Source organism: Dromiciops gliroides, chromosome 1 (assembly GCF_019393635.1).
Source record: "Dromiciops gliroides isolate mDroGli1 chromosome 1, mDroGli1.pri, whole genome shotgun sequence".
Lineage (NCBI taxonomy): Eukaryota > Metazoa > Chordata > Mammalia > Microbiotheria > Microbiotheriidae > Dromiciops > Dromiciops gliroides.
Window position 1 is genome coordinate 581,972,226 of NC_057861.1, and position 144,179 is coordinate 582,116,404.

The 144,179-nt window shown below is 39.2% G+C and overlaps 2 protein-coding genes and 1 non-coding gene across 3 annotated transcripts in view; 1 reads left to right on the forward strand and 2 right to left on the reverse strand.

Annotated features, from left to right (window-relative positions):
• Positions 1–35,215: 35,215 nt before the first annotated feature.
• SMC2 (structural maintenance of chromosomes 2) lies at positions 35,216–84,082 on the reverse strand. The gene is made up of 25 exons (XM_043979657.1): positions 83,519–84,082; positions 82,143–82,344; positions 80,355–80,504; positions 79,387–79,509; positions 76,018–76,056; positions 71,983–72,093; positions 71,775–71,819; positions 70,558–70,791; positions 70,168–70,317; positions 67,571–67,804; positions 65,966–66,125; positions 64,651–64,768; positions 61,640–61,778; positions 59,171–59,290; positions 57,077–57,281; positions 54,831–54,966; positions 52,416–52,540; positions 50,194–50,387; positions 46,807–46,950; positions 45,374–45,568; positions 43,339–43,539; positions 41,048–41,164; positions 38,018–38,178; positions 36,510–36,657; positions 35,216–36,104 (listed from the first exon to the last, which is right to left on the reverse strand). The coding sequence occupies exons 2-25, from the start codon at positions 82,308–82,310 to the stop codon at positions 35,928–35,930; spliced, it is 3,594 nt and encodes a 1,197-aa protein (XP_043835592.1). The 5' UTR covers positions 82,311–82,344; positions 83,519–84,082; the 3' UTR covers positions 35,216–35,927.
• Positions 84,083–87,421: 3,339 nt separating this feature from the next.
• On the forward strand, positions 87,422–87,530 carry LOC122737511. Its single transcript, XR_006354345.1, has one exon. It is a non-coding gene; the product is annotated as a U6 spliceosomal RNA (small nuclear RNA).
• A 16,549-nt stretch (positions 87,531–104,079) lies between these two features.
• ABCC1 (ATP binding cassette subfamily C member 1) overlaps positions 104,080–144,179 on the reverse strand; it is a 155,500-nt gene continuing 115,400 nt past the window's right edge. The window contains exons 20-31 of the mRNA XM_043979082.1: positions 134,612–134,696; positions 130,715–130,844; positions 127,600–127,807; positions 125,747–126,057; positions 124,240–124,439; positions 121,067–121,193; positions 118,608–118,709; positions 113,112–113,258; positions 112,423–112,581; positions 110,194–110,360; positions 107,061–107,255; positions 104,080–106,169 (exon numbers count right to left, since the gene is read on the reverse strand). Coding sequence (XP_043835017.1) covers positions 106,061–106,169; positions 107,061–107,255; positions 110,194–110,360; positions 112,423–112,581; positions 113,112–113,258; positions 118,608–118,709; positions 121,067–121,193; positions 124,240–124,439; positions 125,747–126,057; positions 127,600–127,807; positions 130,715–130,844; positions 134,612–134,696 — 1,940 coding nt within the window. The 3' untranslated portion in view covers positions 104,080–106,060. The remainder of the gene's footprint in view (positions 106,170–107,060; positions 107,256–110,193; positions 110,361–112,422; positions 112,582–113,111; positions 113,259–118,607; positions 118,710–121,066; positions 121,194–124,239; positions 124,440–125,746; positions 126,058–127,599; positions 127,808–130,714; positions 130,845–134,611; positions 134,697–144,179) is intronic.

Consider the following 144,179-nt stretch of genomic DNA (forward strand, 5'->3'; position numbering starts at 1 on the left):
CCATGATGTCATTGGTCCTCTTCAAAATCAAAGACAAACAACAACAACATGAAAGGAGGGCCAAACATGGTGAGCACATGGGCTAATGATAATTACTGGCCCCTCTTCTTCTCTCCCCCCCACCCCCAGTCAGCCAGGTGTCACCGGCACCTTTCTGATCAATTGTCAGACCCACAGGTTTTGCATTTGCTTCTGTCAAATTCTGTCATCAGTAGTACCATCTACAAAAGGAAACAGTGAAATTTCAAGCTAATTAGTCCATCCTGAAAGTCTTAAAATACAGACTAAGTGTTCTTCCCAAAAGATTAGTCATTATTTTGGAGAATAATCCAGAAAGTTGCATTTTTTCTATTTGGAAAGAGAGAAATTAGCAAGGTCTGCTCTGGAGAAGGGTTACTGCTTGTGTGATGCAGTACACAAATATCAGCATTCCTTGTTATGTGTTTCATATAGTGAGCTGTTTCTTCTATTTTCTAAAATGATGCTAAAATATTTTTGTGTGTGTTTTACTAGAATTGATTCTAAACTCAAGCCTAATCTGTAAACTCCTGGCTGGCTGGAGCTTCCAATCTGTAAGGGTTTTTTTTTTTAAAAGATCCCCCAGGTTTGTTAAGCTCCATGTGGGCCAATCTGTAAGGGCCTGCCCCCTCCCCAACTGCTTCTCCCAGACTAACAAGAAACAAGATTAAATAGCCTCCTTTCAATAAAAGCCAAAAAAAACCCAGGGTTTATTGATAAGACTAAACTTATGTAAAGGCTAAAATTCTAGCTAGTCTGTCTAAAATATCTAATGAGTGGTCACCAATAAATTATAAGCTTTAGCAAGAGTTAGACTTTTAAGCATTTATTAAGGAGAATAAGAATTTGGTAAAGAGAGAGAGAAAGGCCTACATTCATCTATTTATTAAAGGGAGAGCACATTTCTAGCTCCGCTCTCCACCAGAGTCCAAAGGAAAGAGCGTGAGTCAGAGCACCCAGCTCTTCCTTCTTCCTCCCACTAGCCAACGTCATTTCCTGATGCCAAAGAAAAGACGCATGTTCTTGCCCTCAAAGACCTTCCTTTCATGGCGGAACTTTTCTACAGTAAGTGTCCAGCAGGTGGCGTCATTCTAATTGTTACACTTAGAAATAAAGACAAAGAAAAGCAAAATATATGACCTGTGAACCTGATACACGGAACTCTCTCTCCCTTCTTTTCGTCTCCTCCTCCCCTTGGTCGCTTGCTCCCCCTCTCTCTCCATCACTCCCCACTTGCCCACTTGCCCTGTAGATGCTGCCTGCACTTCATCTCATCTACCATCCACCGTCTACAGTTCTCTGATCGCTCTACACCCGTCTCTTTTCTCAGTCTCCTTCCCCCTTTCACTACTCCCCTCCTGAATATAAAAACCTTTCTCTCTCAAAAACCTCAGGCCAACCACCCACACACCCCAAGCTAATTCGTTGGCACCTCTAGGGGCTGTGCCCAAGACCGGCTGGGGCACGGAGTTTCTGTGCGTGCGCGCACACACACACACACACACACACACACCTCTCCCCCCCGCCCCCCCCCCCCCCCCGCAGAGTGAGCCAGTGCTGGGGTCTCCATGTGGGGCGTGGCACACCTGAGGCTTTCGTGCCCAGGGCAGAGGGAGCCATGCAGGGCGTGCCTGAGGCTTTCTCTTCCCTAGAGCAATGGTCTCTGAGTCTGGTGGTGTGACATGGTCAGAGCGCACTGAGGACAGTCCACCCCGGTTTTGGGGAGAGCGGTCACACCAGGGGAGGGGCGGCCTGTCCCCCAGGAACCCGGGCCGTCCCGGGGCTGCAACTGAGCCAGGAGGCATGGGCAGCCGGAGGGGCCTGGCAGAGGAGAGCATGGTGGGCAGTCATCTTAATTTTAGCCAAAGGTGGGGTCCCCCAAATCCATTCTTACATAACAAAGCAGCATTTTCCCCTATCTATTTTACTGGTAGAATTCTTTTGATTTTTTTTTTTAAGAAAAAAATATAGCATCATATTGTAGCAATGGCACTGGATTTCAAGGTAAATGACTTGTATTCAAGTACTGACCTGTATGATCTTGGATAATTCATCTCCATCTCTATAGAGCTCCATTTCCCCACCTGTTGTACATGTTCTCTCACCTGGATAACATGTAAGTTTCTTGAGGTCAAAGACAGTTTAACTTCTGTCTTTGTATACATAGCTCCCAGCACATTCCCTAGCAGGTCAATAGATGTGTGTGGATTTATTGATTGACTATAAAAGAAGACTTTTGAAAAAAATATTTCTAATGTTCCTTCCAGCTCTGAATTCTATTATTTCTATGATGCTTTCTCCCATCAAAAGAAAAAATAATAATCGTCCAAGTCTACCACAGCTTTCTTTCAATCCTCTAACTAAAGTTAGACAGACAACCAGCAATAATAAAATGATGACTACCCCCATCTCTCTACTGAAGGCAAGGGGGAAAAGGTCAGAACAATGATGACCCGTAATCCTTAAAAGGCCATTCATCAGAATGTATGAACAAGTTGTAGTATGTGGTTACGATGGAACACTATTGTACTATGAGAAATGGTTTGGCAAGGATAGTTTCAGAAAAACCTGGGAAGACATGTTTATATGATACAAAATGAAGTGAGCAGAACCAGGAAAGTATTGTATATAGTAACAACAAGATTGTAATGTGTTGTTTAAAATCTAAATTGTGGGTTCTAATCTGCCCCGCCTCCAGTCTTGGGAGCAAGATGGCTAAAATCACTGATAAATTCAGCAAGAGGTTAGGCTTTTAAAGATTTATTAAAATATATACTAGAAGTTAGTGAAGAGAGAGAGATTGAGAACAGATTCCTTATAGCATGGAAATCCTAGCTCAGATCTAATTCAGTATAGCCAGAGAGAAAGAAAGCAATTTCCTTTCCTAGCAGCCCACGTGAAATCTCTCACCACAATTAAGAGGGCCCGCGCCCCCCCCCCCCCCCCCCCCCCCCCCCCGTTCTCCATCTGCCACCGCACTGGTTCTTCCTCACCAAAAAGAAAAGTTTTTCTATTATGGAGCATCCACTTCCTAGTTCCTCTCGCCCTCTCCCAAAGGGGAGGTCCTTTAAGCTGGTTGGTTGAGAGTGGTCTCTTGCTGATGTCAATAGTACACCAACATGTCACTCAGGGCCAGCCAGGTGTGGCCTCCATCCAATCATCCTTAAGTAGGTACTTAATCAGTTTCTCATTCTCACCCAATTCAAACAATACTAAATCAATCGGGTGGGGTCCCTGGGTGTCTGTCAAATTCCATTATTTTATCACAGTAAAGATGATCAACTGTGAAAAAAAAATTTTTAATTTTAAAAAAAGATGATCAACTGTGAAAAACAGTTACTGTGATCAAGACAATGATTAAAGACAATTTCTTTCTTTTTTTTTTTTTTGATGAGGCAATTGGGGTCAAGTGACTTGCCCAGGGTCACACAGCTGGTAAGTGTCAAGTGTCTAAGGCCGGATTTGAACTCAGGTCCTCCTGAATCCAGGGCCAGTGCTCTATCTACTGCGCCATCTAGCTTCCCCGATTAAAGATAATTTCAAAGGACCCATGATGAAAAATGCTATTCACTTCCAGAGAGAGAACTGATGAACTCTGAATGCAGATTAAAGCATACTTTTTTTTTTACTATCTTTATTTTTCTTGAAGTTTTGTGTGCATGTTTTCTTTTGCAACATGGCTAATATGGAAATGAATTTTGGATGACTTCACATATATAATTGACATCATATTGGTTGTCTTCTCAAGAAATGGGGAAGGGACAGGAAGGAGGAAGAGAATTTGGAACTCATTTTTTTAAAAAAAAAAGAATGTTAAGAAAAATTTACATGTAATTAGGAAATATTTGATGAAATAAATAAAAATACATACATTTTTTAAAAGGATGTCCTATCCCTGTTGCACACTCTAGAATTTTAGAGCTAGAAGAGATCTTAGTAATCATGAATTTAGAATTGGAAAGGACTTTTTAGATCATCTGGTCCTACATTCACATCTAATTGATTAGGAAACTGAAACCAAGAGAGATGTAGAGATTTTCCCAAGGTCATACAACTAATTATTGATGGAGCCCATTAGAATATACATTAAATACACACATACACATACTCCTGATTAAAAATGGGCAAAAGTAGTGAAGAAACCCAGTTCATCACCACATAATCATAGTCCTACCCAAATTTGCTTCTGGAACTTTGTTGATGGGGCTACATAATAAAGACTTTTTTATAATTAATAAGGTGGTTTGAGGTAGTGAATAGAATTCTGGCCTTAAAGTTAGGAAAATATGGCTGTGTGACTAAGGGCAAATTGATTAACTTCTCAGGGCTCTAGTAAACTCTCTAAAATTTTAAATTGCAGAGAAGGTGCTGGTCTGCATTGAAAGAGGAAGTTCTCTCATCTGAGAGTTCCCTATACCAATGAAACCACAGGTCCAGGCCTTATCCCAGTCCCTGAAATACACTAAAATACCGTGACCTTGTTGGTAAACCATGCCTTAAGTTGTGACTAACTAGGGCTAAACTCTAAACAATTTGAATTAAGTATATTGTGAAAGACTGGAAAAAATTTGTAATCAGAAGGAAAAAAACATCTCATGGTGATGATACTTTACTCAGAAAAGGAATTTTGTTGTTGTTTATTCATGACTAACCCTTGTGCCCCCATTTGGAATTTTCTTGGCAGAGATGCTAGAGTGGTTTGCCATTTTCTCCTCCAATTCATTTTATAGATAAGGAAACTGAGGCAAACAGGGATAAGTGATTTGCCCAGGGTCACACAGCTTGTGAGTGTGTTGTAAGACCAGGTTTGAACTCAGAGAAATGAATCTTCCTAACTTCTATCCCAGCACTCTCTCCACTGCATGACCTAACCACCCTTAAAAAAGGAAAGATTCTGGATACTTGCCTTATGATTGGCTTCTTTAGAAACAACATAAAATTGATGATAAAATTCTTGGAAATCTTGAGTGAAGGGGCCAGAGAGAGGAAGAATATTCATTCTCATATCTTTGGGGAGGGGGGCAGATTGAAGGAGCTAGACCTGTAATTTTATGACTAGAGAGCACCCCAGTGTACTAACTCTTTCTACCAGTATATATCTGCAATGTTCTACAACTTTTAATCCTAGACAGTTGTCTGGGGGACACTCAGAGGTTAAATGACTTTGTCTATGGTCACACAGTCAGTATGTGTTAAAAGCATTTCTTGAACCCCAGTCTTCTTGACAGCAAGGCCATACCTCTCTCCACTACTTCACACTGCCTCTCTCTAATAAAAATTACCTTCATCAAAAAAAACTAACTTCATCAAATAGCCCCAGTGACTGTAAAGTCATAATCAAGAACAGATTGTCCTCATGGAATTTTAAGAGAGAATCTCATGGCTCTCTACTTAAAAGGTGTTTAAAATACTACTGGGAGGTAACTAGGTATTACAGTGGAGAAAACCAAGATCCTGGAGTCAGAAGGATCCAAGTTCAAATCCAATCTCAGATACTTATTAGTTGTATGACCAAGTCACTTAAAGTTCCTCAGCCTCAGTTTCCTGGTCTCTAAAATTGGGATAATAATGGTACCTACTCCAAAGGTTGTTGTGTGGATAAAATGAGATAATGTTTGTAAAGCATTTTGCAACTCTTAAAACATTGATATTATTATTGGCAGTGGTGTTATGAAGTCATTAAGTTATATTCAACTCCTTATGACCCCATGGACTTGTCCATGGAGTTTTCTTGGTAAAGATACATTATCATTTCCTTCTCCAGAGTGCCCCCATTTTACAGATGAGGAACTGAGGCACAGTTATTAAGTGTCCGAGGCCAGATTTTCACTCAGATCTTCCCAACTCCGAGCCCAGGGTTCTATCCACTGTACCACCTACCTGCCCATGATATTATTATTATTATTATTTATCATTGATTTTACCTTTTTTAAAATCTCAGCTAAATTGGCGAAAACAACATGTTTCTTGTTAATAAACACACTAGTATCTTTCATGGATCATTTACTCTTGCTTTCTATCTTACACACACACACATACACATCCTGCTTCACATTCATAATCTCCTAAATCAATAAGATTTTATTAAGCACCTGCCTTGTGTCAGGCACTAGGGACTTTAACTTCAACCTTTCAGTTAACTTTCCTTTAGGTCCTATCATGCTCTTTCCTCCCTTATCCCTCATTCCTACCCACTGGAACCTACTCCCTGCAAATTTAACAACATCACTGCAGGTCATAAAGAGTGTCCTGGACCTGGTTTGGCCAAAAGAGTTGAAATAACTTATACATTTTTCTACAACGTGATGCAGTACCATTATGGCACAATGGATAGAGAGCTGACCTTGAAGCTAGGAAGACCTGTGTCCAAATCCTTCCTCTCACATACACTGTTTGGGCAAATCACTTAAATTCTTAATGCTTTAGGAATTTCTCTAAGACTTGAAGTTCTGAATTCATATGGAGAGTTTTCTCATCTTACACCAGAAAAATCACAAATCCAGACTCTATCCTTGCTCATTCTATGTATCAACTCAGTGGGGCATCTAGGTGGTACAGTGGATAAAGTGCCAGATCTGGAGTTAGGAAGATCTTAGTTCAAATCTGACTTCAGACACTTACTAGCTATGTGACCCTGGGCAATTCACTTAACCCTGTTTGCCTCAGTTTCTCATCTGTAAAATGAGCTGGAGAAGGAAAATGCAAACCACTCCAGTATCTCTCCCAAGAAAACCCCAAATGGGATCACAAAGAGTCAGACAGGACTGAAAATTACTAAACAATAACACTCCACATTTGAATCCTAAATCTGCCATCGTATGGAGAAAGGTAATCTCTCTGGACTTTAATGTCTTTGTGTGTAAAATGAGGAAGTTGAACTAGAATAACTCTAAGGTGCTTTCCAGCTCTATGTCTACATCTACATCTATATCTATAATCCAGATACTCAGAAACACATTCTAATTCTGTTATATATGAAAACCTAAGGAAATAGTTTTCAAGCCATTAGAGGCCTAATTGACAGATACCCAGAGGATGCTTAGGGTTGGATCAGGCTTAAATTGAACCCTTGAGGCTAAACATGCAAGGAAAGGACTTGTCAGGAGATAAAGTCAAGGACTTGGAAACAGGACTTAGAGATGCATGTGGCTGGCAATAATAGGTGTCAGAAAGAGGTTCACTGTGAGTGGATAGGTCAAGTAAACTTGATGATTGAAGAACTTTTCAAAAGAGTTACTTTTCTTTTGTAGGGAATCACCAAATCTATCAGTTTCATTTTGCTTAGAAAAGATTGGAAAAGTTAGCTAAACTTAAGAGGTAAGGAGGCAAAATGGAATGTGACGAGTAAAACAAAATGTGTGGTTGCCTTATTCCTGTCCCCAGTAACAGGAGTCAAGAGATATAGGTTCAAATTCTGACTTTTTACTTATTACCTGTGTGACCTTGGGCAAGTCATTACCCTTTCTCTGGGCCTAAAATGAGGCAGTTGGACCATATGGCCTCTACAGGTGATTTGATAGGTTCTGATTCTAAACATAAACATAGATTATAACCTACCTATATAACCTACATAGTCTATAACATCTTTTTTTTTTTTTGTGGAGCAATGGGGGTTAACTGACTTGCCCAGGGTCACACAGCTAGTAAGTGTCAAGTGTCTGAGGCCGGATTTGAACTCAGGTACTCCTGACTCCAGGGCCGGTGCTTTATCCACTGCGCCACCTAGCCGCCCCCAGTCTATAACATCTTAATTTTAGGATCCTAGATTTATAGCTGGAAAGTACCTTGGATCAGGAGCGTCAAACATAAATAGAAATGGAAGCCACTAATTCAATACATAAGGATCCCTGTGGGCTGCATATCAACTTGGTTTTAAAATGTAATATTGTCTATGCTTTATTATATTTTTATTTGTTTTGTTAAATATTTCCCAATTACATTTTAATATGCTTCAGGCCACATTCAGGAGTGTTGTGGGCAACATGTGACTTGTAGACCACGTGTTTTACACCACTGCCTTAGAAAACAGTCTAGTCCAAAATTGAGACCTAAATGGGCAAAGGGTCTTCAAAGCTACGTGAGCAGTAAATAACAAAGCCAAGATTTGAAACTAAGTCCTCTGATTCCAAATGTCAAAGTGAACACTTGCATATTCTTTTTTTTTTCAGTGAGGCAATTGGGGTTAAGTGACTTGCCCAGGGTCACACAGCTAGTAAGTATTAAGTGTCTGAGGCCGGATTTGAACTCAGGTACTCCTGACTCCAGGGCCGGTGCTCTATCCACTGCGCCACCTAGCTGCCCCCATATTCTTTCCATTCAATACTTCTCTTCAACTGAGGAAAGAAAAAAAAGTTTTTATTTGTTTTATATCTTCTAGGTACATAGCATTCCCATTGTGCAAAAGAAGTATTCCCCTTGCCCAAACCCCATCCAAAATATTTCCAGGGGGCGGCTAGGAGTACCTGAGTTCAAATCTGGCCTCAGACACTTGACACATACTAGCTGTGTGACCCTGGGCAAGTCACTTAACCCCCATTGCCCCGCCAAAAAAACAAAACAAACAAACAAACAAACAAACAAAAAAAAAAATATATATATATATATATATATATATATATATATATTTCCAAGCCATTGTTTATGCAGAGAGCAAGAAGAAATATAATCCAGCCCTGCCTCCATTTCATCTTTACCAGGAGGAATGAGCAGATGATATATTGGAGGGAAGGGGGAGGGCGAGCCTCTGCTGACAGATATACTTGGGAGGAATAGTTTGCTTCCAACAATGGTCACAGAGAGGGAATAAGAGGAAATAGAAAATGCCCTTCCATTTGACCCCAAGTGCTGAAATTGCAATGTGCCCAAACATGCCCAATCTCTGAATATTGTTGAGAATTCATTTAGTGAACTGGGAAACATTGAATCACAGTAAATCACTGAAAAGTCACATAAAGGGTTTAGACTTCCTGAACTCTGCAAGTCTGTCTCAGGCAAAGTGTTGAAGCATTCCCAAAAGACTGATCACCTAGGGAATACAACTTCATTTCTGGTCCATTTTCATGGATATTTTTCCCTCTTCAAGTTTCCATTGATTTCCCAACATTTGTGCAACTCCCTGGGGGCATACCCCCAACTCAAAGAATGGATTCCCCAGACAAGGCTAACACAGATTCTCAATACTCTGTGTCTTTGCATCCACTCAAAACCATTGCTCATAAGCCCCCATCAATATGTTTATCTTTAATAGTCAGAAGAAATAATTCATTCAGAGCAAAAGCATTCTATGAAATAGAATAGCAAAAAACATTACCCCACAAACCTAAGAAATATTCTTTAACTTTAACACATACAAATAGCAGAAAAGTGGAAAATATATATACAGAGGGAATACATGTTGCTTGGATACATAGGTAGAAGAGCACATATTTGGAGGTAAAATTCACACTTCATTGCTACAGAGTCACTAATGCTTTTTGCTCTCATAGAGCCTTCTTATCCATGCTGATCTCCATTAGAATCTTTGTCTCTACCTGAGGTAATGTCTCCACTAAACACTATTCCACAGGACATAAAGTATCTGTGGGACGCCACTGCACAGAACACATTTCTACCAGACTTATGTCTGGCAGCACCTGGTAGAAATGTGTCTTGTGCATAATATAACCTTGGTTATATTGTATCCCCCTTATGAGGAGAGTGAGTTCTACCAACCTTTTAGCTTGAAACCCCAAGACATTTTATGGCCCTTTTAGAAAAGGAGTAGAACTTTGGTCATGGACTAGGGGGAAAAAGACTTCCCTATGATAAAAAGAAACAAAAAATTCTTCATGGATTTTTTTCCTTGAGTGGTACATCTATTCCTTTCAACATATTAGCTAAAATGGGTTTTCATCTCCAACATGAAATTTATTGCCCCAGAAACCAAGGTCTTTAGAACATAGAACAGGACCTTCCCAGATAGCTAGGGCCCTGAGACTTTAATTTTTTAAATTAAAGTTCCCAGACACGGGGTTTCAATCTACTCTAAATTGGGATGACTTTTCACTTTGCCGCCCTATATGGTCTCCAATGGCTAAACCACCTCACCAGCCTCCATTCTAGTAGCTACACTCCCTACAAAATGACCAGGGCTAATGAGGGCCAGGTTATCCCAGTTCTTCAATTGTACATATGCCACCAAAATAATTTCAAGCTTTGAGTTCACTCTTTTATTTCTATATTCCAAATGATTTATATACATCATCTCCTTCTTGCCACAAAAAGTACATCAGTGAAAGTCCTGTTTGCTGATTAGCTGAGCAGGAGAGTTAGCAACCACCCATTTTTTTCCCTTTGGGGGACCACTAAAACTTCTTTTTCACTTGAGTGATATTTTCCTTATTACGCTGAACAAAGATCCCCTAGAGAGTAAAAAGGGATTTGGGAAATGTACACATTCAGAGTTCATATCCTGCCTCTAATGCTTACTTTCTTTGTGACCTTGGCTACATCATTTAACCTGTCTATGCTTTAGTTTCCTTATCTATTAAATGAGGGAATTGAATTATATGCCCATCGAGGTCCCTTCCAGAACTTTATCTATACTCCTCTGATACTATATGATAATACTTGGGAAACACAAAATATTCTTCTTGTAGGGGGACTAGAAAGCTTCATCTATATTGTCTAATTTGTCCTTACAGCAACTCACTGAGATAAGTAAAGGAGGGCATAAGGGAGGGACATTTTAGCTGTGTTTTGTAAATAGGAAGTTGGCACAGAAAGAACAAGGCTTAATTTAAAGTTAGAAGCAAGACAATGCTAAAGTTAAGAACAGAAACAGACTTTCTGACTTCTAGGCCATTGTTCTTGAACCATGATATAGAAGATGTCTCTGCTATATTATGCCCATCGTATATACCCAAGGGGAATAACTGAGGGTCAGGAGGATCATTATCCCCAGCACAGCTCTGGGAGGGTAGCACCTCCTTGGTGTTTTCTATCAAAATCAATACCCTGGGGCAGCTAGGTGTTTCAGTGGATAGAGCACCCACCCTGGATTCAGAAGGACCTGAGTTCAAATCTGGCCTCAAAAAAATTTGACACTTACTAGCTGTGTGACCCTGGGCAAGTCACTTAACCCTCATTCCCTCCCCCCCCCCAAAAAAAATGTCCTTCCCTGGTCCTTCTCATCTTCTCCCCTTCCTAACTTCCTATATGTGGATCATATGTACTTATTCCCCTCTTTTCCCCTCCCATTGAGGATGACCCCCCCAAGTTCAATAACAAGTGTCACCCAAGTTCAATACCACGTCACTGCCAATAAGAAGAGGGAAGTAATTCAAAAGGAAGTAGAAACACTTTTGGTTTGAACAATCAAGCGGCAACCCCCCATAACTTCCTCTCGTTTAATTTTAATATATTTAATCCAACAGAATCTGCTGCCAACTAGGTGAAAACATACACAGAATTAACTCTCCAGTGTCCAAAGGTGATTGACTGGCACTGTAGACTATCCCCTGAAAATCTGCTTTTAAATTACTGGCTCCCCTGCTTTGTTAGCAACTTCATGCTTGACAGAAAGCTTTTGCAAACACACACACACATACACACACGTATAAGAAGGAGTGATAGAGAGCAAGAAAACAGCATCTGAAGAAAAGAAACAAACTTAGGAAAAAAGCAGAGATGAGGAGAGGAGAGATGACAAAGCAAACAGGAAGAAACAAGAGAAAGGAATAAAGGGAAAGAGAAAAAAGGAGGAATCCTTCTTAGGTGGATACTTTCTCAGTGTGTAAGGCAGCGCTACCCATCTCTAGTATGGAATAGATTCTAGGAAAGGATTATGGAAAGAAACCTTGACCAAATTTAATCCAAGTCTGTACAAGGCTCTGAGCTAGTCTAGCTCCCTCATTTTAAAAATGCTAATCCAACCTTCACATTTTATATATAGGAAAACCAAGGTCCAGAGATGGTTTTTTTTAAATGCCCAAAGTCACAGAATCTGTTAGTCTCAAAGGCAGAAGTAAAGTCTAGTCTCCTGACTCAGTGATCCTTCCACTCTAAAATGAGCCAAGGTATAAAGTGGGAAATTTGGGAAATGTCCAGTTTCTTTGAGCTAGATCTTCATAACATGGCCTTGTACCTCGGGGAAAGATAGTTTAGGACTGGTCAAGGCCTGTGGTTTCATTGATAGATGGAATTTCCCAAGGAAAAAACTCACTTTACCAAAGAAACTTAGGGACTATTCTTTCACTTTGAGTCTTAGAGAATTGCCTGGAGTCCTGAAACATTAGGTAAACTGTCCAAAGTCACACAATCAGGATGTATCAGAAGCACAACTTGAATGCAAAGTCTCTCCTGATTCTGAGATGTGCTCTCTTAACTACATGACTCTGCCTCTTCACATTGGGCCCTTCTTATTTTATCATTATATTGTTTATGCTTGATGTGCCATGAATTCCTAGCACATCAGCTCGTCTAACATCAAGCTGTTCTAAAAATCCTCAATAATATCAGTTGTTATTCTTATTGAATAGACAATAATTGGAATATTGTTCTCTCAATTTACTTGAACAGATGAATGTTTTGAAAAGAAAAAAAACTAAATAACATACAACGCACTTTTGGGGGGGTTGGGGAAAAGGACATATATTCAATCTTCCACTCTCACTCAGACTGGAAGCCCACCAACTACTCTGCTGATTGACACAGAAGGCTGGACCCACTCTGTTTTCCAGCTCCTTCTTAGGCAGCCTGGTGACTCTCTCTTCATGGTGGCTCACCATATTGGTGCCAGAGTTGGACACCTGAAGGCATAAGGCCTGCTGTAGCTCAGAACTTCAGAACTCAATGCCCCAGCCTCAACTTCCCCAGTAGCAGAGATTACAGATGTGTACCACCATACCTAGCAATCACATACTTTGAAATTGTCATAATATTTGAAATATTCCTAGAGATCCAAATCATAGAATCACAAAATCTTAAAGACTAGGGCAGCTAGGTGGCGCAGTGGATAGAGCACTGGCCCTGGAGTCAGGAGTACCTGAGTTCAGATCCGGCCTCAGACACTTAACACTTACTAGCTGTGTGACCCTGGGCAAGTCACTTAACCCCAACAGCCTCACTTAAAAAAAAAACCAAAAACAAAAACAAAAATCTTAAAGACTAGAAGGATTTCAAAGAGTACATTTCATCAAGAACCCTATCTAGAGGAAAGAGCAACAATAAAATATGTCTTTTTTTAAAGATTCCCAGGCATAGATATTACACTATCTCCTTTATCTTGCTAAAGTTAATGTTCAATCACCTTTACAATCAAGAATTTTTTTCTTTTCCTCTTTAGAAAAGAGGTCTTTGGCTCCCCCACATGCTTTAGGACAATTCTTAAGCCATTCTTTCACCTCAAATCACTCACAAGACCTGCTTTCTATAACTATAATCATTTTTTGTATCCTGGGGTCCCAAAAGAGTGAGACAAAAAGAACTGAAAAGTATTCAAAACCAGATGGAAATAAAAATACTACAAAACACTAATGATAAGAGAAATGCAAATCAAAGGACACAAACAGTTCTCAAAAGAACTGCAAAGTATTCACAACCACATGAAAAACATTCCAAATCACTAACAATAAATGAAATAAAAATCAAAATAAGCTGAGGTTTTCCCTCACACCTTAAAAATTGGCAAAAATGACAAAAAATGGCAACACTCAGTGTTGGAGGGCTTGAGGAATGAAAGGCACACTAATACATTGTTGGTGGAGTTATAAAAAGGCACAACCATTTTGGAAAGTAATTTGGAATTATGCAAATAAAGTGACTAAAATTTCCTACCCTATGTGCCAGAGACTCCATTACTGAGTTTATATACCAGGGAAGCCATCAATAAGGAAAAAAAGGCCCCATATAATCCAAAATATTTATAGCAGCACTTTCTGTGATATCTAAAAATTGCAAAGAAAAGTAGATGCCCATTAACTGGGGAATGGATAAACAAATTATATTCTATGTCAGAATATCTCTTTGTAAGAAATGATATGTGTAACAAATACATAGAAGCATGGAAAGAGCTATATGATTCAGGGTAAAGTAAGTAAAGTCAAGAAAACAATATATACAGTAAGTTTTGGTGTTGTTCCTTCATTTTTCAGTCATATCTGACTCTTCATGACCACAGGTGGGATTTTTTTGGAAAAAATACTGGAATAGTTTGACATTTCTTTCTCAAGTTCATTTTACAGATGAGGAAACTGAGGCAGAGACAGAGATAGAGACGGAGATTCCAGAGAAAGACAGAGAGATGGACAGATGGATACAGAGAGAGAGAGAGAGAGAGAGAGATAGTGTGTGAGCATGTCAAATGGTGGTCTTCTCTAGATCAGGTTGGGAAGGAGGAAAGGAGACAGTTTGGAGCTTAAGATATAACAAAATAAATTAATTAAATCAAAATTTTTAAAAAGAATAAATGAGAAACCCTAAAATGATTAAACTATGACAAGGTGATGTTGGCACAATGGAATGAAGCTGACTTCTAGTTTCTCTGAGCTTTTTTTATTATTATTATTTAAAACAGGAAATAATCGTGTAGCAGGGGATTTGGTCAATGAAGGCTAAGACCTTAGAGGTCGGATCTGCCCTTCCTAATGAGTTATCCTGAGAATATGTAGTTATTCCTCATTTAGCTCCAATCCAATAGGGGAACCTTTGGGGAGCTGATTTCAGACTAAGTGTGATTAATCAGTTGATACTGTGTAATCAGTCAATCAAACGACAAGTATTCATTAAGTACCAAGAGCTATGATAGGCACTGGGGATACAAATACAAAAAATGAAATAATCTTTATTTGCAATGGAGGAGAAAACAAGTACATATAAATACATATAACATAAAGCGAATAAATGCATAGGTACATATAGTGCATCCATGTATGTAGTAGTTTGCTACAAGGCTATTTTGGAGGGAGGGTATTAGTAGTTGAGGGGAATAGTGCCTGAGCTGACTCTTAAAGGAAAAGAGGGACTCTGAGGCAGCATTCTTTTAATTTGGTGAAGAGCTTTGTATCAGATTTCTCTGATAAAGGAAGTGGGAGATCCACAGGTGTTACACACTCCATACATTTTCAGATTTTTTTTAAGGTATCCATCAGTTGTGCTGACTTTTTTTTTCCTCTAAAAAAATACTATTTGTTATAGGGGATTGCTCTCTGGGAGAGGAAGGGAAAGGGCATACATGTGGCAATGGTAATGTAAGAAAGGGAAAATAGAAATAAAAACTTTTTAAGTCCTTCATAAGCTGGCTTCTTCCTACCTTTCCAGTCTTATACTTGATTCTTCTCCATGCACTGTGTAGTACAGCAACATTGGCCTACTTGCAGTTTCTCAACCACATACTATGTCTCCCATATCTATGACATTGCACTGGCTGTCTTCCACAGCTGGAATGCTCTACCCCCTCACACACACACACACACACACACACACACACACACACACACCCTGCCTTAGTTTTCCTGGCTTAAGGTTTACTTCAAAGCCCAACTCCCTAAAGGAAAACGTTCCTGTCTCCCCAGTTACTAATGCCTTCCCCTCTGAGATATCAGATATCCATTTACTTTGATATGGCTTATATGTACTTAGTTATTTACATGCTGTTCCCCTCATTAGAATGTGTGCTCCCTTAGGACAGGAAGTGTTTTTCCCTTTCTTTCCAAAGTGCCTTATACATAGTAAGAGCTTAATAAATACTTCTTGACTGACTGTTGAATAACAGATACCATGTAGCCATCTAATACATCTTATACCTTAAAAAAGCATGCCCAGGGGCAGCCAGGTGGTGCAATAGATAGAGCACCGGCCCCGAAGTCAGGAGTACCCGAGTTCAAATCTGGCCTCAGACACTTAACACTTACTAGCTGTGTGACCCTGGGCAAGTCACTTAACCCCAATTGCCTCACTAAAAAAAAAAAAAAAGCATGCCTACTACAACATACCAGACAAGTGATCTTCTAGCTCCAGTGAAAAAGAACCAACTACAGACCCTTCCAATTCTGGATAGCTCGAATAACTATTCTACTTAAGCTTGGTCTCTTTGTAATTGCCATCCAGTCATGCATGGAGCAGTGCCAAGTGTGCCAACATATACGTGGAGGTATCCATGGCTGCTAATTCTGCTTCCTAAGCCAAAGAGAACAAGTTCAGCCTCTCTTCAAGATTACAGCCTTTCAGAACCATAAGCCAGCTATGATCTGCCCCTCTGAGCCCTCTCTTCTCCAAGCTAAAGAGCCCTAGCTCCATCACCTAATCCTCCTATGGCAACATGAGCTTGAATCTCACCATTTTCCTGATCTCTCTTTCCTTGAATGTAGCATTCAAAACAAAGTGTAATATCTTAGAAATGGTACGATCAAGAAAAAGTTATATGGGACTTTTGCTTCCTTATTCTTTGAAGCTCTGTTTCTCTTAATATGATCTAGGTTCACATCAGACTTCTTGGATGCCACATCCAAGAGGTCATACATTTCCTTCTTCTGTTTATTCAATCCAACCATAATTTCACATATGGTTAATAAGTTGCCCCATTATGTTTAACTGGTACCGAATTGAACTGAGTTCAAACCAGACCTCAGTAGTGGAAGACCCCTTTTAAAATGTGTGTGTACATGACTAATATGGAAATATGTTTTGCATGACTGCACATGAATAACCTATATTAAATTGCTTGCCTTCTTAATGAGGAGGGACGGGAGGGAGGGAGAGAATTTGGAACTCAATATTTTTAAATGAATGTTAAAAATTGTTTCTGCAGGTAGCACAGTGGATAAAGCACAGGCCCTGGATTCAGGAAGACCTGGGTTCAAATCCGGCCCCAGACACTTGACACTTACTAGCTGTGTGACCCTGGGCAAGTCACTTAACCTTCATTGCCTTGCCTCCCCCCCAAAAAATGTTTCTACATATTAGAAGAAAATAAAATATCTAGAAAATAAATAAATGAAATGCGTATGTGTATACACAAAGCATGCATATAGTATCCCAAAAGTCTTAGTGTAGTATTAAATTTGTTTGAAAAAAAAAAGAAATCTAAAATGGCCTTAAGACTTTTGGGATACCCTATAATACAGCATTAAGTGTATTTTTCTTAAGAACATAATGGCATAATGACTAATATAAACTCTCACTTTTGTTATATGTTATGTATCATTTAGAATGTTTAAGTGAAAAAGAGTCAGTAGATTTCACAGTTTCGGTGCCAAGATACTGTTCACAAAGAAAGTCTCACCTTCATAGGAATGCTTTCTGGGAAATTTAACCTGGGCCTCTTCCAGGAATAACTAGTTCACAGGTAGCGATCCCACTCAGCTCCACATGTGACAGGTGCTCCCCAGAGTACTCTGGCCTTGCTTCCCAGCCTAATGATTTGCTCTTACCTGTTTATGTAGCTTTAACACAAACATACTCTCAGCAGTGCATCCATTTTCTGGGACCCTAAAATTACCATTAGGTTAATAGATTTCCTAATGTTGAACCAGCCCTGCATTCCTGGTATAAATCCCACCTGGTCATAGTGTATTATCCTGGTGATCACTTGCTGTAATCTCCTTGCTAATATCTTTTTTAAGATTTTTGCATTAATATTCATTAGGGAAATCAGTCTATAATTTTCTTTCTCTGTTTTTGCTTTGCCTGGTTTGGGGATCAACACCATTTTTGTGTCATAAAACGAATTTGGTAGACCTCCTTTTTCACGTATTTTTCCAAATAATTTGTATAATATTGGAATGAATTGTTCTTTAAATGTTTGGTAGAATTCACTAGTAAACCCATCCGGCCCTGGAGACTTTTTCTTAGGGAGTTCATTAATGGCTTGTTCAATTTCTTTTTCTAATATGGGCTTATTTAAGAAATTTATTTCCTCTTCAGTTAACCTGGGAAGTTTGTATTTTTGTAAATATTTATCCATTTCATTTAGATTGTTAAATTTATTGGCATACAGTTGGGCAAAATAATTCCTAATTATTGATTTAATTTCCACTTCATTGGTGGTAAAATCACCCCTTTCATTTTTGATACTGGTAATTTGGTTTTCTTCTTTCTTTTTTTAAATCAAATTAACCAATGGTTTATCTATTTTATTGGGTTTTTTCATAATACCAGCTCTTAGTTTTATTGATTAATTCTACAGTTTTCTTGCTTTCAATTTTATAAATTTCTCCTTTAATATTCAGAATTTCTAATTTAGTATTTAATTGGGGATTTTTAATTTGTTATTTTTCTAGCTTTTTAAGTTGCATGCCCAATTCATTTATCTCCTCTTTCTCTTTTTTTATTTATGTAAACAGAGATATAAAATTTCCCCTTAGCACTGCTTTGGCTGCATCCCATAGATTTTGGTATGTTGTCTCATTATTGTCATTCTCTTGGATGAAGTTATTGTTTCTATGATTTTTTGTTTGACCCACTCATTCTTTAGAATGAAATTATTTAGTTTCCAATTAATTTTCAGTCTACCTTTCCATGGCTCTTTATTACATGTAATTTTTATTATATCATGATCTGAGAAGAATGCATTTACTATTTCTGCCTTTCTACATTTGACTATAAAGTTTTTGTGCCCTAATACATGGTCAATTTTTGAAAATGTGCCATGTACTGCTGAGAAAAAGGTATATTCCTTTCTATCCCCATTCCATTTTCTCCAGACATCTATCATGTCTAAATTTTCTAACATTCTATTCACCTCTTTAACTTCTTTCTTATTTATTTTGTGGCTAGATTTATCTAATTCTGAGAGGGGAAGATTCAGATCCCCCACTAGTATAGTTTTATTGTCTATTTCCTCTTGTAACTCATTTAACTTCTCCTCTAAGAATTTGGATGCTATGCCACTTGGCCCATACATGTTTAGTATTGACATTACTTCATTATCTATAGTACCTTTTAGCAAGATGTAATTTCCTTCCTTATCTCTTTTAATTAGATCTCTTTTTGCCTTTGCTTTGTCTGAGATAAGGATTTCTACCCTGCTTTTTTTTTTTTACTTATAGCTGAATCATAATGTATTCTGTTCCAACCTTTTACCTTTACTCCATGTGTATCTCTCTGCTTCAAATGTGTTTTCTGTAAACAGCATATTATAGGATTCTGGTTTTTAATCTACTCTGCTATTCACTTCTGTTTTATGGCAGAGTTCATCCCATTCACATTCACAGTTATTATTGGGGCAGCTAGATGGCGCAGTGGATAGAGCAACGGCCCTGGATTCAGGAGTACCTGAGTTCAAATGTGACCTCAGACACTTAACACTTACTAGCTGTGTGACCCTGGGCAAGTCACTTAACCCCAATTGCCTCACCAAAAAAAAAAAAGTATGTGTGCACATTCACAGTTATTATTACTGTCTATTCCCCTCCATTCTATTTACCCCCTTTGTACTTTACCCCCCTTCTTTCACTCTCTATTCCTCCTCACCAACATTTTGATTCTTACCCCTGCCTCCCCCAATCTTCCCTCCTTTTTATCCCCCCTCTCTTTTCTCCCTTACTTCTGCCCTCCCTTCTATCAGTCCCTCCCTTTTCCCCTTACCCTTTTATTTCCCTAAAAAATAAGCTACGTTTCTTTATCCAAATGAACGTATATGTTATTCCCTCTTTGAACCAAATCTAGTAAGAGTAGGGTTGAAACAATGTTCATCCTCCCTTCTTTCCCTCTATTGTAATAGGTTTTTTGCACCTCTTCATATGATGTAATTCACTCCATTCCACCTCCCCTTTCCTTTTCTCCCCATAAACTCCCTTTTAACCCCTTAATTTGCTTTATATCATCACATCAAAGACAATTTATATTTATACCCTCTGTGTATAATCCTTCTGTATGCCCAAATACATATACAATTCTCAAGAGCTGTAAGTATTATTTTCCCCTGTAGGGATGCAAACAGTTTAACATTATTGAGTACCTTTTTTTCCCCCCCATTTACCTTTTTAAACTTCTCTTAAGTCCTGTATGTTGAGATCGAATTTTCTATTCAGTTCTGGTCTTTTCATCAGGAAACCTTGAAAGTCCCCAATTTTATTGAATGTCTATCTTTTCCCCTGAAAGAGAATGCACAGTTTTGCTATGTAATAGATTCTTGGCTGCAATCCAAGCTCCTTTGCCTTCCAGAATATCATATTCCAAGCCTTGCGATCCTTTAATGTTGAAGCTGCCAGGTCCTGAGCAATCCTGAATGTGGTTCCATGATATTTAAATTGCTTCTTTCTGGCTGCTTGGAGTATTTCAAATTACCATTAGGTCTTGAATGGAAGCAAATCTTTCAGTGCTTCTAAATGGTTGAATGTGGCACTTATTCCATTATTATTGTTCCAGGGACAAAAGATTCAGTGTTAAATGCCCTGGATCCATCTCAAAGTGAACTTTATCTGATTATCATGGAAAAAATGAGTCAAAATGTATTGCTTAAGTACCAGTCATCAGAAAAACCAACTCTGGTTGTCTTAGATTACAATGATCATTGAAAAAAGCCGGGGGTAATATGAGAACAAATGTAACTAGGGACTTCTGACAGGGGCTAAGGGAGGGCTATAACCCCACCCACTTCATTTCTCCTCACCTGACCTTTCCTTCTTCACTTCAGTCTCCAAGAAACATTTTCACACTTTGGTAAGGGCATTTGGTCATGTTATTTCCTAGTACGATACCCTAAACAGTGGTAGAGAAATTTAGCCCTGTGGTCCATCTAAATACTTTTAAGATAGTTCATATTTGGCTGATAGAAGCCTTAAAAATAAAACCTCTTTGGCTGATTTTTTTCATTTCTTTTTCATTTAAAAAAAAATATTCTTTGCTATAAGGGATAGCTTGTATCCCAAGGGATACTGGGAGCAAATATAGACCTTGTAAAAACAATCAATTAAAAATTTTTAAATGATAACGTGTAATAATTAGGACAGAATCCTAAAATTTACCAGCTATGAAAAAAAACACCTTTCCACACACAAATCAATGATGTAAAGATTACTCTGGAGAATGTCTAACCTACTTAAGCAAACAGCTGTTTTAAGTTCATTAGAAAAACTTGTTTTTATCCACATAATTAATAGAATCAATAATGTAATGGTAATTACCAATCACACTCATCTCTTTTTTTTTTAATTTTTTTTTTTTTTTTAGGCAATGGGGGTTAAGTGACTTGCCCAGGGTCACACAGCTAGTAAGTGTCAAGTGTCTGAGGCCGGATTTGAACTCAGGTACTCCTGAATCCAGGGCCAGTGCTTTAACCACTGCGCCATCTAGCTGCCCCCACACTCATCTCTTGATTAAATCAAGTCCCCTCAAAGACTCTAATTAGCAACATTTAATATCACTAGATCATAGATCTAGAAGGGACCTTCAAGAGGCCAGTAGGTTCACCTCCCTCAATTTTTTGTTCAGTCATTTTTCAGTCATGCCCAACTCTCCATGACCCCATTTAGGGGTTTTCCTGGCAGAGATACTGGGGTAATTTATCATTTCCTTCTCTAGCTCACTTTTCCAGATGAGGAAACTGAGGCAAACAGGGTGAAGTGACTTGTCCAGGGTCACACAGCTAGCAAGTGTCTGAGGCCAGATTTGAACTCAGAAAAGTGAATCTTCCTGACTTCAAGCCTGAGGCTCTATCCACTGCACCATCTAGCTGCCTCTCCCTCGTTTTACAGCTAAGGAAACAGGCCCAAGGAGGTTAAGTGATTTTGCCCAAGATAACAGTCATAGTAAACACCAAAGGCAGGAATCAGCTCCTCTGATTCCAAAAGTGAGTGATATTTCCACATATTCTAGCATATACAAAACTTAGTGAATAAAAGGTATATAAAATAATTTTAAGGAGTATATACTATATATATATATATATACATATACATACATATATATATACATATACATACATATATATATATATTAGATATGATGCAGCATAACAATAGATGGAGCCAGGAAAACTGGAGGTCACGTCCTGCCTCTGATACATAAAGGCAAAGCAAAACTAAGCAAGTCACTGCACCTTGGAGGATCTGACTAGCTAAGATCAAAAGAACTACAGACAGTCTGCATGGGGAGACGAGTTTTCATTACCAGGAGTTTCATATGATAATAAAAGCACAGGTCTGAACCAAAAAAAATGTGTGTATGTATATGTGTGCCTAAGTATGTGTCCATATATACACTGTATGCACATGTATATACACATGTATATGCATATCTTGTGCACGTGTGTATATATTTCTATCTTTATGCGCATGTGCATATATACATATTCATGCACCTATGTGTGCACATGTGTTTATATGTACACTGAAATATATGCATGTTTGCATATATGTGTATATGTACACATGAGTATAAGTATATATGTGTGTGTGTTCCTAATATATGTATCACAATGCCTGACAAAAAGTAAGTGACTAATGAATACTTATTGACAACTAAATTACATTTTGTCAATAAAGGTTGATTTGGGGTCAGCCAATAATTTGGTCTTATATGTCTCGATTATTTTTTGTCCTGGTTAAAATAGCCAATCTTAGAGTTTCAGATAGCATGGTCAAGAGTCAGACTGATATACCTAGTAAAAGCCCTAACACAGAACCATACATAGAAATAGTTAGCATAGAGGATGTTGCTGTTATGCCTATCCTAAAGGTTTACAAAATATTTTGACCAGATTGAACTTTCCAACATTTACACAGAGGATCATATAAAATATTTATATTCAATTAAATTCAGGTATATATATATATATATTTGAGTACTCATATCTTTAAGCTAGTGATTCTTAAACTTTTTGTTCTCAGAACCTTTTTAAAATTATTGAGGACTCTAAAGAGCTTTTGCTTATATAGGTTTTAGCCATTGATATCCACCACATTAGAAATTAAAACAGGGCGGCTAGGTGGCGCACTGGATAAAGCACTGGCCCTGGATTCAGGAGTTCCTGAGTTCAAATCCAGCCTCAGACACTTGACATTTACTAGCTGTGTGACCCTGGGCAAGTCACTTAACCCCCATTGCCCTGCTTAATAAAAAAAAAAAGAAATTAAAACATATTAATATTATCATTATGAGACACTGAAAGTGTCTCAGAAACTCCCAGAGGTCCCATGGCCACACTTTGAGAACTGCTGCTTTAGGCATATGTCTGTTTTATTGACCTACGACTAAACTGGATAATGTAAGTAAAAGTGCTTTGTAGGCCACAAAGCAAAATATAAATATAAGTATTATTATTAACTGATACTCAAGTATCATCTCTCCAGGAGCTAGTTGGAAAGATTGTATATGAGAAAACACATGACATACCGGACTTGGAGTGAGGAAGACTCATTGGTAAGATGAGGAAATTGAACTAGATATCTTCTAAAGTCCTTTCAAGTATTATTGTGCTGTAAGAAATGACAAGCAGGATGATTTCAAAAAGGCCTGGAAAGACTTTTATGAACTGATGTATAGTGAAGGGAGCAGAACCAGGAGAACATTGTGCACAGTAACAGCAATATTGTTTGACGAAGAGCTGTGAATGGCTTAACTATACTCAGTAATGCAATGATCCAAGACAATCCCAAAGGACTAATAATGAAGCATATTATCCACCTCCAGAGAAAGAACTGATATTGACTGAACACAAACCGAAGCATGCTATTTTTTACTTTCATTTTTTTCTTTTATTGAAGTTTTCTTATACAAAATAACTAATATGGTAATGCTTTACATAATTACACATTTAGAACCTATACCTGATTGCTTACTGCCTCAGGGAGGATGGAGGGGAGGGAGGGAGGAATAGAATAATAATAATAATAATAATAAACATTTTTATTTATAGTTTTAGGTTCCAATTTTTATCCCTCTAGGAATAGAATTTAGAACTCAAAACATTAAATAAAAATGTTTATCATTATAAAAACAATTAAAAATAAAAGGATGGGAGGAATAAAGTCCTTTCAAGGTCTAAATCTAGGATGAGTCAGGTAAAATCTCTGATCTTCAGAGGTTTAATATGAATGGCAATCAAAACCCAATTTCAATGCTTGTAAAAACTATTGATAAACATTTTTTAAATACTGTGATCTTCCTTTGAACGCTGGTCTAACCATGTCACTTCCCCTATTCAATAAATTCCAGTGGCTTCCTCTCACCTCAGGAATCAAATATAAAAGTCCTCCATAACTTGGCCCCTTCCTATCTTTCTAGTCCTCTTACACCCTACTGTCCTCCTTATACTTTGGGATCCAGTGACAGTAGCCTCCCTCGCTGTTCCTCAAACACACAACTCTACATCTCCATGCTCTGCATTTTCATTTATCATGTGCCTAGGATTCATGTGTCAGGTTCACCAGTCACAATATTACTTCTCTGCTTTCTGAGAATAAAAAGTTGAATAAAAAGAGCTGATTTTGAATCTCAGATCCACCACTGACATCTTGCAAGTTCCTGCCCTATTCCTAGAACCTTACCTTCCTGACCTATAAAATCATGTTAATAACATTTATAGCATTTCCCTTAAAGATTTGTTTGGATTATGTAGAAGTGTGTGTGTTTGTGTGTGTGTGTGTGTGTGTGTGTTGCATCATTTAACAAGAAAGTATTATGTAATGTAAGCTGTTATTCTGCCCACAATTTACAACACATTTTCTCTAATGGATGAAGTTGATTCTTTAATTTGTTTTTCATCAGCGGGTCCCCTACTTGAGGCTGAATTGCTTTCTCAAGCCCAGGCAGGATCCCTTTGGGTCAAGCCTCAGATCAGACTGGCAGAGCTCTATCAAAGCTGCTCACATGGCTCACCTGGACTGGAGCTGGTTTTGTAACAAAACAGAGGACGTCTGTCTAAGGGCTGTTGCTCCAATATCTTTTGAGAGACACTCAATTCACTCCAGAAACACAAGGGAAAGGAAAGAACATTAAGGACAAACTAGACGAATGAAGACTACAGCTGCCTCCTGGGGAATAATACAAGTATCAAACAAAGGAGGTCAGATTCTGTTTCTCCCCTGACTGCGTTTTGTATCCTGCCATTCTCACTAACCAAGTGGGTTTATAATCCAAATGAACCAAAAGAAAAAAACAATCGGTAACTACACTTTACAAATGCACATTTTTCACTCCCTAACTTGCAGCAAGTTCCATTCAGAGTCCTCATGAATTTCATGCACTCAAAGAAAATCCAAACATTTCCATCATATCCTCATGCACACACAAAAACTGACACACTGACATGGTGAAAGAAGCTGCAGTTTTAACATTAAAAAGAAATGGCCAGATGCTACTGAGGGAGTTTTACAACTTAACAGTACCCCCTAGTGCAGCAAAACAAATAAGCAGGGGCCCAGGACCAAGAAGAAAACCAGCTAAAGAGGAACAGGAGGTGATGAATCTAAAGGAATTTTCATTAATTTGGCTAATTAATTAGTTGGTTAGCTAATTAATCTAAACTTCTTTTAGATTAGTAAAATAATTTGTGTTTGTAGAACTCACAGAGCATCCCATTTTATTCTTCAATGCTAACGTTCCCTTAACTTTATGCTATAAGCAACAGATCATCCTCTACTCCCCTTTCTCTCCTTTGATACTGCCGCCATCTTGAAACAGGCCCTCCTCACCTTACTCCTGGTCTATTGCAATAGCTTGCTAGATGGCTCCCTTCCTTGTGTCTCTCCCACTGCAGTCTGTCCTCCACTGTGATCTTCCTTTAAACGCTGGTCTAACCATGTCACTTCCCCTATTCAATAAATTCCAGTGGCTTCCTCTCACCTCAGGAATCAAATATAAAAGTCCTCCATAACTTGGCCCCTTCCTATCTTTCTAGTCCTCTTACACCCTACTGTCCTCCTTATACTTTGGGATCCAGTGACAGTAGCCTCCCTCGCTGTTCCTCAAACACACAACTCTCCATCTCCATGCTCTGCATTTTCATTTATCATGTGCCTAGGATTCTCTCCTTCTCCAACTCCATCTTTTGGCTTCTCCGGCTTCCTTCAGGTCTCAGCTAAAGTCCCAGCATCTGCAACAAGCTTTATCCAGTTCTCTTTAACCTTGGTGCCTTGCCTCTGAGATTCTTTCCAATTTTGCCTGTCTGTATTTTGTTTGTACAGAGTTGTTTGCATGTTATCTTCCCCATTAGACCATGGAGCTCCTTCAGAGCAGGGATTTTCTTTTGCCTTTTTTTTTGTATCCCCAGCACTTAGCACAGTGCCTGACACAGAGTAGGTGCTGGTGAAATGGATAGACCACAAAACAATCAAAAATGAATGTTCCAGGGGCAGCTAGGTGGCGCAGTGGATAGAGCACCGGCCCTGGAGTCAGGAGTACCTGAGTTCAAATCTGGCCTCAGACACTGAACACTTACTACCTGTGTGACCCTGGGCAAGTCACTTAACCCCAATTGCCTCACTAAAAAAAAAAAAAAAAAGTTCCAAAATTACAAAAAGCAAGCATGGCCCCCCAAAAATATATATAAAATGGCACCTCTCATACTCCTTTGTGGAGCAGAGGAAGGAGGAGGGGGGAATGGGGATGGTCACCATTGTGGCAAATTGCAAAAATTGTCACTTTTTTTTCAATAAATTGATCGGTTTTCATTTTTTTTCTTTTTGTTTTTGTGGGGCAATGGGGGTTAAGTGATTTGCCCAGGGTCACACAGCTAGTAAGTACCAAGTGCCTGAGGCCAGATTTGAACTGAGGTACTCTTGAATCCAGGACTAGTGCTTTATCCACTGCGCCACCTAGCTGCCCCTTCACTTTTTTCTTTAAAAATGTCTTTGTTATATGAGATTGGCTCCCTGGAAAGGAGGAAAGAAAAGGGGAAAGGACAAATATATACATATAAATGTATATATATATATGTATGCATGTGTATATATAATTCATTTTTGTAGCTGAAATTTTAATGAAAATAGCCTAAACTTAAAATATTAGTACAATTTATATGCTATGCCAGTATTAAGTTCAATTTTAAAGTGAAAAAAATGTAAATTTACAAATGGCAATGTAAAAACAAAAAATAGTAAGGATATTTTTTTAAAAGTCAAAGCACATCCATCCTTACTTTCTATCCAAAGTGAACTACAAAATTAAAGTATCAAGGCCAAACCCTCTTTAAGATGGTTTTGAACCTGGAAAGATGTACATGAACTGACACTGAGTGAAGTGAGCAGAACACACAGTACACAGTACTGTACACAGTACACAGTAACAGAAACTTTGTGTGATGATCAATTGTGATAGACTTAACTCTTCTTAGCAATACAATGATCCAAGACAATTCCAAAAGACTTGATGGAAAATGCTCTCCACATCCAGGGAAAGAACTATGGAGTCCAAATGCAGATAGAAGCATACTACTTTTACTTTTTGGAGAGAGGTTTTCTTGTTGTTGTTTTTTCTTTCTTGTGGCTTTTTCCTTTTGCTCTGATTTTTCTACCACTTTCCACTAATGTAGAAATATGTTTAACCTGATTGTACATATATAGCCTAAAAAAAAAGGTAGTTTTGAAATATGTCCTTTGTTTGATTTGAGTATTTGGTGGGATATTGCCAATTGTGTTAAAAATATATCAATAAACATATCAAAATGTTCAAAACAACATCAGTTCTTTAGGATGTCATTTTTTATGTTTGTATCCTCAATACTTCACATGTAATAAATGCTTGATAAGTACTGGCTGGTTTCCCAAAACAGGGAGAAAAAAAAATCCAATGTCCATAGGCAAAATATAGAAAGAATGCATCACCTAGTGGCCAATCTTCTTAAGATGAGCTATACTTCCATTTAGCTAGCTTAGTCTCAGATGGCAATCTATCAACAGGACCTTTCTACCCTGGTAGAACTCGTCAGACCATGTATTCATCTGACATAGCCTTAGAAAATCTAGGGCCAGCTCTATACCACATTGAGGCATAAGAACTGGACCTTTTGTAGAGGACTTTATCCAGATTCTAATTATATATGACAATGAAAATACTACAGAATTAAAGAATTAGAGTTGAAAGGGACCCCCCCCCCCCCCCGCCCAGGGTCAACCAATTCAACCAATAGTTCAGCTACAGCTGAAGGAATTCCCTCTACTTCAGGATTGTAGATCTAGAGCTGAATGGTATTCCAGAGGTCATATAGTTCAATCTCATTTTTTTTTTAAATGGGGAAGCCGAGGCACAGGAAAGTTAAGCAACCTGTCTAGTTTGGGGTTTGTTGTTGTTGTTGTTGTTGTTGTTTTTAGTGAGGCAATTGGGGTTAAGTGACTTGCCCAGGGTCACACAGGTAGTAAGTGTTCAGTGTCTGAGGCCGGATTTGAACTCAGGTCCTCCTGACTCCAGGGCCGGTGCTCTATCCACTGCGCCATCTAGCTGCCCCTCAACCTGTCTAGTTTTACACAAAGAGCAGAGCTGAGATTTGAACACAACTCCTCCAGTGCCATAATCCAAGCTCTTTCAACCCATATCAAGTTGCCTCAGATTGATGAGGTTGAACAAAATAACTTCCAAGTTTCCTCCCAGTTCTAAATCTATTGTCCCATCATCCAGATTACATTTGAAGATGTTTAGTAGGGATTGGGCTATGGGTTCCCAACCTCAAGGGTACACTGACAAAATTATTGTCAAAAGTATTATCCTGAAGCTGCCTCTAGGACCCAGATGGCAAGATATAGCCTGGCTCAGGCTTTAGCTACCATGTAGCAGTGTGACTTTGTCCTCTGTAACAATCAGGGCCTCTGGCTCCATGTCTGGTCTCCGGAAGAGAGCTAGCTTGTAGTATTTCTTTCTCATCACATTTGTTTCACCTAAATTCAACTGTTACATCAGATTATAAAGAGGCTGATAAAAATTCCCACAAGGCTTGCCCAAATTTAAAGGTTGAATGTAGTCAGATTCCCCAGTGAGAAAATGAGTAATTATCCTGTAGAATACACTGCATTCTCTTGTCTTGTCTGGACCCATGTGGGCAGATCCATAGATGAGTAAAATATAAGGATAAACATTTTGATCAAAGAGCCAGAATGAATTGTGTGAGATTGAATATGGATGACCTAGAAATCCTATAGATTGAACAAGACTGGTTGGGATATCATTATTACTAGGAGGGAAAGGGACAACAATGCAAAGAGTCACTCACCCTTTTACTAGGAAAGATATAATTTGAAGGAAATCAAAAGCAAAATGGATCAGTGCCACACTGAAATGAGTTTGTTGAAGAAGCTATGAACTTCTTAGAAAAATCCAATGCTAGGGGGCAGCTAGGTAGCGCAGTGGATAAAACACTGGCCCTGGATTCAAGAGGACCTGAATTCAAATCTGGCCTCAGACACTTGACACTTATTAGCTGTGTGACCCTGAGCAAGTCACTTAACCCTCATTGTCCCACAAGAAAAAAAAAAAAGAAAAAAAATCCAATGCTGAGAAGACAGCTGCAGACTTTTCAATCAAAACCATTGAGTGGTTGATAAGAGTTATGTAGATCATACTCCAAATATTGATAATGTATTGATAAGAACAAAATCCAGAAACAATTATGATAAAAAACTCATTCTCCTTTACCACCTCTTTCCTTGTTGCTGTTTTACACCTGAAGTTTGGTGTTTATTGATTGATGTACTTCTGCTGCTTTTATGTCACACCATGTGCCCTAGAAGTAGTGAGGAGTCTACTGTATGGGCCTGATTTCTTTTGTATTAATCACCTGCTTCAAATTTAGTTTTGTACTTTTATGTAGATAAACATGTACAGGTTTTTTTTTTTTTATGGTGGCAAAGAACTGGAAACGGAGGGGGTACCCATAAGTTAGAGAATGACAGAAAAAAATTATGGTATAGGAATATAATGGAGGTCTGTGAAATGAGGAAGGATGGTTTCAGATTAACCTACGAAGACCTATATGAACTGAAGCAGAACAAAGTAAGCAAACTCCGGAGAACAATTTGTACAACACCAACAATGTAAAAACGAAGAACTCTGAAAGACCTAAGAACTCTGATCAGCACGATAACCAATGACAATTCCAGAGGACTCAGGATGAAAGATACTACCCACCCCCTGAGAGCTGTAATGAATTCAAGAGTTCAGACTGATTCAGACATATTGTTTAGACATGGTCAATGCCTGAATTTGTTTTGCTTGGCTACTTTTTGTTACAAAGGCTTTTTCTTTCTTCCTCTTTCAGTTGTGAGAGGAGGGGATAGGTGGAACAAAAGGTGCATCTTGATTAGTTGAAAAAACTAAAATTTAATTTTAAAACATTATGCTTTGTGGGGTCACATTGGAGCTACTTCCAAGAACTGAAACTAGCTGGGTACTTTTGATTTTTTAAAAATCAATTTTATGGAAAAATCCTAGTCACTGTTTTACTGGATAGTAATAAAATACTTATGAGCCAAAGCTCACGTCATTTCCATTTTAGAAAATCCTCCTCAATAAAGATTTGTCCAGAGGGAAAAAAAATTACTTTTGATTAAGAAGAAATCCATTAATACCCAGGTTAATCTTTTTTTACCTCCACACAGAATCTGTGTGTATGCACATGTATCCAAGCTGTTTACCTGAGTGAAGGTTTACTTTGTTGATCTTATGCAGATTTCTCTAAAACTTTACATATATTCTTAGCAGGGGGGTTGAATAGTGTGATCAACTTGCACATGATGATCATGGCTTGGAGACCCAACTCAGGCATGATACATGCCTTAGTTGCAAGTTCAGACGTGATGATAAAGTCTTAAACTTGGAGAAACCAGATTCTCAGAAGTCATTTAGTCTAACCTATACAAAAACAGAAATACCCTCTATGTAATCATCAAGTGGTCACCCAGCCTCTGCTTGAAGACTTTTAATGATGAAGCAACCACTGTTTCAAGTCAGCCCATTCCAATTTTTGGATTATTCTAATTATTTGAAAGTTTCCCCTTACATCAAGCTTCAATCTGCCTCTTTAATTTCTATACACAGCCCCAGTTCTACCCTCTGAGGTCATGATCAAGCCTTTCACAATAGCCATGCTACCCAACCCTTCCACCACTACCCCCAACCTAATCAAGTTTTCTTTCAATTGATTCTCAAGTCATGTGGATTCTAGTCAAAGTTGACCTAATAAAATAATTAATGAGGTGCTTGCTTGCTTTCCCTTAGGAATAATATCTGCCTCCATTGTGTAAGTAGCCAATGGGCTGTGGTGTGCTGGAACCAATTGGCTCAGAACTGATTATTAAATTTTCTGGTGTAATCATTTATACCTCAGAAATTGGCCAACTCTACAAACCAGGGTTTGATTTATAGTTTTGCAAATTATCAAGACTTAAGAAAGTGATGGGGAAAATGTTAATAATGTAGATTAAACTTAAAAGTCTGTTGTGAATATTCCCCTTCTTCCCCCCACCCCCAAAGTAATTAAACATCTACCAGCACACTCCTGCCTAAAGGTAAACATTCTCTCAATGAAAATATTGTTTGTTGATCTGAACCTGAAAATTAAAACTACTAATAATTATCGTTCATGCCCTTTTGGGTGGGTCCGTAGTATAACAATGGAGTCAGTGACTAATAAACTCAGTGTAAATGAAATTATTCAAGCTACTTTCAAAGAGTGGCATATGATAAGAATAGCAAATACAAAATACTAACTGGTGGATGTATATAGGCATACAAAAAGTCACTAAAGATCTAGTTGGGTGTTGTCTGATGTGGTTCCAGTGATTAAGAAGGTAACAAATGCTATCCTATGACCTAGTTTTCAAAGTAAAATGTTTGTTATTTAGGTCATAAAAGAAGTTTTTTTTAAAGTTCTTTTCTTATCCCTTTCCCCCTTTCCTCATGGATTCTTAACCTTTACCATGAAAATAAGTCAGAAAGGTGGAAGTTCAGAAGTACAAGACTAGAGTCAAAAAATTCCTTTTCTGACTTTTAAATTATTTAGTTCAATACACATTGATCCTGTTTCCTGAAACAATCAAAAACTATGACTTTGATGTTAGCACTTATTCAGATATGAGCTGTTGTTTAAATGAATGTATGGCAAGAGATTTCTAAATGTAAAATCTTCTTAGACTCGCTGCTATCTATATAAGCTCAGAAAAAAAAAATAATAAAGAGTTCCTGCCCTCTGACTTAAATATTTAAACATCTTCTGTGAACAGAATACTAAGCAGTTGCTAGGAGAGATAACAACTATGCCCCTGACTTCAGAGTTCACAGTCACATGGGGGGAATAGGACACATACACAAAAGGATATGCCGTAAGCATAAGCCTAGTTTGTAAGCTCCCAGCACCTAGGACAGTGCCTCCCCTGCCTAGCATATAATAAGTATTTAAAAAGTGTTTAATAAACATCTGTTGAGGGGCAGCTAGGTGGCACAGTGAATAGAGCACAGGCCCTGGAGTCAGGAGTACCTGAGTTCAGATCCGGCCTCAGACACTTAACACTTACTAGCTGTGTGACCCTGGGCAAGTCACTTAACCCCAATTGCCTCACTAAAAAAAAAAACCACACACACAAAAAATAAATAAATTAAAATAAAATAAAATAAAATAAACGTCTGTTGATTGGGAAAAGGATCATTATTTACCTGGGGAGGGAGAATCACAGAACACTTCAAGGAAAGACAAAATTTTAGCTACAAAGAAGGGGGTAGCAGGGAAGAGCATTCCAGTTATTGAGAACAATATGAGTAAATGCAAAGGTTTGACTGGACTAGTAAGTATTACAAAGGGAAGAAGTAAGTTTATGAAAGGGAGGAGTTTGAGATTAAGGCCATAAAAGTAGGTTCCAGATTAAGGTCTTTCAATTTTAGTTGGCAGGTAATCCGAAGTTACTGAAGGATTTGGAATAGATTTGTTTTTAAGAAATATTAATCTGGAAGCAATATACAGTTGGATAGTAGGAAGCAGAGGGGAAAAGAAGTACAAAGCCTATTTAAAAAGCTATTGTGATAGGTTTCAGGAGAGGTCACCATGGCAGAGTAAGAAAGAACAGGCTCAACACTACTCCCTCTTCCCCCACCCCCAGCTTCTTCGAACAGATCTAGAAAATGTATCAGACCAAATCCTGATGGGGAAATTTTTAAAAAGATTAGTGTCATTTTCCCAGCCCAGGTCAACCTATGGAACCAGAAAAGAGTGGTCTTAAGACCCTGGGGACAGGGTCTGACCGGGAATGCATCAAGCACTCTGACAAAAGAAAAGGCTGTACACCACTACAAGGCGGGATCCAAGATTAAGCTGATGGTCCTAGAAACCCACATAGGGTACAGAAAAATGCAACTGGCAACTTTTGTCATCTACTACCTGCATCACAGATCCAGGGCAGAATGAGAAAGGGATTCACAACCATGGGTAGCATTCTGGTATAAGGAATATACCTCAGCAGGTTCTGAGCTATATACCAAGCAAGTAAGCAAAAGCAAAAGCAAGCTGTTGTGGGAGGGCTCAGGTTCCAAGAGCAGAACAGAATCTCAGTTCCAGCTTCTAGCATAGTCTAAACCCTGCAGAGGAATAACCAGGGCAGGAATCAGAACAAAGAGAAGCTTGCAATTCCATAATTCTAAGCCAGCAATGAGATATAGATAGATGGATAGATAGATACACAAACACATATATATTATATAATATACACATATTCTTTCTCTATATATATTTATATATACATTTATAGGTATGTAAATATACACATATAATATAAACATATGCAAACATACATAGCACCCACTATACACATACATACATATATTTTAGAAATGGGTAATGTAGAAATTTGTTTTGCTTGACTATATGTTTCTAACAGGTTTTTTTTTTCTTTCATTCTCAATGTGGGGAGGGGAAATGAAGGAGCGAGGGCAGATTTTTGTTGATTGAAAAAAACAAAATTTAGTTTTAAAATAAAAAAATGTTAACAGGCTCCCATAATAGTCTATGTATCTTAGAGTGAGGGATGTATTAGAGTGATGAGAATAGAAGACATATAGGATTTGAGATATTTCAGAGGTAGCATTGAGAGGACATAGCGATCAAAAAGGAAATGGAGGAAGAACCTTACACACTTGTAAAAAGTCCTGCCAATCAGGCAAGCAGGTAGCCAATGTTTCAATTACAAACCGTTCATGTGGGTGTACTGAATTTCAGAGAGGCTAACTGGAAAGGTAATAAGCATGACTACTTCCTCTTTGGGTATATAGCTGCCATGAAAGTAGGGCCAGAAAAATTAATATTTATAAACTTAGTTTTAAGATAAAGGTGTTCTGTTTCCTCATACAGCCACGAAGAGTCATATTACATAAGCAAGCTAAATTTATGTACCCACTTTAAACATTATGATTTGTACACTTAATAAAAATTGGGAACTTTAGCCTCTGAATTACACTGAATCAAGCTCAAAATGATGCGAAAAAAATAATTTTCTAGAAAAGACTAAAAGAATTTTGTCCCAAATTAATATAGCCTTTCCACAAACTAAAAATTGTATCAAATGATCACAAAACCAATATGAATTTTTTCCCCAGGACACACAACTTACTCTTTTCATTTATGCTTTTCCCTAATCTGCTCAGGCATTTCAGCAGGGTAGACTCTGGATCCTTAATCTACAGCTGGCTGTATCCATAATTTTCTAATTTCACCTGCCTAAACAAATGAAACAGATGTATAATAAGCTGACTAGCAAATTTATCATCCAGTGAAGCTATTAGTTTCCTACATAGTTAAATACTGGCTTTAAGGTGAGAACTCTAACTCTGTCTTTTCCCCCCCAGGGTAAAAACAGAGCGAGGAGATTCTGAAGATCATTAAGAAAAGGCAACGTTAGGGTTAATCCTCATTCTAACACTAATTCCAACTATGCTCACTTTCCTCTGCCAAGTGTGTATTTCTTCCTTTCCCACTTCCTTCTCCTTTGATTCTACCCTAGGGTTTCTCGATAGAATGGCAAAAGATGTTCCCACTTAAAAGGAAAGATGTTGTTTTGTTAGATATTTTCCTTCCTAATGAGTTTTCAAATCTTAAGATTTTAGTCAAGTCTATAATAAAACAGTAACCAAAAAAATCTTAAAAGATTAGAAAATTACAAGTAAGAGGCTAAAAGTAAATATCAGTTCTTTCTTCTGTTAAAAAAAAAACAAATATTGGTAAGAAAACCAGAGTAAGACTGCTTCCTATAGACCAAAGACTATGCAAAATTCTATTCCTTCACACTTCAATTCTAAGAAAAACATATTTCCAAGTTTGAATTGGTTTATTAACAAGGTAAAAAACATTTAAAGTAACAATAGTTGTACAATAAAAAAGGCTTTGCTTCCACTCTTCAGAAATCTGTTCTATTTTCCTCCTTGTTTATAAAAAGTATTTTACAGCAACACAACCAATAGCAGCTTTTTTCCCCTATCACTGGTCTATATTTTCTATTTATTCTTGATTCTGGTTTGCTCTTGAATTTAACATCTAAAAACTCAATGTATCCTGTATACCTAAAAGAGAAAATCCTGGCTAAGAATGTATTCACAAAGCTACACATGATATCAAAACATAATGATACACTTACATTTTCTTTTTTAAAGGACAAAACTCAAATCAAGTGATTAGACTAAGAACAAGTTATTGGCCTATTGAACTTGCTGACTAGCTCACTTACCAAATGAGCATGTCAGAAGCAGAAAAGGTTGCTTTAAAACACTGACATTTGAGTCATTCAGTTCTATTTATAATACAAAAGCACCACAGATGGATTCTAGGAACATTCCAATTTTTTAAATGTTTTGGGAAGAATCATAAATACAAAAATAGGACAATAATGAACAAAAAAATGGAACATGGGTTCCCCTGGTTTCCATACAAGCAAAAGTGCACTTCGGACAGGGACACTAGACTTATTGAAAAGACAGAAGAAAGTAAGGGATGGATGATTGCACTTCAAGACATCCATATTTCATCACTTAGGCACACTGCTCTTGGACTTTATCTTATCCCCTCTCTGCTGTGAAGACACATTCTTTCCATTTTGGCACTGAGTAAATCTGGCCACTGTAGAAACCCCATCAACGAATTTGGTCTTGAACAGAACATTTGCATTGTTGAACATCCCATCCTTCAGGGACACAACAACAAACTGAAAAGAAGAAAAGAGGCATGTGAAACACTTCTGAATATAAGTCTAAGAAGATCACATCTATTACATTCTATCCTGACAAGGAGAGAGGGAAGATGGGAGGGAGGGAGAGAAGGGAGCATGGAAGGGAGGGAGGATAGGAGGGAGGAAGGGAGGAAAGCAAAAGGGAGGGAAGGGGGGCAGCTAGGTGGCGCAGTGGATAGAGCACCGGCCCTGGATTCAGGAGTACCTGAGTTCAAATCCGGCCTCAGACACTTAACACTTACTAGCTGTGTGACCCTGGGCAAGTCACTTAACCCCAATTGCCTCACTAAAAAAAAAAAAAAAAGGGAGGGAAGGAGGAAGAGAGGAAGGAAAACTCCATAGACTTATTACTCCAGATTTTAGTTAATTTCAGCGTCTCACCTGGGAATGTGTGAAATGAGTACGAAGCATTTGTCCAATGTTCTGGGTGTGAGAAAGGTCAAGGGCCGCATCAACCTCATCCAGGATATAAATTGGAGCAGGTTTGAAGAGAAGCATGGATAATATTAAAGATAAAGCAACCAAAGACCTATTTTTAAAAAGAGAAGGAAAACAGTTAAATCTTATTTCTCTTAAATTACTCAAATACTGAAAAAAAATGTGCCTTCTCCAAATACTCATACAAATGAAAGAGTTGGCAAGTCATTACATAAACTGATAAAGGTAAAAAGTGGCAGCAACAAGATCTCGTGGAATACCAAATTTCAAAGTTTCATGATTATTAAAATTCTTTACTTCCTCTCCTTTGCTTTTGGTTTGTACAGATTTTTCTTCACGTTCAAAGAAAGTTATTTGGACTAAAATTTCATTTTTCACATCAACAACTGTCAATGAGTCTCAATTTCTATGCAGAGGAATAAAGCCCTTGAATTTTTACTTCTCCCTTAAGATTCTTATTAGCTAAGGTTCTCTAAGTCCTGAGAATATTCTCATGCATTCAATAGACTAAGACTGGCAACCAAGATGTGAAAGCCTAATAGCATCTGAGAAAAGAACACGGTGTGTAGAGAATATAACTGAATGAGTGATGACCACTAAGTGTCTCGGCTATGGACAGCTCCTACTAGTGATAGGAAAAACTGGCCCATGCGCCATCTCAAACATTTACTACGGTATAAAAATTGCTTGTGCTCTGGCTTATCAAATCCCATTTCAGAGCTTTTATTTTGGTACAGCAAGAACAACAACATGTCCTTCTTCTGAGGGTTGAATGTTACGTGTAGGTGCCACTAATTGTCTCTGGTTCCCTAACTCTTCCCTTTAAATCATGAACTTCTGCCTAGCTATCACCATCTCTCACGTGGCTGACACCACTGTCTTAAAATCTAAGCTAATGTTGTGTGACCCTGGGCAAGTCACTTAACCCCAATTGCCTCACTAAAAAAAAAAAAATCTAAGCTAATAAAAATAAGCAATAATTCAATCACTCCTCTTAGCGTTACCAAATGTATTAAGTATTTTAAACTAAGAACCTTAATTTGTCGTCAAAATTTAAGGAAGATATGTAGAAATTTAAAGTGTAACTTATAAAAAAAGAATAATATATAACATCTAAAGGCAGAATAGTCAAAGACAAGTAAAATAAAGTGACATTCAGATGTAAAGCTATGACAGGATAAAAAAAATTTTTAAAGAAGCAAAAAAGGAAAATGTTATAAATCACACTGACTCAGTATATTTTGATATGTCAATATATAAAGTACACAGAAACATTTGGAAGTGAATACAGTGAATATACTGTCATTGTTATTTTTCTTAAGTTTTCTTTAAATTCTTTCAAAATGTAAATAGTGCAAAGTTTACAGTTTTAACTTAGGCTTAATTCCATGTTGTTTGTCTGTATTTGATTTATAATGAAAAAAATTACAAAAGAAGAAAAAAATTCTTACCTCTGTCCTCCACTAAGTTCAGTTAGATTTTCTTTCCAGGTATTTCCCAAAGCAACCTTGAACTCCAGACCATCCAAAACAGTTTGTCCCTCTGGTGGTGCAAGCATAGCATTAGCACCCGGTAGGAGAGTGGAGAAAATTGAACCAAAGTCCTTGTTCACCTTGATACAAGAACAGTAAAGTGTTTACCAAAAGGCTACTAACAATCACTATATAATAACCACATAATACAGAATGAAACTCAGTAGCTGCACTCTACCTAGTCTAAATTAGCTCAGTGAAACCAAGAGGATATGCTCCCACTTACAGTAAGAACAGTAAATACAATCCCTAGTTCTTGTCTTTTTCAAAATAAAGAAACTAAAGCAAAATAAAATTGTCGGGACTGCAGTTGAATTCATTATCAGCATTTCTCTGAAACCACTCACTAAGAAAATTACCAGAATAATCATGAATTTTGCCAAAATTAGCTACAATAAGTAAGAGAATAAGCCCAAGTCTTGCTAAAGTAGAACATGTTCTTATAATTAGTCACAAGCTAACAGAAAACAAAGATAGGTCTGTTTTAAGAATTTAAATCCTTCCTAGTAACTTCAGATGTTATAGAGAAAATTAGTCTATATTTGCTTAGGGAAAGATGTCCTTGTTCATTTCATATAGCAAAAACAGATATCAGATAAACATAGATGCAGGTACCCTAATCACACTAAAGATTTAATCTACATGGCATTTGCCTTGACAAGCTCATATATATAAATATATATATATATATATACACACACACACACACATATACATACATATATACACATATACATACATATATACATATATATATTTCCAGGGGTTCAATTATCTCTACATCAATGATTTTTATATCTAATCTCCAATGTTTCCCCTAAATTCTAGTCCCATATCTCCAATTGTTATCAGGACATCTCTTCCTAGAGGTCCCATCATCACCTCGAATTTAACATGTCCAAAAATGAAGCCATCACCTTCATTCCCATCCTATTTTCTTCTCAACCTCCATTTCTATAACTGGTACCACCACCAGCCTGACATTAACTGAGGCTTGAAACCCCAGTCATTTTTCACTCTTTCCTCTCTTTCACCTCCCCCCATATCCAATCAGTTGCCAAGTTTGTAAGTTCTGCCTCCAAAATAGCTCACATTCAGCTTCCTCCTTTCCTCTTACACGGCATAGCTACTCAAATAACACTAACTGCTCCTCCAGTAACTCCACCACGGCTTATTCTCCCTATCCTAGTCCCTAATTTACTAAGAGTAAATCACCCCCCAAACTCCTATTCTCATTCCCATACTCCTCCACCCTATTCCTTCCATGCCCCAAACTTCCCTTCATTTTGGACCTCTACATCTTGTACTCTTTCCATCTATTGGCATCCACAGATATGGCTTCCCCCATGTTGCATTCTTGGTCATACTCTCCAGCACTGGCTACATCCTCTCTTTTACCTGCCCTCTCCCCTGGGTCACACTGGTCCTGGTAGAGGAGTCAGAATATTTCTTGCTCTCCACTGCCATCTCCAGGTTTCCTTTACCATAATTGTTCTACAGCCTCTTCTCCTGTAAAGTTAACTCTAAATTTACCACCCTGTACAATTCAGTCAGTGTTGTCTCCCAGTCCCCCAGGTCATTCTCCTCCTTTCTCAAGGAGTTGAGTACCTTGTCTTTCCCTCCTCCCCAACTCCTGCCCTTATACTAGAGGACTTCAATATTCATGCTGATACTCCTTCAAATGACATAACCTCAATTTCTTAGTTTTTCTACTTCCTCAAAACCTATGCCTTGACTCCAGTTCAGCCAAACTCAGAGATGGTCACACTCTGAATCTCAACATTTTATGTTGCATTCCATTCCATGGTCAAAATTTCTGACATCCTTCAGTGTGATAATAACTTATTCCTCCTAAACCTACTGAAGGGCAGCTTCGGTAATCTCTCAAGCCATTACTTCTGATCTGAATTCACTTTCTTCCATGCTGATCTCAACCTTAAGCTTAACCATTTCAACTCCACACTGCCTTCTTTTCTCAAAACCCTTAACCTCTTTGTTCTTTTGTCACTTAGAGTGTTAGAGAGTTTTGTGGGGTACTCAAATGTTAAAAGCTTTGCCCAGCATCGCAAAGCTAGTATATGTCAGAGAAATTGCTTGATTTCCTACCTCCAAAAATAGTTTTTTTATCCACCATGCCACAGTGCCTTTCAAGTGGATGATAGGATTAAAAAATTCAAGGGACTTTTAAAAACATCTGGTCCAAACTCTTCATTTAACAGTGATAAAATCAGGGCCACAGGAAGTGAAATAATTTTCCTAAGACCACACTGCCACTTACTAGCTGGACCTTCTTATCTCTAGGACAATTTTCCTTCTACAGCAACATCGTACTCGCCAAACAACCCTGTCTTCTGATTCAGAACAGTTCCGGGCATTATATATGACATCACAGCAGATCTCTTTGCAGCTTTCCTCCAGCTCCAAAGTGGCCCATATCCATTGGAATCACTTCCAACATACGTCCCTTCCCTTCCCCTTCCCTCCCCAGAATCCCTTTCCCTCCACATAATCACAGAATTCAGTTCAGTGGATTTCCAAAAATATTAAAAAAGAAGTCTAAATATCTCTTAGTCCTAAAGAGTTGGGCAAATTCTCATCATTTCCATGCAATTTTGGTTACATTTTTGTAGCTATGAGGAAGATGCGGAAGGAGCATGTGGATAGAACTAATATAGGAAGTAAAAAATAATTAAAGAGAGAGCTAGTCAACCAAAAGTGGGGAAACAGCATAATCTAGTTAGAATGAAAGGAAAGACTACAGGAGATAATACTAGAAGGACATATCACCACCCGTCTGGGTTAAAATAGGTAGACACTCATGAGACTATCTGAGGTTGTTTTTGTACAGTCTCAAATTATTCCTGCCACTGATCTCTTGCATTAGCATGGACAGATGAAAATATTTTGTATCCTTTTAACATCTATACAACATAAGCAGGATCAAAATACCTTTTGCCAAGCTATTTTTAGGGCCTGATTTTTCTTCTGGTCAAGGTCTTCAATGGTTGCAAGAATTTTGGATTTGTCATTTTCTACAATTCTTTTCTTCTTCATCAAGTCATTATACTAATAGGGGAAAAAAAGCAATTAGAAAAGTATCAGTCAGTATGTTTTAATAACACTGTAATATATTACATACTGGCATCTTAACTTCTTTACATATGCATCAGAAAATCATTGAATATAGGTTAGAAGGGATCTACACAAGTAAGAATTCCCCTCATTTTCCAACATGTGATTGAAGTTGTAATTATTTACTGGAAACTATTTCCACTCCCAAACATACTAATCTTCCTGAAGCCTTATTGCAAAATCCAAAAATAAGGTTAGCAATGAAATGTGACCTCCCATCAGGGAAAGACTATGTCATCTGTATTATTTGATACTCCCATAATACACAAATATTGAAGTGTTCAAGGAATTTTAAATTATAGCAGTTTGAGTCTTTTAGACTCCCATCGCCAGAACTTCATTCCCTTTTAAAAATATCTACCCAAACAACTGGAAATCAAAGGGATGCCCATCCATTGGGAAATGGATAAACAAGTTGTGGTATATGAGTATAATGGAATATTGTTGTACTATAAGAAATGATGAACAGGATGATTTCCGAAAAACCTGGAAAGACTTGCATGAACTGATACATAGTGAACAGAAACAGGAGAACATTGTACACAGTAACAGCAACATTGTTCAATGAAGAACTGTGAATGACTTTGCTATTCTCGGTAATACAATAATCCAAGACAGTCCTAAAGGACTAATGATGTAGCATACTATCCACCTCCAGAGAAAATGGATATTGATTGAATACAGACTGAAGCATTCTATTTTTCACTTTCTTTCATTTTTTTCTCTTGAGTCTTTTTATACAAAATAAAATGTGGAAATGTGTTATATAAATGCACATGTCTAACCTATATCTGATTGCTTGCTGGCTCAGGGAGGGGGTAGGGATATTTGAAATTCAAAACTTTAAATAAAAATGTTTTTTGTTGTTTTTTTTTCTAGCCATAGGATCATCTCTTTCCTCTGAATTTGATGAATGTCTACTTCCCTAAAGTCTAGCCTAGTCCCTAAAATAGGAAGGACATGATCACTTTCTCCCAAGTTTCATATCACTCCCATATCAGTAGCCCTGTGTAACTTCCCCTATCTTCTCAGAGATAAAAGACTTAAGCTCAGAAAGCTAAGTATTTTTAAGACTCTACTTTGTAAGACTCCTAGCAGATTTTCAAGATGTTAGACATCTGAATAGGACGTCTTTGCTCTCTCACTCTTTCTCTCTCTGGGTGTACACACACACACACACACACACACACACACACACACACACACACACACGTACGTTTTGTTTTCCCTTTTATACATGTACACCTATGTTTTGCTTTTCCGTTTAGCCTAATCTAAATGTTTTTTTTACCCTGCTTCAACTCTCAGATTCTGAGATTCTTTTTTGTATCAAGGTATTTTTCCTGTACCTCTTCCAGCTTTCTCTTCTGAATAATACTCCCTCTTCAACAGCATGAGTACTCTCCCACCAAGTTTCAGTGATACCTATGTTAAATTTTTCATGCTTGTTGTCTTGGAGAGTGGGGAATGGAAGGAAGGGAGAAAAATCTACAACTCAAAACCTTACAAAAAATTAACTTTGAAAACTAAAAAAAAATTTTTTTTTATTCATGTTCACTTTGTTAGCTATACTTCCTATAGCTGGTAGAGCTGTGGGTTCTGAAAAATTGCTAGGCATGTTTCAAACTCATGCAATTCAGGAGGATAAAACCTAAAATAAATCTAAAACAAAATAAAATAAAATATTTATTATGTTAATCTTATTTCACTAGGAAAAAGATGAAAAATACATGAATTGCTATAATTTGACAATCTACAAATTTATCTTTTACATTAACTGAAACAAAGGTAAGAGAAATAGCATAAACAGGAGAAGTAATTTATCCCAGGGCAGAAATCAACAGTCTGCATAATTAAGTGCCATCATCCAGATTAATCACGATACATGCGAGGAACATTCAGGCCTAAAATATGAGTAGAAGAAAAGAAGAAAACATTCAGAAAATGGCAGAGTAAAATAAAAAGAAAACATGGAAAGAAAAAAAAAGATAAAAGAAAAGAGTAAGGTACAAATGTCAGGCTTTCTACTCACTCTGGGGCCACATTGACACCCCCCAGGTCACAGGTTCTTGTTCTAGTCAGTAAATGTTAACATCAAACATATTTACCCGCTCTTCAGCTTCTGTCAACATGTTCATAGCTCTCATGTTGACATTTCTTCCCAGTTTCTCCTTCTTCTCTTCTAATTTTTGTAGCCTCTGACCTGCTTCCTTTGGATTATTAGTTTGAAAATCATAAGCAGTATCAGGCTGGCCAAAGAGGTGCTTCTCTGAATTTATCCATTCATAATTTTTCATCATTTTGGATACCTGGAGAGATGCAAGAAGCAAAGCACTACTATAAAAAGATCTATAAATGACAACTGATACCTTAGATATTTAGGGTGTAAATGAAGCAAAGGAAATGATCCTTTGATCTAGAGAGTCTACCCCTATATAGAAGACAATATTTGAATCAGAACTTTTTTGTAATCATAAGGAATTGGAAATAAGGAGGGAAGTGGGTGTCCATTGATTGGGGAACAGCAAATGGGAAATGTGTGGTGCATGAATATCATGGAGTATTACTGTGACATAAGAAACAATATAATGAATAGAGAAGAGTTTGTAAAGATATAAACTAATGTAAGGTAGAATAAGTAGAACTAGGAAAAGAATATATACAATGACTATATCAAAGTAAATGGAAAGGACAACAACCAAACAATTATGCTATATTGATTAGTTTTGCTGAACTGGCTTTTTGTTGTTGTTGTTATAAGGGACAGCTCTTAGGAGAGGGATGAACTGGCAAATGTAGATAATTTTAAAAACCAAAGCTATCAATCAAATATGTCTTAAAATATAAAGGAATTTAGTAAATAAGATTTGGGGAAAGATAGTAATCTAGATTTATTCTGGAAAGCATCCACTTCCACATGTCACAGGAAGTTAAACATTTGTAAGACTACTTTTAATAGAATGAGACTCCCTGAAGATTGCTTTATAGAATAAGTCAGAGCCTTTGGAAATGTCACACAATTTTTAAAAAATATCATCCATAGGGGCAGCTAGGTGGCACAGTAGATAAAGCACTGGCCCTGGATTCAGGAGGACCTGAGTTCAAATCCAGCCTCAGACACTTGATACTTACTAGCTGTGTGACCCTGGGCAAGTCACTTAACCCCAATTGCCTCACCCCCAAAAAAATATCATCCACAGCATAACTAAAGTATTTCAAGTATGATTTTTCTTGGTGGACTTGACAAAATGACAATCGGTGAAAAGAAAATGACCTGAAAAAAGTTTCAAAAGACCTTTGGCAAGTCACTTAAATGCTCTACATTTCCATTTCTTCAAATGTTTTTATAAAAGTTCTTGGAAAAATGTCTACGATCTCTTTCCAGGTTGACTATATACTAGAGGAACATATCCAGGAAGAGAACATAGAGATATGTGGTTATGTGCCATTTTTTCCCCTACTCATATTTTGCGATAAGGACCAGACCTGCATTTTCACTGATATAGGGAACTCCCCAATGAGGAAACCTTCTCCATCAATGCAAGGAGGCACCCTCTGTCACTTAAAAGTCTTAGTGACACTAAAAGGTTAAGCAACCTACCCAAGATCACACAGCCAGGATGTGTTAGTGGTAAAACTTGAACCCAGGTCTTCCTGGATCCTAGGCCTGTTCTCTAACTCCTACACCATGCTGCTTCTCTAATTTAATTATCTTCTTATGTGGATATGCCTGGTTACACACAAATCTTTAACAAATCCAACAAATATTTAAGTACTTAATAAGTACAAGGTATAAGAATATTCATTTTAAGATGTACATTCAGCACAAGGCTTAAGGCTACTAACCAATATTTCCCAATTGAGAGTTTTTACTAACTTAAAAATTAAAATATCCATGTTAAATCAATTATTATATTTCTTATTACAAAAACATGTTTATCAGTACCCTAATTGGAAAAAATAATTTTAAAAAATATTTAACAATATATTTTAAATTACTCGAGCAATCAAGGGAGGATCTATAGCTCAATTACCTGAGTAAAATATGAAACCGAACTAAACTTCAAATGTAACCTAAGGAAGAAAGCTTTAGGCATAGAAAACCATGTGACTATCAAAAGGTGACCAGGAATATGAACATACCTTTGAGGCTGCATCTTCAGCCTCCTGCTTATGTTTGCTGATGTTGTGATCTAGCTCTTTAATTTTAAGATGGGAATTATTATTTTGCTCCTTGTGTTTTGCCACTTCTGCATATTTAGCTTTAATTATATTATCTTGGGTTGCAATCACTTCTTTTTGCTTGGTCAGCTCTTCTTGGGCTTTCTTCACTGATTCCTGTCAGACAATATCTACTAAAATAAACTGTTGACTTTTTTAACCCAGCTTAAAAAAAAAAAAAAACCCACAAATGGCCAGGAAACAAAAATATCACTGCAAAAATTCCAGAAGTAAACTTTTATTCCTAGCATCTTGTTATTTTTTTACATGATTAAACTCAAACTCAGACCTTATCGGGAAGAAATTTCTCAAATCCAAAGACTTTTTATTTGTTCATAATTTAAACGGGGGAGAAAAACTCCACAAAGCAAATGATAATACAAGACTAAACTGATATACCAGCTTTAATCTTTTATATTAGCCCACTGACTAAACCTATTTGAATGTATTTCTTTTTCATCTGCATTAAACAACTTCTCCAAAGTTGGTCTTACATTTTTTCCCAGAGCTTTAGGGTGACATATGGACCCTGTCTCAAATAATGAAGAAATGAATATTGTTCTTTTTTTTAAAAAATTATCTGTGGATGGTGGAAAAGATTAAGGAAATGGTACAAGTACTTGAACTTATTTACTCTTTTAAAAATAAAAATTCATTTCTTCCCTGTTTACATGGGTTTACTTGTTTTCCTGGTAAAATTAGCTTAAGAAACACTAGGTTTTAGGGCCAATATATTAAAAATATTTTCTGATCAATAACCTATAAATTCCCTAAAATTTTCACCAAAGACTAAGTGACAGGGAAGAAATTGAGACTAGCTATAAGACAGCCACTGATAACCACATCTAAGCCAATTTTAGTCATTCTCCTATCACTTCATCAACAAGTATTACACTATTATTAGCCTTTACAACTTCTCCAATTCAATCAGCAATATATTTTATACCGGGCAGCCAATACAAATTAATTCCCATTCCCCAAACTGGTTTTGATCTTCCTTACTCTGGAGTCTTTGTTAACACTATTCCCTATACATTGGGTGATATCCCCGCCCCTATTTCTACCTGAGGAAATCTTACTCTTTTGTCCAAGTCAAATGTTACTTCTTTAAAGCTATCTCTGGCCCTTCGGGACTGAAGTGATCACACTCACCTGAACTCTTAATATTTGTGCTTCCCTTATGCTACTATGTCATATGTTATATTTATATGGATGCATATTTTATCACACCTACCTACTAGATTATAAGTTCGTTAAGGGTAGGTACCTTGTCATCCATTTTTTTCTCTTTCTTCACAACCAGCCAATACACTGCAGATTAAGACCTTAATGTTTACTGAATGAATCAAGCATACCTTATTCTTAGCTACCTCAGATGCCATGACACCAATTTGTTCTTCATATGATTTGATGGCTTCATTTACAGCCTCAAATTGTTGTTTGTAGGTACCCTGCTCTCTCTTGAGTTCTTCTAGCTCTAGATTGATAGCTTCAACTTCCTATAAAAAAAAAAATAGATTACATATGGATTTAGAGAAGTAATGATGGTACCTTAAGGAAAATATAAAAATCAGTATGACCTTTATGTACATACCATTGAAGCTAGTTATTATTTCATGGCAAAATATTGTTAGCATACTAAAGTGAAGGTTTCTTTGGGAGAATAAGGAAGAAGAACAGAAAATAAATCAGGGATTCATGTCTTTTTAAATGATTTCCTTTATTCTCTCAACATTTCTGCCAGAAAGGAAAGATAGTTCATCCTTCTACTTTACATATAAACCAAGATTTATTCAGTGGAGCTAAATTCCCAACCAAGGTCATACACAACCTGCAAAAGTCAGTATTTAAGAGTTCAGTTTTGTTCTTTTTCAAGAACCTCATGTGTTCCAGTAGATAATACTTGTGCTTCAGTTTAATGTACAAAATCTAGTCATGTAAAGACATATTCAGAATACTAATTATATGGACAGAAAAAGAAATAAAGTTAACTGTTGGCAAATCTAAAGCTCAGGTTGGATGAGGATGAGAGAGTAATATGAACAAGGAAGCAATATAAATATACTACAATGGTCATTGATTCAGATGGAAAAAAAGTGAAGACAGTAACTACAGAGACAGTATGCTACAAAAAAAGAGCACTGGATTTGATTAAAGAAACTGAATTTTACAATTGGGGGGGGGGGGTGAAAATGAGGGTTAAGTGACTTGCCCAGGGTCACACAGCTAGTGTTAAGTGTCTGAGGCTGTATTTGAACTCATGTCCTCCTGAATAAGAAACTGAATTTTTAAATGGGAAATGCTTATTTTTATCTCTATGACCTCAAGCTAGTCCCTTAACCTCTCTGGGCCTTGGGTTAGACTAGATGTCTCCAATGTTCCCTCCAATTCTGTATCTATAATCTTACAACAATTTCTTAGAGAACTTTAACCAACACAGAATGGTCATAACAGGGTCCAAAACCACCTCCACTAGGCAAAACTTGACCCCTTGGCCAAACAGAGTCATTACAGCCAAAAGTATCAACAGACTGAAGTACACACTCATTTCCAAAACATCACCAAAGAGAACAGTGAAAGATCCCAAGGCGAATCCCCAAACAAAGTAGAGAAAGTGAGTGGAAAAATAAAACTGAGGAAGAAAAGAATTCAGACAATGGCATGAGAAGGTAAGGAAAACCAGACTGAAAAATTAGCATTGCCATCATCCTGCCTTCAGAAAACAGAAAGTGAAGGATGCTGTCCTATTCTCAGCCCAGAGACATTGGCAATCATAGCTGTTTATAGCACCACGTCTGTCACATATGCCACTGGTTTGTGGGATTTGCTTAGCTACATTTCTTTGTTACAAAGGAGGGTTCTAGAGGGGAAAAGGTACTTACTGCAGAAGTAATGATATAGAGAAGAAAAAAACCATGATTAAAACATTTGTTTGAAAACTACTCCAATCCTCAAGTGACCCTAAGATGTCACTGGCCATTCTCTCCAACGACACAGATCCATGCATACACCTCTTGTCTGAATTTTCCCCTACATCTGTCACAGGGACACAAAGGTGCAGGTAGCCTTCCATTTCCCCAGACATTACGAAAATGCCAGGGAAATTGCTGGGCAATTACGGAATGGTTGTACAAGTTATGGTATATGATTGTGATGAAATATTAGTGTGCTATAAGAAATGATGAAGATACTTTCAGAAAAACCTGGAAAGGCAGGGCAGCTAGGTGGTGCAGTGGATAGAGCACTGGCCCTGGATTCAGGAGGACCTGAGTTCAAATCCGACCTCATACACAACACTTACTAGCCATGTCACTTAACCCTCACTGCCCTGGGGCGGGGGAGAACCTGGAAAGGTTTACATGAACTGAGGCAAAGTGAACTGACCAGAACCAGTAGAGCATTGTACAATGGTCAACTGTGAATGACTTAGCTATTTTCAGTCTAAAGAACTTATAATGAGAAATATTATCTGCCTCCAGAGAAAGAACTGATGGGAATGAATCTAAATGTGAATCAAAGCATTTTTTTTAAATATTTTTTCTTTTTTTTCTTTTTTTTTAGCTGGATCAAATTTTGGGAAACTACATAGTGCTTTCAACAACATGAAAGTGTTTCATGCTTAAAAAATATCTTTTCGACAATATTTTTCCAGTAATACTATATGGCTATGAATGATGAAAAAAATCACATTCTCAGATTAAAATTACATTATGACCTCAAGCATATTGGAAAGATGAGTGTAAACATACTAAAGAATATAATCAAAAATGAGAGAAAGCAGAGGCACAGTCCAAGTGCTATACTGGCAACCCCAAAATATTAAAAAAGCCAAAAGACCCTAGAACAATTAGATGAATTATGAATTGTGTTAAACAAAGACATTAGCAAGAATTATACGGGTGGCGGAGTTGTGATCTTCATAGTGGGAAGGAATACCTACACTAATGAGAGTAGGGATCCAAAGCACAAAATAATTCTCAAAGAGTCACAAGATATACATACGCCTAAATAATATCTGCTCCTTATACCTTAATCTACTTTTTACCCTCCTTAATCACCTCCATCTTTAAATTTTCCTTGACTCCCCATTATCATTAGCATATCCCTGGAGCCCAACTCATCACATACCAAATCAGCTCACCTTTCTCCAAATTTGTAATATTCACTGTACATGTCACTTTGTAACTAATCATATTCTGCCGTGTGACATTGGTAGCTTATCATCTTATTCTTAAACTGGCAATGTTGTACTTTTTCTGATCAGAAAGTAAGCTCCTGGAAGGCAGGTTCCATGGCATGTCTATCTTCCTGACTCCCATAGCATCTAGCACAATGCCTTAAGCATACATGTGTTCAACAAATATAACTTATTTCTTGATTTTCTAGCACAATCAAGTGAGTTCCACTCCATCATCTAAATCTCTGTCTGTTTCTGAACAAGTTACTAACAAGGGCAGTTTGTTTCCTGTAAAACTAGCAACACATGCAAGTTTTATGTACAATTATGCAGCATGCAGTATGATGTAACTTTCAGGAAATAAGGCATCTAATAGATTGGTATGATGCTTACTTTTGAAGACATTCGCTTTTAGATGTAACATATTAATGGAAACTAAAGAATAAAAAATACTCAAAATTGAAAGAAACAAATCTAACGACCCTCTATTTTCCATCCCATCACACACTTCTAACAAATTTGCTTCCTTTTCAGTAATGGCTATCAAAAGTCAAATATTTATTACCTGCTGCTTGTCTTTCATCTTCTTGCTAGAAGCATCTGCCTTTTTTTTAGCACAATCAAGTTTCTTCTGGGCATCTTTCAGTTCTCTCTCACGCTCAGCTTCTGCGTTTTTCATTTTATTCTCCAGCACTGCATATTTTTCTTCTGCCTTTTTCTGGGTATCCTTTGTATTTTTTAGGGTTTCCTCACTTTCCTCTAAATCAAAGTAGAGTAAACAGTGACTAAAGATTCCAAAGACAACCACTTAATAAATAGCTTATAACAGTATCCAGCCTCCAGATTGTAAGACTGGCCTTATTTTTTCCAATGCAATACATTGATCTTTTCTTACTGGTTAAGAATCTCTACATATAAAACATACACATGAAATATCTAAAGCTAAGTAAAATTATAATTTCAAATTACTTATAAACAAATGTTTCAAATACTTTGTCTTTTCGTGCACTTAGGCAATAAAAGGGTTGAGAGAAGATGAGACCAAATGTAGAGGGGAGGGTAAAGGGAATACGTATGTCAGGGTGAATGAAAAGGAGGGAGATTCTTTTCATGCCTCAAGTCTGTTAAGTCAAACAGAATTCATTAGGGTCAGACAATGGAGTGCTTTAGAAAATACCACCATCCCTTAGAATTCTACAAAATAGAAATGGTTCAAGCAATACAATGAGGTTGAGGAGAAGTTTTACAACTGAGCATCTTATCACTTTAAACTGGGAAAAAGACAGCTCTCTTTGAGAAAATTGCTCAGTAAATATTTCAAGTGGCAAAATGCATCATTTGGTTCATTTGTCTCATCAGGCTACCTGGCAGAGGCTTCAGCTACCGGGGGTCAGCTTCACAGCACAAGATGCAGAGCAGAGCTCTGTGGGAAGAGGGACAAAGTGAAGGTAGTAAAAAAATAAATAAAAATGTTCTGCCCCTAAACACCACCAGGGAGGATGCAGATGTGTCTTTCCAAACAGCTGAGGCAGAGAGCATTAGATTTTTCCCCCCGGCTTTAAAATGAAGATTCACATCTATTTATTCACTAGAGATAGCAATCTAGATAAAACTACATCCAACGGAAAGGTCTAGATCAAGGTGCCAGCTTCAACTCTGGGTGAGTTCATTCAATTTACTAAGCACCAACTGTAGCCCAGACAACGTGCTAGGACAAACACAAAATGAAAATTGCTCCTGCCCTCAAAGAGTTTATATAACTCTAAAGTAAAGAGGGATAAAAATATCAAATAGGCCCGGCTCTGAGCTGTCCATACAACCCTAAGAGCCAATTGTTGGCATGAATTATCTCTACCTCAGCTCAAAATAAAACATGGAGGAGAGGGGGAAAGGGAAAGAAGGAAGGATTTTATACAGTCAAGACTTTAAACATATGAAGTAATACACTACCAAAGACAACTAATTTCAATCTAAAAGTTACCCCATGGGGGCAGCTAGGTGGCGCAGTGGATAAAGCACCAGGCCTGGATTCAGAAGGACCTGAGTTTAAATCCGACTGCAGATACTTGACACCTACTAGCTGTATGAACCTGGGCAAGTCACTTAACCCTCATTGCCCCATCAAAAAAAAAAAGTTAACCCAAATTGTTCAGACAAGGGAGAGGTAATCATGAGACCAAATTTTGGGTTCCAAAAATATACCAAGTAAATATTTAAATTATTATATACACTGCCAGCACTATAGATTAAAATTTCATCTTTTTGTTTTGTTTTGTTTGGTCTTTTGTGGGGCAACAAGGTTAAGTGAATTGCCCATAGTCACACAGCTAGTAAGTGTCAAGTGCAGATGTGACGCTGGATCTGAACTCCGGTCCTCCTTAATCCAGGGCTGGTGTTTTATCCACTATGCCACCTAGTTGCCCCCAAAATTTCATCTTTTAAATCTTGAAGAAAACCTCATTTGTTTTATATAAATCCAAAGGAAAGCTAGATGGCACACTGAATAGAACACGTGATCTAGAGTCAAGAGAATGAGTTCAAATTGGACTTCACACATTCACTAGGTATGTGACCCTGAGCATGTCACTTAACCCTGTTTGCCACAGTTTCCTTATCTGGAAAACGATCTGAAGAAAAAAAATGTCCAACCACTCCAGTATCTTTGGCAAGAAAACTAACTCCAAATGGGGTCACAGAGAGTTGGACACCATTGAAATGACTGAACAACCACAAAAGGGAAAGAAAGTCAACAGAAACAAAATAACATATACAGTGTTCTAATCTTACCAATCGTTTTCCTAAGGGCATCCAGTTCTTCCTGTTGTTTGTGGTAGGAACTGTGCTGAAGCTTAGTATGTAACAATTCTGTCTCCTCAGACTTGATCTCCCATTGCTGTTTTAGTTGACGATACCTTAAAAGATTTCCATTTGTAGCAAGTGATCAGTTATCATTTTAGGGTTTCACAAGTGAATTCAAATCAAATGCTCTTGTCTAAAATGAGCTTGAAAATGTGTGTGTAGGCAAAGATCTGTTGGCTATATGAAACACTTGAAAAACAAACTCACCTTTCTGAGACATCAGTCATTCTGAACTCTAATTTAGCAGCAGAGTCTACAAAGTTCAAGATCTTATAGGCATGGAATTATCTTATCCAGCATGGCACAGTAGATTGCCAGGCCTAGAGTATGGAAGACCTGAATTCAAATATGATCTTATATGCTTATTGTGTGACCCCAGACAAGTTACTTAGCCTCTGTTTGCCTCAGTCTTCTCATCTGTAAAATGGGGGTGATAATAATAGCACCTACCTCCCAGGGGTGCTGTGAGGATCAAATGAGATGATAATTGTAAAGTGCTTAGCACAGTACCTGGCACATAATGAGCACGTCATAAATGTTAGCTATTATTATTGTCGTTATTATTATTAGACTTATTGCAAAATTGTGGAAATTTCCTGATTAAAAAACATTTTTCTAAAAATGTAAATCTTTAAAATGGATTAATCTGAAATAGCCAAACAAAACAAAAAAGATTTAGTGCACACACTCCATCAGCTTTAGCCTTACTGAAACTAAGAACTACCAAACTCAAGTGAATCGCCAGTCTCAACCTCCCAAGCATCAGGGACTACAGGTGTTTGCCACCATCATGCCCAGAATAAAATTAACTTTCCGGACAAATTCAAACGTACAAATCTGTCACCAAGTCAGACATGGCATGGTATCACAGAAAATACTGTATCACAGAAAAAACTGCCTCACTATTCTCACTGGGAACAAAAATTTCCAAGTGTAAAATAGGCACTCATACTTGGCAATCGTTAAAGTATGAGTTTCTAATGTTTTTTGATCTCTAGTAATATAACAGCTACCTAGAAAAACAGTCCTGGTAAAGTCTCTAATAAAGTATCACAGAGAATCAACATCGGAAAAGATGAAAGCAGTCAGAGAAAGCCATTACCCCTGTGTTGGGGTTTGTTTAAAAGAACTAACATTTACATAATATTTTTTCATTACATAATGGTTTAGTATGTATGTGTGTATATATGTATGCATATATGTATATGTGTGTAAAAGGGGGGATGGAGGGGTACAGTGCTTTAACAGATAATCTGCCCAATGGCTGCTGATGACAAAACAATAGGAAAAATATTTAACAGTCTTAATTTTTAGTCCCCGCTACTATCCAGGAAAATGTCAAAAAAAGGAACATTGCCTTTATGATTCTAGGTAACAGTTAATACTGAGAATCCTGGATGCTCTTTCATCATATGCTTTTCATCATTTCTGTTGGTATCAGTAATATAACTTTTTATGTAAGGAAAAATTAATGTAAGAATGCTGAACATAGGAATTGTTTCTACTACTATCTTCTATTTGTTAATGCTTTATAGCCTACAAAGTGCTTTTGACCATATTTTCGTTTCATCCTCAAGAGTCCCATAAAGGTAGTAAGACAAGCATTTTAACCCCATGTTACAGATCATTAAAGACAACCCTGCCTCACCTGACCCGCCTTTTCATTCTGAGTGAGACAAAACAAGTATCATAAGTTAAGGATACGCAAATAGGTTACAACCTACAGAGATCTCATTACATTATATTTCCCCACAAAATTACCCTTCTCCTAAACTTTCCTATTTTTCCCTCAGGGTAGGTAGCACTATCCTTCCTGTCTCCTAGGTACGCGACCTCCGCCTACTCAACTGAAACTGCTTTCATCCAAGGGACCAATTATCCCTTAACTGCCAAATTTGCCAAATGGAAGCTCACATAGCTGGTCACTAATATGCTCTTTCCTTTCGACACTTAGCCTAAGCATCATAGATTTGAAATTGGAAGGGACATTACGATCTGCTAAACCACTAACCTCATCTTTCCAAGGACCCAGATGAGACTCATGGAGGTCAGGTGACTTTCTAATGCCATGCAGGCCAGAAACAGCAAAGCCAAGATGGGAACTCCAGCCCTGCCTCCAAATTCTGCCCTCTCTCCCATGGCCCCCTCCCAAGCGCTTTGTGAGCTGGACCATACCAGCTTCTAATAGAGAAAGCTTTTGATAATTATTCAGTTTTCAAAATCAAAGACAACATGAATTTTCCTAGTTGACTGAATCCTTTGGGGGGAGGAGGTAAATGTTCTTTTGTCCACCATTCAAATCTCTGAAGGGAAAAAAAAATGCTCTTTAAACAGAAGCCTTACCTTTCAGCAGTGTTTTTTAGACCAGCTAATTCCTTTTCTATAGCCTGGAGTTCATTCTCCTTGACTTTTAGCTCCTCTTGAATATTTTTGAGTTCTTGAGCCTGGGTCAAAACAGATGCAGTCTGGGGCCTTGCACCTGTTAGAGACAGAGAGAAAAGGTGAGCTCGGCACTGGGCATCTGCAAACATACATATAAAATCACAGAGTCTCCAGGTCCTCCCACTCCAGTGCTCTCCACAATGGGGGCTACATTCCTAAGTGTCTATAGCATAACCCCAATGACATGACCCCAAGGAGACCATGGCATGACTCCCAGTCATGGGGCCAACTATAAAATTACACCAAACCCCTTCTTCCCCATAACAGCCACTCGTGGGGTTTCTCTCTATACAACTACCCCAGGTCTCCCCTGTTACTGTGCAACTCCACAGAAGTTATGAGGGGGATATTGGGAAAACCCCAACGTTTATGTAACCACACCCACCCCAACTGCTTTTCATTTTAAGGGAGACAAAGTGTCACAGGTTAAGGAGACACAGATGGGTTACAACCTGCATAGATCTCATTACATGATCTTTCCTAGCAAACTCAAATTTTTTCTAAACTTTTCTATTTCCATTCTTTCCAGTCTCCTAAGGATTTGACCTCCTTCTTATTTATCACTGACCATTTCTTACTCAACTGAAACTGCTCTCAACCAAGCTAATCTCCTAACTTCCAAATCCGAAGGACTTTTCTCCATCTTCATTCTTCTTGACCTCTGTGCAACACCTAACACTATGGATCACCCTCTCCTCCTAGATAATTACTCTCCTCTATAGGTAAATATAATGTATCGTCATCTATAAAAACTCTAATGTCTACACACTTAAGCTTGGAAACAGGATTTTCTAACTCAAGAGGCATTTCAGTGAGTTTTGATCCTATTTATGAAAAATTTTAAAATAAAACCCCTTCCGAGTCACTTGAAGAACAACTGGCAATTCCCATCATGGAAAATAGCTTAATTTCAATCAACACTTTTGTATTATGGGATTGAAAAATGAGCATCATGATTTTGAAAGTGCTTGCTTTGGATCTATGAAATCTTGGTAAAGTACTTTAAACCATTAAACATACATAATTATTAGCATAATAGGACATGCATATAAAATAAATAATACACATGTTTAAGTGCTCAAAACCCTTTTTCTGACAATGGATGATCAAAAAAGTTTGAAGATCCCTGATCTAGTTTATCCTCCCCCCATTTTAAAAGGAAATTGTGAGGACTAGAAAGGCTAAGTGATTTACCAAGATCACACAGACAATAAGGAGAAGTAGGGATTGCTATTTTTCCATATATGGCATTATCTTCAATTTCACAATAGTGAATTAATAATAAACATTCTAACTCCATTATGAACTAGAGTATTCCATCTCACCTGACACTAAAGAACACAGAACAAAATTGCATCCTCCAGAACTCAAAAGAATTCTATCAAATGTTACATCTGCAAACATTCAAACTGAGGCAATCTAGAAAGAACTCTCTCATAATGAATTTTCTAGAAAGGATCCACTATTACTTTTTCAGTGTAATCCTGGCTGTGGATCCCACAATCTTAGGCAAACTAAATTTTAAGAGTGAGCCTACATTACATATCTGCCATGAGGAGCTATGTCAAACTGAGGAGCTATGCAGTACTGCACACTTCTTGCTATCTGACATGCCAATATCTGTGTTTGCTTCATGGCTCCACAGTGCTGGCCATGGAGTCAGGAAGATCTAGGTCAAATTCTGATTCCCACATTGACTAACTCATGTGTAACCAGAAGCAAAAGTCTTAGCTACCAAGTTACAGAGAAGTTACAAATGTGGTTGATAAGGGAATTTCCAGACTCATGAAGTCAGACAATCTTGACAACTGACATATTTTTACAATCTCCAAGTTTCACAAAGTAGTGAGGTTTAATGAAATAAATAATGGACCGAGGGTCAAACAATCTAGGTTCCACTTCCATCATTAACAACAAGAGCTCATTTAGCCCCTCTCTGCTGAACTTCCTTATATGGAAAATGGAGACAAACAGGTATCCTGCCTATGTCGGAAATGTTACCTGGATTAAAATAATACAATGAAAAGTTATGACATTTTCAAATATTATAAACATGCTATATTAACAAAGCACAAAAATTTATTACATTTCCAAGGAAAATATAGGCATGTGCTCAGATGAAAGTACCTAAGTGCAGCTGCCCTTACCGCCACTCAATGTTCCACTGGGATCAAACACATCACCATCCAGAGTGACCGTTTTAGTCATTATTCTTTTATCAAAGGCAACTTTCTTAGCATTGTCGAGAGAATCACAGACCAATGTTGTTCCAAAGACAAATTCCATTGCTTTCTGAAGCTCAGGTTCATATTCAATCAGGGAAAGGGCCAGATGCACATTATCAGCACCAACCTGCCAAGTGAAGAAGACTTGTGAGGCCAGAGTCATAGTCCAATGAGAGAAACAACATGTAAACAGCAATGAACAAACAAGATACAGACAGGTAGAGTGAGATAATCTCAGAGGAAGGGCACTAACATTTAAGGGAAAGATACACATATGCACTTATCCATGCATACGTATACATGTATATCTTGGTTAGAATTGCCCTAAATGAGCATTTTATTCTATGGCTATAAATCTTTATGAAGCTTCAATAGAACTACATATCAAAAATTTGTCATTTAAGCTAAATGTCCTTTTGAATTAACTTTTCCTATGTTAGAAATGGTAAAAGATTCCCAGAGTCACTAACTTGTTTTATGTAAAAAAAAAAAAAAAACTGGGGAAAAAAAAAATCAAAGGATTAATAACAAACACAACAACAAACTGAAATTTGCTTTTGTGTCACCAAGTTCAATAGCTTAGCTAAACAATTACCATCGCATTAACTATTTTTAACTAGAAGTCTACTTCAACCCTAGCTTCTAAAAAACCCAAAATCAATAGTTCAAGGGTTTAGGGGGTTTTTTGCGTTAAGCCCAAACATAAAATGTATCTTTGGTTAAAATATTTTTACAAAGAGTTTGTTAGAACATAAGGAGAGTAAAAACAAAAGCAATAACAAATCCACAGCACTTATTCACCTGCTTACTAGAATCTGAGGTGGAAGGAGAAAGTAGTTTAAGAGGGTGAATGAGTCAATTAACTCCTTTCTTATAAGCCAAATATTTCTTCTACCAAACCTTTCTGTTTCTCTTCTTCATGCCTCCTGTATTGAAATTTGGGTCACCTGAACTACCCTACATGACCTAATAGTAGAAGAAATTACCCTAAGCAGCAGGAGTAGCTAGGGCATCCAGTTTGGTTGCAAGGATTCCATGAAGCAAGGCTGCTGAGGGGACACTGGGATGAGCAGGTCCTTTGGGAATTTGTTCATAATTCCTATGAACTTATAAATATAAGGTTTCTCTGATCAGTGCAATGACCAACTATGACTCCAGACCAACGATGCTGCAAGCTACCCATCTTCTGACAGAAAGATGATGAACTCAAGAGACAGAATGAGATATACTTTTCTGAACATGATCAGCGTAGGAATTTGTCGTGATTGACTAATTATTTTTTTAGAAAGGTTGTATTTGAATGGGGGAAGTAGAGGAATGAGGTGGGGAAAGAAAATTAAGTGCTTATAAATTGAAAACATAATTTAAAAAAAATTTAAGTTAAAAAATAAATCTAAGGTTTCTGAACATGCATTGTCTTTAAAATACATATGACTACATACCTAGCATGGCCTAAGTAAGCGGACTAAACAATGAAACCATACATCTCACATTCAAACAGAAAACCAGTCATTACTACCCTTGATAAAACTTTTTACAATTTTATGCCACATGAAAGATTTTAATAAAATAGAAAGAAACTAGATGCCTCAATTTCCTTGAAACTTTAAGTAAATGTCCTAAATTTTATATGTTTTCATAACTCAAGTCCCAATGTAGCACAAATCCATAGTTATTCTCTAAACAAAATAATGATACTAGCTGACACTTACATAGTACTTCCAGGTTTGCATAAAACTTTAAAAATACTTTTTAAAAAGACAGAATTTACAGGGCAGCTAGGTGGCACAGTGGATAGAGCACTGGCCCTGGAGTCAGGAGGATCTGAGTTCAAATCTGGTCTCAGACACTTAACACTTACTAGCTGTGTGACCTGGGCAAGTCACTTAACCCCAATTGCCTCACAAAAAAACAATAAAAAGACAGAATTTGAAATCAAGTCTTCCTGAACTTAAGTCCCATACTCTAATCAATTAAAATGAAAATGCATATGAAACATACACAAAAGAGACTTACCAGATTTTTAGCTATATCCAGAGTTTCCCTTCCAATACACCTGGATGAAATTTTGTTGAGTGGAATTATAGTATGCCGACGCTTTAGTTCACCTTTTTCTAGGATTTTTTTACCTGTAATCTAAAATAAATATTGTATATTAAGTGGGGGGTGGGGGGAGAAATTCAAGGTACATAAAAAAATTCAAAAAGAGAAAATGAATGCTATCTTTAAAGATATGGTGGAACTATAAGCTTTATGATGCTTCCAAGAAGCTTCCTCATAACCCATATAATACTGATCGTGCATGTTGACACATATGTGCTTTTTAATTTTTTAGCGAAATGTTTTAGAGGTACATAAAGCAGAAACCAAAAGTTAAGGAAATGGATACCTTTTTATGCCATCATGAGACATTAATGTTTTTATAATATTGGGGGGGGGGGGTGTTAAATGCAATACCAAAACTCTACATAGGTTTTCTGAAAACCTCATAATAAGTTTGCTTTGATTTTTGTTTTTAATCTTCCAGTAGGGAGGAATGAAAATTACTTGTATTAACCTTGCAGAATGTTTCTAACACAATCAAACTAACTGGAAAACTGCTGATAGTCAACTGTCAATTATTCAATACTAAAAATAACTTGCTTTCTGAAGCAAGGTATCAACACCAAATTCTGGTATATGCATCATTATAAAAAGCAGTTCTAGGGGGCAGCTAGGTGGCGCAGTGGATTAAGCACCAGCCCTGGATTCAGGAGTACCTGAGTTCAAATCCGGCCTCAGACATTTGACACTTACTAGCTGTGTGACCCTGGGCAAGTCACTTAACCCCCATTATCCCGCCAAAAAAAAAAAAAAGCAGTTCTAGAAATTTCATTTATATTACATAATAAAAATAAATAGAACTTGCTTCAAAGTAATATTATATATTTTATACTTTACAATTTATGAAAGATAAGAAACCTAGTAGAAGAAAGACAACACATTCCTATACTTTTAACATTTTGTTATAACAACCATGTAGACATATGCTTGGTGATTCTTCTGTTTGAATGAATTTGTCTAAAATAAAATACCAATATTAAAAGATATAAAATAGAAGTGCTAAGGTTTAATATGTCTTCTAGTCTCAATCTTGCTTAATGAGTATGCTACCCTGTGTTTTAGATATTTTGTTAAATCATCTACTGTTTCATGATATAAAAACTGAGGGTGTTTAACCTAAAGATTAGACTTGAGAATAGATAGGGTAAAGGAGAGGAACAGAGTGACCGATAAGTTACCAGAGGCCATACCCAAGAGCAGTGAGTTGAAGTTACAAAGAAAACTAAGGTTTAGGGGCAGGTAGATGGCACAGTGGATAGAGCACCTGCCCTGGATTCAGGAGTACCTGAGTTCAAATCCGGCCTCAGATAATTGACACTATTAGCTGTGTGACCCTGGGCAAGTCACTTAACCCCAATTGCCACACACACACACACACACAAAACAAAAAAGAAAACTAAGGTTTGATATAAGGAAAAAATTTCTGAAAAGTGGAATGAGCTGCGTCAGGAAGTTTTAGGCTCCCACACATCATCTTCAACAAAGAATACAGGGATCTTTTATTATGTTATAATGGGGATGGTCTTTGAGGACAGGATAGACTGGATAGTCACCAAAGTCCCTTCCTAATCTAGAAATTATGTGATTCTGTGAACATAGCACATCTTAAAACGTGTTCCACAAACCCAAGAAATCCCTTGCAGAATTCCCTAACTGGGGGGGACAGAGCCAAGATGGCGGAGGAAAGACATTAAGCTCATAGGGCTCCTGATACAATAACCCCAAAAATAGCAATAAAAGAACCCTTGGGGCAAAAAAACACACAAAAATACGGGCTGAGAGTTTTCTCCAGCTATAGATATATTTCAGGGGGCCATGCTGGGCCATGAATAAAGCCTAACCCCGCAATCAGGCCGACACACCAGACACCCGCCAGAGGAATTTGCCCCAGTGCCTCTGAATCGGCTGCAGCACCAGCATCTTCTGGAACCGAGCACACGGTCGGACTGAACGGCTGGCCTGGAGGGGTAAGTGCAGGGGTACCAGTGGATTGGGGGGAAGGATTCAACTGTCCCACCCCAGCGGGCAACCAGGAAGAAATCCCAAGTGGTGGGAGACCCAGGTGGGGGAGGGGAGCAGGGGAGCAGTCTCATCGGAAGCTGAGAACCACACCACAGAAAGCTTTGCTGGTTGGTTTCTTAGTAAATAGGCCTGAGGTTATCTCCGGACCTGAGAACAGGCCAGGTGAGATTAAAGCCTGCCCCCCCTCAACCCAAAACACCTGGGACCCTCTGAAGCTGAGAACAGGAGTGGAGCCGAGAAGCAGAATTCCCTAACTGGAAATGGATGGAGTTAAATGGAACTTCTTTGACTTTATATTTTTATCAAACAAAATTATAAGGATGAAAAAAGACATATAACTGAAAAATGCTACCAATTTACCTCTGTGTCTACTACAACACTATAGAGTCGTCCACCAGCAACGATTTCTAGAGCTTTTGTTGTAGCAGCGCTTTTTACATTAAACAGAGAAGCCACAAGACCTTTTACATGATTTCGATTCCAATTCTTCTCTGGATCCCTTTGACACAAAAGATAACAAAAATTAATCCGAGAGAGATACTACTATGCTTGATGAAAAATATATTACCCACCTCCTGATCAAGTTTTCCTGATACATATACCCAGTTTAAAACAAAAGCAGATTTACAATATTTGCAAAGGCAAACCATAATTTCATAATCAGTTAAACTCCTCATAGTTAACTTTAAACATCAAAATATACAGGTGCAAACAACTTATATGTAAAATGGCATATACTGTGAGGCCACTGGTTTCATCATGCAGCCTGACTTCTCATTTATACTCATCTATCCCTCAATACAATCTTGGGCTCCACCCCTAGGTCCTAAGCCATAATAACTGAGCTTTTGCCTTATCTTGCCCCAAACCAGATGTCCATGATTCTTCCTGTCTGTCTCCACACCAAGCCATCTGGTCCCTTGATATGTTTTCTTGCCTCATTAGAATATCAAGTTCTTACTATGCCCAAAAAACTACTAAACATTGATAGATACACCCTTTGAATCAGCAATACCATTATCAGACCTATATCCAAAAAAGATCAAAGAAAGGGGGGAAAACTACCCAAATATACAAAAATATTTATAGCAACTCTTCTTGTGGTACCAAGGAACTGAAAAACTAAGGGGATATCAATCAGGTGGGGAATAGCTCCACTAATTATGATATATGGATGTAATAAAATACTACTGTACCATAAGAAATGATGAAAGGGACAGTTTCAGAGAAAGCTTGAAAGACTTAAGAACTCTGATCAACCACGATTCCAAAATACATGTAATGAAAAATATTTTACTCATTTTTCAGAACTGAAGTGATGGATTAAAAATGCAGAATGAGACATAACAGTTTTAGACACGGCCAAGATGAGAATTTGTTTTGTTTGCCTATGTTTGTTACCAGAGTTTTGTAAAATGGCTTGTTAATTGAGAAAAAAAAAAGAATGTTAGCTACTTGAATGCAAAGACTACCTTCCCTGGCTTGTATTGGTATCCCATGCACATAGCACAGTATCTGGGACAGAGTTAAGTGTTTAATAAATGCCTATATTTAACAATATTGTAAGCAAATTAAAGATGATCTAAATTTACTATATAAAACTTAAAGTCATATTTAGTAAGAATTAAGAATGCCGATTCAGTAGTCATGAAATTAATAAAGAGTTAAAAAATTTTAACTCTGTTGTCACTTGTTATATTGGATACATTTTAAAGAAAAAAAAAATGCCAGATGCAGGAAATGCTGCTATCTTTCAAAATTATCTTGGCCCTTTTCCTTTTTCTTTGATCTCGTTGGAGTACAGATCTAGTAGCAGTATTGCTGGTTCAAACAGTGTGCATAGTTTAAACAATTTGGAATTATGGTCAAAGGGTGTGAAGAATGAAAAACCCAAAAGATGGAGTTTCTGGGTAATTAATAATTAATTTATTAATTAGACTAGCTAATAATCAATAATCTAATGGCCAGTACTTTCTCTCAGTAACCAGACACCTGATGGAGAAAATGAATGCCTTAAATATTTTTTTGAAAGGGAATGACAGGTAGCTAGGTGGCACAGTGGATAAAGCCCCAGTCCTGGATTCAAGAAGGCCTGAGTTCAAATCCAGTCTCAGACACTTGACACGAGCTGTGTGACCTTGGGCAAGTCACTTAACCCTCATTTCCCTGTTCCCCCCACAAACACCCCCAAACCCCCCCACCCCCCAAAAAAGGGAATGACCCTGACAGGAGAAACCAACCCTGATTGGTAGACATTTAAATAAGGAGATGGGATAGAAGTCTTTAGACCCTCCTACTGAAAACATAGCTTGATCATGAGAACCACCTCCAGCAATCTGTTTTCACCCATGCCACTCTAGTTGGTTTTTTCCTTCATGAAAACCCTAAGCTCCAATGGAGGGGTGCAAGGACATAGGTTTATTTCCAAAGGGCAAGAATTCACCTAGATTAGATTCTGTTTACACTCTAAACAGAGGTATGGTCTCCTAGTTGGATGGGGTCCTGACCAAGATGGAGAACCATGAACCCCAAGGATTAGGGCAATCTCCTCTATCAGCCATGTCCTTCACAGACTGACTGACTGAACCTATAGGGGCTAGTCCCTGAAGGAGTAAATAAAGGAAATTAAAACTTAATCCTTATTTAATATAACAAATAATTTCTCTCAGGGGTTATAAAACTGGGCATACCCTTTGACCCAGCAATACCACTAGTAAGTCTATACAAAAATATTTGTAGCATCTCTTTTTTGTGGGAGCAAAGAACTCAAATTAAGGAGATGCCCATCCAATTGGGGAATGGCTGAACAAGTTATGATATATGACTGTGAAGGAATACTATTGTTCTATAAGAAATGATAAAGGGGATGGTTTCAGAAAAACCTAGGAAGACTTACATGCACTGATGCAAAGTGAAGTGAGTAGAACCAGAACAATGTACACAGTAACAGCAATATTGTCATGATAGCTCTGACCAACACAATGGCCAGCAACAATTCTGTAGGACTCATGATGAAAAATGGATCCACCTCCAGAAAGAGAAGTGATAGACTCTTAAATGCATCCTAAAGCACTTTTTCTCTTTATTTTTCTTTTCTTTTTTTTCTGTAATATGGCTGATGTGGAAATATGTTTTACATGACTGTGTATAAAATGGGTATTGTATTTCTTATCTTCTCAATAGGTAAGGAAGGAGACGGAAGGAGAAAATTTGGAACTGAAAATAAAAATAATTAAAAAAAAAAAATTATCTTGGTGTTGACAAAAATCCCTACTGTGGGTGCAAATACTTGTTGCTTTATTTATATTTAGCCTTAGCCATCTGAATTTTCTTTATTTTAAGTTTTGTTAATAAAGCTCATGATCTCTTACTTGTACTCAAATCGAAGGTTGGGAAACTTGGCAAACAGGGTTTCACATGTTTTTTTCAGCCTGCTGACATCTTGAGACAGCAGTCGACGCTTTTCCAATAGACGTTCCTCTTTGTTTTCTAAATATCAAAACATAATTTAACTGAACAATTAAACTTAATTTTTTAAAAATAAAAGCCCCCTAAAGAAGCAATACCCTCTAAAATTCTTAGTGATTTAATTTAAGCAAAATATTAAGTGATAAATAAAAGTCAACCATTGGTGAGAAGTATTAACCAAAAAAAATACATAATATTTAAACCATCTCTACCAAATATTAAATACTACTTCTGTAACAATAGATATGTATATTTCACTTTTCTCCTCTATGGACATAGCTCTCGATTTTAAACTTAAGCAAAATGTCCAGTAAAATGTCACCAATAAGAACTAACAGTCCAGTAATGCTCAGTGCAACCCTGAAAAATATGTGAGCTAGCTCAAAGTCTGAATGGCATTTGTGAGCTTTAAATTAGCACTTCAGAAGGGGAGTGAAGCAGGAAGGGAAATCTATAGTGTTTAAGACTAGGTTTCCCTAAAATTGTAAAGAGTTATTTAAATTTAGTATTTATATTCTTTTGAAGAATAGTTGGACTGAGAAATGGCTAAAAATCATGATATCCATAGCTAATAGAATATTATGGTGCAAAGAGAAATTATGAATGTTGAGAAATTTTTAAAACTCTGAACATTGCAAATTTAAATAAGCATAAGCAAATTCATGTTTTCATTAACAAAAATGACAAAATCATTTAGGAAGCTGAGCTTTGAATAATAAACCAGAGGAAGCCCAGGAGAAGAGATAATGAAACATACTTTCCTCCTCATGACACAGCCCAGTAACTACTCAGGCAGACTTGTCAGATATGGTCTCCATATGAATATTTTTGGTTAATTGGGAGTTTTCTTGTCCTAAGAAAGGGTTCAATCTGGAGGCAGGAAAGGGTTGTTTCCTACCCAAGAAAGATCATGATATAAAGAAAAGACATCCAAAAAAAGTTTATTTTTAAAACAAATAATTTTTTAAAACTCTTTTGACATATTAAAATCCCCATAAAAAGGACATTTAATATCAAATGCCAAAACTTGGCAATAGAATTGTAAACATGAATTTAATATATATTAATTGTCAATATTGGAACATAAGAATAGAGTGTTGGTATGATATATGTTCATGGACAAAATCAATGTTTTTCTCAGGATCTCATTTTCCCTAAGTGTTCCCTTCTTAGCAGTGGGCCAAAGACTCTGACACAACATAAACAATTAGTGCAAACCTTCATAGTTTAACACTTTCATTTCTGCTTCCAGTTTCTCTTTAAGCGTCTTCACAGCTTCAAAGGCCTCTTGGTCTTTCTTATAACCACTATCCATCTTTTTAACTTCTGCTTGTTTGGTCTTTAGTTCTTGCTGGGCGTGTTTCAACTTCATCTGAGCCTACATTGAAAAATGAGACAAAACCAGAGAAAGTACTAAACATGAAAGAGCAGCAGATTTAGAAAAAAACAGGTTACTAAAAACAACCCCCAGTAACTCCATAAGCTAGAAGTTAACTGTTTGTCAGAGATGAGCATTTTTTCAAACAGCAGAACTATTTCCTAGTATTTTTCCCTTTAAAGGCAACTCAAGTTATAAGCCAAATTCATGTTTATCATTAATCCATCCCCAGCAATTACATGAAATACACACGGGAAATTCAAAACTCTAGCTTCTTCCATTTCCAAAAACATCAACCATGAACTCTTCTTAGCCATAATACAGGAATTATTTACAAAGTAATACAAGTAATACTGAGTAAACAAGCATGTGTGAGGAGAGAGAGAGAAAGAGAGAGAAAGAGTAGGGCCAGTTCACTGTAACCACAGAATACCAGAATGAGAAAAATGAATTTGATAAAAGTGAAAGAAAACATAGATTCTGACGCAAGGAAATGATGGTACTTTCTTCTTCTTCTTCTTCTTTTGGTGACTTGCCCAGGGTCACACAGCTAGCAAGTGTCATGAGTCTGAGGCTGGATTTGAACTCAGGTCCTCCTGAATACAGGGCCGGTGATCTATCCACTGCGCCACCTAGCTACCCCAAATGGTGGTACTTTCGACAAAATGACATGGTAGAAATCTACATAATAAACTGGAAAGGGGATGGTCCAGAGAAGAGGGCTCTTATGCTTGTCCAAATATAAAGTGATATGTGGTAAACATGGAAGCATAAATACCTCACATTCTTATAGCAATTTAAAATTTGCAAATAACTTTCTTTAATGACTGTGTGAAATAAATAATTCAAATCTTATTATCTTCATTCTAAAGAACAAATTGAGACCCAGATGGGTGTCAGTGGCCCATGATCACTCCAACTAATAACCACTAGAGCTAGAATCCAAGCTCAGGTCTACTAACTAAAGTTCAGTGGTCCAAAGAACAATAATATTAACAAAAATAATAGGAGCAGTTTGTGAAGTACTTTATATACATTATTTTCCATTCCAACAAGTTATCTCACAAATATGGTATGGGTAGAATCCAAAAGATATCCCAAAAAATAAAATAAGCAGGATGTAGTAACCAAGTAGAAATGGGAGTGGGGAATGAATGAATCAAAGATTAACTAAAACTATGAGTCTGGAAACTATAAAAACGATACTACTATCGCCAGAGTTAAGGGACTTGTATAAGTCCACACAGCTAATAAATGATACAAATGGAACCAGAAGCCAAGTCTTCCAAAGCCTATTCCACTGCACCAAATTGCTTATCAACCTTCAAATTCTTGCCACAGAATCTCAGAGTTGGAAAAGACCTCAGAGGCCACCTAGTCCAACCCTTATCATTTTATCACATTTTAAAATTATAATTAAAAATTGCTTAATTTCTGATTTTTACCTGCTTGGCTTCAGTCTGAGCTTTGCTTATGTCATTCTTACAGTTCATCATCTGTCCAGCAAGAGTTGCTTCTTCCCCATCCTCATTACTGGAGAGGCCTGCAGACACAGCATTGAAATGCTGCTGTGCGGCTGTCAGGGCAGCTGCATCTGCAGTACTTGCTTCTTGAAGAGAAGTCAGTCCATCTGTTATCTTCTTTACCTCTTTTTCCTTTGCTGCCAAAGTTTTAGAATCCTTTATGAAAAAATAATTAACAAGGAAATTAATTTCTTTCACTTGCAAATGCAGCATTTCCCACATCATCATCTATCCCATTAGTTTTAAGGACAGGGATTCATTTCCTCTCCTTTACACACACAATACATGGCTCAGCATACATTCTCTCTCCATCAATATGGATCATGACTTTTCCACCTTTTTTTCGACCACTTTTCTAGTTTCATAAGGTGCAGAGACAAACAAACAAAATTACCACCCGGTGGTCAATTTAGACTCAAAGATCTATAAATGCCGAGTTGGAAATCACTTTGTAGAGTTCACTACATGAACCCTCTCATTTCATATATGAGGAAGCTGAGGCACAAAAAGGTTGAGAAATTTGCTTAAGATCAATGAAAAAGTCAATGACACAGCAAGCTTTGAAACCAGAAGTTCTGATTCAAAATCAGTCCTCTTTGAACACACACACCCCCCCCACAAATTGTTTATCTAAATATCACAGATCATAGATTCCATAACAATTTCAAAATGGTATGATACTGGGGGAAGGAATTTCAAGATCATGGCTTTAATCACAAAGTCCTGGATTCCAAATTTTGCCTACCTAAGTAACTGCTATAATTTAAACTTACTATTGCAAATATGACATTAAATAATGATGGAGCATTTCACAAGGAGAAGAATGATGGATGGCTTATTAATAAAGATCTCCATATGATTTAAGGACCAGCATTGTCATATTAGTTAAAAACTTTGATCTATTGATATGAAAGACTCCTGAGTTTGAAGAATCTGTCACCTTTTTTAATTGTGATCAGAACTTTTAGCCTAATTAATATGAAAGAAATAAAGCCAGATACTGCAATTCATTTGAAGTTTTTTTTAAGCCAAACTAGATAGGTACTTACAACCAAGGACTTCAAAATCCCTGACTAGGTCAAGGAAAATGTCTGAGTTACTATATAGACATCAAAGAATCTAAGTTCCTTTTAGGCAAGAACTATTTTTCATATCTAGTACCTAGCACAGTGCTTCACAAATGGCAAGCATTTAAAAATTCTTGTTGAATGGAATGTCAACTCTATGATGCCAGGAATTCTACTTCTTCCATATTTTGCACCCCTTTGAACAGAAGTTCTAACCCCTTTTGGGTCATAGGGCCCTTGGGCAGTCTAGTGAAGCCTATTGGGAGCCCTTCTCAGGAAAACATTTTAAATGCATAGAACAAAATGCATAGGATCACAAAGGAAGCCATTTAAACTGAAACATACTTATCAATTTTTTTTTTTTTGGTCACACAGCTAGTAAGTGTCAAGTGTCTGAGGCCAGATTTGAACTCAGATCCTCCTGAATCCAGGGCCAGTGTTTTATCAACTGCGCCACCTAGCTGCTCCCCTTATAAAAAAATTTTAAGACAAGTTCATAGACCATGGGTTAAAAAACCCTGCCCTAAAGAGTTCGGTGTTAAGATAGTGTTACTAAAAGGGCAGCTAGGTGGCTCAGTGGATAAAGCACTGGCCCTGGATTCAGGACTACCTGAGTTCAAATCCGGCCTCAGACACTTGATACCTACTAGCTGTGTGACCCTGGGCAAGTCACTTAACCCCTCATTGCCCCACAAAAAAACCAAAAACCAAAAATAAAACACACACACACACACAAAAAAAAGATAGTGTTACTAAAGTAATCATTAGACTATAATACTGGGAAAATGCCATATTACAAAGTTAATGCTACTGAGTACCACTAGAGTACCTTGTGTTTTAGAATGTTGTGGGGACCAATTTTTAATTGGGGAATGTTAGCTAAGCGGCTCGCCGCAACATTGAGACAAGGAAGGAGACCGGCAGCCTCCCTCAAAACAGAGCAGGATTTATTTAACAAGAATGAACTTTAAAAAAAACACAAACAGGATCAGTAGGATCCAGGGAAAGGAAATAAAATAGGGAAAGGGAAATTATACAACCGGAATATCACCGCCCAGCAATCAGCTGAGAATACACAGCAGCGTCCTGTTGCCTTCCAGCTTCCAGCTAGAATGGTGAATCTCCTCTCCGCTTCTTCCCAGCAGACCCCAGACAGCCTCCAACCAATTGGCTAGCTGCTCTGAGAGACAAAGCTAGCTGCTCTGCCCTCACTAGGCTTCCAATCATTATAATTTTGCTAGGCCCATGTAGGCATCGTTGAGTGGTGATGACGTGAGGTGCCAGCACCATGGCGACAGCTACAACCAGTGGGTGGAGCACCGTGCCATTTGCGGAGCCCCAGAGGCCAGTGTGTGCGCCAAGGTTTTTTAAAAAACATTCTAGCCAAAAGATGGGGTCATAAAAACCTCAAATAACAATTAATTCTTTACAATGTGCAATATTGCTGCTTACCTCTGCCATAGTTTTTTCTAGTTCTTTGCGCTTTTTTTCTTCACCTTCCAGATTTTTCTTCTTAAGATCTAGAGCACTTTGAGATTTCATATTGACTCTCTGAGCCTCTGCAAGTACATCTTCCAAAGATTGAAGGACATTACCAGTTTCCTATAATAAAATGCATCTTACTTCAATTAAGTTTCTTAAAATTTAAAACTATATTGCAATCTTCTATTCATATGAAAACTTTGTAAAGAGTATAAATAATTTTTAAAAGCTACTATACTATGTCTCTCAAAAGTAAATGGTTAGGCAGTAAGACGCTTTCAATGTCTCTAGAACAGATATCTCATAATATCACTCTGCAAGGCAACTTTTTCACCTTATAATACACTTAAGCTTTCTTACCTTTTCTTTTCTTTTTTCCAACTCTTCTATTTCACGGCTAAGTTCTTTAATATGTTTATCATTCTCAGCTACTTCTTCTTGAAGTCTGATAGTTAGGGCTTGCATTTCTTTTAACTCGTCAGCTGAACGCACTTTGGTATCTTCAGCTAGCATAAACTGATAGGCAATGTACAGACGACTCAAATGTTCTATTTCTCGCATTACTTTTTGGTACTCCAAGTAGGAAGATCTTTCCTGAAAAAGTTACCAATAAGATAAAGAAAAATCTGAAATTCAAATGGAATCTATCTTGAAGCTCCCCAACTCACCCTCCACCATTTAAAAACACAAGAAACATACACATCCACACTTACAATACATATATCACTGGTCAAAATTTCAATTTCCTAACATATTTTAGATTGAATGTCATAATTGGAAAACTGAATTAGAACAGATCATAAAATAATAGTTTTATAGCTGGAAAGGACCTCAAAAGACAAAGTTGGATGAAAACTACCTTTTATACACTATGTAATAGCATTTGTAAATTAATCATATTTTTCCATTTTTACTAACAAAAGGTATTATTAGTCAGTTGGAATTAATATATTATTAATAAATTAATAATTATAATATTAATATTAATATATGTTACAATGTTAATATTGTAGCATTTAGAGAGGCAAAAATCAAATCACCAATAACCTATGTTAAACTTCTCTTTTTCTAATAAAAGACACACCAAACAGACCCTTAACTTTATCAATTCAACTTTTTTACTTATCTCCAACTGAATGTTATTACACGGTCCAAGAAAAAACACGGTACCATGTATTTTACTTAATAGTAAAAAGATTAGAAAAATGATCTGAATCTTATAAAATGAAATTTAGTAGGGACAAACATACATTCCTGCAGTAGGGTTAAAAAAGCAATTGTACAAATATCGAATGTAGTAATGGTGAGAGAGCAGGTAACATGAAAAGGCCTAGGTAATTTAAATAGACTACAAGTTTGACATGAGTCAACAAAGTGATGTGGCTGCCAAAGAATTCTCTCTGACCATATTAATAAGTATGTGAAGCATAAAGAGTACTGGATTTGGAGTTGGAGGTCTCATGTTTAAATTCTGAGTCTGCTACTAACCATCTGTATGATCATAGACAGGTGACTTCCTCTTGTCACTTCCCCTGAAATTAATCCTTCAATTAGCATTCCATATATTTAAAACATACCTCTTTTAATTTGTGAAGTGTCGGAGTAATCTCTTCTGTCAGTATCTATAAAATGAAGAATTACACCTTCATTAGGGTAAACATATGAAGAAAAAGGAAAAATATCACATCTAAACCTGACCCAATTTCTCCATCTCTAGCATAAGAGCCCTAAACATAGAATCTTAACAGTTGCCTAATATGAACTATCTAACAAAACATCAACTACCGTCTGAATTTCTTTCAGCTTCGCCTCCTTTTTTTCTATGGTTTTCTGGGCGGCGATTTTTTTGCATTCATACATCCTTGTTCCAGCCGCTTCTTCAATCATGGATAAAATCTGGAATGACAATGTTTTAAATAAATATTTAAGAATTTAAGATTCGTGATTATCTCAATCTAATCACAAAGAATAGATAGCTCTTTTGGCCTTAAATGAAAATGAAGGTCCTCATTGTAAGTACGTTATCAACAGTACAATGCCAAAAATGTACAGTACTTCTTTATAAAGCATTATTACCAGGGCGGCTAGGTGGCACAGTGGATAAAGCACTGGCCCTGGATTCAGGAGTTCCTGAGTTCAAATCCGGCCTCAGACACTTGACACTTACTAGCTGTGTGACCCTGGGCAAGTCACTTAACCCCTTTGCCCCATAAAAAAAAAAAAAAAAGCATTATTACCAGAAAATAAACCTAAAAAATGCTTTGTGTGAGTCTCAACTAAGCCACATTTATTGCCTAGAGCGGTGGTGTCAAAGTCAAAAAAGAAACAGATGCCTATAGCTGCATACTGACTGAGAAAACCACAAATTAAACAATACTGTATTTTATTTTATTTATTTTGTTAAGCATTTCCCAATGACATTTTAATCTGGTTCCCAGAGCACAGGACCACTGGGATGTAACCTGGTCTAGAACATGCTTATAAATGTATCTATGAGGGGCAGCTAGGTGGCGCAGTGGATAAAGCACCGGCCCTGGATTCAGGAGTACCTGAGTTCAAATCCGGCCTCAGACACTTGACACTTACTAGCTGTGTGACCCTGGGCAAGTCACTTAACCCCCATTGCCCTGCCAAAAAAACAAAAACAAAAACAAATAAATGTATCTATGAACAGGCAGTTTCAGACAAAGAAATCAAATGAATTAATCATATGAAAAAATGCTCTAGATCACTATTGATCAAAGAATTGAATATCACCTTACACCTATCAGACTGGCAAATATAACAAAAATGGAAAATATTGGATGTTGGAGGGGATGTGGAAAAGCTGGGATGCTAATCCACTGTTGATGGATTTGTGAAAAGATTCAATCAATCTGGAGAGCAATTAGGAACTATGCCCAAAGGGCTATAGAACTGTGCATACCCTTTGATCAAGCAATACCACTACTAGGTTTCTATCCCAAAGACATCCCCAAAAAGAGAAAAGACCTTTATACAAAAATATTTATAGCAGCTCTTTTTGTGGTGGCTAAGAATTGGAAATCAAAGGAATACCCATCAATTGGGGAATGGCTAAACAAGGTGTGGTATATGATGGTGATGGAATATTATTGTGTTATAAGAAATGAGAAGCAGGATGACTTCAGAAAGGCCTGGAAAGATATGTATGAAATGATGTATAGTGAAGTGAACAGAACCAAGAGAATACTGTGCACACAGACAGCAATATTGTTTAATGAAGAACTGTGAATGACTTGACTTTTCTCAACAATACAATGATTCAAGACAATCCCAAAGGACTACTGATGAAACATACTATCCACCTCCAAAGAAAGAACTGATATATACTGTGTACAATGTTCTCCTTCCTGATTCTGCTCGCTTCACTCAGCATCAGTCCACTTAAGTCTTTTTAGGTATGCACAGCCCTATAGTCCTATGGGCATAGTTCTAAATTGCTCTTCAGAATGGCTGGATCAGTTCACAACTCCACCAACAATGCATTAGTGTTCCAATTTTTCCACAACTTCTCCAACTTTATTATTTTCCTTTTTTGTCAGATTAGCCAATCTGATAGGTATGAAGTGGTACCTCAGAATTGTTTTAATTTGCATTTCTCAAATCAATAGTGGTTTAGAGCATTTTTTCATATGGCAATAGATAGCTTTGATTTCTTTATCTGAAAACTGCCTGTTCATATCCTTTGACCATTTCTCAATTGAAAAATGACTTGCATTCTTATAAATTTGATTTAGCCCCCTATATATGTTAGAAATAAGGCCTTTATCAGAAATAATGGCTCTAAAAATTGTTTCCAAGCTTTCTGCTTTCCTTTTAATCTTGGCTGCATTGCTTCTGTTTGTACAAAAACTTTTTAATTTAATGTAATCAAAATGATCCATTTTGAATTCCATAATATCCTCTATTTAGGCATAAATTCTCCTCTCCATAGATCTGAGAGGTAAACTATTCCTTCCTCTCCTAATTTGCCTATATTACCCTTTATGTCTAAATCACATACCCATTTTGACCTTATTTTGGTATACAGTTATAAGATGTTAGTCTATGTCTAGTTTCTGCTATATTATCTTCCAGCTTTCCTAGCAGTTTTTATCAAATGGTAAGTTCTTATCCCAGAAGCTAGAGTCTTTAGGTTTATCAAACAATAGATTACCATAGTTACTTACTATTGTGCCTCCTGTGCCTAACCTATTCCACTGATCCACCACTCTATTTCTTAGCTAGTACTACCAAGTAGTTTTGATAACTGCCACTTTATAGTATAGCTTTAGATTTGGTATGGCTAGCCCACCTTCCTTACACAGACTTTTCAATGAGAGTAGCTTGGTAATAAAGTTAGAGTAGAATGGGTGGTAAGCCTTTTCAGAACAACTTGGCTATATTTATAGAAAAAGAAGATCAAAGATTATCCCTTTGCTGCTAAAATTATATATTGGGAGCACTGTGATAAGCTAAGTAGAGTATTGGGCTTAATATCAAGAATCGAAACTTAAAAGAGTGGGGCATTTGAAGAGAAAGGAAGATGCTGACGATAAACAGCCTTGCTTTGGGTTTGGAATTTAACCCTTCCCTAATAGGTATACATTTAATTAATAAACATTTTTATTAGTCTTGGGTTCCAATTTTCATCCCTCCTTCCCTCCTCCCCACCCCCTTCCCTGAGGTGGCAAAAAAAAAAACATGGGTTATACATGTATTATCATGTAAAGTATTACTATATTTGTTATTTTGTACAATAAAATTTGATTAATGAACCTGAAAAAGGCTTTGTGTGAGTCTCAACTAAGCCACATTCATTGCCTAGAGCAGTGGTGTCAAACTCAAAAAACAACAGATGCCTACAGCTGCATACTGACAGAAAACCACAAATTAAACAATGCTGTATTTTATTTTATTTATTTTCTTAAGCATTTCCCAATGACATTTTAATCTGATTCCCAGAGTACAGGACCACTGGGATGCAACCTGTCTAGAACATGCTTATAAATGTATATCTATGAACAGGTAGTTTTCAGACAAAGAAATCAAAGCTCTCTATAATCATATGAAAAAATATTATGGTAGTATTTCTAAAATATTAGATATGGCAAGGTTAAAATGTAATAATTATAATATTACTACAAAATGAACACATCAACCCCTTTAATCCCTGACTCCTGAGGTACAGGTATTATTTCAGAGAACAAGGTAGTCTTCAGCTGAAAGATAGAAGCAATTCACCCACTTGCTAAACCATGAAAATAAGAAAGGGAATAAAGGAAAAGAATAAGCAGTTCTCTAGCTCCTCCAATGTGCCAGACACTATGCTAAGCACTTTACAAGTATTATCTCATTTGATCTTTACAACAATCTGACAAGTACTGTTATTATTTCCATTTTACAGTTGAGGAAACTGAGACAGAAGTTGTAACTTGCCCAGGGTCACAAAATTGAGGACAGATTTAAAGTCAGGTCTTTCTGATTCCAGGCTCAGTGCTCTACCCACTGTGCCACTAAATGCCTGAACTACATTCAAACAAAACTGTATTATCATTCTGTTTATTTTATTAGTTATTCAAGGGGAAAAGTAGTAACTGAAGCTCTCAATTTAGAAGTACAACTGCAAACATTCTTTTATGTAGTCAAAATTATCTTACCATATGCAATGGAACCAAATACTGTAAAGAAAAACCAGTTACCTACAGATCATTCAAAATGATCTAATATGATATTTACCAAAACATAAACCTGGCACTAATAAAGGTAAGGTATAATTAATGTCATTATCCACTGTTATAGTTTATATCATGCCCTTACCTCGGGAGGCTTCATATTCAACACTTTGGTAATTCGGCCCTAAAAATAAAATGGAAAAATATGTTTAAAGCATACCATGACAGAAAAACAATGCGTTTCAAATGGAAGAAGTCATTATATATATATTTTTTTGGTTTACTAGCTACCTCAACTCTCAGAAATAAGTTTTTTGGGAAGTCCTTTCCATCACCTCCAGGAAGATAAGGATTTATTTTTATTAAACTTTAAGACAAAAAGTAATGGTCTCCTGGTATTTTTAAAAATCAGTATTGACTTTTACTAGAATTACAGAAAATTTTTCATTGAAAGAGATATTGGGTTTTTTTTCTAAAGAAGGTAGTTTTAGAAAGCACAGGATTTGAAGGGAAAAAACCTGGCTTTAAATCTAGGCTCTTTCACTACGTACACTACTACTACCTGTGTAATGTTAGACAAGATTTGACTTCTCTGGACCTCGGTTTCCCCCTCTATAAAATAAAACCATCAGAATAGATGATGTGTAAGGTCCCTTCTAGTTCTAAAATCATATGATATGGGGCAGCTAGATGGTACAGTGGATAAAGTACCGGCCCTGGATTCAGGAGGACCTGAGTTCAAATCCAGCCTCAGACGCTTGACACATACTAGCTGTGTCACCCTGGGCAAGTCACTTAACCCTCATTGTCCCACAAAAATAAAATAAAATCATATGATGCTATGAACTCATCATCATTTTGAAGACCAGGAAATTGAGATTTTTTTGGATTGTAAACTCCTGCTGAGCACAATGCCTTACATATCAGAAACATTTTAATGTCTATTGAATTAAGATCATAGGGTTTAGACCCAGATGAGACTCTAAAAATTATTTAGTCTAAATTTTTTATTTTACATATGAGGATATGGAAGCCTAAGTCTAAGATCACAAAGCTATTAATTTAAGTAGCAAGATATGAACATAGGAGCCATCTCCAAATAAGTTTTTCAGATCAGTTCCTGATGCCTACTAACAGCCTGAAGGATTGGAACACGGTACAGGTATATTTTGATGAGAGGAAGCTGGATCACAGATTTCCAGAGTTAAGAAGGGATATAAAACATGATCTGGTCCAACTTGTACCAAGCGATAATCCTTGGGACAACCTCTGTGACAATCACCTAGGCTCCAGGGAAGGGAAACTCTCCTGGACCCGCCCATTTCATGTTCTGATATATCAGTTTGGAAGATCTTCCTAACATCAAGCTGAAATCTGTCTCTGCAACTTCTCTTGGTTCCTACTTCTGTCTTCTGAAACCAAGCAGAACAAGTTTAATCCCTTTTTCCACTGAAGAGTCTTTCAGAGACTTGAAGACCGCTATCATGTTCCCCCTAAGTCTTCTCCTCTCCAGATGAAAAATATCTAGCTCCTTCAGCTAATCCTCTTATCACATGGTCTTCTATGGATCCTCTCCAGACTGTTAACATCCTTTGTGAAATGTGGAATCCAGAACAGAACACAATAGTCTAGATGTGGTCTGACTAAGATAGGATCCTAAGCTATCATTTCCTTCCAGAAATCACATCTCCCTTAATGTATGTAGCCTCAAACAATCATGTTAGCTTTCTACCCAAACATTACAAGAATGTCATACTTATTGACAACCAAGAGAGGCCAACCTAATCCAGCACCACAAAATTTAGAGTCGATAAGTAACCATAGATATTTAATATAGCCATGGTATAGAAATAAAATGGCCAATAAAAGGTCACGATTCAAAACAAAAATCACCTTTAAAGTATGAAGTATTTAAAATGACATGCCAAGAAAAAAAAAAAGGAGAGTTTTGGAACATGCTGAATAATTTACATATCATATTTTTAAAATAAGCTGTACATAATAGTCATAATTTTACATATAATCCTTTTTCTGTTTTTTATCTTTAAAAATATTCATATTAAGGGGGCAGCTAGGTGGCGCAGTGGATAAAGCACTGGCCCTGGATTCAGGAGTACCTGAGTTCAAATCCGACCTCAGATACTTGACACTTACTAGCTGTGTGACCCTGAGCAAGTCACTTAAACCCCATTGCTCCGCAAAAAAAACAAAACAAAACCAAAAAAAAAAAAAAGTTCATATTTGTTGGTATCTGTAAAATTCAGAATAAAAAAACTTAAGTTTTTTTTTAAGTTTACATGAACCTTGCCCTAGCACTATCTTCAGAGACAAGCTAAAAGATTGCTTTACAGGCAAAACTGCTTTGTATTAGTAATTCCTTTAGTAAGGAAGGTAACAACTATATTCTAGTGATGAATTTAAGTCAGTTTCCAAAATAATTACTGTAACAGACATGTTCTTCTGTTAGGCATATACCCAAAGGAAGTCAAAGACAAACAAAAAGATACCAACTACACCACAATATTCAGAGTAGTATTTTTTGTAGAAGAAATGGAAACAAAGTAGATGACTTATCAACAGAAGATTAGCTAAACAAGGTGTGATATATGAAAACAATTGAACATGATGAATTTGAGAATTATGGAAAAGCTTATGTGAACTGATGCAAAGTGAAGTAATCAAAACCAGGAAAACAATATATATGTCTACAATAACATAAATAGAAAGACTAGAAACCGAATACCGTAAAATTTAAATGAACAAAGTTGGCTCCAAAGAAGAGATACAAGAAAGCATTTCCCCATTCTGTGCAAAGGTGTAGGACTTTGGTTATAGAATACTGCAAACGTCAAACTTTTTTGTGATGTTAAGTTTGGTTCAACTGGTTTCTTTTATTTACTCTGTTATTACTTATAAAGGATGCCTCTCAGGGGAGATGGAAGATACAACGGAAAATATAGGTATGTAAAAAAATTATATTTATATGTATGTGTAAATATACATATGTATATATGTCTGCATTGATAATTATTTTTCATATGTATAATTCTTTCTAGAAAAATACCCACCTAAATAGATAATTAAGAAAAAATGCAAATTAACATGTAAGAAATAGTTTGGACACTCAATATTATCAGCAATATCTCAGTTAAATAAGATATTAGCAAGGAATATTTTTATTCCTCAGGAAACATCTAAATGTGTCAGGCAACCTCAAAAATTCAATCATTCTATCTGGTGGTAGATAGGAGGCTATAACACTTACCAACAAAAGAAGCCATTTCCATCTGGAAGCACTTACAAAGTAAAGAATTACATTATATCCCAAATGAAAATTTATTAACTGGGCGAAGAAACATACTTCACCAAAAAAATAGGGGGAAAAACTGGGTGATAAGGCAAAATGAGTATTAATGTTGAAGACACAGAAGGAAAGCCAATACCACATTATGAATTAATTAATGATAATCCATATATCACATTAATGTAAAGCAAATATAAAAACCATAGATACCTGCATAATGAGAAAGTGAGGGTTGTTAACATTAAGTCCAACAGAACAGAAGAGATCTTGAACTCTGGTGTTATTTGCATTTACACCATTGATTAAGTATCTATTTCGGCCACCAATAACCACCTGAAAATAAAACGGAAGCATAATCAAGTAGGGTATTACAAACTGGAATCAGACTTTTCAGAACTACTAGGAAGTTTAGAAATCATCTAGTTCAACACTTCAATTTTGTTGATAAGTAAACCAATGCCGAAAGAAGTGATTTACCCAAGGTCATGAAGCTAAATAACAAAGCAATAACTAAAACCAAAGTCCCCTGATGCCCAAGCCAGTACCCCAGTCTGAGGCAAACATTTGTACCTACAAGACAGAAAAATCTCAGTGCAGACTATGTCTGTCCACACATAGCTTATGGGCAAGAGGGCCAAGCACAGAGAAAGATGGCCAGGCAGCACAGCTTAACGGAAGGAAGAGACTGGAAGACAGGAAGTCTGGAACAGATGACCTCTAACATTTCTTCCAGCTCTAAAAGTCTATAATTCAAAAATTCTAAGTCTATTAAGTTTATATTTTGTCCCCAGTCTTCTCTTTCTTCAAACTGTTCCTTCATCCTTAGATTCCTTCTCATCCTCCTGAACACTCCCTGTATCCCCTCCAGTGCCCAACTCTTTTCCTCCCTTAAGCTGGCCAGGGCCCTCTTGCTATCTTCAATATAACCTAATCACAAAGGAAAGATACCAGATATTTATACTTGACCAAGTTATACCTGAGATGACTTGACTGAATTATATTTTAATTGAAACTTCTTCACAATAAATTACTACAATTCAAGCATTTGATCTTATTAACTGATATTATGTAACAAAAGGGTTTGCTCGATACACATAACAATATTACTCTTGAATTCTGCATTTCTGAGGAAGTCATAAACGTTCTTAGATATCGAGAGAAACATGGTAAAGACTCACCTGTCTTGTAACTGTAATTTCATCATGGGCCTCAAATCCCAAAGGGCTCTGTTTTTTGTCAGAATTATCAAAAGTGATTGACACCGTAGCTTTAGTAACCCCAGCCTGCCCATTTTTATATACTAAATCTTGTAAATTAGAGGCACGAACCTAAAGTGAAAGGTAAAAAATTAAAAGCACAAAGATCTCATTATATCGATGGAAAAAAGTCAGATTTCAATTCCAATAAGAAAACCTACCTACATACTGTGAATTAACTATAAATACCAATATCGATAATTAGCAAGAGAAGTTATTTTATTCACCTTTTCAACAGTTCATATAATATTATACACAAAAGAATAATAAGGGTATCAACTTGTCTCAGGACGATTTCTACATAAATAGTTCTACCCATCCAAGAAAGATGAAAGATGAAAAACATTAATAGTAATAATCAATAAGCATTTATTGTGTCTACTATATTCCAGACACTAAGCTAAGTGATAGGGATATAAAGACAAAAAATAAAAGTCACTACCCTCAAGCAGAGCAAGATGTACATAATAAATATATATAAAATACAAGATAAATATTAAGGGAGTGAGGAAATACCAGAAGCTATGGGATCAGAAATGGTTTGCACAGAAGGAAATGCTTTAGCAGAGTTTTGAAGCAAAGTTTTGAAGGATGTGAGATGAGAGTGCAATCCAAAAATAAAGAACAACCAGTGCAAAGACGGAGGGGCAGAAGATGAGCTATCATATGTGAGGAAAAGCAAGGCCAGTATGGTTGGACCAGAACACAAGAAGTAAATAGAGTGATGTCTAATAAGGTTGAAAAGGTAGGTTGGAAAAATGTTTTGAAGGGTTTTAAAAGTGAAAGGCAGGGGGGAGCTAGGTGGCGCAGTGGATAGAGCACAGGTCCTGGATTCAGGAGGACCTGAGTTCAAATCTGGCCTCAGACAATTGACACTTACTAGCTGTGTGACCCTGGGCAAGTCACTTAACCCTCACTGCCCCACCCAAAAAAAAAAAAGTGAAAGGCAGGCCATATATTTGATCCCAGAAGCAATAAGAAGCTACTGGAGGTAATAATGAGCAGGGGAATGATATGTTCAGTCTTGCACTTAAGGAAGATCATTATTCTAGCTGTGTGGGAGATGGATTAGAGAGAGTAAAAACTTGAGGCTTGGAGACCAATTGGGAGGGTAATACAGTAATAAGAGCTGACATATATATTGCTTTAAAGTTTTCAAAGCATTTCACATGCATAATATCATTTGATCCTCATAAGAGCTCAAAAACAGGTTCTGATATCTCTTTTACAGGGTGAGGAAATTGAGCATGAGAACTTAAGGATCTTGTCTAAGATCACACAATGACTGATACAAAGTTAGAACCCCTATCTTCCTGACTCCAAGTATAATGCTATACACTGAACTGAATTACTTCAACCAAGCTCAGAAGCAGTCAAACCTCCTCTCAAAGACAACATTTTAAAGAAAAAATAATCAAGTGTAATATAAAAATATAAAAAAGGGGGCAGCTAGGTGGCGCAGTGGATAGAGCACAGGCCCTGGAGTCAGGAGGACCTGAGTTCAAATCCGGCCTCAGACACTTAACACTTACTAGCTGTGTGACACTGGGCAAGTCACTTAACCCCAATTGCCTCACTAAAAAAAAAAAATATATATATATATATATATATATATATAAAAAAAGAGGTAAAGACAGCAAAAGCATGCCATGCAACAATCCAAATTTGACTGTCCCCCAAGTGATAACCATACCACTACTTCTATTTTACCTGAGATAAATTGGAGATACCCAGCAAGAAGCAGATGGAATCCAGTATGTTAGATTTACCACTACCATTTAAGCCTGTGATGGCATTAAATAGGGGATCAAAGCCATTGACTTCTGTTCTTTGGGCATAAGATTTAAATCCCTCAAGAATAATGGACTTGATGTGCATTTTCACTACTGTCTTGAAAGAGGGCAGTGAACTTCTGGAAGAGAACAAATGGGTCACAAATCAGTTCTGTAGATCAGAAACAGCAAAGCCATTAAATGAAAGCAAAGAAGCAAGATTCTAAAACCAGGAATGTTGCTGTCACCACACAGTCCAAACACCAAACAATCTAAAGGACTGACATCAAACTCTACAATTCTGTGGGATAAATTTATTCTACGATGCTGATTATTTTCCTATGTGCTCCCTTGGCGGTATGTGACAGTCTTATACAATTCAGTGACCTCCCCAGGCTCACAAAGGCAGGAAAAAAGAGACAGAATTAGAAATCAAGTTTAGACTTCAAATCTAGTGCTCCCTCCAAAATGTCATTTTATTCAAGAAAAAATTACTTCAAAAAACCACAGGGACTAGGTGAGACAGAAGGTCTTGCCTCTGCCACCCATGACAAAGTTACTTCTCTTCTTCCTCTCTGAGTCTCCGTTTCCTCATCTGTGAAAACTATAGAGATTGGACTAAGGTCCAAGGCACTAGACAATCTCTATGGTCCCTTCCCAGCTCAGACAATGAGTCTAAGTCTCTGTCTCCTCAGCAAGGTAGGGAAGATTTCCTTTAAAATAAAATAAACACACACAGAGCTCAACTTTTGCCACCTTCTGAATAGATACTTGACATCTGCACCTACCATCATTCACATCTACATCTACCAAAATCTACTCATTCTCCCTCTCAACGTGCACTTATTAAACGTCTACTATATACCAGCAAGCACTGTTCTGAGTACCTGTCATCCAAACCTATACACATTCTCTATCCCTGAATCTCCACATCTGCATCTACAAATACACCCACGCTCCTACTGTAAATGTCCCTGACACCTACACCCCACGCATACACTCTCTCCTTCACCTCCTATGTCGACACACAACATCCACACACTCTAAGCCAGTGTCCCTGATATTTACATATGCACTCCTTGCCCCACCCCCTGTGATCGATTACACACACACACACACACACACACACACACACACACACACACACACTGCAAGCTCTCTCCTTCTACATCCCTGACATCCAGCCGTACATACTCTCTGCCCACTGTAGTAAGTTTCTGGACATCTACACCACCCATCCGCGCACACACAACACACGCCATCCTCGCCTCCAGTTCTGCCAGACCAGGCCTCCCCTCCCTGGGCCACCGGTACCTGGCAGAGTGTGGTGGGCAGGGCTGGAAGGAGAAAACCGGTCCCGTAATAAACGGTCTGACTCAGGAGAACCAAAAGCGCCCCGAGAAGGGCGGCCAAATCCACAGATTCCCGCCAGCCTTGAAGGCCGCACTTTCCGTTTCTTTTGAATTTTGGCGCTGGCCGAGGACCCCTGGCGAAGGACCGACTCTTCTCAGAGGCGCCCAAACCTGCGCCTGAACATCGGCATCATATTTTCTGGCAACTCGGACGGTACGAAAACAGAGAGGGGGAAGGTTAGAAATTGGAATGCTCGCATTGGCCCTGGATTCAGGAGGACCTGAATTCAAATTCGACCTCAGACACTTGACACTTACTAGCTGTGACCCTGGGCAAATCACTTAACCCCAATTGCCTTACCAAAAAAAATAAATAAATAAATTGGAATGCTCCTAGAAGGTGGAAACTCTGGAGAGAAGTAACCTAAATAGAGAGCGTTGCCGGCATTTGGAAACAGGCGCGCCATCGGTCAGACCCGGTTCTTTGCGTCAGGACTGCCTCTTCCCTCATGTTCACTCTTCCTCTTCTTTTCCGTCCTCTAGCCCCGCCCTCTTAGCACACTGAAACTCTAGTCCCGCCCTCCACTCGCCCCGCCTCCTCGTGGTCAGTTCTTCCTCTAGCCACGCCCCCTTACATCACCATTCCCACTCTAGCTCCGCCTCGCCCTTTCTCTCCTGCTTCCTCAGATTCATTTCTACCCTGTCCCCACCCTCTCCTCCTCTCGTCCCGCCCCCATGCCCCTCCTCTCCTCTAGGTCGCCCCTTACATCACCATTCCACTCTAGCTCCACCGTTATCCTTCTTCTCCCCACCCTCTCAGGTCCATTTCCAGGCCCTTCCCTTTTCTACAAGATTTCCCCTTTTTCTCGCCTGCTTGTGGCAAAATGCTTTAGAGCAGAGTTAGAACAAGGGGATTTAATCCCCTTTTCTGATCAATCTGAAATTGGCTTTAGTACCTAAACCTTAAAACTTCCATTTCTCTGACCCCCGTCCCTCCCACCGACCCGGCGCCTTTGTAAAGATTGTAGTTAATTCTAACCTTGCTTTCTTCAGTTCACATTTTTCTTAAGTGATGACTCATTTGATTATAGCCAGAATAATAATCATAGTAGGTGGCAATATAGTTTGCAAAGAGCTTTACAAATATCTCACTTTATCCTCCTACAATCTTGGGATATAGGTGCTATTATTATCTCCAATTTATGGATGAGGAAACTGGACAAAGGTTGTGTGACTTTCCCAGGACCACATTTTTGTTGTTGTTCAGTCGTTTTAATCGTGTCCTACTCTTCTTGACCCCATCTGGGGTTTTCTTGGCAAAGATACTAGAGGGGTTTGACATTTCCTTCTCCAGTTCATTTTATAGGTTCACACATACACACTGCTGAGGGAAAACTCTGAGAAGATTTTGGGGAAAAGGAAAGAGCTATTTCCAGCTCTGCCATGCTCTTACGGGAATCTGGAGTAAATTCAATAAAGTTAGACTGAGGTACATACTCTGAGCAAGGTCAGTTTATTAACAGTGATGAATGACTGTTCACAAAGCCGGTCAGACTGGCCACCTCAGCCAGCAACCCCAGTGAGAAGGGGGTACCTTCTTTATTAACACACCAGAAAGAAGGGAGGTCTTGGTAACTGTGGAACATTACAATTGGCTATACTAAGAAAAGTAGGCTGGCATGCAGGTGAGGTTATCACACTGACAATTAAAAAATGTTCATTGTTTTATGGGACTCATCTGCCTTTTGTAATCTTTGCTAAGGGAATGAGAACTACCAGACTTGCTATCCCCTTGGAGGAGATAAAATCTCCACTAATTGCACAAGAACAGGCAAGGACAGATGGCATCTTTTGGGGGATGCCACCAGGTTAACTTGTTGGGGCTTAGAGAAAACAAGCTGATATCCCAGGGTCTAATGGTATCAACAACAACAATAACAACCTTTCTTTTAATTTTACCTTTAAACTAATTCAGAAGGGAAGCTAAATTCCCAAGCTTAACTCAAGGTCATAAAAAGGTAACTTTAGGCCGATACTAACTCAATTATAAAAATTAACACAGCATAAAATGAATTACATTGTATAATCAGTACAGTAGAAATTAGAAGTAATATTAATATTTTTGATTTGGGGGAATGTGCCCTGAGTCAGCCCACATGACACAAAGCCCAAACTTCTCCTTCCCTGAATGGGTCACAGAGTCAAACTCTTCCCTACCTGGGTGGTCCCTCTTGAGGGGCTCTTATTAGGATAACAGGCATGTAAACCTTTATCCCATCTTTACCACTATCAAGTTTAATTACTTGGATGTGGAACAAAATTCTCAAGGTCTGTTTCCACTGCCTTCTGTCTATCACAGTCCCAGGAAAGAATAAAGGAGTATTGATTCCAGTGTTGAGGCAGGTTTTATTAAGTATAGGAAACACTGGGGGGAGGGGAGGTCTGCAGACCCCCAAATATGCTGTGTCCAGTGCAAATGCACTGACCACATTCACCTAGTTATTACCAATAGCCTCCACTTGGGACTAACTACTTAAAGGGTTGATATGTGAAAAGATAATGTAGATATATGGGGAAAAGAATCACCTACTCCAGGAAGAATCAAAAACTTCCCCCTGTTGGGTCACATAGGTGACTAGAGGCATCCTGGAATCTCTGGGGGATAGCCTTGCCTTCACATTTGTGTTCTTTGCTATACTTAGCCAGCCACACCTCTACCTAGAGATTGGGGATTTCTGCATCTCAGTGATTCTACCAGGTACTCAGAAGGCCTTCTCTGTCTCAGGTAGCCAAGTGGAGGCACACCAAACATGCCAGCTTATCTGCAAGGTATGAAAATCAAATGCCCAGGACCTAGACTCAAGAAAAAGAAAAAAAACAGAGAATACTGTAACCGTATCAGCTCTACCTACTCCTTCCTTTTACAAATGAGAACACCAAGACCTAGAAAAGGGAAATTAATTGCCCAAGGTCTGACATGTAATTGCAGAGGATTTAGAGGCCAGATTTAAGTAAAATTGCTGAAAAGGGGAGGCAAACCTGAGGGCATAGCTCAGGAGCATAACTTACCCTATCCTGATGGAAACATTCAAATCTCTCCTCTTTCACTTACTATCTGAACAAAAGTCTCTTCATCTCTCCGGAAATCAGTTTCCTCAAGTGTAAAAGGAGGGAATCTGATTACAGCACCATTAAGGTCATTTTTAGCTCTGTGTCTATTTTCCTTTGATTGTTAGCAGATGACAATTATTCTCTTTGAAGCCAAGGAGTTTTTCCTTTGGTTCCTCTCAGACCTATCTGGAGGTAGAGGCTGAATTCCTGGTCCACTAGGCAAGATAACACTTCCTCTTTGGTCAGCTAAACCCTTCCCTGTACCCACTGCTACTCCTGAGAGGTTGGAAGGAGTGTGTGTCTTTCTAGACCCAGGCATGGGATGGAGGGTAGGAAGGAACCCAATACCTAACACCAAAAGTGAAAAACAGTATAACATCTTCCCTCCTCATCCCACCCTTAGAGGAAAAGAAAAGCTGAGGATGGTTGTGGTTTTCTGGGCTCACACAGAATCAACAAAGCAAGTGAGAGGATTTTATAAGACTCAGTTTACCTGTGTCATCATGTCCAAGTATAGTCCTTAAAAGTCCTTAAAATTGTTGAGAAAAAGGTAACACTGTCTCTTTTAAAAAGGGGGGAGGTGGGGACAGCTAAGTGGTGCAGTGGATAGAGCACCGGCCCTGGATTCAGGAGGACCCGAGTTCAAATCCGGCCTCAGACATTTGACACTTACTAGACCCTGGGCAAGTCACTTAACCCCCATAGACCCGCAAATAAATAAATAAATAAATAAATAAAAATAGAAAGGGGGGAGGTGCTCACTTCGGCAGCACATATACTAAAAAATTGGAACAATACAGAGAAGATTAGCATGGCCCCTGCGCAAGGATGACACGCAAATTCATGAAGCATTCCATATTAAAAAAATAAAAAGGGGGTGAGAGGAGGCAGCTAGGTGGTGCAGTGGATAAAGCACCAGCCCTGGATTCAGGAGTACCTGAGTTCAAATCCAGCCTCAGACACTTGACACTAGCTGTGTGACCCTGGGCAAGTCACTTAACCCTCACTGCCCCACTTAAAAAAAAAAAACTGGGGACTTATAGGTAGATGCCATATAGTGGATAATGGATAATCCAAGTACTAAACGAAGTCAGGAAGTTCCTGAGTGGGAATTTTGCCTCAGATCCTTTCTAGCCATGTAACTCTGGATATGTCACTTGAACTTTCTCTTATTTCAGTTTCCTCATCTGTAAAATGGGAATGATAATAGTACCTACCTCACAGGGTTGTGATGAAGTTCAAATGAGATAAGGCATGTGAAGTACTTTGCTAACTTTAAAGCACTCTCTAAATGCCAGCTATAATACATATACTACCAGACAGCTAATGCCTTGATTGGTTTGGCTGAACTGCTTTCTCTGCCCCCCCCTCCTTTTTTTTTTTTTCAGGGCATTAAAGGTTAAATGACTTGCCCAGGGTCACACAGCTAGTAAGTGTCAAGTGTCTGAGGCTGGACTTGAACTTAGGTCCTCCTGAATTCAGGGCCAGTATTTTATCCACTGCACCACCTAGCTGCCCCTTCTCCCCCCTTTTTAAAAAAATTTTTTGTGCTCAACCTGTGGTAGATAGAGCCTTCCAAGCTCATGTTGGTCTGAACAGCCACAGTGGACCACACTTTACCTTGACCCCGACATAGTGATAGTGATACTCTTCAAGAAAGAAGAATAACGGGCAGCTAGGTAGATAGAGCACCAGCCCTGGAGTCAGGAGGACCTGAGATCAAATCCAGCCCTAGATACTTGACACTTACTAGCTGTGTGATCCTGGGCAAGTCACTTAACCCCAATTGCTTCACACACAAAAAAAGAAAGAAGGATAACACCCCAATATTTTATTTACGAAGGATGGTTCAATGAGTAGGAGAGGAGGAAAAGATGTTTTCAGATATGAAAGTGCTATAAAAATATAGAAATGTAAAAATACAGAAATAGAAATATATTTTTTAAAATAAAAAAATATGATTCTTAAAAAGTCAGCTCAGACCATCAGCTAGTTGGAAGTCAGTGCTTAAAAAGGTTGTGGGGCCCATCACTGTGTGGGGGCCTTCGCTCTGTTCTATGGCCATAGACCACACAGGCTTTTCACATTAGTCAGTCTTATAAATCCATGTCCTGGGACACCAGAGATGAAAATGTTTTTATGGCTCAGTACACACCATTCCCACTAATGAAAACACAAGTCACTGAACCTGCCCTGCTGATGGTAAGCCAAGTTTCCTACAGTAAAATGACTAGGCTAGATCATTCAGGGTCAGAACTTTCCTAATTCTCTTTTCTGATGTTTGCCTGTCAGGCATTCCTATCTTTTTCTTTTTCTTTCTTTTCTTTCTTTCTTTCTTTCTTTCTTTCTTTCTTTCTTTCTTTCTTTCTTTCTTTCTTTCTTTCTTTCTTTCTTTTTTAGCATCTCTCTCAAAGCATAAACTTAGTGAAAGTCACTAGAAAGAGAGTGGTCTCTTTTTTGTCTCTTCTCAAGTAGGTGGAACAATAGATAGAATGTCATTCCTGGAATCAGGAAGATTGGTATCCAAATCCAGCTTCAGATGGAATTTGTGGAAGACTCTAAGCACATGCCTCTAGAGTATATTAGATGAACCATTTACTAAGATTTGGGAATACAAATAAAGCAATAATAATAATAGCTAGCATTTATATGGCACTTTGAGGTTTACAAATATTAAATTATTTAATAATAGCAATAACCATCATTTACATAGTGCCTGCTATGTGCAAGGCACTTTACAAAGTACCTTATCTCACGTGATCCTCATTTTATAGACGAGGAAACTGAGGTGGACAGAGATTAAGTGATATTTGCCCAGAGTCACACAACCAAAAAGTGTCTGGAGTTGGATTTGAACTATGGTCTTCCTGATGGTATCTGCTATTGCCTCAAAGAAAGACAGTCCCTGCCCTTTAGGAGTTTAAATTCTGGGGACAGCTAGGTGGCGCAATGAACAAAGCACCGGCCCTGGATTCAGGAGGCCCTGAGTTCAAATATGACTTCAGACACTTGATGCTTACTAGCTGTGTGACCCTGGGCAAGTCACTTAAACCTCAGTGCCCCGGGGAGGGTGGGGCAAAGAAGCTATCTTAAAAAAAAAAAAAGGAACTTAAATTCTAATGAAGAAAAATCATACATAAAAGGGTGCTGTAAAAGAGGGAAAGTAGGGTGGTCCCACTGTGGGCAGGAGCTGAGCTGGTGAGAAGTGAGAATGGCTGGAGGGGGTAGGTCCTCACTGGGAAGTTCCAATCAGAGGATGCCCATTGACGGAAGGCTGCTCAGGTGGAGCTGGGAAGAAGGTGGAAAAGTCCAGAGAAGTCAAGAACTAGGTCAAGTTACAAGCTCCCAATCCCCTAAATTGGGATTATAATTTGTCCTGGTGGCAGTCACTTTTCTTGGGCCAGGTGGCTTTAACATGTACTAGGCCAAAACTTCTTAATCTGTGGATCACAACCTCATATGGGGTCATGTAACTGAATGTGTGGGGGGGTGTCTCAAAAAATCTGGCCACAGTAAAAGGTTATGTATACCTATTTTATATACCTATATACCTGGGGTCACATAAAAATTTCTCTGGTGAAAAGGGGTCAGGAGTGGAAAAAGTTTAAGAAGCTTGGGGGCAGCTAGGTGGCACAGTGGATAGAGTACTGGCCCTGGATTCAGGAGGACCTGAGTTCAAATCCGGCCTCAGACACTTAACACTTACTAGCTGTGTGACCCTGGGCAAGTCACTTAACCCCAATTGCCTCACTTAAAAAAAAATTTTTTTAATAAAATGTTTAAGAAGCCTTGCACTAGGCAATGTTCTCCAACAGAATTGGGGAGGATAAGACACTGGGACCTCCAGAGAGTTAACCCAGGCTTTCTCTGGTTAGACACCAAGCACAGAATTCAGAACCCACCAAACTTGGGTTTGGTGATTAATCAGGGTATTAAGACAAAAAGTTTATGACCTGAAAGTTTGTGACCACCCAAGGTGAACCCCATGGGATGTTCTGGTCTTCTGAAAAGCAGGACTGTGGAAAATCCACTCATATGTCTCATCCTACCATCAATGGATAGGAAAGTATAAGAATTTGGAGTAAGAAAATAAAAGTGGAATGAGTTACCTCGATGAGGTCATGGATTCCCCCATGGAATCTGGAGACTTTAAAACTTTGTTGGGCATGTTGTAAAGCAAATGGTATTGTTGTCATTATAGATTGAACTAGATGACCCCTGAGGTACTTATGCACTGTAAAATTCTGTTGCACTCTGAAATCTGTGTGTAGCTCTACTTGTCCCAAAATCCCTGTTCTTACCTCTAACATTAGTGAGGTATCTTTAATCTTTAGAGAGCCCTTAGAGAAAAGCATCTTTTCTCCTTCCCACTGGTAAACATGTCCAAGTTCAAGGTGTCAATTCCACGGAATGTCTCCTTCCTCTTCTCTTTCTTTTCATACTTTCTTTGCAGGCCTCTTTGTATTCTTTCCTAATAATGGAATCAGCAACCCTTGGTGATCTTCTATGTAAAGACTGAGTGTTGAGGCTACTGGCCAGAGCTTGCATTCCCTCTATCAAATCATACAAATCCACCCATAGCATCTATGTAAAGTCTCCAAACACACAGCCCTGGAAACTCCTCCTCCAAAAGACAGGTGTTCACTAGGTTTTCATTTTAAATTGATCTCCTCAATGAACACTTTAAGGATGAAACCTGGATAATGATAGAGACAGTCCTGCTCAGGACCTTCTCAGATCTGCCTGGCTGCCTTCAATAGGAGTATGCAGACCACAGAGAAAAGCTTCAGTGCAGACAGGTAGAGGAGGAGAAGCAAATGACTGCACTGGTTTTTGGGGGGAGCAGTGCATTGGGTATGAAAAGCATGGATTTGGGTCCAAGCTAGATCATTCTGGGGTCTCAGTACCACTGGCACAAAACATTGTTAGGAATTTCAAAAGACTGTTTGTCCGGTCCAGCCTCTTGCTTTGAGACAGTAATGGAATGCATGCCCATTTTACAGATTAAGGCAATTGAGGTCCAGAAAGACCAAGTGATTTGGTCCCAGGTCATATTGTAAGTTGCAGAAACAATCAATAAGCATTTATTAAGCACCTACTATGTGCCAGGCACTGTGCTGGGAATACAAAAAGAGGGGAAAGACAGCCCCTGTCCTCAAGAAGTTTACAATCTCATGGAGAAGCAGAACTAGAACCCAGGTCTCCAGACATCCAGTGGAGAACTCCTAACTATGCCACAGATGCCTCACATATATACTTCACTAGATCTCCTGCTATCTCTCCCAAGAGAATGAAAGCCCCTGGACTGTTTCATTTTTTGTCTTTGTATCTATCTCCCAGTGGCTGGCATACTGTAAGTGCTTAATAAATGCCTGTTGATTGATTGAAGAAAAGACCAATAATTCAGAAATAATTTCACCACTTTCTTGGTCTTGGATAGCTTTCAAATCTGAAATCCTTCTAATAATGAAAAATGTGTGTGTTTGGGGTGGGTAGGAGACTGAAAAAGGGATGTTTAGTGACCACTCTCAGTCACTAGGCAGGTCCCTTCTGCTGGCTTACAGTGTAGGCCCAACTGTGTCTAGCTAGGGACCTACTCCAAAAACTGAAATCCTGTTCCTGAGTAAGTCCATAGTCCCAGTGGATCCTCAGCATGCACTCTGGATAGGTGCAAACAGCCTGTTTACAGATTTCACAGAGTTAACCATAGTTCATGGACTGCATGCGGTGATAGATTGCAGAAGGCAAACTCAGCTGGAAGATTGTGTCTCCTTCCCTGCCCTCCAACATCTGTTCAGTTATCAGAGAGACCCATCGCCTCTTAATAAACCCGATTCTAAATCATGGCCAGAAACTTGGCCTGAACTGAATTCTTGCCAGTCCTTCCACTGATACACATAATATGGGCACAGCAGGGCCTAAAGGGATCTTAATTTACTCATCTCCAAAAAATCAACTGCATCATCTGAGCACCCTGTGTGTAGATGCCCTTAGTAGGCCCTATGGGTGAACAGAGGAAGGAGACACACAAGCATTGCCCTCCAAGTGCTTACTTTTTGTTTGAACTTATAAAACTTATAATAGGGCAGGCCAGCCTGAAGTTAGAATTAATTCTCCTTTGCTTTATCTAGCCTAATAACAACAAAATGCTTTACATAATTTCATTCACACCTTACAATCTAAAGTTTGTACTAAAGTTTGTATTCTCTGCTTTATAGGATTGAGTAAATTAGCATTTTTTTTTCATTTCTGCATTTTACAGATGTGGAAACAGGCTGAGAGATTCCAATGAGACTTTGTTAAATTTTTTTTCGTTTTTTGTTTGTTTGTTTTTGGTTTTGTGGGGCAATGAGGGTTAAGTGACTTGCCCAGGGTCACACAGCTAATAAGTGTCAAGTGTCTGAGGCTGCATTTGAACTCAGGTCCTCCTGAATCCAGGGCCAGTGCTTTATCCACTGTGCCACCTAGCTATTATAGAACACTTTGCAAACCTTAAGTGGCTATGATATATTGGTAAAGTGCTTTGCAAACCTTAAAGAGTTATATATACGCTAGTTATTGTATGAGGTTTGACTCACTGGAAAAGACCCTGATGATGGTAGACATTAAGGGCAAAGGGAAAAAGGGATGGCAGATTAGATGGATCGATAGTGTCATGGAAACAACAAACATGAACTTGGACAGACTTTGAGAGATAATGAAGGATAGAAAGGGCTGGGGTCACAAAGACTTGGACTACATAACAACAAAGGTCACATCATTAGTAAGTGTAAGGGGTGGGATTTGATCTTGGATCTTCCTGTTTTACATGTTAGATCCCCTCCTCTTTAAAGCTCTGGTGCCTAGCCCTTCAAATCACATAATAAGGCATTTAATAAATGTCTATTGAATTGAGTCAGGGAGTTTTAACTTTAACACAGAAAAACTGTGGCTCCTCTAGGCTCCACCATGACCACATTTTGAATCTTAGAATTTGGCTTCCTAGGAACAATGGTTGTTGTTTTTTCCCCTCCCTTTCCCAGGATTCTGGTTAGTGGGCAGTGAGGTAAAGACAGAGTCTGATATCCCAGCCAAGTTTTTGGCTCAGCAAGGACTGCTGTACAGGGTGGTGGAAGAACCAGACCTCATATGGAACAAATTCTGGAGAGTGCTTATAAAAAGAAGGCCCCTCCCACAATTTGGGATGTTCTTATGTTCATTCTAAAATGGGACTAGACTTCTAAGGCAAGATCTGGATGGCTAGAGGGTAGTGGAACTAGTTACTGGCGGATTCATGTTGGATGCTCGTGTTCAGGCAAAAGGGACAGGATCACCATCATCATAGCATTTGGGCTAGAAGGGACCTGAGAAGTCATCTAGTCCAACCTATTTTTATAGATGAGGAAACTGAAGTCCAGAAAGGTCACCCAAGGCTATATAAATATTAATTGAAAGAGAGAGAATTCAAACCCAGAGCTCTGACTCCAAGACCACATAATTTATATTAGAAGAAGCCTAAAGATTCAAAGAGATGCTCTTGGAGTCATCAGTTCATTGCCCATTTCAGAGGACAGTTGAATAAGGAAACAAGCCAAAGGGATCAAAAAATCCACCACCTACCACCCTTCCTGAGCAGAACCTTGGCCTTCTTGGCCATCGCTCTGCACCCTCCTTCCAGCCCATATCTGTGAGGTGACTAAAAAGTGGCCACCAGTATGCTAGCATTCACTCAACTGTGCCTTAGACACACAATCCCCCTTCGGAGAGAATTTCTTCTTGGAACTCCCTACACTAGAAACCAAGCCAAGTCTCCATCTCGTCCCCCAAAGAACCCTAAGTCTCCCTAGTAGATAAACAAGTACATTAGGTCCTCCCAAGTTTCCCAAATGTCTATCATAAGTAAGTACAGGTCCTTCCTCGGATTGCACTCAGGAACTCTCATGCCAAAGCTTGTTTGAGTTTATGGCTTGTGGCTAAAGACCAAGTTCCATTCTTTCCTACTAATAGTAGGCCTTTGACCATTCAATTAGAAAGTTCATAAATTGCATTTCAGTTTATACTTCTACCCTAGAAGGTTTAAGAAAGCTCCCTGCTCCAATGAACCAACCTCAGAAAAGGAAAATGTGTTTGCTTTATCCACCAATGTATTCTCAAACTAGTGTTTTCATGTATAAAAGCAGTTCAGGAATTGGCTAATTGGTCTTTCACACCGGGGTGTGCGTGCGTGTGCGTGCGTGTGCGTGCGTGTGCGTGTGTGTGTGTGTGTGTGTGTGTGTCAGGGTTGGGGGGAGTTCCCTGTTATTTCCATAACAAATATGCCATTTTCTGAATGATCAGAACTAAGGAAAGGGAGAAGCAGTGGAGATAATTTAGTGTTCAGCTTTGCAATGTATTCTGGAAATGATTCAATAAAACACAATCGCCACAGCTCTTTATCTGTCCAGTTCTACTCACAACTGAGGGGCTGGCAGGGTTGAAGTGGGTGAACCAGTGCCTAGCACAGTATCAAGTACATAGTAGTAGCTTAATAAATGTTGATTGCTTGATTGACTCAAACTATGAGTAATTGAGTCTGATACATGAGTTTTCTAGGAGCAAGTAGTAATGTTAGTCTCCTTTAGAAACCCTTTAAAGTTCAAGCAGAGATTAAAAATTCCCGGGAGCACTTTTCTCCCCATCCCATGACACATTCCTAAGAAGTCCCATGACCCAGATAACAGGATCAGACTTAGAAGTACCCTGGAGGGGCAGCTAGGTGGCACAGTGGATAGAGCACTGGCCCTGGATTCAGGAGGACCTGAGTTCAAATCTGGCCTCAGACACTAGACACTTACTAGCTGTGTGACCCTGGGCAAGTCACTTAACCCTCACTGCCCCACAAAAAAAAAAAAAAAGAAAAAGAAAAAAAAGAAAGAAGAACTACCCTGGAAATCATCTAGTCTACCCCCCCCCCCAATTTTACATACGTAATAAGTATAATCAGAAGGAATTCCCTGTCCCACCCTCTCTGGGACACCAGTGGGATAGAGCAGCATCAGAGTCCTGGCTATTGAGGTAGGAAGAACCACCCATTCAGAAGACCCTAAAAGTAGTTGCTTCTCTCTCTGGTGCTCTTCCCTCCTTCTCTTGTGTGGCATGTAACCCTTTCTTTTGAGGACTTACCAGAATGCACTGGAGAAAGATACTCTGAACATATGTCGTGTTTAGCTAAACTAGAAGCCTGGGTTGCCTCTTCTGCTCCTATTCTTTGCCCCAGCAATCCTGGGGTAGATGTTTGGCTTGGAAGAAACCCCAAAAGTCTGAGAGGTTGGAAAGTCCTAGGTCTCTCAGGGAATGTCAGATACACTATGAGAAGCTCCCCTTAACTGTTGCTATACCATCTCTCTCTCTCTTTTTTTTTTTTTTGCAGGGCAATTGGGGTTAAGTGACTTGCCCAGGGTCACACAGCCAGTAAGTGTCTGATGCTGGATTTGAACTCAGGTCCTCCTGAATCCATGGCCGGTGCTCTATACATTGTGCCACCTAGCTGCCCTGCTATACCATCTCTTGAGGAAGATGACCACTTAAGAGTTGGAGTGTTCCAAAGCTTGATTTGGACTACCAGAAGATATGGATCTTGAGGGAATTGCTCAACCAAAGCAACACCAAGAGGGTGAAATGCCTATTTAAGAATCCCACTTGCTTGTTTCATGGGGGAGTGGGAGGGGGGGCGGTGTTAACCAGGATTCTAGTGTGGAGGATATCAAAGGTCAAAGTTCAAGAAAAAAGGCCTCTTGACCATTCTTCATGTCTACTCAGGCTCTCCCAGAGTTGAACCCTGTTTGTGTCTGTGGATCCCTCCTTCAGTGGGAGAAGGTGACCATGCCAGATTCCCTGGATCCAGCAATCATTTGATACTACACTTAACAGAGCAGCTAGGCAGCCCAGTGAACAGGCCTAGAGTCAGGAAAATCTGAGTTCAAATCTGACCCTTAGTAGCTGTGTGCCCCTGGGCAAGTCACTTAAATCTCTGTTTGCCTCAGTTTCCTTCTCCATATTATTATATTGTGCCTGCCCACCCTCCAGGGTTATTGTAAGGATCAAAGGAGATAATAACTGCCAATGCCTGGCACACAGTGAGCACTATATAAATGTTTTGTTGTTCAGCTGTTGTTCAGTCATATCTGACTCTCTGTGACCCCATTTGGAGTTTTCTTGGCAGAGATCCTGAAGAGGTTTGCTATTTCCTTCTCCAGTTCATTTTATAGATGAGCAAACTGAGGCCAACAGGGTGAAGTGACGTACCCAGGGTCACACAACTAGTAAGTGTCTAAGGTTAGATTTGAATTCATGAAGATAAGTGTTCCTAACTCCAGACCTGGCACTCTATCCACTGAGCCACTTAGCTGCCCCATATAAATGTTAGTTGTCGTCTTCGTCATCATCATCATCATCATCATCATCATCGTTGCTGCCGCCACCACCACTACTACTACTAAGACACAGCAGATTCTGGTACCTTGGCCAAGGGGACAAATAGCAGACCAGGTATTTTAATCCAAGTACTCTGACACCCTAACCAGATAATTTAATCTAAAATTGCCTTACAATTTACCACATTAAAGGTGAGTTTTAACTGTTTCCCCACTCCCACTTCCAGGAGAAGGCCCAAGCCAGAGTGGGAAACTCAATCTCATGTAGTTCTCTCTAATCGCAGTAGGTTTCTTATAGCTTTAAGATGTGGCCCTCTGGGGGGTGGCTAGGTGGCGCAGTGGATAAAGCACCGGCCCTGGATTCAGGAGTTCCTGAGTTCAAATCCGGCCTCAGACACTTGACACTTACTGGCTGTGTGACCCTGGGCAAGTCACTTAATTACCATTGCCCTGCAAAAAAAAAAAAAAGATGTGGCCTTCTGGTTAAGATGAACACATCTTCCTTGCCCCTGGAAAGAGAGTCCTTGCCCAGATCTGCTCTTTTATCAGCCTTCCTGGCATCCTCTATAGCCTGCTCCAACTCCATACCAACTGTCTGGCCCCCTGGAGATGATATCCTATCATTGATCTTGTCCTGCCAAGCTCCAGCCTTAGATTACTCCCATTGTCCACTGCCTTTGCCCCTCTTCCTGTGCTCCTGCAGGAAGCTAGAGAAAAAAACCACAAAAGTATGCTGAGTACACTACAAATTTATGTTACACAAGCTTGGAGGGGTTCTAATTGCAGAAAGGTCATCTGTTCCCATCTCCCTAACTGAGTCACTATCTCATTCACACAACGTCTTTTCCAAACCCTTTCATCCCTCCTCAAGCTCCCTATGGCTTCCGAGAACCTTGCCTAATATTTCATTGAAAAAAAAATGAGGCCATTTGCCAAAAATTCCCTCTTTGCAGTTCATTCTCACCTAACTTCATTCAAATTCCTTTGGCAGGAGGGGGGGGCACGGAGTGCAGCTAGGTGGCACAGTGGATAAAGTACTGGCCCTGGATTCAGAAGGATCTGAGTTCAAATCTAGACTCAAACACTCAAACTCCTTCTGCCATGTCTCACCAAAGCTACATGCAAAAGTAATCCCATTCCTTCCCATCTTCTCCACCTATTCCCCTACTCTCATTAGTCCCTTTCCATTGATTGGTCATTTCCCTACCGCCTGTAAACATGTTCAAGTCCCCCATCCTCAAAAATCCTTCAATTGAAATGTACATCCCTGCTCTCATCTCATATCTTTCCTCATTTTATGGTTAAACTCCTTGAAAAGGCTATCTATATAATAAGTGCCTCCCCTTCCTTTTCTCTCTCATTCTCCTAATTTTCTTTTTCTTTCTTTTTTTTTTTTTTTGGCGGGGCAATGAGGGTTAAGTAACTTGCCCAGGGTCACACAGCTAATACGAGTCAAGTGTCTGATGAAACATTTGAACTCAGGTCCTCCTGAATCCAGGACCAGCTGCTTTATCCACTGCACCATCTAGCTGCTCCCATTCTCCTAATTTTCTATAGGCCTCTGACCTATATTCAACAGAAACTGATCTCTCCAAAATTACCAATGATTTCTTAATTTCCTGGGCTCTCTTCTCTTCTCCTATATTATTTCACTTGGTGATCCCATCGGTGTCCATGGATTCAGTTATTATCTCTATGCTGATGATTCCCAGATCTATTTAATCTATCCCCTAATCCTGACCTCCAGTCTCAAATCTCCAACTGCCTAGGATATCTTAGATCAGATATCCATAGACATCTTACACTTAGTAAGTCCAGGACTGAACTTATTAACTTTACCGAACCCCTCCCCCACCCATCCCCACCACCACCTCTCTTCCTAATTTTCTCATTATTACTCAAGGACACTGACATCTTTCTAGTCATCCTCAACACTTTACTCTCTTACCATATCCAATCTGTTGCCAAGTCCTTTCAATTTTACCTTCTCAATATCTCTCCCCTTTGTCTCCTTCTCTCCTCTAACACTGCTAACAATTTGACGCAGGTCCTCAGCACCTCATGCTTGAACTATTGTTCCAGGTGGTCTCCCTTCCTCATTCATGCCTCTCCCCATTTAGCTATCAAAGTGATCTTCCTAGTGTGTAGATCTGGCCATGTCATCTCCCCTTCTTAATAAATGGCAGTAGCTTAATATTACCTCTAGGATCAAATATAAAATCTTTCTTTAAAGTGACTTTCAGGGGTAGCTAGGTGGCACAGTGGATAAAGCACCAGCCCTAGATTCAAGAGGACCTGAGTTCAAATCTGGATTCAGACACTTGATACTTACTTGCTATGTGACTCTAGGCAAGTCACTTAACCCTCATTGCCTCACAAAAAACAAAAACAAACAATAAAGTGACTTTCAAAGGATCTTCCTATCATTTCAAGTCTTCTTACCTTTCCCTCCATGCAATCTATGATCCAGTGACACTGGACTCCTTGCTATTTTCTCACACAAGAGTACTCTTTGGACTCTCTGCATTGTCACTGACTGACCTTCATGACAGGAACACTCTCCCTCCTTATCTCCACCAGCTGGCTTCCTTTAAGTCTTGTTAAAAGCCAACCTTCTGCGAGAAGCCTGCCCTGAAAGCTTCCTCTTAATTACCTTCAAATTAAGATATAAGGTATTATTTCTACATAGTTGTTTTTATATTATCTTCCTCATTAAATTGTGAGAAAGCAAAGTACTATTTTTGCCATTCCCTGGTGTTTAGCACAGTGCCAGGCACACAGTAAGAGCTTGATAAATGCTTCTTACCATCTTTTGAAGTGAAATAAGGAGCAGCTTAGTCTTATGAACTTATAAAGCTGCAACTGCATTTGAGCTCTAGACACTGACTGGTCTTCCATAGCCCTTTGTTTATAGACCCCTAGTAAGAGTGGATGCTTTAGGGCATAGGTGAGCAGCCTAGTAGGTGAGCTAAGAATGTTGGCCTTTTTGTCAGGCAGATCACTTTCCATTTTTGACACTAGTTTTGAATTCAACTTTATTTATTCCTAAAATGGGCATGACACCTGCAGTAGCTACTTTACAGCATGGTGGTGAGGCTCAAATAAGATATAATATAAAATAACATCAAAGCACTATATAAACATCAGTTATTATTCCTGGGACTGAGATGTTGCTGGAATTTTTGTTCCTAAGCTTTCTTGCCTCTGTGGCCACAGACAAATTTAACATCCATCCTCATTTTAAGAAGCCATGACACTTAACAAAGTAAGTTCCTCCAAGCTGGAGAAGGGGTATGAGGTGGGAGGGCCACGGGGCCATGGGGAACAAACATGCTTATTAATTCAGCATTCTCTTGGATCACTGGAAAACAGCAATATGGGTTAGCCAGCAGGAAACAGACTACAAAGCTTCTTATGTCTCCTGGAATAAAGGGGAAGCTACCCCAAGGCTCATGTTTTCCCCAAAGAAGTCTTTGAGTAACTGGAAATGAGTGGAATTTTCCCTGAGGAGGCTGAATTGAAATCAGTGTAGCCAACAAGTCGTTTGCTTGCTCGTGAAACCTGTATCTATCTCGGGCCTGGCCAAAGCCTCCATCCCAGGCACCCTCTCATGCAGCAATCATGAGGGAGCAGGATAATGGGAAGTACAGCTTTACATCCTGGGAATGCAGAGAACTCTCAGCAGCTCAGACAGCACAGGCAGCAGCCAGCATGATTTAATGCTCTCCAACACAAGGTGGGCTAGGACTCGCATCCAGCAGAGAAGCTAAATGACTTAAGATCACAGAACTGGTAACACTTGACTTTTGTAAAGTGCTCGAAGGAATACAGTATTTCATAGTAGCCTTAACAGTACAAGTATTTTAGCTTCATTTTACAAGTGAGGAAGCCATGACTCACAAAGTGACTCATCTAAGGCCACTTGGCTATTAAGTGGCATTTCTGAGTCTAGAATCCAGATCTTTTGACTGCTTGTCCTCTATTCTTCCCACTATGTGGCTCATTCTCAGGACCCAGGCCCATCTAGGTCTCAGAGACTGGGGAAGATCCAGGGAGCCCACTTAAAGGTGACCAGCAGGTGGAGAAAACAAGGGAAAGGAATCAAGAGGATAAGTGGACTAAGCAATGAAGGTTCCCCAAGAAGAATTTGCTTTCCTGCGGATGGGGGATTCCACAGGAAAAAAAGCATAGGATCATTATAACACACACTCACGAAATATTGCTGTTTCTGCTTTCCTAACATCTCTCATGTTTGACCCCTTATCACAAGGACACCTCCTTTGTTTGAGCCCTCAGCATTTCTTACCTAACATATTACAGCAGCCACTTTCTTTCTTTTGGTGAGGCAATTGGGGTTAAGTGACTTGCCCAGGGTCACACAGCTAGTAAGTATCAAGTGTCTGAGGCCGGATTTAAACTCAGGTCCTCCAGAATCAGGGCTGGTGCTTTATCCACTGCGCCACCTAGCTGCCCCAGCCATGTCTCTCTCCACTCCATTCAGCCTTCTCCATAGTTGACAAAACGATTATCCCTGCTCCCCCGACGACATCCCCACCCCGCCTACTCAATCAACAGGGAGTCAGTGGCTCCCTTCTACCTCCAAGAAAATGAATCAGTTGATAAACATTAAGCACCTACTATTGTACCAAGCATATTATTTAGCTTTTTAAAGCCTTCACAACTTGGCCCCAACCTATTCCTATTCCTAACGTTGCTGAATTCTATGGTAAAGAAAAACTGGGCCCATTTCTGTTTCTCATCAGTGGCATTCCATCACCTGCTCAGTACCTTTGCATTAGCTCTTCTCATGCCTAGAATGCACTCCCCTCCTCACCCTCCCACCCCCAATTACCTTCTAGCAGGTCTAGGAAGATGCAACACCTTTGAACTTCAGCTATAAAAAAGGGATGATGACTTCTCTAGCTACTCATACTGTCATTGAGAGGATCAAATGAGACCATGATGGTAGAAAGCCTTGTCAACTAAAGTGTTAGCCACATGAATTATAATTTATTTAGTATCTACCATTATCTCATTTCGCTGAATATGGGGATTGGCTGCCATTTTGTATTTCTCAGGTCCTGCTTTCTGACCTGATTGAATTTACCAGAGTAACACCAAAGCTTTGTTTCCTTTAAGAAATAGATCAGGGGCAGCTAGATGGTGCAGTGGATAGAGCACCGTGGGCCCTGGATTCAGGAAGACCTGAGTTCAAATCCGGCCTCAGACACTTAACACTTACTAGCTGTGTGACCCTGGGCAAGTCACTTAACCCCAATTGCCTCACCCCCCCCAAAAAAAAATAAATGGGTCCCCTTGGGTTGGGGGAAAAAATGGGGGATCTGTTTCCTTGGTCAGCCAGTTTTGTGAGAGTCACAATACCCTGACTCCTTTCACTCCTACTGATTCAAGTGACCACTGTCACTGTGGAAAATAAGCACCCTGGTATAGCACTATTCCTTTCTCTTTCCTTAAATAGACACAAAACTGTCTGCTAAGAGAGGGGAAAAAAGAGAAAGCAGCTGTGCCTCTGGCAAACATCTCTGGGGCCACTTAGAAGATGCCAAGAGCCTCTCTCGGACAAAGCTTTTGATTGAAGCTGCTAACTAGCAGCATCAGGCCAGACGTGTGTAGGGCCAGGCTCCAGAGCTGGGCAACCCTGTTCCCACTGGTGCTAATGGACCATGGCCCTGGAGGGAAAGAAGCCAAGGGAACTCTGTGTCCAGAAAAGAATTTCCCTCCAGAATAAGCGGTTTTCCTTCTGCCAACATAAAGAAAGCCCAAGTTAATGCAGAGATAGGCCATTTGTCTCATTTGCTTGGCGCTTTACTGTATGTTGCCTAGTGACTTATTCTGTATCGTCAACTTGCATCGTTTTATTGGTCACATGTATAGACCCTGTCCCCAGCTAGATTGTTAAGTTGTTTGATAACAGGGTTGTGATGCCTCCTTTTGCATTTCCTGCACAGTGTAGTGTTGGATACATAGCAGGTGTTCAGTGAAAGAATACTTGTTTACTGAAAGAATGAACATGTAAAACCCAGAAAACTAAAAATGTAGGTTTGGCTCCTAGTTTTTCTCTTTCACACCTTGGGCATCCCTTGCTCAAACTGTCTCTCTCAAGAAATAAACATTGTTTCCCATTTTGGGGATCAGCAACATAATTCAAAGTCTTCATCTCTAAGTAATCGGAAGAAGGTTCTCTTTGTTTTTGGATATCACTGTAATCTCCATCCGAAACAATATATACTGAGAAACCACATTTTCTCCATTTCTTTCCAGGAATGCACAAACAGCCAAATGCACAATCAGCTCAGCTGCCTGCTGGGAGTTAAGCACTGTCAAACGTTTCTTAGCAACAGAGCACAAGTCTGAAGTGGTTGTTCTCCCTGGAAGAAGCTGTGGGTGGATGTGGATAAGAATGTACTATTATATTCCTCTTGCACTAATAATAGTGATGATGATGATGCCTAGCATTTAGCTTTATGGTTAGTGAAACTTACAAATATCTCATTTCACTATCACAACAACCCTGGGAGGTGAGTGCTATTATTATTCCCATTTTGTAAAAGAGAAAACTGAGACAGACAGAAGTTAAATGACTTGCCCAGGGTCATATAGTTAATATCTGAGGAGAGGATTTGAACTCAGGTCTTCCTGATTCCAGATCCAACATTCTATCTACTGTGCCATCTAGCTGCTATAGCATTTAGGAGCTCTTATGGTAAATAAGTCAACAAACATTTATTAAGCACCTACTATGTACCAGGTAGTGTGCTAAGCACTTACACAATGGATTGAAGCACTTCAGTCTAGTGCACACCTACAGTTTTCCTTCTGCCTTCATAGGCTCTAGTTTCCATGATTGTAGCATTGACACTAGGAGTTAATAATATATTCTGTTTGATCCTCATGAAGCTGATTCAACTTTCACCCAGATCTTGAGATTTCTTCCGGCTCAATGCCAGAAATAGTTCATAAAGACCATTTGACATTTGAACCAAAGTTAGGCCATGTTCTGGTATTTAATATGCCTCGAATCTGGATTCAAAACTTGGCATTTTCAAATCAAGGCTTCACAGCCCAAAGGCCAGACCATCAGCAGCCTGGGTACAAATAGCACAAGGTTATTGAAATTAACCAATCAGTTGGTGTCCTTTCTACTTGCCTATCTGCTGCCTTCTCCTCATCCTCAAATTACTTTTCCCATTCCCTGCTTCCTCCCAGTATCCTATCCTTGACAATTCCTGCTCAGGTGAACCAATACAAGGCGCATTAATACCTTAACATGATTTTAGGATTTCCGGGATTATTGCTGGGGCTTTTAAGAAATGGGAACAACCATTTCAAAACAAAACCAAAAAAAGAATTTTTTTTACTGCAAATTATTTGCAAATGTTCATGTTTCCAGTGCATTCATTACAAAAAGATACCCAAGAAAAACTTGGTTTATCCAACTTTAAGGAATTATATAACTTACAAAAAATAAATATTTTTTTCCCATCTTAGAGAAGACACTTCTCTGGTTTTGGGGTCAGCAACATAATTCAAAGTCTGCATCTCTGAGTAAGTGAAAGGAAGCTCTCTTTGTTTTTGGATATCATTATAATTGCCATCTCAGACAATATACAACGAAGAACCACGTTTTCTCCATTTCTTCCCAGGAACGCTCAGGACGGCCAAATGCTCAATCAGTTCAGCCACCCACTGGGAGTTAAGCACTGTCAAATATTTCTTAGCAACACGGCACAAGTCTTCTCGATGAAGAAGTTGTGTATGGATCCGGATAAGAATCCAGGACTGAGAGTCAGGATTTTCACTCCCACTTCCATCAACCAGATCCTAGGTTTTTGGGGTCAGGAATTTGGGATTTAAAACAATGCTTGTAATAATCAAATGGGTTCTTATTTTTAAGAACTAAGAATATTTGGGACATCCATAGTACTGTTTTCTCTGAGCATTTTATAAACATAACCTTGTCCTTGCACATTTCAGTGATGTAGATACCTAGAGTATTATACCTATTTTGGAGATGGAAAAAAAAGAGGTAGGGAAAGGAAAAAGGACAGGGAATTCAATGAGTCCCCAAGGCAGAGTTAGCTATAAAAAACTCAGAGCTCTGGGTAGCTTTGTACCCTTCCCCTTTTAGCCCTGAAAAATCAACAACTTCTGCCAAGTCTCTTGGATGTACAATGAGGTGACTGGGTCAATTTGGCTGCTTCTAGCTTCTGAAGGAAGTACTCTCGATGCCAGGCACTTCAGAAGGTGTCCCATGAGTGCAATTTCTGAAGTATAAATGCATGAGAGTATAGACAGTGAAGTGAGTCTTAGGGACAAGGAGGGTTAAGAAAGAAACCCTCTCACTTCCCTGGAAACTGTCAGCCATTCTGTAGGGCAATGCAACATGGTAAGTACAGTGTAATCAAGTACAGTAATTAAAATCCTCACCAAAAACCTGCAAACCAGAAAAATCTAGCACGGTGGAGACGCAGCAAAGGGGAAATTAAATCAATAACCTAGGTGAGGATATAGAAGCAAGGAAGCTTCTTGGAAAAGTCAGACACTTGGGATTTCAGATCTTGAAAATATCTGAGGCAGTCTATTGGATTTGGTCACTAGCTAGCTAACTATGTGCAACCAACTTCTCCTGAAGACCAATGTTCAGAAGAAGTCCTCTGCAAAGAGTAGCAAAAATATGGGAGGTCTCACTCCACGGGGCATATGTATACAAAGGGATGTAGAGGGGAAGACTGGAGGCTGGGAGCCAGGGGTGAAGCATTTATGTTTGTGAGAATGTGTGTGAGTCTGAAGGGAGGGGAACAAGAAGGTAGATGGAGCATCTGTCCCTTGTTCACCACAGAATCCGAGACAGTGAGGTGGCTGCTGCTGGTTTTTGTTTGAGGAACAGAAGAGTAGGAATTACAGTAGGCTTGCTGGATCTTCTCTGTGTCCAGTGTATATCAGCTTAGTTAGGTTCTGCTTGGAGGAGAAAACCTCAGCCCTCACACCAAGCCTGCATCTCTTGCCATGCTGTAGAAAATGCCCTTCTTCTGCAGGAGGACGGAAGGTGAACCACACTCCACCATTTCTCCTTTATCTAGGACAATCACCCTGGAGTGGGGAGAAAAAAGACATAAAAGGTAAGAGAGAGGGAGTCAGACCCATGGAATTGTGGGACTCTACCTCATGGTGGTGTGCATCTGAAAGTAAAGGGCACATACTGTGTGCCAAGCTCTGTGATAAGCTCTTTACAAGTATCATCTCATTTGGTCTTCACAACAACCCTGAGAGGTAGGCACTTTTTTTCTTTCCATTTTTTTTTTTTTGGTGGGGCAATGAGGGTTAAGTGATTTGCCCAGGGTCACACAGCTAGCTAGTAAGTGTCAAGTGTCTGAGGTTGGATTTGAATTCAGGTCCTCCTGAATCCAGGACTGGTGCTTTATCCACTGCGCCACCTAGCTGCCCCAGGTAGGCACTTTTATGACCCCTATTTTACAGTTGGAGAAACTGAGGCAATTAGACGTTAAACACTTGCTTGGGTCACAGAGTTACTAAGTGTCTGAGGACAGATTTGGACTCGGGTCTTCCTGATTACAGGCCCAGGGCTCTAGTCACAGTGCCACTAGCTATTCCAAGTAAAAAAAGCCAATGACCTTCCTGAGGGGAAAGAAGAAAGGAGGAAATTATATCACTGACCCATGTGAGGATACAGAAGCAAAGAAACTTCCCAAAATGGTCAGAATTTTTGGACTACAGGTTTTTTGTTTTGTTTTTCAGGGTTTTTTAAAATTTGTTTTGTTTTTGTTGGGGCAGTGGGGGTTAAGTGACTTGCCAAGAGTCATACATGGACTACAGAGTTTGGAAAGATCTTAGCTACTTTGTCAAATGTGGTCACTAGCTCCTAAAGACCAACTTTCAAAAGAAGTCATTAGCTGCTGCTGGGTCAGAGGGAAAACCCACCCCACAACAGACCAGATGCCCAGAGAAAAAGGAGGGCTTTACCTTGTATAGTCCAGGATCGTGTTGAGTCGGTGAGCTATGGTGAGCACAGTACAATCATCAAACTGTGTTCGGATTGTAGACTGAATGAGGTTGTCTGTTTCCAGGTCTACTGCAGCGGTAGCCTCGTCCAGTACTAGGATCTTGGTTTTCCTCAACAAAGCCCGGGCCAAGCATACAAGCTGGCGCTGCCCAACACTACATCCCACAGGGAAGGAAAAAGACAAGAAGGGTAGGGGAGGGGAAGGAGAGAGATACATTAGAAAACAACAATCCAACATACACACTGGCCAAGACAGACCCTGATGCAGAGAGAAAAAAGAAACCCTTTCTCACTTATTCCAGACAAAGGGAACCTTCTCAGTGAAATAATCCGTGCTATCTTCTTACGCTCATCTCACTTTCAATATACGTAAGATTTTAAAGATTTCTTCCATTTTAATCAATAAACATTTATCAAGCACCTACAAAGTGCCAGGCTCGCCTTAATGTAATACCAACTTCAATAACCTTTCCTAGAGAATACAGATACTGTTACTATATATAAAATGCAATATGATATAATAAATATAACATCTGTATATATGGTTATGGAAATATATATATATATATAAAATTATGTACAATGTATCTAGTATGATGTAGAATGGGCTGGTCTTATCTAGGAAACATTAAAAAGAAAATTCTTGAGAGACCTGGGGAAATCTGTTTCTTTAAGACAGCTGAACAGTGGGGCTGTTTCCAGAATTGAGGAAAAGTCAACAGTTGCAGAGATGATTAAAGGTGACTTTTTGTTCATTACATAGCTAATAAATAGTACAGCCAATGCTGTTGTTTAGTCATTTTTCAGTCATGTCTGAGTCTTTGTGACTGCATTTGGAGTTTTCTTGGCAGAGAAACTGGAGTAGTTTTACCATTTCCTTTTCTAGGTCATTTTATAGATGAGGAGTGATTTGCCCAGGATCACACAGCTAGGAAGTATCTGAGGTGAGGTTTGAATTCAGGAAGATGAGTCTTCCTGACTCCAGGCTCTGTGCCACCTAGTTGCCCTTAGTATAGATAATAACCAATATCTATTTAAGCCTAGGATATTAGTTTTTATACACACACACACACACACACACACACACACACACACGTGAGTAAATACTTATAGGAAAGGAGGTTTTATCAGTTTATTTAATAAATACTATTTAACAGAGTGGGGTAGGGCTTATCACTAATTGTTTAATTAATGAGACAGAGGTTTCAATTTTAGTAATTAATGTAAGAAATACAGAAGATGTCCTTTGACTATCTGAGAATCCAAGATGACAGAATAGGAAAATGAGACAAAGTTAAAAAGAGGGATGACCTCCTCATTTAGGCTACATTTATTCAATCCTAACAACTGCAGCATTCAATGTTTTATTGATGATAATCCTCATTTGTGAGGTGAATCAACAACATTGCTGGCCACCCTGACAAATAAGGCTTCCTTCTTCAATTAGAGTACACTATGTCTCTGCTGAGAGGAGGTGGACATGGTTTGCTATCAGTACTCCTAACTGTTCACTTAATCAACCTGAGTTCTTTCAATACTGTTAATCCCCTACATTAATTATTCTGATTCTGCTTACATTACTCTGCTTTACTACTTTGCTACTTTGTTCATAGAATTCTTCTCAAGTCCCTGAATTCTTCACTGTTTCTCACAACACAATATTCACATGCTGTAATACGTTAAACCATTCCCCAATCGAGAGGCACTCACTTTGTTTCCAGTTCTTTATCATTAAAAAAAAGTGTTGCCATAAGTACTTTTGACCCTTCTAGGATGGATGCCTAGTGGTGGCATCCTACATGGGCTTGTAATCCCCACTGGACAGAAAGGAAAAGTGAAGTTAAATGAGAAGTTAAATGAGGTTGTGAGACATAGTTAGTGGACGAGTCAAGATTAGAATCAAAACTCCCCTGGGCAGCTAGGTGGCGCAGTGGACAGAGCACTGGCCCTGGAGTCAGGAGGACCTGAGTTCAAATCCGACCTCAGACACTTAACACTTACTAGCTGTGTGACCCTGGGCAAGTCACTTAACCCCAATTGCCACACACACACACACACACACACACACACACACACACACACCCCCCATGTCAAGTTGACTTCCAATTCACTCATGGTTCCTCTGGGCTTGTCCTTATCTGAACAAACATGAGCTTGCTTTGTCTGGCAGACTCAGAGGACTGGAAATACCTTGTTACCATCTCTATAAAGCATCCCACCCTTCTTCCTAGAGTCCTTGCTCTCTGATGCTCTCTGTGAGAATGACCAATCTTGGCCCTGAAGAACAGATGGTAAAACACACTTCTCTCTTCTCAGAAGAGACTTGGTTGAAATATTTTTTTTTTTGGTACAAGGGAGGATCAGTGAAGGAGGAGAAAGGGCAGTAAATCAGCAAATGACTGATATAAAAACCAAGTCATTAATATGATTAAAAAAAAAAACTCTCCTTCAGAGCAGAAGTTAGTAGGGGATGCTTGGCTCAGAGTCAGAGCATAAACTTTTTTTGTCTAAGTGGAAGAATACTGGTCCCAGGCATTTTGGGTTGCAGTACACAGCCACCAATTTGTCCCAATTCTAAAACACGAGAGCAAGAGTGGTAGCGACTGTATATACTAGGGCAGGAAGGAGGGACAGGAGGAGTCCACTCCTCATCAAAATCTCCAGTGAAGCGTTGAGATTTGCAAGAAAGGCATGGCCAAAAATAACGTCTGTTTAGCTCTACATTTCATTCATTTGATTAATAAAAGTCTTCCTGCAATCATCTCTAACAGAACTATTCCCCAAGACCTACACCAGGATTCAATGTCAAGACAGTCAAATTGCCCTGGCCATTGATCTAATCCAAGCCAAAGGACATCAGCACTCAGAAGTGAGGGAGACCCTCCTTATCCAAGCTTGTCTTCCCCCATCCAAACAAGCATAATTTTTCTAAATGGTTCTACTTTTTCTACTAAATGTTTTATATATGATTTTATTCTTTATTTTGTTTTTGAAATTTATAATTTTTTAAATGGGGTGTTGGGTTGTTTGGTTGGGGTTGTTGGGTTATTTTTTTTTTAATAGGGAGAAAGAAGCCCATGCCTCTGACCCTACCTTAGGTTCTCCCCTCCTTCTGTACATTCATGATTCAACTTATCAGGAAGAGCTGACACAAAGTTCTTCAAGTGAGCCAGTTCCAAAGATGTCCAGATATCCTCATCTGAGTACTGGTCAAATGGATCCAGGTTCATGCGCAGAGAGCCGGAAAACAAGACTGGATCCTATTCAGAAGAAAGTTTGGAATGTACTATGATTCAAGTTAAAGAAGATTCTACAGGAGCTGACCTATAGCTTCAGTTAAGTAACTCCCTTTATCACTAGTTAAAAGGCAGATTTCATTCCCTTTTCTAAGGGAATATAAGGAAACCCTTCTGAGGCCCAGAGTGGTTAAATAATTTCTCAGGGTCGCCCTGGTAGTAAGTGTCAGAGGTAGGATTTGAATCCAAGGGCAAGATAAGTTTATTTTCTGATTCTTAACATGTAAGTAAAAACAGCCCTACTCATGGGAAAACCAGAATGATGCACATGCAATAATCCCTTGTTTTAGCTTCCAAATGAAGAAGTTATATGGGGAAAGGATAGATTAGAGACTGTTCTTTACCATCTGAGCACTAAAAGCTCCAGGATTTCCAAAGTCTGAGTTCGATATATAAGGAAAGAGTGATGCAGGCCACAAAAAACTGCACATACCCACATTCCACATCCAAATCAGCCCATTTATGGTAGTTAGGGATAGTGCCATGGAGAGCAATAATAGCTCCCATCTATCAAGCACTTCACAGTTTACAAAATATCTTCCTCACAGCGATCTGGGGAAGTAGGCAGAGCAAGCACTATTACTCCATTTTGGAAATGAAGAAACCGAGGGCCTAGAAGCAAGAAACAGGTTTTGCCAGCTATGTATACTGTGATTTATAAACATGAGCTGTTGCGTGGGGAAGAGGCATGCCAGGGTCTCACAGAAAGCAAGTGGCAGAGTCACAACTCAAACCCAGGTACTATGGCTGCAAGCCTGGGGCTCTTCCCACTACTCTGTGATGGCAAATAGTCCAAGCAAAAATACAAAAAAGCAAATACATTTCCTCTATGGTTCCTGCTATCATCCTGAGGATGTTTGGCCTGAAAATATCATCTGTCCCTAGCATTTATAATTGCTCCTACCCCCAATCACTGTCTAAATGTGCCCTTTGATTTCCTACCCAAAAGGTGCCCCAGGCATCAGATAATATCTTCCTTTCTTGTGCATCATTGGCCACAATTAAGCCCCCATACACCCCTGTGTCTTTTTTTTTTTTTAGTGAGGCAAATTGGGGTTAAGTGACTTGCCCAGGGTCACACAGCTAGTAAGTGTTAAGTGTCTGAGGCCAGATTTGAACTCAGGTACTCCTGACTCCAGGGCTGGTGCTCTATCCACTGCGCCACCTAGCTGCCCCACCCCTGTGTCTTTAGGAGGTTGATCTAGGGTGCTAATGATAAACAGCAAATTTAAGAGCTTATTTCAAACCTAAACCTGGCCAACTATTTCTGAATTCAGATCTGGTTGGGGCCTAGGATCACTCAGCCAATGATATAACTATTTCTCGACCAGCTCCTTTTAAAAAACAACTCTTCCTAAGACAGAGGAAGCACCTAATACCTCAAACAGTGTTGTAGTTCCTGTAAGAATAAATAAATCCTTTTAAGGTTGGCTTTTAAGGCCCTCTTTAATTTGACCTTGAACTTTGGTTCCCACCACTCTCTTCCATAAGCCCCTCCAGTTCCAGACAAACTGTCTTAATCAAGACAAACTATACTTTTTGACCAATGGAAACTATAGTGACATAATGAGTTTTTGATGAAATTTAAGTTCTAGAAATGAAATTATGTTTAAAAATCTTAATATAATGGCCTATATGCAAACATTAATTTAGAAAATACTATTTCAAGCTATATGAAATACCAGGTGGAGACTTCAAACTCAAAAATAGATGAGTATAAAAGAATTCAGTCCTAGTATATTACACAAAATAGGCAAAGATCATATTTATCCAGAAAAATTTATATAAACACATATCAACAATGAAAAATCAATTAAGATCACTATCTAAAAACAACAGGGATGCTACAGAAGTATAATTATAATGGGTAGGAAGGTATAGTTTGGTGACCTCTAAGACTTCACTTCCAACTCTATATGATCAAATTCAACTAAGATATTAAAAGTAAAAAAAAAAAATGCAAAAGTCAACCTTCAGAAACAAAAGCTTTTCAAAAATTGTCTTCCTCCTTCCCCCAGCCCTGTACCTGAGGGATAATGGTGATCTTGAACCTGAGGTGATGCAGCCCAATCTTGGCAATATTGATACCATCAATGATGATTTCTCCTTCTGCAGATTCGTTGATACGGAATAAGCCTAGAGTGAGTGATGACTTGCCCGCTCCAGTCCGACCTACAATCCCAACCTGTTGGATCAGACCAAATGGAGATGCTTGAATGTTGAGGAATGATGCCGATGCCTCCCCTACTCCTGTTCCAATGTGTTTGCTGACAATCATTTCAGTGATCAGCCTAACACGATACCTACAAGAACAGAGTCCCCTTCCCTCTCAAAGTTTCTCAGAGACAGCTTTTCATAGCATTCATTCTCTTCTTCCAGAAATGGCTTAGGAACAAGAGGTCGTTTTGGAATCTGCTACTATAAAACATCGCCTAGAGTCACAACAGTAGTATCTGTATCGTCCTGGGCCAAAGCGGCACCGCTCTGGTTTCCACAGGTACCAGGCAAAGAAGGCCGCTTGATCAAATGGAAGCTGAATGGTCACTTCTCCAAGAGAATAGTGACGTTTCCATCTGCCAAACCAGAGTGGCTTTTTAGCTGACATTCTTAGGCTCTCACCCAACATATGTGTTGAAGAAGCAACTTAAAAGCTAGTGAAATGTCTCATGTAGGTCAGGAAGAAGCTCAAGGTCCAGGTGGAGGGTAGGTACTTACCTTCTCCCCTCCTTCAATGGTAACATTGATGTGTTTGAGCACTAAGTCTAAGTCCTCCCGATAACGTAAACTGAAGTCTCGGAATTCCACTCGGCCCTGCTGTGGCCAGTTGCTGGGAGGGGCTGTTTCTTCAATACGCCATGGAGCCTGAAATCATAGCCAGGGAAGATGGTTAGAGGAGCGATCAACACAATTCAACGAACATTTATTAAGTGCTGACTCCATTCCTAAAATTCTGCCAGGCACTAAGGAGACAAAGACAAAAGAGAAACAGTCCCTGTCCTCAAGGAGCTTACAATCTACCAGAGAGACACAATATGTACACAGATAGGCATATACAAAAGGTATATAAGGTAAATACAAAGTAATTTCTCTTATCCTGCAGTAAAGTAGGAGGGGAAGGGGATAAGGGTGTGGGAGAGTTGAAAGAGAGGGGGAGATCGGGGGAAGGGGACAGTCAGAAGCAAAACATTTTTGAGGAGGGATAGGGTGAAAGAAGATAAAAAATAGAGTAAATATCATGGGGAGGGAATAGGATGGAGGGAAACACAGTCAGCAATAGTAACTGTGAAAAAATTTGAAGCAAGAGCAACGTAAGATGATGAGGATGATAAAAATGTATGGTACTTTGTTGAGCTATTGTGAAGAAAATTCTTTATCAGGTATAAGGTACTATATAAATGTTATCTATTATTATTGTAATAATCAACACCATGGGTTTATTGTAAGGAAATCTCTTTTTAAAGCACTATATAAATGTAGTTTACTACCAAAAAAAAATGATAAGCAGGATGCTTATCAGAAAAATCTAGAAAGACTTACATGAGCTGATACAAAGTAAAATGTACTGTATACAAAATAACAGCAATATTGTAAGATGATCTGTTGTGAATGACTCAGTTATTTTCAGCAATACAATGATCCAAGACAACTCTGACAGATTTATGAAGAATGCAGACCATCTATAGAAAAAGAACTGATGGTATCTGAATACAGATTGAAGCATAATTTTTTTTATTAGTTCCTTTTTCTAAAGTTTTTTTTTTGTCTGTTTTCTTTCACAACCTAATGTGGAAATGTTTTGCATGATTACACATGTATAACTTATATTGAATTGCTTGAGTTCTTAAGTAGGGGTGGGGAGGGAGTGAGGAAGAGAATTCGGGACACAAAGTTTTAAAAATCAATGTTAGAATTTGTTTTTACATGTAATTTAGGGAAAATAAAATTCTAAATAAAAAAAATACAAAGTAATTGGAAGGGCTGAGGGAAAACACTAAGAATATGGAAGCATCAGGAAAGGTCTTGTATAAGAGGCAACATTTGCGTTTAAACCGAAGGAAGCTAGGCATTCCTTGGAAATCCATCAGAAAGGTGAGCCACAATCCCCTCCCCAGTCCTGAGTACCATGAACTTTCAAGAAACTTCTGACTCAAGGACTTGAAAACCACCCCCAAAAGTTCCCATTTCTACCAGGGAAGCCTTCAAATCAGTGGTTAGAGTATTCTATTCATCCTGCTTCCTTTCCCCACCACCAGCTACATGGAGTGACACTACTTTCTAGGACAGGGGCATCAAATTTCAATAGAAAGGGACTCCTGCAGGTCACATATTGACTCAGAAAACCACAAATTAACATTATTTACATTGTAGTCTATTTTTATTTGTTCTGTTAGACATTTCCTAATTAATTTTTAACAGGCTGCCAGAAAGTTGGACACCTTTTCTCTGGAGGATGCCACAGACAAAGCTTCTGTTGACATAAACTTAAAGAGCCCTTCAAGATGTAATCACAGTATAAGATCATAGGAACTGGAAGTAACAGAGACCACAGAGATCATAATGCCCTTCTTTATGGATGAGGAAACCAGGTGCCAGAGTTTAAGTGACTCAGTCATGCAAGTAATAACTGGCAGAGCTGGTTTTGGAACTTAGGTCACATGACTCCAAGTTAAACACTGTTATCATTGTACCACATGATTCCAAAATACATGTGTATATATATATATATATTTTTTTTTTGGGGGGGGGGTTTGGAGAAAGGGTAGAGACTTTTCCCAGTAGTTTGAGAGAGGTAGGAAGGGCCCACAAAAGACCTTTCCGCTCTGATGGTGAAAAAAGTCTCTTTACTCATTAACAGAGCAAAGAGGGGTAAACTGATGCTTTTACTCTGCCTTGACCACAGTAGGCACTCAAATGATCTTTGCTGAATTTCACTGAACAAGGGCAAGCAGCTCAAGGTTAGGAAGGACCTTTTAGCTCAGAGCTGTTGCTGCTAAAGGCAGCCCAGCAAACTTCTGAGTCTTAAGAAAAGAAGGAATTGGGCAGCTAGGTGGTGCAGTGGATAGAGCACCGGCCCTGGATTCAGGAGGACCTGAATTCAAATCTGGCCTCAGACACTTGACACTTACTGGCTGTGTGACCCTGGGCAAGTCACTTAATCCTCATTGCCCTGCAAAACAAAAACAAAAACAAAAACAAAAACAAAAACAAAAAAAGAAAAGAAGGAATTGGGGCAACTCAACCTAATGAGCAACGCCTCATTTTTTTATTTCTAGGTAACAAATTATTGCCATTTAAACCCTTAAGTGTGTTTTTGTTTTGACCATCTGGAGAGCTTCCTGTCATATTATAAGCTTTCTTGTCCTTTTAAGCCACATACAGAAAACATAATTGAACCTTTCTGGGTGACTGCAGGGAATTAATAGCTCTGAACATCAACTACTGGGTTTTAGTGAAACAGAATACGGTGATTATCTTCAGAGACTCTTCAGGGGTTTAGGACTGTTTAACCCTTTTACTGAAAGTCCCCACCTATCCCCAGGCTTCTATGCTTTTTAAATCCTTGTTCTTCAGGAAGAGTTTTTTCCTATAGCTTTTAACTTCTTCCTGTTTTTATTGTGCCTACTTTAAAAATATTTTAATGTGCTATACTGGCAGCTAGGTGGCACAGTGGATGGAGCCCTAGCCCTGGAGTCAGACTCATCTTCATGAGTTCAAATCTGGCCTTAGACATTTACTGTGTGCCACTAAGCAAATCTGCCTTAGTTTTCTCATCTGTAAAATGAGCTGGAGAATGAATGGCCAACCACTCTAGTATCTTTGCCAAGAAAGGCCCAGATGGGGTCTTGAAGAGTCAGACACAACTAAAATAACTGAACAACAACAAATGTGCTTTTTAGAACAATGTCCACATTAAAAGTAAATAGGAACAAAAAAAGGGGGGAGGGGGCCCAGCTAGGTGACACAATGGATAGAACACCGGCCCTGGAGTCAGGAGGACCTGAATTCAAACCTGGCCTCAGACACTTGACCCTTACTAGCTGTGTGACCCTGGGGCAAGTCACTTAACCCCAATTGCCTCACCCAAAAAAAAAAAAAAAGGAAATAGGGTACTCTTGGGCCTTGGTTGTTATTCAATTGTGACCAACTCTCATGACCCTGTGGACCACAGCACACCAATACTGTTTGTGGAGTTTTCTTGGCAAAGATACGGTAATGGTTTGCCATTTCCTTCCCTGATGGATTAAAGCAAACAGAGGTTAAGCGACTTACACAAGTTCTCACAGCTAGTGTCGGAGGTCATATTTGAATTCAGGACTTAGAGACTGCAAGCCCACTACACCACCTACCTGCCTACAGTTATTGTGCCAGAGTTTGGTTAAATGATGGCTGATGACAATGAAGTCCATTTGGAAAAAGGCATTTAACTTGTTCCTCTTTGTATTTCTTAAATCTTCTTCTATCTTATTTCTTGATTGGCTTATGAAAGATCACAGATTTAAAGCTGGAAGTGACCTTATTGGTTGTTTAATCCCCTCCTCTCATTTTGAGGAACCTGGGACCAAAAGAGTTCAGTGACTCATCTGAAGTCTAATATTTGGGTTCCAAAAATCAAATTCATCAAGTACAAGATGGTAGAGGTATAGCCAGGCAATAGTCTGAAAGGGGGGGGGGAGAAGAAGAGTGGTGGTGGAGAGATTTTAGTAGAATCCAAAGCTCAGTATAGTTCAACAGTTTAGTCTGATATGGCAGTCCAAAAAACCCAAAACAAAACAACAAAAAAAACCCTAATGAAATCTTAGGCTATATTTGTAATATTCAGGACTAGGTCAGAGAACACCTAGAATATTTCATTTTACTTCTGTATACCAGAGAATGGAAGGAAATTAATTAGCTGGCATTCAGGCAGAGAAAGTAACTAGGATGGTAAAGATCTAAGGACTGACTGAAGGAACTCTGGGTAACAATTAGAATAATTTTAATAGAAGAAGCTACTCTAGAATGCCCACTGAGACAGGCACAATATATAAATGTTCTTCAGATTCGTCACATGCCGGGAGACGTGAAAATGCTTCACTGATGTGGATTTTGAGTAGGCCTCAAAAGAGGATTTAATGGTGTTATTGGCAAGGGCTGGTATCAACACTGCATCCTCTTCTGCTGTCCCCAGGAAGAGCTGAAGTACAATGAAGCGCAGTGTAAGAAGCCTGACATCTAAGAATGGTGTCAGCATCCACAGAAAGGCACAAGAACATATTAGGTGCCAGTTTGCAGGTGAGAAATGAGAGTTCACTTCAACTTAACTAGGAAGTCATTTCAAAATCTTTTTTAGGTAGCCTGTGTAGGGCTATGTTTCACATAATAAATGGTTCATGAAAATGAAACCAAGAGGCAATTCAACACTGGGAATCTCATCATCCTTTTTGTTGTTGGGTTTTGTTTTGGGTTTTTTTTGGTTGGTTGTCCTTTGTTCTCCAAGAGGATCATGACATGAGGGTGATGTCATGACTTGCATGGAATTGGATTTAAGTGAGGGAGGGTTGTGCAAGGTCACCAGTCTCATTCTCTCCTCCAGACCCATCTGGGTCCAGTGGCAAGATATATATCAGGATGACTGAAAATGGCTCCAGATAGTTGTGGGTTGTTTTTTTTTTTTTTTAAGGCAACTGGGGTTAAGTGACTTGCCCAGGGTCACACAGCTAATAAGTGTCTGAGGTGAGATTTAAACTCAGGTCCTCCTGACTCCGGGGCCAGTGTTCTATCCACTGGACCACCTAGCTCCCTAAAACATGGACAATATGCTAGTGACAAGATAGGTCAATCAACCATAAGGTGGAAACTCCAGGTGCAATTCCCTATATTTCCATTAGGGGATGCTCATGCCATTCTGTTGGAAGAACCCTTTCTTGGCTTAGGAGTTAAGAATTTTGCTCAGTTCCAGGAAACTGGACAACTTTAGCCATTTCAGAAAATTAAAGAGTAATCCTGTTGGGTTTCTAGGTGGAATGTGGTCCTTCTGATTCAGCCGATGATCTTGGATCCTTGTTCTACGTCTGCTGGGCATTTTCTTGGTGTCTCAGGTTTTAATGTAAAAACAGGATAGTAATAGAACAGACTCCCATCTAGTGGAAAGAGTTATGATCTATCTTGCCCTTGGGCAAGATAATTCAAAATGAAAGTCAAGTACCTCTCCCAAATCCAAAAGCACTTTACCTCTTTCTCTGTTTCTGAATATTCTTTGAGCCTCTCCACAGCAACAATGTTTGTTTCCATCTCAGAGGACATTCGTACCAGCCAGTTCAAGTATGTGGTGACCTACAAAAGCAGAATTCATCTCAGTGAAAAGTCCTCATCCATCATGCACATGTGCACGCGTGCGCGCGCATGAGCACGTTCTCTCTCTCCCTCTCCCACCCTCATCTGTCTCTCTCCTTATCCCAAATCTCTAAGAAAAGAAATCCTGAAAAATCACGAAGAAATAGGGCCCATGGTAACCTCTTAAAGCATAAGACCATGGTACCTCTAGGTTAAGTGTACTGCCCAACTTCCTGGGATGCCCTATAGGCATGGCACATGAACACAGAGATAGTCACAGCAAAACGACAAAGAATTATCAAATTCTGGCATATTTGAAAGTCCTCAACAATAATCCTTTGTCTCTGTATTATGCTTTATATTTCGAACAATATTTTCCAAAGTTTTTTTTTGTTTCAAGGTCCCCTTTGGAATTCCAGTGAAGCCTATGGACCTTTGCCCAGAATGATATTTTTAAATGCATAAAATAAAATATATAGGATTAAAAAGGAAACCAATATAATGAAATAGCTGTCAAAATATTTTAAAAATATATTAATGGACCCCAGATGAAGAAGGCCTACATTATCCCATTTTACCCTTATCAGAATTCTCTGAGGTAGGTAGGGCAGGTAACATTACCTCTATTGGATACAGATGCCAAGGAAGGAGATCTTAAGCCAATTACTCAAGGTGACATACAGGGTTGGGGCAGAGGCAGCCCTGGAATCCCAGTCTCCTGACTCCAAGTCCAAGTGACCTTTCCACCACTCCATTCAAACATGACAACTGAATTCTGATTCTAATGAGGCTAAGCAACACTGGCTTTAAATCCCCTCTCCCTTTGACAGGGACAGACAGTACCACTGTATTACCTTAAAAGGAATTCCACCCCTACGACCCATCAAAAACAATTCCTAGTGTATGGAGGAGCAGGGAGAGCACCAGACAGAGACGGGAGAGAGCCAAACTCTAATTTGAGCACTGCCATCAATTAGCTGGATGTCTTCACTCCTCTGGACCTCAGTTTCCTCACTTGTACAATTCCGGGGGTTGGACCTAAAGTCTAAGGTTGCCACACACCTCTGCTTATGCTAACTACAGACTTGGGACATCTGGAGTAGAACTCACATGGCAATCTTTCAAGCATTTAAAACTCCCAACCCTATTGTATCAGGTAATCCGATCAAGGTGTGAATCAATGTAAATACCTCCTCCAGCCTTTCTACTTCCCTGAGAGCTCACTCGGAAAAGAAAGCAAATAGGATGCAGGGCATTTCACCTGAAGATAAGAGATGCTGTGGCAACAAAGGAAATAATGTCTGGGGACTTTGAATGCAAGCAGGTGCTGAACTCCTCTTAACTGCAATGACTAAGTCTTGGGGTGGGGTTGGGGGGGTGGGGGGTGGGGAGTGGGGGAGGATGTTGCATAAACTGTCAAGACTCAGCAGTTTGTGCCAGTCTCCTTTCCTTCACTGTTTCTCTGTTTCCAATGTAGGCATGGGCAGGGAGGAGAGGGAAGGGAAAGTCCATTGGGAAATAATCATAGAGTAAAAAACAAAAGGCACGAAGTCATCAGGGGTTTAAGTCAGCGTGTAGGGCTGAGTGAATGGACCACTTCCAAACAGACTCTCAGGATGGAAACAGCAGCAAGCCTGGGATCCCAAGCCCCAATCCAAAAGCAGTCCTGGGCAAAAGGTGCCCGTGAACCAGAACAATGTCAGATAAAAATAAGACAAAGGTTTCAGGCTATTTATGGAAGAGACCAGCCTGTCAACTCTCCTGGATGGCCACCTTGCTTGAGATCAAACGATCTCAAAAGCCCCATTTGGTTTTCAGATTCTATGCTTTTGGATTTTAGGTAATTTCCACATTTCCAAAACATCTCTGGTACTGCTGGGAACCAACATCAGAGGCAAAGCAAGGCCTTTCCTCATTAATGGATCAAAGAAGTAATTGAGAAGAGCTGGAAGGAAAGGGGAGCAAGTTCACCTCCCCAACCAAAGCTTTTGTTGTTGTTCTTGAGTATTTTCAGTCGTCTGATTCTTCATATGGGGTTTTCTTAGCAAAGATAATGGAGTATTTTCCCAATTCCTTCTCTAGATCATCGTACAGATGAGAAAACTGAGGCAAACAGGGTTAAGTGACTTGCTTTGAGCACAGGAAGATGAGTCTTCCTGACTCCAGGCCCAGCTGCCCTAGGTGACCAAAGCTAGAGAGACAATTAATTCCTTTTTATTCTGCCCCACCAGACCTTTCCTCATCCTAGATCATAACGGACTTTAAATGGCATGCAAGAACTCACAATCTTAATCCCTTCTACCTCCCACCCTCTTTAAAAAATAATTTTGAATATCAGAAGATGTTCTTCCTCTTACCTGCAGGGAGTAAGAGACTGAGAGGCCCACCAACCCAGGGCTAAGGCTATGCCGGGAGATGACAGAAAACAAGGCCGCAAAAAGAACTATGCAGTTTCCCACACACTCTAGTCGGACAGCCAGCCACCTGTCAAGACATACATATATACACACAAATCAGCCCTGGGCTCCAAGATCCACCAAAGCAAATTCAGCAAGTGGGAATTCCAAGGAATCCAAAAACACCCTTTATTCTCCAAAGACTCTCTCAGTCTCTTGGTCTTAAAAGAGTTTGACTTAGGAACAACAGAGGAAAGGATATAAAAAGAGACGGCTGAGACAAAAGTAACTTCTGACTTATCCAGTAACATCAGGAAAGGAGATGAATTTTCCAAACAACAAAAGCTTGTCCTCTGAAGGTGATAACTTTTTCAAAAGCATTTATTATTTTCTTTCTCCAACTCCCCCCTCCCTTTTTGAACAACTGAAAAATAAAAAAAGTATTATATACTTGTAACAAATATGTATAGTCTACTAAAATAAATTTCCACATCAGCCACATAAAAAATATATGTCTCCTTATTCACTTTAAAAGTTCATTTCAGCACTGGGCCTGGATTCAGGAGGACCCGAGTTAAAATCCAGCCTCAGACACTTGACACTTACTAGCTGTATGACCCTGGGCAAGTCACTTAACACTCATTACCCTGCAAAACAACTAATTAATTAATTAATTTTTTGGAAGGTCATTTCTGTCAGGGGTGAATAGGAGGCTTCATCCTCCACCCTCTGGAATCATGGTTTATTAGTGTATTGATCAGAGCTTTAAATCTTTCAAAGCTGTCTTTCTTTATAATGTTGCCATTGTATCAATTGTTTTGCGAGTTCTGCCCACTTTGACTCTGCACACTTCATACAGATCTCATCAGCTTCCTCTGACCCTGTCCATTTGGTCATTTCTTACATCATAATAATATTCCATTACATTCAAAACCCATAATTTTATTAGGCCTTCCCTAAAAGGTACCCTTTTAGTTTCCAGGTTTTTTTGCTACTATAAAAAGAATTGCTACAAATATTTTGGTACGTATGGGTCCCTTCCCTCTTTCTCTGATTTCGTTGGGGTATGAGCCTAGCAGTGGCATTGCTGGATCAAAGCACAGCTTAGTGACTTTTTGAGCATAGTTCCAAACTGCTTTCCACAATGCCTGGACCAATCCACAGCTTTCCCAATACTACTACCCTTCTGGCGTTTATCATTTTACTCTTTTGACATCTTTGTCAAGCTGATGGGTATGACCTGGAATGGCTTTAATTTGCATTTCACTAATTATGAGTGATTTGGAACATTTTTTTCAATTGGTTGTTGATAGCTTGGATTTCTTTCTTTGCAAACTCTCCATTCACTTCCTTTGACTATTTATTGGGGAACTGCTCTTCATCTCATAAATTTTAATAGGTTCCATATATATGTTATATATTTAACATATGTGTATATATATGTATGTACGCATATATACATATATAAAGCAGATTCGATACCTTTATCAAATAAACCTATTGCAAAAATCTTCCCCCAGTTACCTCTTTCTAATTTTAAATATACTGCCTTTTTTATGCAAAAATGTATTCATTTCATATAATTAAAACTGTCCATTTAATCTTCTGTGATCTGCTTTGTCCCTTAGTGGGATACCTTTCTAAACTGTATCATTACTCAGATTAAATGCAATGATCAAACTTGGTTCCAGAAGACATAAAGACACACTTCCTGTAGGTAGAGAGGTAGGGGCCTATCAGTGAGGAATGCTGCATATGCTGTCAGGTGAGATCACTTTTCAGTTGCTTTTGCTTTGCAATCATTTAAGGGTGGCACAATGAGAAAGGACTACCTACAACAAGAAGCTGTCAACAAAATCATACCTTCCTGATTTTTTAGTGGAGCAACCAGTATATAATTTCACCTTCTCTTGATGACTCAGAAGCATTATTATGAATGTCAATTATTGTAGTGTTTCTCAATACACCGAGGCCCTCAGGGGTTACCGAGGCTGTTTGTCCCTGCCCTACTGCCACGAGCCTACTGCTGTGCTTTAAATTTCCTGTATCATCAACGTAATGATAAACCACAAGTTCAAAAGAATGAAGATGAAACATGACTCACTTCCAGATGAGAGAGATGATAAAATGAAACTTCAGAAAGAAAGATACATTTTTGGATATGGCTAAGGTAGGAATTTATTGTGCTGGATTATGTAGATATCTGTTGAGGAAATTTTTTTTTTGAGATATTGGAAGAGAAAGCTTAATTAAAAAAAAACAACTTGTTGGGGTAGCTAGGTGGCACAGTGGATAAAGCACTGGCCCTGGATTCAGGAGGACCTGAGTTCAAATCCAGCCTCAGACACTTGATACTTGACACTTACTAGCTGTGTGACCCTGGGCAAGTCACTCATTGCCCTGAAAGAAAGGAAAAGAAAAAAGAAAAAAGAAAAAAAAGAAGAAAAAAACTTGTTAGCTGAAAAATCTTCAAAAATAAATAAACAGCCCACATCAAATTGCATGCCTTCTCAATGAGGGTGGGAAGGGAGGGAAGACAGGAAAGAATTTGGAACTCAAAAAAAATTTTTTTAAAAGAATGGTAAAAAAAAATTTTATACCTAATTTGAAAAAAATATCTAAAATACATAACATATAACAAATAAATATGTGATAATAAAATATTTAAAAAGAAAGAATTTCTATGTCTCTTCTGTAGGGATATGTCTCTTCCCTTCTTGATTACTGCCATCAGTGTCTTCCTGCTTCTACATTGCCATCATATTTTATCCATAAATGTCTGGGAGAGATAAAAGGTTTCTGGATAGCAAAAAGCCTATACAGTTTACTTGAGAGGAAAGCATGAAACCATCTCTAGTCCATCAGTGGGAAATACTGAAATAATGTCTGGGTGAGCACCAAGGGATGGGTTTATGTTCTCCCAACAAGTACACAATTTGGGTGCTTCCTTTGCCTACTTCTGGGCTCACAGTTATGTCAGTTGCCAAAAGTCTTAACTACAAAATAAATGGGATTTTGTTGTTTTTCTGAGGGGTCCCAGAAACCCCAGTATGTTGTCTCCCACTAATTCCATTAGAAGACAAAGTAGTCTCCTTTGAAAGAAAAATGCTAGATCCCACTGAATGCCAGCCCACCTGTTGGCTACGATGCTGGGGTAATAAGCTTTCTGATTCTCATCCACCTTCAGGTCACTCTGATGGATGAAACGTTGCTGTTCTTCAAAGGCACGGATGACACTGACACCCAGGAGAGTTTCATTGAAGTGTGAGTATACCGGGGACCGGCTGACTGACTCTAGGCGCTTCAGCTGACGTGAGGAGGCTACATAAAATCTCTGGGGAAGAAGGTCAATAAAGCAGAAAGTTACTTTTTTATAAGCGAATCCCTTCAAATCTTCCCCTGAAAACAAGGAGGCCACTAAGGTTCCAACAAGCTGTATGCTTATGATATACTGTCCAATTCAACTAAGTTCTTAAAAGTTGGGGCAGCTAGGTGGCGCAGTGGATAGAGCACTGGCCCTGGATTCAGGAGGACCTGAGTTCAAATCTGGCCTCAGACACTTAATGCTTACTAGCTGTGTGACCCTGGGCAAGTCATTTAACCCCAATTGCCTCACGGGGGGGGGGGGGGGAGTTTATAGGGCTAAGCAACCCCAAAGACTGTCAAGGAAAGCCTAGGAGTGAGCAGTTGTTACACTAAAGCCTCGGCTACCTACTTCTGGATTGGGAGCTGAATTTGGTTCTTAACACTTTATGGAGTCTTTAAGGTCTCCAATAACTTCAGGCAATTGGATCTTTTTAGATCTCTACATTAAGTGTACATAATAGACATTCTTTCTCGGGGATTCTTAAAGTTTGAGGGTTTTTCTGAAACGAGTATACCTATCACCATGCAGGGGAGAGAGACAGACAGACTCTGTGTGTGTGTGTGTGTGTGTGTGTGTGTGTGTGTGTGTGTGTGTGTGTGTGTGTGTACACAAAAGGATCACCTGGTCTATTTCACCCCAAACTCTAATAGTGATTAGCAGTCTTTTCTTTAGGGCCCAGATCAATCAAACCACTGCCTGTTAGTTTACTCCCCAGCACAGAATCTTCTTCCTTCCTACATCTGGGAAGCTCTACAAAATCCTATGGTAAAGGAAATGGACAACTTAAAACTTTGCTATGCCTTACTTTTGGATAATGCTTTATACTCTCTAAAGCATTTTCTGGGATGTTTTCATCTGATCCTCATAGGTAGGCCCTGGAGAATTCTGCTTGTCAGAAGCAGAGGTGTCAAACTGGCAGCCCCCAACACTATAAAAATGGGCCAGATGGCCAGCTAGGTGGCGCAGTGGATAGAGCACCAGCCCTGGATTCAGGAGGACCTGAGTTCAAATCCAGCCTCAGACATTTGACACTTACTAGCTGTGTGACCCTGGGCAAGTCACTTAACCCCCATTGCCCCTCCCCCCAAATGGGGCACACAGGGACCTGTTTATCTTTGAGTTTGACATCACTGACCATGAGATTGCATGTCAAGACAATGATCTCTGATTTTTAAGGATAAAGTAGAGCCTTGTCTAGTTTTGCAACAAAGCTACAACTTCAGTTCCATTCTTATGTTCTAAGCATAAAATGACACAAACTTCCTGCCACTTACCTGTACAAAGAAATAGATGAGGCCAAGGGGTGGGATGATGATGGCAGCAATGGGCGTGGCCAGCAGTATGATTATACAGGCACCAATGACATTGAACAGGGATCCCATGAACATCTTGATGATCTGAGGAATCATTGAGTCCACTGTGTCCATCTCCTTGGAGAACCTATTCACAAGGTTCCCACTGGGTGTTCGTTCAAAGAAGCTCATGGGGGACCGGAGTACATTGTGGAGTAGATCCAGATGTAGGCGGCGGGAAGCAAAGATGCCCCCAATGGAAACTGCCATTGAGTAGCCAAACACAGCAATACCTAGAATACACCATGTCATCACTGGAGAGATCTGCCCAGCAAAGGACAGAGATTGCCTACACCTGTTTGTACATGATTTACATGTTTATGTGCTGAATCCCAACTTAGACTATGAGTTCCTTGAGAACAAAGACTGTCTTTTGCCTCTCTATATCTCCGGTGCTTAGACAGTGCCTGGAACATAGTAGGCACTTAATAAAATGTTTAGTGACTGATTATGACTCAACTGACTTAGGAAAAACAGAAAAGATGGTACTCTATACTATACCAAGATCTACAGTTGACTAGGCTGCATCACTAAACTAGGTCTTGGATGTTATGTCAATTGTTCTTGTTTCTTTCCCTGTCACATGGGGCCTCCTAAAGGGTTTGCTAAATAGCTCAAAAAGGGACTTCACATTTAATAAAATGAAAAACAAGACAAAAAACTATTTTCTTATATTAATGTATGTACAGAGAATACAAGCTTAAATAATCACTCTTGCAACCTACATACACTGATTTTGCTGGGGAAAGAATATTTTGTATGAGGGTAGTTAAGTGGCACAGTAGACAGAGCACCAGGCCTAGAGTCGGCAAGACCTGAGTTCAAATCCAGACACTTCCCTAGATGCGTAACCCTGGCTAAGTAACTTAACCCTGTCTGCTTTGGTTCCTCATCTATAAAATAAGCTGGAGAAGGAAACGGCAAACTACTGTAGTATCTTTGTGAAGAAAATCCCAAATGGAGTCATGAAGAGTTGGACACAATTGAAATGACTGAACAATGACAAATTTTGTGTGACGGATGTCATCTGAATCCTTGACTTCTCTAATCCTAGGAAAACATCTAAGGACCAGGAGGAATTTGGGAGTCTCTATGGTATGAAAAGAAAGCCATTGGTGAGGTAAGAATTCTACCTTTAACCTGCAATTAAACTTTATGAATGAAATTTAATTTAAAAAAAAAATCTCCAAGGATGCTACAGTTAGACTCACTTGCTGAAGTGCCATTGAATGGTTCCTCCCTTTTCAACTAAGTTAAATAAGAAGAAGAAAATGAAGAGACTCTATTAGTCCTTGCTAGAGAGATATAATGTAATTCAACAGACATGGTTACTTGTTTATTAATAAGGAGTCCTTATTAACATTCTGAGTTTAAGCTTTCTCATTTCTAAAATGGGAATAGGAGAACCTTCCTTCTACCCCTCTCACAGTGCCAAGGTGAAAAGTAACTGGTTTAGTTTTAAAATATGGAAAAAAAAAACAAAAACAAAAATCTGAAAAACAACGAATGCCCCTATTCTTTTCTTTTTCTTTTTTTTGTTTTTTGCAGGGCAATGAGGGTTAAGTGACTTGCCCAGGATCACACAGCTAGTTAAGTGTCAGAGGCTGGATTTGAACTCAGGTCCTCCTGAATCCAAGGCCAGTGGTTTATCCACTGCGCCACCTAGCTGCTCCCCCTCCTATTCTTTTCATCACCCTTCCAATACTGGCTTCAAAGGGATAACAAGAGGAGGTAAAACCTTCTAACCCAGGAGTGTGGGATCTAGGCAGGCTCACCTTGAGAAATGCCCAGCGCACCATACACACCCAGCCGGACGTTGGTGTGCTGCTGTGTCCCGTTGATCACAGGATCATCAGTCCATAAGCTGAGCCAGTAATTGGAAGCCAAGGCGGCTACATGGTTACATATAAAAAGGAAGATGCTCAGAAAAGAGATAAAAAGTCCAATAGCTTTCATATAATCCCAGTACACTGACAGCTTTACCTAAAAACACAAGGGAGAAAAATCAATTTACAAAATTAAAACATGAAACAAAAATATAGGCTAGCACTCAACTTTCCCCAAAATCTACATACCCCTAGCAGGCAGCTAAGGTCCATGTCACAGGTTCCAACACCTGGGCCTAGGGTGGGTCTAGGCCAGTGTCCTCAAGTCAGCAAGCCCTGTACTGCCTCTGCTGTCACTGTTTCCTTCTCTCTTCTACCTACCCCAATCCTGTCCAGCCTCCAAAGCTTGGCATATGTCTGAGCCTCTCCCAGGAACCTTCCTTTACAACCCCAGTGTTCAGCTGGTCTCCTGGACAGAATTCCTATAGCATGTAGAATCCTTGGCTTAGCATGTAGCGTAATTATTTAGTCTTGTATTATTAACGCTTGTTTACTGTAAGTCTTGCCTCCTCAACTAGATAGAAGGTAGAAGCCATGTTTTATACTTCTTCTTCTTCTTCTACAGTGCCTAGTGCAATGGTGAACATTCAGTGAGACATCAAGGACAATTGCTGGTTGACTGATCAATTGAGTTTTATAACACTGGCATTACTCCCAGTCACTCAGAAAAAAAGCTTCTCTTTCTTTATAACCTGGTTTGCCTCAGCACACTGTGCTATCTTTCCTGAGAATCATAGTTAGCAGATACCACCCACCCCCACACTTCTTTATTTACAGAATATAAGGCTTAAGCAAGTAATATAAGGAACCGGAGAGAGAGTTACTGTAAACTAAGCCAGGCACTTCCGTCTTTTATCTCTGTCTCCTGTGCAAGTGATCCGTCTTTGGGCAACGAGGCATGAAAATAAGGCAAATGGATAACTCGACAGTATACCTATAATCCTCAATTACTCTCGTCCTCTGAGCAGACATAGAAGTTAAAAAGCAGCAGGGAGGGAGTTGTAATTGTTCACTGCTGATGACCTGACACACTAGGAAGGCTTTGAGCTGGAAGGCAAGAAGGAAGCAAGGGGGGAAGACTGGTAAGCAAGAGGAAAGAGAACTGGAAGACAGCTTGAGATGAAAGCGATAGCAATCTGGAAGTCAGCTCCCCAATAAAAAAGTCACGGAATAAAGATAGTTACGATACTGAGATAGATCCCAAACTTTGCCCTTTCCAATCTTCCATCTCTTCACTTTCTACTCAATCCCACCTTGGCTACCATTTTTCTTTCTTTCTTTTTTTTATTAAAATAATAAACATTTGATTTAAAGTTTTGAGTTCCAAATTCTATCCCTCCTTCCCTTCCTCTCCTCCCCACCCCCCACCCCGGTAGTAAGCAATCAGATAATGGGTTCTACAAGTACAATGATGTAAAACATTGTCATATCAGTCATTTTGTATAAGAAAACTTAAATAAAAAAAAAAAATGAAAGAAAGTGAAAAATAGCATGCTTCAGTCGGTGTTCAACTTTGGAAGCAGATAGTATGCTTCATCATTAGTCCTTTGGGATTGTCTTAGATCATTGTATCATTGAGAATAGTTAAGTCTTTCACAGTTCTTCATCAAGCAACACTGCTGTCACTGTGAACAATGCTCTCCTGGTTCTGCTCACTTCACTATACATCAGTTCATACAAGTCTTTCCAGGCCTTTCTAAAGTCATCCTGCTTACCATTTCTTATAGCACAATACTATTCCAACACAATCACATACCCCAGCTTGTTTAACCATTCCCCAATTGATGGGCATCTCTTGGATTTCCAATTCTTAGCCACCACAAAAAGAGCTGCTATAAATATTTTTGTACAAATAGGTCCTTTTTTTCCTCTTTTGGGGGATGTCTTTGGGATAGAAACCTAGCAGTGTATTTCTGGATCAAAGGGTAAGCCCAGTTCTATAGTCCTTGGGGCACAGTTCCAAATTGCTCTCCAGAATGTCTTTCACTGTCTTTCATTGTGTGAAACCAACCCCCAGCCACAGGGGGCGCTCTGTAGACAGAGCTCCCACACAAGCTTTAATAACAGACATCCATAGTTCACGTTTTACATAGATTTCCTTTGTTAATACTGAGTATCAATATCATTCCTATTTCATAAGCTTACAAGGAAATCGAGGCTTGGAGACTAAGTGACTGTGTCTTGTCACCACCCGCTGGTGAACCCAGGTTTCCAGTGTTCTTGCTACAATGTTTTACTGCCTCTTCTTGTGTCTCTGGGTGCAGCCAACACAAATGAAGAGTTGCAGCTTTGCTACCAACCAACTTTAAGACCATGGAAAAGTGAATTTAGCCCCTGGGACTGTTTCCTCATCTATAAAATAAAGAGATTAGATGAGATGATCTCTAAAGTCCCTTTCCAACTTTGTAAAGCTATATAACTAATACTTTTACTCTATCCCCCTTTTTCTGACCTGGGGGTCATTTTTTCCCCTCACCAGCATAACTGTCAATGGGTCAGTAAGGGTAAGGAGAAGTGGTGGCTGGCCAGGATACCATGATACTCAGGGAGGAAAAGAGCCCTAAAGTGCCTTTAAACAGAGTGTAGAGTTAAAAATCTGTAAAATTTAAAATTTGGGGGCATCTAGGCAGCACAGCAGATAGAGCACAGGAGTTGGGAAGACCTGAGTCAAATCTGGCCTCAGACACTTACTAGCTGTGCAACCCTAGGCAGATCGCGTCAACCTGTTTGCCTCAGTTTCCTCCTCTGTAAAATGAGCTGGAGAAGGAAATGGCAAACCACTCTAGTATCTCTGAGAAAACCCCAAATGAGGTCATGAAGAATCAGACACGACTGAAACAACTGAACAACAAGATTTTTTAAATTTGAGATAACACAGATCTCCACCTCTCCTTTCTTTAAGCAGGCAAGACCAAAAGCTGATTCTATTACAAAAGTTGCTAAAGACGAGCAGCTGGTTGTTCAGCAAGAGGCAGGCAGAGCAAGAGCACTTGGAGTTTTTTACCTGCCCAGTCTTGGCTTTATCAGCCTCCATCAGCTTCCAGGCTTCCTTCTCTGTTTTGGATTTCTGCAAGTCAGCTGTGCTGCTCTGTTTCCCAGGTTCTGTACTATAGGAGGAGGAATTACTGAGCTGTCTAGAGAAAACAACACAGACAGAGTGTCAAACCTTTGTAGTCAATGAGGTCGGGGTGAGGCTGACCTATGTGAACATATACCAGATGAGAAATGTCACTGCAAGCAAGAACAGCCGCACTGCCCACCCCAGGGTTATAGGATCCAAGATGAAAGTGTCTCTGACCAGAGAGCAACTTGGACAAGGAGACTTGATCTAAATGGCTGCCATGTTGACCTGGAGGGGCAGGGGAGGAAGTCCAGGAGATGTGGGTTCTGGTCTAGCTCTGCCACTGTACCTGAGCCTTGGATTTCTCAGAAATCAATCTCTCCCTCATTAGAACTCCTAGAGCATATATTTTTTTAAGATAGGTGAAACACATTTATTACATCATTCTACAGTTCAAAGAACAGCTTATAGAATGTGCCCATTAGTACACATCTTGCAAAGATATTGTAAATGGGGGCAGCTAGATGGCGCAGTGGATAGAGCGCCGGCCCTGGATTCAGGAGGACCTGAGTTCAAATCCGGCCTCAGACACTTAACACTTACTAGCTGTGTGACCCTGGGCAAGTCACTTAACCCCAATTGCCTCACCAAAAAAAAAGATATTGTAAATGACCTAGAGTTGAACTGGAGGAAGGATTTGGATTGTCTTTGGGAAACTGTCCATTTTTTAAAATGACCCTATGATTTTTTTAAATTATAAAAGTATTTTATTATTTTCCAGTTACATGTAGAGATAGTTTTCAACATTTGTTTTTATAAGATTTCTAGTTTCAAATTTTTTTCCCTCCCTCCCCGAGACAGCAAGTAATCTGATATAGGTTACATGTGTACAATAACATTAAACATATTTCTGCATTAGTCATGTTATAAGAGAAGAATCAGAGCGAAAAGGAAAAACCTCAAAAAAGAAAAACGACAGCACCAAAAACAAAAGAAATAGTATGGTTCAATCTGCATCTGTATTCCACAGTTCTTTTTTTTTTTTCCTGGATTTGGAGAGCATTTTCCATCATGAGTCCTTTGGAACTATCTTGGACCATTGTATTGCTGAGAAGAATCAAGTCTATCACAGTTGATTAACACATAATATTGATGATACTGTGTACAATGTCCTCCTGGTTCTGCTCATCTCACTCATCACCAGTTCATATAGCATTTTTTTAATCCAATCCAATCTAACAATTATTTATTAAATGCCTAATATGTCCAAAGACAAAAATGAATAACAAACTGTGTCTGCCCTCAAAGAGCTTACACTCTGCTGGGACTAGAGAAGGCTCTGAACCTGGTCATCTGGGAAATACGCACACTTCTATGCTGGGACGGTGCCTGGCGCATTACTATGCTATAGAAAGGCTTCTAGATACCTTATTTTCTAGCTCCAAATCTAGGGTTTTCTCTCTCTCACTACAGCACAGTACCTGGGACATAGTAAGTGCTATATAAACGTCTGTTGTTGTTGTTGTTGTTGCTGCTGCTGTTTAGTTTTTTCAGTCATGTTTGACTGCTCATGACCCTAGTTAGGGTTTTTTTGGTAGCGACACTAGAGTGTTTTGCCATTTCCTTCTCCAGCTCATGTTACAGATGAGGAAACTGGGGCAAACTGGGTTAAGTGACTTGCCCAGGTTCACACAACTAGTAAGTATCTGAGGCCAGATTTGAATTCAAGGAAATGAGTCTTCCTGACTTCAGGCCTGTGCCACTTGGTTGCCCAAACACTCACAACAAACATTTGTATGTAAGTGTTAGCTATCATTATTGTTACTTCTGGAGTGAACAACTCCCTCTAGTCGAAGCCGCCATGCCCGAAGTTTCATCTGTGGTTCTTCAAAATACATTTTTCTTGGCCCTTTATTAGAGGGTACATCTGAAACTTGATTTTAGGAAAACACAAGCAGCATGGCTATAGCAATGCGATCTGTTTGCTGGAAACCTGTTCAAACCAATGCATTTCTTTTTTTTTTTTTATGGCAGGGCAATGGGGGTTAAGTGACTTGCCCAGGGTCACACAGCTAGTAAGTGTCAAGTGTCTGAGGCCGGATTTGAACTCAGGTACTCCTGAATCCAGGGCCGGTGCTTTATCCACTGCGCCACCTAGCCGCCCCAAACCAATGCATTTCTCTAGAGAAACTCAACAACACTGCAGGAAAGCCTAGAAAAGGATTGGGGTGAAACAGCCAGCAGTCAATTAAGTGTTGGGACAAATCAAACAGTTGGGTTGAACTGGAGGGGCCCCTGAGGTCTCTTCCAACTCTATAACTCTGTGATCTTTTACACCAAAAGCACCCTTGTTGGGGAGTTCAGACACTCAAGCTTGTGGAAGCTCACTTCCTTTTGCCACTGTTCCCTATCCCTCCCTCCTCTCCCAGTAAAGCACAGTCATGATGCTTCCTACATACGACAGTCCTATGTTACGGTTATTGCAAAGCCTTGCAATACTACTGCAAAACTAAAATTGCTCCTACTGGAATGAAGCTCCTTAAATTTAGGGACTGCATCTTACCCATCTTTGCATCCCTCATAGGACCCAGAACACTTTTCTTCAGGGGAGACAACACGAATGTAGATAGGCATATAATTGGCAGATACAAGGTATTTTGGGAAATACAAGCAAATGGGGAAGCAACAACAGCTAATTAGTTTAATAAACTCTTGCTTGACTGAATGATTGGAGACATAATAAACAAGCTGTGCCCTCTTGGACAAACAGACCACCCCCCACTCCCATCCTCTCAACCACCAAATCGAATAGACTGAAAAACCAGGTTGAATCTTCCTGTCTTCTTGCAGAGGAAGGCCTGCAAAAGTCAATGTTTCTCCACTGAGAAAATGGAAATCTTCTCAATCACAGGAAGCTCCACAAAGTCAGCTGGGGAGGCAGTTCAAAACCTACTCCCTCCACCTGAACTCTGACCTTGCACTATCCCTGCCCTCCTCATTATAATCATGGGTACCCACTTCCAGCACTGACGTCCCCTTGTTTAGATGGTTAACTCCTCAAGGACAGATACCACTACCCCTGTTCTTTAGCAGCTTAACTCCCAGGACTCTGACAGGCATCCTGCATACCCTCCCTCCAAAATACCCAATGACCAATGGACAGACATGTAAACAAGGTTCCTCAATGTAGGACCGACTACGTCAGAGCAAAAGAACTCCTCAGCTGAATGGTTATCAGGAAAGTGTCTGGAGGATGTATTTGAAACGACCATGTTCTTCCCATCCTCTCATTTTTATTTTTCTGGTTCCCTAAAATAAAGCAATTCCAAGAAGGCCCTGGTCATATCACATACCAAACTCCAGTGAGGTTGTGACCTGGTGTTCTCTATCAGCGAGCTAAAAGTAAGCATACCGAGCTTGTTCTCGAGGTCCTTCAGGGACAGGAGAAACAGACCTGTTGTTTCAAATTTCACGACTCAAGCCAAATGACCCAGGAATCCGTGCCATGTAGGGAACCTCAGTGTCAAGAAGGATGGATTTGTTACAAAAACATGAGGCGTCTAAGCCATACAGTCTCGGCAGGAAGAGACCGTGGTTGATCAACTTGAACCTCAGAGGTGGGTGAACTTAGAAAGTTGTGAGAAGCAGATAAAATAAGGATGACAAGGAAAATCAGCCCCTTCCACTGTCCTGAGGCAACCTAAGACTTTTTTCGGTAGCTTAAGTCATGAGGATGGCATCATGCTCCTCTTTCAAGTCAGTCAGAAAAGAGGCAGAGAAACTCCAGGGACATTTATGAATTCAAGCACACACACACACACACACACACACAGAGCCTACCTCTTTAGCTGTTTTCCTGAGGTTTCAGTTATCAGGACTCCATTCTCCATCTGTTTTACTTCCTTCACAGCTAGACCATCAGAATCTGTTAACCCAATGAGAGGGAGAGGCAGATTGAAAGGGTTTGAAAAGCCTGCTAAAAGTATTGCAAAAAGTCCCTGGGATGGGTCTATACACACCACATAGGGTATTTCAAAAGTCTGTTGTGGTTTAAGCTATTAAAGCTATTAAAAGCTTAAAACTGTACTGATGCGGGGGTAGGGTGAGGGAAGAAAAGAATTTGGAACACAAAGTTTAAAAAAAAAATTTGATGTCAAAATTTGTATTTACATGTAACTTGGAAAAATAAAACTTAATGGAAGAAAATAGCTAAATGAATGAATGAACTAGTAAGTAAGTAAATTGAATGAATGAATAAATAAATAAATAAAAAGAATTTTTTTTTTTAAACTGTACTGAGATTTTGTGGACACCCTGTGTAATGCTTTAGTTCAACAGTGTTAAATTCAAGTGGAAAACAGATCCCTGCCAGCCACATATTGACTTTGAAAACCACTACATTAACATGACCTATGTTGTGATGCATTTTTATTTATTTTATTAAATATTTACCAATTACATTTTAATCTGGTTGAGTACCTCTATTGGGAGTTGTGTAGCCACTGCAGTATGACCCCTCTGCTTTAGATAACCCCTTAAGAGAGGTAACCAAGTGGTGAAGTGGATAGAGGACCAACCCTGGAGTCAGAAGGACCTGAGTTCAAATCTGAACTCAGACACTAGCTATGTGACCTTGTGCAAGTCACCTAACCCTTATTACCTTAAAAAAAGAAAGGAAGAAAGAAAGAAAAGATAACCCATTAAGAGCACAAGGGGGCAGAGTTGTACTCAGAAGATGTGTTGCTAAAAAGTTCAGTGTGATTAAATTTTTGGTCAAGTGAATTATGTTTGAAAAGCACCAGGGGATCCTGCTATTTAAGTGAACCCTTTTGGTTTTTTGTTTTTGTTTTTGTTTTTTTTGCGAGGAAATTGGAGTGAAGTGACTTGCCCAGGGTCACACAGCTAGTAAGTGTCAAGTGTCTGAGGCTGGATTTGAACTCAGGTCCTCCTGCATCCAGGGCCAGTGCTCTATCCACTGCGCCACCTAGCTGCCCCTGAGTGAACCCTTTTGTAAAGCAAACAGCTGGTATAGAACAGGAGCAATAGCACCACCCTGGAAGTTGGGAGACATGGGTCTGAATCTGATGTTCAGCTGTTCTTTGGCTTTGGCCAAGCCACTCTGACTTCTCCGAGGATCAGTTCTATTTGCAAGAAGAAAAAAAGAAAGAAAAGAACAAGATTCTAGAAAAATACAGGAAATAGGGATCTAGGAGTCAGGAAGAGCTAGCTTTCATTCCCACCTCTGACACATACTAGAAGTATGACCCTGAGGCAATGAAAGCTTCTGAGAAACTCTCTAAGTCTATAGAACAGGTGCCAAATGGCAAAGAGATTTTCTCCATGAGGTATCCCTTAAATCAATTAAATCATAGGTCTGAGAAAACCTGAAGGAATCACCTAATCCAATGACCTAATTGTACAGATGAGGAAACTGAGACTCAAGAGATATGAAGTGACTCACCTGAAGGTCATACAAGTAATAATATTTAAACTACCTGCCTCACAGCATTGTTGTGAGGAAGGCATCCTATAAATCTTACAGTTCTATGCAAAGTACAGTAATTTTAGTTGTCATTATTGAATGGTTGAGTATTCCCAAGGTATCTTGGTTTCTTCTTCTGGCATATAGGTTTGCCTGCATTAAGAAATACCTTTATTGGGGGCAGCTAGATGGTGCAGTGGATAAAGCACCGGCCCTGGATTCAGGAGTACCTGAGTTCAAATCCGGCCTCAGACACTTGATACTTACTAGCTGTGTGACCCTGGGCAAGTCACTTAACCCCCATTACCCCACCAAAAAAATAAATAAATAAAAATAAAAATAAAAAAAAGAAATACCTTTATTCTGGGTACTGCCTAGACAGGAAACAAACCACACTCTCCCTCCACCCATTGGGAACTTCCCCATTCAAATAAGGAGATAGCTTAGATAAGCCCATGTCTAGAGGTGGAGGGTTGGTTGATAGAGACCATCAAGGTGAATCTTTCTGCAAAAAGCATATGAGGTGAGGGCAGCTAGGTGGCGCAGTGGATAGAGCACTGGCCCTGGAGTCAGGAAGACTTGAATTCAAATCCAGCCTCAGACACTTGACACTTACTATCTGTGTGATCTTGGGCAAGTCACTTAACCCTCATTGCCCAACCAAAAAAACCCAAAACAAAACAAAAAAACATACAAGGCATGTTGCCTTGGAACAGCCATACATAGTTTTCCCTAGCTGTGGCACAAGGGCCACATCAAGATCTAAGCCCATTGGGGGCAGCTAGGTGGTGCAGTGGATAAAGCATAGGCCTTGGATTCTGGAGGACCTGAGTTCAAATCCAGCCTCAGACACCTGACACTTACTAGCTGTGTGACCCTGGGCAAGTCATTTAACCCCAATTGCCTCACCCAAAAAAAAGGATATTGTGAAATTACAAAGAAGTGTGGCCACAAGGAAGAAATATGAGAAGAAACCTCCTCATGATACTACAGAAATGGGAGGTCTGTGGGTAAGGAACACTGCATATACTGTCAGGTTTGGGTTTTTTTTTTGATGTACTGATTGAGTTTTGCTGACTTTTAAAAAATATCTTCTCGGGCAGCTAGGTGGTAAAGTGGATAGAGCACCGGCCCTGGATTCAGGAGGACCTGAGTTCAAATCCGGCCTCAGACACTTAACACTTACTAGCTGTGTGACCCTGGCAAGTCACTTAACCCCATTTGCCTCACCAAAAAATAAAAAAACAAAAACAAAAATTCTTCTTTCTCCTTTAATTTTTTTCTCATAAAAAGCCTTTGTAACATGGGATGGATTTCTGGAAAGGTAGAGGGAAAGGCGTACATGGGAAATTTTAGGTGATATTAAAACAAAAGATATCAGTAAGATTTTTGTAAAAAGACCAACAATCTCCTCAAGGTTGAATTTGGGAACTCCTTACAGGCAGGCACACAGCAAGTACCAAAAGGAAGGTATTGTGTACTTAATTATAAGAACTAGGCTATACTCAGGGGACTAGAGGAAGACCCGTGTAACCAGACTATCTCTGAATATAGGACAGAGTGACCTTTCAAATAACCATTCTCTGGCGGCTGCTTTAACTCTTCGGAAGGAATGTCCTCAGGAGGTTCAGGGAGAGAGCTGCTTTAACCCATCCCAACTCAGAAGTTCATATCTCTATCTGAAGAAGACTGCATAATTAAACCCTCTCTGATCTAACTACTCAAAAACTTCACCAGAGACTACTTTCCCCAACAAGCTCTCCCTACCTGACCAGAGGCCAACAACAGTAATTAGTAATGTTTGGATTGGGAGTTTTAACATATGGTGGCCAAGGTCAGATATGGTCCTGGGCCCTACTGGCCTGGGTCATGGTCTTAGAATCAAAAAGTATGAGTAGAGAATGCCTATTTCAAGACAAAAGATCATTAATTCAGGGGAAGCTAGATGGTGCAGTTGATAGAGCACCTGCCCTGGAGTCAGGAGGACCTGAGTTCAAATCCGGCCTCAGACACTTAACGCTTACTAGCTGTGTGACCCTGGGCAAGTCACTTAACCCCAACTGCCTCACTTAAAAAAAAAAAAAGATCATTAATTCTTTGTCATCACAATAAGGAATGCACCTAGCTCTATTATTGTTATTATTATTTTAAGGTGAAGAGAGCAAGAGCAGAAACTAGCTGGTATTCTTGTAATAGTCATGCAACTCACAATAGAAAGTTAGTCTACTGCCTTGTACCTACAAGCACTATAGCTGGGTCTAAGCCAAGCAACACCAACCTTCCTCCTCTGCCACAGCCTTCTTGCCTAGAGTTGGGAAAACCAAGAGTTATGGAAAGTTAAGTTAAAATGTCATTTTTATGCTTTCATTAAGTTGCTAAAAGATGCCCTTGTCTGTTTGTTTGGAGGAAGGCCCACAGCAGAGCAGAGTAGACCTGCATATGGGAAGCAGAGAAGAAATCACTCCTACTCCCTCCCTTGCCCAAGAGCAGTCTCAGAGAACAAGCAAACTGGAGCTATATGTATTTTCATCCACTCAGCTCAGGAGGAAAGTTCCTGGACGCAGTCTTGGAGAGACAGTGGTACAACCTCTCAGCCCAAGTGCTGGCAATCATGGAAGGGGAAATTATGTAATCTGAATGACGGAATATTCCCTGGGCATCACTGGACTTTTGGAGAGGGATGGGAATCACATGAAGGGCCCTAAGGCTGGAGAAGAAGCAGGGGAGGAAGGGGGTATGCACCCCCTTCACTCCCCCAGTGTCTAAGCCATAATACACAAAGAACAAAAGACTCAGACTTTGTCTAATCTGGCCAGTCCAAGGCTCATGAGAAAGAGGGCTGCTAACTAAGGGAAGTCTAATGTTAAGGGCTAAATTCTAGCTAGTCTGTCTAAAATATCTAATGAGTGGTCGCCAATAAATTATAAGCTTTAGCAAGAGTTAGACTTTTAAGCATTTATTAAGGAGAATAAGAATTTGGTAAAGAGAGAAAGAAAGGCCTACATTCATCTATCTATTAAAGGGAGAGCACATTTCTAGCTCCGCTTTCCACCAGAGTCCAAAGGAAAAGATAGCGAGTCAGAGCGCCCAGCTCTTCCTTCTTCCTCCCACTAGCCAACGTCACTTCCTGACCCCAAAGAAAAGACGCATGTTCTTGCCCTCAAAGACCTTCCTTTCATAGCGGAACTTTTCTACAGTAAGTCTCCAGCAGGTGGCGTCATTCCAATTGTTACACTAAATTCCTTGGAATATTGCTATGAATATAGAAGATACTTGGGGAAAGGTGGGGAAAGAACCATACCAATTGTTTAAGGCAACAATAAATCCCTATGTGCTTTCTGCATTTTCTGTGGGGCGGAATAAAGAATGTCTGTACCCTCTCTGCCCAAAACTAATAAGTTTAAAGGAAAAAAGTATCAAGAAATGCAGTTGGGGAAACCAAGAATGATTGAAAGAAGCAACCTAAGTTTCCCCTTCCCCATGCTATCCCATAAGAAGCGTTAGATAACACTCACATATAGGCCAGCTCTAAGAAAAGTACCATGTTTCTGAGAGATCAGTGACGGGAACTTGATGTGGAGGGAAAAACACTGGGTTTTGAGTTAGAGGAGCGGAGGTGGAGTCCTAGCTTTGCCACTTTTCATGAGAAAAGTCTCTTAACCTCAGTGTCTCCATCTGCAGAACAGGGATAACGATACCTATATATCCGTGTCACCAAGTTGGTAAGAGAAAAACAACCTGGAAAAATTCCATCTATGGGGGCCATTATTCCATGTGATTCAACCTGACCTCAATGACTATCTGTTAAGCGGCCCCTATTTAGAAAGCCCTGTGCTAGGTATGGGAGAAACAACCCTGAAGAAGCTTCCATTCTACTATAAGGAGTAATTTAATGAGAGGAGGGGAGGAGAGGTGGAGTGAAAGAGGAAGAGAGGGAGCAGTGAGAACAGAAGGATAAGGGCACATTTTGCAGGACGAGTTGGTACATGAGTGGAGCCCTGAAGAAAAAATATTCTAAGGCAAAGAGGGAAGAATGACTGCATTCTGTGGCCTGGAAGGGAACATGTGGAAGAGGAAATGGAATGTCAAGTTTAAGAAAAAAACAGTACTCCAGTCTGGTTGGAATACAGAGTTCATGTGGGAAATGAAATTTCTAGCTGTGAAACAAAGCTAGAAAATTAGGTTGGACCCACATTTGTTTTTGTTTTTTGGTTGTTTTTTTGGCGGGACTATGAGGATTAAGTGACTTGCCCAGGATCACACAGTAAGTGACAAGTGTCTAAGGTCACATTTGAACTCAGGTCTTCCTGAATCCAGGGCCGGTGCTCTATCCATGGAACCACATTTGTGAAGGAATTCTATGTTACAGGGTCTTCTTTCCATCTCAGACTCCATTTTCTGCATGCAGCCTTTTCTGATACTCTCAACTGTTAGTGCCTTCCCTTTCAAACCACCTTGCATATATTTGTATTTATTCACTTTATACAGGATGTCCCCAAAGTCTTAATACAGGTTTAAGCTATTAAAGCTTCAAACACCCTGCGTTTTTATATTGCGTACATTTGTGCGTGAGCTCATTGTTTCTCCCATTAAAAAGGGAGGCAATGATTGGGGATGATTCCATTCTTGGTACCTGTATCTCCAGCCATCTAGCTTAGTGCCCGGCACATGAGGCATTTTATAAGGACTTGATGATTGATGGATTAAATGAAAGGCTGCAAGGTTTATATATTACCCTAGAGGCAGGAAGGAGCCAATGTGTTTATGAGGAGGGGAGTGCCATGGAAACATCATTTGAGGAGGATGGTTTGGGGAGACAGGAGATGGAACCAATCAGATGCACCAAGTTAGGGCGCTGTTGCAAGTGTTCAAGTGAAAGAGAATTGGGGGGGAAGGGTGAAGAGGGAAGGGGCAGGCAGCTAGGTGGCGCAGTGGCCCTGGATTCAGGAGGACCTGAGTTCACATCTGACCTCAGACACTTGACACTTACTAGACCCTAGGCAAGGTCTTTGACCCCCCCCCCCCAAAGAAAAAAGGGGAATGAGGGTCACGGCTGTGTGAGGGGAGAGAACTGAGAAAAACACTGTGAAAGTAGAAATGATAAGACCTGGCAACTGAGTGTACAGGGGTGAGAAAGGGAGATGAAGAATCTGGGTTATTCACCTAAGTTACTGGCAAAAGGATTGTAAAATCCTCAACAGAAATGGGGATGCTTCTCAAACAGAGAAAAGCTTCCTTTTCTGGAATTAAAATTAAAATGTTAAAAAATTGTGTTTATATGTAATTGAGAAAAAATAAAATAAAAATTAAATGCAAAAAGGGGGGGGGGGAGAAGAGAGCTTCTCAGGTAGTCAGCAAAATATTATTGAGAATTCAGGTATACCAGTGCTAAAGATTGGCTGAATCTGAGTAAGAGCCTCAATCCTAGTTAGAAACACCTCTATATTGGGGCATCTAGGTGGCACAGTGCATAGAGCACTGGCCTTGGATTCAGGAGGGCCTGAGTTCAAATCCGGCCTTAGACACTTGACACTTACTAGCTGTGTGACCCTGGCCAAGTCACTTAACACCTATTGCCTCACCTAAAACAAAACAAAAACAAAAACAAAGAAAAGCCTCTATATTGCCTCAAGAAAAGAAGGAAGGTCTCACTGGTCTCTGAATTGGGGAGATGCATAGTTGGGTTCAAGGCAATTAGATGATACAGTGGCGAGTATGCTGGGCTTGGAATGAGGAGGCCCTTAGTTCAAATCTAGCCTCAGACACTTAGCTGGGTGACCCTGGACAAGTCACTTAATTCTATTTGCTTCAGTTTCTCATCTGTAAAATATGGCAAACCACTCCAGAACCTTTACCAAGAAAACCCCAAATGGGGTCATAAAGAGTTTAACACAACTGGAAAACAAACAAACAAACAATTGACTGAATAGTTGGGTGCTAAGGTGACCAATAGCATTTCAATTATTCAATTGACTTGAAGATTAAAAAAAAGAACTGACATTCTACATGAATGACTGCCAAAGCTCAGGTAGCTTTGAAGGGAATAAACCAAGGCATGTTTCTGGATTCCAAGAATCTTTTTATATACCATTGTACTTGGTCCAATCTATACAAATTATGTTAGCAGTGAGCAATACAAAAGGGATGGGGAAAACCACAGATGTAATCTGTACATATTGCAGAAAGGACAGTTGTATATGAATGTAATGGAATACTTTGGGACCATGCAAAATAATGGCTGGCATTTTCAGAGAAACCCGATACAGAAGGAAGTGAGCAGAACCAGGAGGCCACTTTAGACAATCATCACAACACTGAAAAGACAGGCAACTCAAAAAGACTTAAGAACGCTGATCAACGCAATGACCAGGCATGAGGCCAGAGGACCAATGAGGAAGCAAGCCACCCACCTCCTGACACAGAGGTGATGCATTCAAGATGTAGAATAAGGTCAGAGCTGTTTTGTTTGGCTATGCATATCTGTGGTGAGGGCTTGGTTTTACTTTTTCATGAGGGAGGGATAGGTGGGAGGGAAAGAAATGCTCCTTGATGGAAAAAAGTTGTTTGTTGTTTTTTTTTAACTGGAACTTTTGAAAAGTCTTTCCTTGCTTCTGGAGGTTAGGAGACAGTCTCGACTAGTTTCAATAGTTGAGGACAGTTTTCAGGAGGCCTCCCAAAGGGATAGGCGTTTATAAAATCACTTGCTGAGAGAGCTAAGGTGTCAGTGGCTGGTTGCTAACAAAGGAAGAATGTGGTTCTATGTATTATTTTAACAAAAGCCTACTTATGGAGGAGCAGCTAGATCAAATAACCTTTGCTACTATCCTCTGGGGGGTAGCTAAGTGGTGCAGTGGATAGAGCACCAGGCCTGGAATCAGGAAGACCTGAGTTCAAATCCAGCCTCAGACACAAAGTAGCTGTGTGGCACTGGGCAAGTAATTTAACCCTGTTTACCTCAGTTTCCTCTTCCGTGAAATAAGCTGGAGAAGAGGGTAGCAGTGGATAAAGTGCCAGCCCTGAATTCAAGAGGACATAAGTTCAAATCTGGCCTCAGACACTTGAAACATACTAGCTGTGTGACCCTGGGCAAGTCACTTAACCCCCAACTGCCTCACAAAAACAAAGAAAGAAAGAAGAAATAAGCTGGAGAAGGAAATGGCAAACCACTCCCATATCTTTGCCAAGAAAATCCCAAATAGGGGCAGCCAGGTGGCGCAGTAGATAAAGCACTGACCCTGGATTCAGGAGAACTTGAGTTCAAATCCAGCCTCAGACACTTGACACTTACTAGCTGTGTGACCCTGGCCAGATCACTTAACCCCCAATTGCCTCACAAAAACAAAGAAAACACCAAATAGGGTCACAAGGAGTCAAACACAACTGAAACAACTGAACAGCAACAACCATCCTCTGAGACTAGGGAGACAGAAACCAACATGAGCCCTAGAAAAATCTAAGGTGCAAAGACAAAATAACTCAGCTACTCAATGTCTCAGAATGAATACAGGGCATGAGAGTAACTGGAGGATATAATTTAAAAGATCCAATGTCAGTTTTGCTATTAAAATTTTCAGTAAGTTACAATGTCAGCACAGAACAAAACAAAAAGGGATGGAAAATACACTCCCACAAATTTTTTATCTTGCCCGACAGGGAGAAAAAAGGAAGTAGGGGCTGAGTCTCTTGGAAGTAACAAATGAGGCATCAACAATGAAAGAGTGAATAATAATTCTCCCTGGAAGTCTCTCTAAATTGTCCTCCCCCTAAGATCAGACACAAAAAGACCACAGGAAACATGTCCAGGCCAGCCCAGAGCTGCCTCCTCTGCCTTGTACTCCTCAAGAACACAAACAGCTTCCCCATTTCTGTCTTTTACCTCTGCTGACTTTCGCGAGCTTTAGATTCTGGACTGGTGCAACTGGGAAA

Coding starts and splice junctions, on each gene's coding strand:
- SMC2 (XM_043979657.1), bottom strand. CDS start 82,310: ATGCACATCAAGTCCATTATTCTTGAGGGATTTAAATCTTATGCCCAA. Junction 70,792..71,774: donor CACTTCACAAATTAAAAGAG/GTATGTTTTAAA, acceptor TAACTTTTTCAG/GAAAGATCTTCCTACTTGGA. Junction 70,318..70,557: donor TGGAAAAAAGAAAAGAAAAG/GTAAGAAAGCTT, acceptor ATTTTATTATAG/GAAACTGGTAATGTCCTTCA.